This window comes from Cupressus sempervirens, chromosome 1, assembly GCF_028749045.1.
Source record: "Cupressus sempervirens isolate cs-2001-9-10 chromosome 1, ASM2874904v1, whole genome shotgun sequence".
In the NCBI taxonomy this organism is placed as follows: Eukaryota; Viridiplantae; Streptophyta; class Pinopsida; order Cupressales; family Cupressaceae; genus Cupressus; species Cupressus sempervirens.
The window spans coordinates 763,685,632-763,829,810 of NC_143118.1; the positions used below are offsets into that span (position 1 = coordinate 763,685,632).

The following is a 144,179-nucleotide window of genomic DNA, read 5'->3' on the forward strand; positions in this document are numbered from 1 at the left end:
AAAAAAGCTCTTGGAGAAAAGAACCAGAAAAGAAAAACTTTGATCGTTACCTGATACAAAAAAGGGAAGTAGAAGAAGAAATATTGCATCAAGAGAGAGTATCTATCAACACTAATGAATCTTGTCTTAGAGATTCCTAGAACGAGAATATAGTAATTACAAAGAGCCCAAAACTCATATGCATACAATTCATTAATTGGTGCCAAAGAAAAGACCCAGAGCCCAGCCGAAAATTGTCATAGAGATTACCATCACTAATCTACATCCAAAACTTCAATTAAGACCATGATACTAGAAAGCCATCTGATGCAAGTGTAATCCAAGACCCTGACCTGCATATAATATCTCAAAAGAACAAGTGAGATCCATAAAAGAAAAGACATGGAAATCATAGAGAAGTCATGATTTACTATCAAATAAAATATGACAAGGACTCAACCTTATTCTAAACATATTCTTTTGTCATAATATTTACTAAGTTGGGGAGATGTTTATAGGCTTCTAGGAGCAAGCCTAAGTCTAGGGGGGTGGATGTAGTGCCCACCCCTAGTTTACATTCAGTTATTATTGCTAAACTCTTTTAGGCCAGTTTATGTTATGCTTGATGATTAGTGACATTGTTTTCTAAACTATTGGACATTGTTTTCATAAACAGTTGGACTAGTTACTTCATGTATGCATGATTATACTTTGATGATGATTATTTACAATGATTTCAATTATTTAATGATGTTAGTTATATGGATTATTTATACATATTTTCTATGGGTACTTATCCCATACTGCATGTGTATGGTGTGTATGTATGTTTTCTTTATGCATGACATTTTTGATGTGGTTAAGGAAGGGAGTTGTAGTCACTTGCTAGTCGGGATCTACACGATGCACCACTTACTGCCATTGCTTATTTAGTTTAGAATATATGTGTTTGTACATGTGTGAATTTTATGTAGATTGTAGGTACCTAGTATCGACTTCTCTGAATTGCTAGGATGAGTATACCCCATCACAAAATCTCAATGGTAAGAGAGGGGAGATAAATTCTTGAGTCCAAATCCTAACCTTAAAACTAATTGTCCTAGGAAATTAGGACAAGTTTCTGAGACGATTACCCTTTTGAATTCGTCATAGGACATAAATTTGTAATTATAATTTTGTATGTTATATTTTATGACGGGCTTTTATATTTCATCTTGTAGGTCTTTGATGATTTTTTTGTTAATTAAGTCAAATTAAAAGATTAATTAATGATTTAATTTAATGGAAAACTATTAAGATAATTTCAATATTTAATTAATTGGAAAATTAATTAAATAAAAAGGCTTAAATTTAAAGAGAAAATTCTAATTCTAATTTGAGAGCGTAATAATATTTATTTAATTTAATAATAATATATTTAGGAGATCATTTTTAAATAAATGCTAAATATTATTATTACTTAAGTTAATAAATATTTTATAAAAAAAAAAGCTTCAAAAATTAATTAAAGAAAGAAAGTGAAATTAATTTATTAAAGATATTTTAAATTGTAAAAACTATGCATGAATATTCAAAAAGTAAATAAAGAGTTAAAGGAAATCAACAAGTTCCCTTGCGGGATCGCACAATCAGTGCCCCAAATTTAGGAGAGAACTCCATATCAGAGATTGAGAGTTCATTTCGTAGGGACTGCGATTTTCGGAGAAGGGATTTTTAGAGAGAAGGTTTTAAGAGAAAAAGAGAATTCTCTCACAACCTTCGGGTGGTTGTGTATTAGCATCAGATTTAGGTAGAATCTTGTGCTTTATTCGCATAATGAATTATGTTATTCGATATTCCTATCTACATTGTGTTTATTGAATCTATTTTCCAAAAGTCATCTATGAATTGAATCTTTCATTGTGATTTACTGATATTAATATCGAATTTCTATCTGTATATGGGGATTGAAAAGAAATTAGAAAACCCTCGTTCTATAAATTAAATAGTTGATAATTTAATCAGAAAGAGTTTTGGGAAGAAATTGAATTGTTAGAATTTAAAATTCGATTAGTTATTGTATTTTCCCTATGAGAGGATTGTTTGAATATATATATATATATTAAAAAAAAAAATTACTGGGAGGGTTGTTTTGTTTATTATTTAAGTAAATGTATATTATATATATATATATATATATATATATATATATATATATATATATATATATATATATATATAAAATGGAATGGGGGCGGGGCCACCACACCCCCACATCCCATTTCACCCTCTACCAGGACAGTGAAAGTGTTGTCAACAACTTTTAAGGGGCCACACGACAGACCTGCTATTATGACCACAGAGGTATTGCTACGACAATACTTTGCTATTAGGACAATAGAGTTGTTGTGATAGCTAATAGCCCATAGGCTTTAAAAAAAAGAAAGTAAAGTTATTTTTGTTTAAATTTAATTTTATTAAGTTAAAATTAAATTAATAAAATTTGTATTAAATAATAAATTTTATTAAATGTTAGTTTATAAATGTTAATTATTAAAGAACTTTATTAATAGTTTTATTATTATTGAATAATTATTAATTATTAATTTACCAATATAGATTATTCAATGATAACTATTATTGAAGATAATTAATGGAATTTAATTAAATTTGAATTAATGATAAATATTAGTTAATAATGCTTAAATATATTTATTGTTATTATTATTTAATAATTTGATTATTAATAGAATTGTGATTATTTTATTTTATTATCAATAACTATTATTTTAATAATTTAATAAATAATTATTTTTGAGTCTTCTTGTGATATTTAATGGTGATACTTGTAATTTCATGAGTTAAGGGTAATTGTGCAATTTGTTCTAAAATGAGAAATGAGTTAAAGTTGTAAGGATAAAAATGAAGATCTTATCTACTTGAAAACTTACATTGAAATGAAAACTTAAACCTTATTGTAAACAAAACTATGAAACTACACTGTTAATTGTATGTTGTCTTACATTTTGGGGTTTGGGTTGACTAGAGTGATGACCAGTCCTAGGATATTTACCAAAGGCTTGCGAGTTTTGTTTTTGTGATATCATGATGATGCTTTGATATTGATCTTTCAAACTCAACCATGGTAATGTGTCTAGTATGCTTTAAGATGAGTTTGGATCTATTGTCCATTATTGTTTTCCAATGTTCTTGTGTGAAACTAAGATGAATGGTTTGACTTAACCTTTGAGTCTTCAATTAGTGATTTTAGGGTGCTTTCTAGTTGCTTATTAAGGACTAAGGTGTTATTTTGAATCATCTTTTTATGCTTTCCAGCCACTTATATAGGGCTGAGGTGAAAATTATAATTCTTTGATTTGTACTTTTATGAGCTTAGGGTAGGTTATTTGTATGTAATGTCGAGAAGTGGCTTGCAATGGAGGTTGGAGGCCAAAGTGGATACTTGGGTAACCCATTGTAGGTTATTTTATTAAGTGAAAACACTACACTAAATGAGAGTAAAATGAACCTAATAAGTGTCCTTGTCTTTCCTCACCCATGCCTTGAGTGTTAGTATAGACTAGGATGGGAGTAGAGAGGACACTTGGTTGTGACCATGCATCGTTAGTATGCCTTGTCTATATGAAAGTATACCAATGTTGTATAGAGTCACTAAGGGGCCGGGGTCAAGTTAAACTACTAGGGTAACTCTAAATTTGACTCATGCAATGACACTTGCCCGCTTGCATAATAGATTCTTCACGTGTCTTTATTTGCCTCTCGATTTAGATGTTGTTTTATCTTTGAACCTTTGATTTAGGGTTTTCCTTGACATAGATATTACTTTTAATTTTTGAGATTGTTATCTTGTGTGGGACTTGAGACTATCTCCTCAGTGCGGTGGGAGTGGACCTTTTTGGGTTACCATGAGGTCAGGTGGTAGTACTTTTTACTTTTACCATTGAGATCTATCCATTGATGTCGTGGCTGGAGTTCCTTGTTCTGCATTTTTTTTCATTCTATATTTGTGTATTATGATGGATGGTTATAGCTATATGATGGATGATTTTACTTATTGTATTGTACTTTGTTTCATGGATCCGAAAGGGATGATGTAATCTATTTTATAAATGTATATTCTTTCATTCTTTCATACCCTGTGACATGTACAGTGGATGATTGTGCATTCCAAATTAATGCCAGTGACATTCAAAACAAATGTATATTATTTAAATGGATTGAATTTGTAGTTATTCTCTGATGTGGATGTGTTATTTATTGGACTTAGTATTAATTAAATTTAAATGCGATTCAATGTCTTGGGATCCTTAAGGAATGTAATCTATTATGTTCGTTTATGTATGATTGTGTGTTATTGCCTCTGCTACTTGATAATTGTTGTTATATGTTATCTTTAAAAAAAATGTTTGGCAAATGTAGTATAATTCTAGGTTAGTTCTTTTGGATCCCTTGGCGAGGTGTTACATCTAATTCCTTGATGAAATTTTAACAAGTTGCTTTGATCATGGAACTATGAACATGTAGAGCTTGGACAACAAATGTAATGTCCCCTTTTTAGCATTCATAGCATGATGTTGTCGTTAGCCTATTTCCCCACGATCTCGTAGGCTAACTAGGACATTAAAGGGACTTAGAGGCCATTTGGCCTAGATAGTTTCAGTTGCAGGTCTTTTTGAGGGGTTTTGAGGCAACTTTGGGCATACTTACTATTAATAGTAAGTCATCTTGGGCATGGGCAGACATCCAGTGATAACGGTATGTCGATGGTAATTGTTTAAAATTGACAAGAAGACTTGTTTATCACTGATAAGATTTGTTATGCATTGATAAAGCTATTTTATAAAGTTAAATTTAAATATTTGACTTTATTAATGCATAGACTATAGTTTGTGGGAAATATTTAAATTAAAAGAGTCCCCTTTATTTTATAACACATTGGAGACATAAGTTACATAAAGGGAGTTATGTTTTATCCCACATTGAGAAAATGAAGGATGGAGCCCTTGTGAGAACACTATAAAAGAAATGGAAGAGCTTCTTTTAACCATGCTTGGAAATATCAAAGAAATTGAAATTTTTTCTAGAGATTATGTCTCAATAGTTTGAAGGATGAAATCCCTTCAAGTTGGAAATCTTGATGCCATTGAAAGATATGGTCTTGAGATTCAACATGATAGCAGTTTGAAAAACAGATACGAAAAAGCAGCCTGAAAAAGTGGAACCGAAAAAGCAGACTAAAAAAGCAATTTGTAAAAGCAGTTCAAAAAGCAGATCCGAAAAAAGCAGTCGAAAAAGAAAATTGAAAAAGCAAGTAGAAGGGGCAACATTGAAAGAAATTATTACAACCATCTACAACCAGGTTCCTTTGTTAGTATTGCTTTTTAGGGTGTTATAAGTTTCAGTTGTAAGTGTGCATTATACCAGCATTATCATTTTGTAATCCATGTAAATGCCAAAAGTCTTGGCCATGTTTCATGAGCATTGTATTATAAATTTTATTGCAATTTAAGAAGATAATAGTTGCTGGTGTCATTTAAGCAATTCAATATCATTATTTATCAGCTAGTTAGTTTGCATACCAATTGTTTGTAAAAATGCCAGTTGGCTGTAGGTGTTCATTTCTCATGCTTAGATCATATATATGCATTGAATATTGTCAAAAATAGTAGCACACTTATGTTAGGCCATTGTGTAGTCCATTTGGAGTCTTCTAGCACAAGATTCTCATTGATGCAAATTGAAAAAAGAGTCATTTAAAGCTAGTTGAAATACTATATCAGTCATACGTCCCTTGCATGTGAATTGTTTGATGAAATTCCTTGAGCTTTCATCAGCATTTTTTGAGAGTAGATTTGAGGAGGGTCATTACAACAAATAACAATACAAAACTCTTCCAACAAAGAAAAACCATAAAAAGATCCAATGACTTAGAGGGAATTGTCGAAGTACACCAAATGAAGAGTTACAATTTCGAACATGGGTGTTTAAGCCACCTTAGCTTGGATTGGAGGGGGATGTTGAAAAAATATATGGAGTAATTACCTTCATTAATTTCTTGGCATGAGAAAACAAGATACTTATCTAAAGTCAAATAACTCTTTTACTCCAGGCTCACTCAGAAGTGTTGTATCGTCCATAAATTATAAGTGGGAATGAGAGGGGAGGCTATTATTCTAACTCCATCTAGAAATTCATCCTTGTTACACGTGGTAATTGAAAAGACACTCTAATCCTCTAACTAATAAGATTAGTAAATAGGACAAGAGGGGTTCTTTCTTCCAAAGGCCTTTGAAAGAAACAAACAAAGACACAAAATCATTATTAATTATAACTAAATAAGAAATAAAGTAGCTCATAGCCCAAGTAACCCTATTATGACCAAATGCAACACTAGTAAGAATTTTCTTAAGGAAATACATATCCTAAACCATTACATTTGACCATATCAATTTTGATAAACATTAACTTTTCCTTGGAAGTTTTCATGGAGTGTACAACCTTAGTAGGAATGGTTTACCCATCCAAAATTTTCTCTTCTGACACAAAGCCACCATGTTTCTAAAAAATATGTTCATCATCTCATCTCTAAAGCCTCTCAACAATTAGCCTAGAGGTCTTACAAACTAAAATAAAAATAGAAATTGGTTGAAATAAATTTTAAAAAATAACTCCCTCTTTTTTGGCAATAGTTGAAAGAAATGTAGAATATGGTGGTCTTTAGCATTTGATTTCTACTTTGTGATTTTTGCACTACATCCAGTAACTTCTCATGTATGAAAATCTCCTAAAATTCTTAAAATAATAAAGTCAAGAAACAATCTAGTTAGGAGCTTTTCCTTTCTTTATCTAGACAAAAATCCCTTGTAATTCATATCAAGATAAATCAAATAATTTAGTAATTTCTCATCTATGACAATCTCCTAAACTCTTAAAATAATAAATTCAAGAAACAATCTAGTTAGGAGCTTTTCCTTTCTTTATCTAGACAAAAATCCCTTGTAATCGAGATCAAGATAAATCAAACTATTAATTATATTGTTTGTTTCTCTAGTGAGCAAAAATGAAATGTATTTCAAAATCAACATTTCTTCACCAACTAACATGTGAGGGTATAAGAAGGAAAATATTAAATATCTTTCTTTGAGATAGATTGCAAGGAAGATGGTTGAGCTCCATTAGAGTAAGTAAATGAAGAAATCAAATTCTCATGTCTTAAGTATTGACAAAGTTGAACAAGAAAGCCATATTTTTGTCTCTCTCCTAAAGCTAATCAATCAAACATTTCTATTCCCCAAAAATCTCATTGTAGAACTCCCATTTAGCTATATATTCCATAGCCTTTCTTTCTTTCTTAATAACTCCTCTATAGGTCCACACTCCCCATTTTCTCAATGATGAAATCCAATTGGTTATGTGGCATTTACTTATGATGAAAATATTCCCAAATACTCCCTATTCAACCTCTTGAATTGATGACTAACACACTATTTTCCTTACAGAGATATACATAATATTACCATGCATTGACATGCCATTCCTCCACCAACCTCTAATAAGGTCCTTTAGAGAAGTCTCGCTCAACCAACTTTATAGTCATAACAATTGAAGGTATGAGCTTTATGGTTCAATGAATAGAGGCCCTCCTCTATAAAATCTCAAACCTAATACTCCTCCTATTTCCACACACAAAAGTAGTGACTACATCTAATCAATTTCTTAGATATATAATATTTACTACATCTCCTATTACTCCACGTGTAGTAACCATTCATTATCTTAATGTCAAACCATTGTAAGAAGGGAGTGTCATCCTTCAAAATCAAAGAAGAGGGTTGATTTATTTTAGTTCCCCCCTTTTCTCCTATATAGTATTTATAGAATTAAAATACTAATCCAAAATCCAAAGAAAAATGATGACTAAAGATCTTATGTGCCTAATGTGACTCCATAGTCTAAGATTTCTAGGAAATCTAATTGAAGCATAAATATGGTGAACAAAAGGATTTTACTTGGATATATCAATAAAGATAATAATTAAAATAGACTACCTACTAAAAATCCACTAGAGAGAGCTTGTATGGATCTCATAAAAGAGTGATTTCTCCAATATTTACTTGAGCATCAATACATTAAAATTAACCCCTTTAGCACAAATTGGAAGCAATGTTGACTATGCTACCCCAAAATCCATCTTGTCTTCTCCAAGTTATCAACACTTATGTGTAGACCCTCTAGATTCATCACATGTTGATCAAAGTCCTCCAAATAATTAGAGTAATTAAAGAGCCCTTAACATGCCTATCCTTGAGTGTCCTCTTTAACTATCTACCATTATGATGAAATTTTACCACAATAAAAGCTTCCTTATCAACATCCCTTTGGACATTAGAGCTTCCTCTAGTCCTTCATAAGCATTAAGCAAGAATCCATATTGGATGGAACTGCATTGGATGGGATCCCTACAAGGATAAATTCTCTACACATGCCCATATTCATGACATATTTTGCATTGTAATGGTAATTTTTCATAATCAATCTATTGCATCCATGAAGTGGAACCAACATGAGTTTTCAATGAATCTAGCAAAGTATTATCCAAATAAATTTTAATACAAACACTAAGACATGATTCAGCTTTTTATTTTTCATCTATTGTGAGGTTCCTATTGACTTACCCAACAACCATTTTATTTGTCATCTATTCCCAACAATAAGCCTATCACGTGTAAGACATGATATCTCTAGAACCTAGAGGTGAGATAAGAGAGTCTTATCCAAACAAATACCATATACAAAAGCTTCTTAGTAGGGGTAAATCCAACATGCAAGGACTTGAAGAGCAAACCCACATGTTTATGCAAGTAGTGGTCACCTTCAGAAGCCTTGTTTTGATATGCCAAAAATGTAAAAATTATTTTGAAATAGCTATTAGTGGTGAACATCACCTCTATGCTCCATATTGGATTTTAGGTTCAATGAAACCACGACTCCAAGATTGGGAGGGAGAATTGAATCCCCATGAACTTGAAAATGAATGTATAATTTTACATGTACTTTACATCTTCTACAATTGAATCCGATTGAATCACCAAAAGTAGTCCAACCTGGCTCTTCCCAAGGCAACCATTATCTCTTTGAAACTTTCCCTGATCTTCAAAGACCCCTCTATGATTTTTTTTTAAAACAAAATTAATATTGTTACCTTGCACAAATGAGCCTTATCAAATCTCAACAACATTTCATAAAACACAATAATCTCCCTAGAGCTTAACCCCTTTGCTAGAGACACTAGATGGAGAACTATAAGAACAATAACCCACACACTTCGCCACCACACAACAAAATACCCTCCCACAATGCACTTTGATACCAAATGCCCTTCAAAATCATCTCAGAATTTCTTAACCCAAGGGAATAATGATTGTAGTCCCTAGCTCACACATCTCCATCTACACATGCCACTACCATCAAATAATATTTTATTTATTTAGATTTTATTTAATCATTTATTTCCTATTTTTCATCTTGAAAAATACTATTAGTCTTTTGCACTTTAGATTTTTAATACCTATTTGACATTTATTTCTCTTATAAAAGTTGTATGAAAATTTTGAAAAGAAAAAATTATATAATGTTTACATTTTTTTAAAAACGATTATCAACAAATTTCTTTTCATACACTTCATTCATGAATGGTAATGGTCAATCTACCTACCATAGTAAAAAAGAAAAAGGAAATCAATACATTATTTACATTTTCTTTTTAGTATTATTGATTGAGGCAATTGCTATGGTTCACCTCATTAGCTACCTAAAATGAACTAAAAAAATGTGTGAAAATAGATGGCCTAAAATGGTCTTTAATGATACATTGCACAAACATTTAAAAATAATGGATGCAACAAAACATCAAGTGGATGTGCAAATAGAATATCTATTTCAATATGTTTCCCACTAATAATAGAGAAATAAAGCTCTTTCTTATGGAGAAATTCTATAAGAAAATTTGGGGTAATGGACTTGGAAGGAAAAAAGCTTATTGTATTAGGGAATTCAACCCCACATGTGATCAACATATATAGGGGCCAACATTTCTTGGAGAGCTAAAAGTCTCACTGCACAACTCAAAACCAACTCTCATCAACTTTGATGTGAGACCAGTTGATGGAAGAGGCCAAAAGAGTCTTGGGAAGAGAGAATTCGCATGTTTTGCGACTCTGGGAATGTGGAAACGAACCAACACTTTATGTTAGAATGTGATGCATACAAGGACATTAGGTTCAAATTTGTGGATATTATATTTGGAAGCTCTTGGCACAACTTATTCAATGAGGATTACAGTGACAAGTTAGGGGGGTTCATCATCAACTTGCACAAAAAAAGAATTGAATTACTAAAGCTGGTTTAGTCGGAAGGCTGTCCCATGGGCTATTCTTAGCCTCGTGGATGCTAAAAATCATCTATCTATCTATCTATCAATAAGTTGTTATACAATACTCATCTTTGCATAATATATTATATTAAATTTGTCATACATTCTATTAAAATATTTGACAAAAAGATATTTTATTTTAAATATACGTATAGTATTTAACCATTGGAGAGTAGTTAAGCGCGCTAGCTCTATAACTTTGCGTCTTAAGTTTACAATTATCAAAGAATACGTTGATATTCACCAGGTGGTAACAATTTATATGAGTACCCTCTGGTTGGGGTACCTTTTGGTTTTTCCTCATTAAGACAAATCTATCCGTTCTATTCCACTTCACAGATTTATGAAAGGTTGCCGGAGTTTGTTCGTATTTTACCTCAGAAATCCCCAACCGTAACTCTAAAAATTTCATGACATTTTCAATGCAACCTTGGCGATTAGTATGTCCTGGTTTTCTGCAGAAAAGAGGCCTGTGCACAACTAAAAAATGGGGAGTGAAGCAGGTTACTAGGTCTAATCTAGGGCCTGCAGTTGAACAGCTGAAAGACCAAGTTCATGATGCAGATCTTGTTTCCGTTTCTGTGCAATGCACGGGTTCACATGCCGCCCCTTGGCGCAGAATATTAGAGTTTGACAACTACGAGTGCGCTTATTACAAGGCAAAGGACAGTGCTGAGAGGTTTCAGCTGCTGCATTTTACTGTATGCCCGTTCAAGTGGTCGGGTGATTCCAAGATTATTGCGTTTCCGTAAGTTTTGTTGTTTTTCTTCTCTCTGTTTCTTGCTTTAGGTGGTAAATTAGTTAGAAGAACAACCTGCATTCTGCGAACAAGAAAGGGTCTGTAACTCGGTCATAGAGAGAGCTAACATACCCTAGGAGGCCTAGAAACATAGTTGCGACGATATAGGAGAAAGGGTAGTGTTACTACTTTCTTTATTTTTAATTGTCGTTGATGTTAAACACAATAATCTGGATATGTGGTTAAGCTGCATTACAATGTTAACAAATTGTCAGTTTGATTAGATGGTTATCAGTTTGACTACATGGTTTGCAGTTTAATTATAAGGTTTAGTTCACATCAGTTTGATTATTTACCACAATTTCACAAATGTTGCAACTTGATCTTGATGGTAATGAGAATAGGGTTTATGATTGTTTTGCTATGGAAAGCCGTTTTGGTCGGCCCCCCTAGCCATCCTTCACTCTGCAAAGTTTTAAATTTGGCTTAAAAGATGTGAAAATAATGTGTAAGAATGCCACACCTAGTGGCATTTACCAACCTTAACGTGACAAGCAAAAAGTTGTTTGTGTTAGCACCACGTTGGTGCCTTTCAGTTTTATGTTCTTGTTCTATCATACACAATGTAATCGTTGATACCCTAGTTCTGTCAAGCTAGGGCATCCCTGCCCGTGTAGGGCATGGTGTTGAACAGTTACATTATGATCCTTAGTCAAGCTATTCTAGTATGGTGGAAGTTGGAGCAGTTTTGTGGTAGAGAGATTGTTGATTTTTGGCAAAAGGAGACTAGCATGGCATCCTCTGTATAGGTGTTTTGGTTCCCTCTTTAGTTTTTGCTAATCTATGTTTAAAGTTTTTTATCATCTCTATGATGCATGTGTTTGAGTTACTTACCCATGAATTCGAAAGTTGGTTTTTAATGCTCTGCATCTTATTCGTGAGATGTCGATTTTTTCTCTTAACAAACATAAGGTAGTCTTCTTTCTGTTAAGTTTGTATCATGTATCATCTTGTTAATGTTTCTGTCATGACTTGCTAAAATCCTTGTTGAGTTGGTTCCAAGATTATAGTGTGTATTGTATCGTGGTGTCGTTGCAACAACATGACTATCATGTGTTCATAAGTCATGCATTCAATATTGTTAATTACAGCTTCACATTCGAAGCACAACCATTCTTTCGTGCACTTGTTTAATGTCGATAATTCACTTGTACAATTTGAGTATTTCAAGCACATTCAATGTTGGGCTGTTAAACCCTAGTCAAGGGTTATCGATTCAGTTTAAATGTGTTTGTATGTATGTTATAGTATCACTGTTCAAAGTGCATCTCATTTCATGTATGTATCATCGTTCTTGACTGAGGACGCATCATGATGTCATGTATATGTGTTTAAAATAGAGCATTACAATATACAGTTCGAACACCTTCATGATGCATAAGTTGGTTATGATGATAGAGATAAATATGTATGTGATATGGAAACTTGACTTTGGTTCATTTCAAAAGGGATATTCAGTTAAAGTTGATTTTTGATTTATTCTGTGATATGATATTTGTTTAAGAAGAAAGTTTTATTGATCAGAATATATAAAATGATTAACTCGTATAAAGTGGCTAAAATATATTGTCAAAGGACACATTATTCGATGTCTATATCAAGACATGATATGATGCATATTGACAATCAGTTTTGGAATTAGTTTGTATTCAGTTGGATTCAGTTTGTAAGTAATATGTCTATCAAAGATGCTTATATATACAACAAAAGCAGATTGTTTTTAAAAAAGAGACAGAGAAGAGATATTGTAGAGTTGATTGATTATATTTTTCAGTATTTGTGTGGTCAGAAGGAAAAATTCCCTGATTGACATAGGGTCTATGGTTGTATGCTATGCATTGTTAAATACAAAGATATGTATTGTGTTTAATGATGTGTAGTATATATTTGTAGAGTCTAAATGACAATCAGATTTTCGGATCTCTTTATGTAAGAAAAATGATCAGAATTGTATAGCCAGTGAGGGACTAAAAACCGGTGGGACATTTTGTTTGTCAATGGGACATTGCAGGCAGTAAGACATTGTAAAATATATTAGATATAAGCCAGTGAGGCATTTTGAGTAGTTTTTTACCTGTAGGATTTTCCACTTAGGACAATCTTGTAATATGAGTTTATGTGCTTAACTTTCATATGCATTTGTCTGTCATGCATTGTTCAGATTTGATTTATCCTGCATAAACTTATATCAACCATTGTCAGTGATGCAGTGCAAGGAAGGAGAATCCCCAAAGGAGATGTCCTAACCCCCAACAAATAACCACACAATGGAATATAAACAATAACACAAGGTTTGATACCAATTAACAATACTTTATTCATAAAAACAATTGATTATAGTCAATGTGTCGGGCTGTAAGGCCTTCTCGGTTATGGCCAAATACAAACTAATTACAATAGTTCAGCAAGATCCCTCAAGATCCAACTCAAATCCTAGCTAGCCCAAATCTGTAACACAACAACAATCTGGTATAAGCCTCCAAGATCTCAACTTGTGCTCGCAAGCCACCAAGCAGCCTTATTGTTTCTAAACTGCGACCACTAGCTCTCTCCAAATTCGCTATCTCAGCTAATCCTCTACTATCATATAGAATCCTCCAAAGCATGTTCCACAATCATCCTCCAATGATCCACACTTATCCCATCAGCCCATCATCATCCACACTAATGATTCCTACACCAACACAAGCTTCTTATATAGCCAGCTAAGCCACAAGTCGGTTAGTCAAGCATTTAATTACAATATAGGTCCACTTTGGAAGAGTAAACCAAAACTATAACAAACATGATCAAAACTAAATGCCAAGTTACATTGAGGTCCACACATGACCCAATAACATGTGCCTCTCTTAACAAGATCCCATTTCATCATATGAAATTGCCCAAGACGAAAACTCCACACGTTTCTTGCGGAAATTAGCCGAAAATTGATACCCTAGCAAAATCGTGATATCTCTTAGCTCCGATTGAATTAGAACTTGTGCTTTGAGTCGAAGGTAGTAATTTAGGTCCTCTACAACCGCTTAAATGCGCAAAGGCTGATTCACTAAGGATAAGTGCGCATCCATCCTAAATGTCACACACAGAAACTTGTCGCGAAAACTGACAGAAATCGATACTCTAGGAGGATTGCCATATTTCCCAACTCATAATGAATTAAGACTTGTCCTCTTAACCATAGATAGTACTCTAGGCCCTCTTTAATACCTGAAATTTGCAGCCTCTGAATCATTGCGCATAATTAGATACACGGCCCACAACAAGCACCAAAAACTAGAAAATACAACTCCAGCAGCAAGGTAAAATGACTCTAATTTCAACATGATAACTCCAATCTCTATGCAATCATGAGGAAAGGTTCCCCAATATGTCTCCAACACATCCCTAACCATGAAAAGCATAACTCCATCAAAATCGAAGCTCGATGCTCTTGCATCGGTTAGTCATCACATGATAGTTAAGAAAATATCTTTTAAATGTTCATGATGGTTTGTCGCATTGTATTGTGTGGATGTCTCTTCAATATTGTGATATCAATATTTATTATTATGACACATATGTCAACCAAGCAAAACTAATGAAAATGCATATAGTATATACATATTTGTAAATGTAGTATCCCTTGACAATTCGGACCTTAACTTGCTGATTTATAGCTAAAGAATATTGTCAAACACTTCCAATAAAATCTGTATGCTTGCCGTTTCTGAGTTTCAGTCTGATTATGCTTGCTTGAAATGATATCAAAGGGAATCTAAAAGCCTGTAATTGATTACTACTATATCTAAGCAAAGAACTAAATGCATATGCAATTCTCTTTTGACTTTTCAAATGCATGTATATGAATTCTAAATGAAAAATGTGCGCTTACAGCCAATTGGTATTTTGTCAAACACTTGGCATGCGTACTATTATGTCAATCATGAAAGATATAAATATGCACATTACATCAAATATGTGAACCTCCAACTTATCACTCCTTTAGTGAGATATTTTCTAGTTCAATGCTTAACATAATATTCCAAAGCTCTTGGCTTTGCAACTTCTAAAATCTGAGTACAAATGACATTATAAATCTGATATAAAATGTGCCTCTACAACTACCTTATGACAGCCACCTTTACAATGCCAAATGACCAATTTAAATGATGCAAATTGAATGTAGAACCTGATGTACAAATCACCCAATGAAGGAGATGAAATTGCAATCATATTCAAGCCAAGTATTGTAGCGCGGGTATTGTTCACGTTACTGTTCATGGCACTGTAGCAGCCAGCAATAAATGTATTCTCCAATTTAAGCACAAATGAAAGGATTGAAGAATCCCTTCCAATTTGCAACCCTTCGGAGGATATCTCAACACCTCAGTTATGCTAATTCTATGGGAGTTTTCGTTCTCAAAGATAAAGTAGATAATATGCAGAAACCTTTGGCTTCACAAAACTCCTCAAATTCAAATGACAATAATCGGATGATAGAAAAGAACCTCTCATGTTAATTTATTCTTTCCTTGTGGGAGCTCACTTACTTTTCTCCCCAAGTTGGGATAAAAGATATTCTTATATTTGCACTTTATTATAATATTATAATATGAAATTATGCCCCATCATAAAGTGCCAATCCCCAATAAAACCCTCTAATCACTATATTAGCCTATGAGGGTCACATAATAGGTTAATCTTAATTACTGAGAGATGTCAACTGGAAGGGGACATCACAGTAAACCTGCATTATACTGAAGTGTAAAGTTCAAAACCTTGTTCTAAAACAATTCAAATTGCTTAGACATTGATACACCCCTCCTTTTAGTGTCCACTTCCCTCCAATATGTAGTACTATTGGCATAATTGCCACGAGGTAGAGAACACTAATAGCTCAGCAGTAGATAATTCCAACATTTGAGGTACTTGGTTTTAGTGGCCTTCTAAACAATTGCCACGAGGTAGAGAACACCAGTAGCACATTTGCATAGTCACCATGAGGGAGAGTTGTGAGTGCTCACTAGTAGAGACTCCTAGCATACCTTATGGGATGTTGTAGTTTTGAGTGACTTTTAGTGTAGTTGCCATGACTGAGGGGTATCTTTCAGTTAAATTCTCTGGGTACTTATATGCTACATTTTCTAAGATGAGGCATTTTGTGGGATTTTAGCACTTTGCTCTCTTCTTTGTCGTCCACTTCTAAGAGTGCTAATACTCATACTTGTATAACTGTCTGTCTTGAATATCACTATTTATTAACAAAAAAAACATCTGATACTATTGTAAGGACCTCTCTTTGATGGTTATTTATTTGATCTGTATTCTTTTGCTTGGTTGAATTTTTGAAATGATATTTATTGCAGATTAGAAAGATCCCTATACTAAATAAATGTATTACATATGCATGTAGATAAGTGTATGCTTAGTATCAAAATTAGTGCATGTCAACAAGTTCTCATTTTGTCCTTGTTTTATAATCTTGGTAAACTTGCGTGAGGTTATGGGTGGTAGGATAAGAAAGCACGACATACAATGTTAACAGTTGTAAAGTTGAATTGCAAGGCATTTGGTATGTAATAGAAATTGGATTTCATGCTCCATAAAAACGCATACAAAGCTATGATTATCACACTACTCTAAACATTGTAACAAAAGCTTGCCATATTGCAACTCAAAACAATTAAGTAGCCAGAGGCCAGAGACTACATAGCATAGGGTCTTTTTTCCTCTAGTGGTTGCTAGAGTTTGGTCCATGGCCCAGAGAGGAAGGGAGGGAGGGAGGGAGGTAGGGAGGCAGAGCATGATGGATGGGAGAGAAATTCCTAATTTACGAATTGCATGGTGGATAGGAGAGTTGGTTTAGGGCCATGGTGTTGTATGTACTATGAATTGTAATGTTCCTTCTTGGGATCTTCTGGATTGTTGCCCTAACATAACAATTCCAACCCAAGTTGAAGGTGCAATTCATTTATAAATATAACTTTAATATAAGATTATTATTACGATAATAGATAATCGTCTATTATAAGTTAATGTAAAGTTTCTGCTAAATCCTTATCTCTTAATCAGACTTTCAATCCAGTCTTATATGTCGAGTTAGATCTTTTAAGTATTCTGATTATGGATGAAGTTATTGCTTATTATAATGCAGATCCAAAACTGAATCTTGCACCTTTTATCGTGAGGGAGAATCTTAGGTATAAATCACTAGATATAAAATACTTAGAAGAACAAACTGCTGTAACTGTGTCTTCTAAACTACATTTACAACCTAATTATATATCCTTTTTAAAGGGTATGTCCCTCAAGGGACATCACCCTTCTTAACTTGGCACTAACCATATTATTCATAAGTCGACGATCTAGGAGACACAGATTAGTAATGACTAACTAACTAAGTGTTAGTTTTGTCAAGCACCAAACAAATGCATCATCTAGAAATCGCCGGCACCTCTAGGAGAAATATATATATATATATATATATATATATATATATATATAATGCCAATCATTAGAGATATATTATTATTAAGAGAAAGTACGGTCTATACTGTCAGACCTGTAGGTTTATCATGGTTATATTCTTAACACTCCCTCTTAACCTAATAATCCTACAGAGAGATATTATATCTAGCAACACCAATATAGATGGTTAAGCAAGAATTAATACTCTATATATGTCTGTCTCTTCTTATTATGTGGTATCATAGAACACATGATACAAAGTCATATTACTAAACCTGTGATATGACAAATCATTGCTACTAGTGAGAAGACACAGGTTGTGACTCATAGAAATTGGTATTTCTATATCACAATGAGATCCTGAGTTTAAGATCTACTAGAATAAAGGATAAACCTGGAGAATACTAAGATTCTTCATTTATCCAATTTGTGACCCATGAACATAGCAATGTCAACATCACAATATGATCTAAAACTCATCTAGATCTTATAGTAAAATCTACTGTTTAGTACATTATCTAAGAGATCGTCATCTCTCATAATGCCTTTTATACAAGTGTGCATTATTTCAGAGATCGTCACCTCTTGAATAATGATTACACATGGTGAAGTCCATAACAGTCAATAGCCTGACAAAAATAAATAAATTATTTTATTAATAATCAAAAGAGTACAAATGGATTACAACTCAACCATACCAAGTCTCCTCCTGAAATGTTCTATCTTCACTCTAGATAGAGGTTTGGTGAGTATGTCTGTTGTCTGATCTGCAGTGCAAATGTATTCCAATTTTACAGAATTCCTGTCTACCATATCTCTTACATAATGGTAAGGAATTTCAATATGCTTGGATCTGTTATGGAAAACTAGATTCACTGAGAGCTTGATGGAACTCTGATTATCACAATGAATAATCATAGGATTCATGACTTGCCCAAATAATCCAACAAGTAACTTTCTCAGCCAGATTGCTTCACGAGAGGCCATTGCTGCTGCAATGTATTCATCTTCTGTGGAGCTTTGAGTTACCGAAGACTGCTTTCTGCATATCCAAGATATCATAGCTGATTCTAAACTGAAACAACATCTTGAAGTGCTTTCTTGTCTTTAACATTTCCAATCCAATCTAAATTGGTGAATCCATGCAAATCTAAAGCAAATTTCTCATATTTGAGTCCAAAATTAAGAGTGCCTTGTAAGTATCTCATAATGTGTTTAATTGCGACTAGGTGAATCTCCTCCGGTTCACACATAAATTGACTTAAGGCATTAATTGCATAGCAAATATCTGGTCTTGTATTTACTAAGTACATAAGAGACCCAATCATTTGTCTATAGAGAGTAGAATCTATGGATGATGATTCTACAGCTACTTCCTTAAGTTTATGTAGATTAGTTTCCATAGGAGAAGACATAGGTTTGCAATTCCACATTTCAAATCTCTTTAAAATATCCGATGTATACTTCCCTTGATTTAGTATGATACTATTAGAATTTTGTTGTACTTCTAGTCCTAGGAAGTAATGAAGGAGTCCTAAATCTTTCATCTCAAATTCTCTAGTTAGATCTTTCTTGCACTGATCTATGAGATGATCATCACCTATAATTAGTAGATAATCAACATACAGTATCAGAATTACAATATCATCTTTATCTCTTTAATAATATAAATTTGGATCAACTTCATTTTTGGAGAATCCTAAGTTGGTGAGATACTTATCAACTCTTTCATACCAGGCCTTGAGAGCCTGTTTAAGCCCATAGAGAGCTTTCTTGAGCCTGCAAACAAAAGCGTTACGATTATGAGTTTCAAATCCTTCAGGTTGCTTCAGATATACTTCTTCTGAAATCTTTCCATTTAGGAATGTTTTTTTTACATCCATCTGATGTACCTTCCATCCCTTTGATGTGACAATTGCTAAGACTGCTCTTACGGAGGCATATCTGGCTATAGGAGCAAAGGTTTCTTCATAATCAATTCCTTCTTTCTAAGAAAATCTTCTGGCTACAAATCTGGCTTTATACTTTTCAATACTACCATCAACAGCATGCTTTATTTTAAATATCCACTTGGAAGAAACAACAGATTTTCCTTTAAGTCTTGGAACAATTTCCCAAACATCATTTTTCATAATAGATTAGTATTCTTTTGTCATAGCTTCTTTCCAGGCTAAATGTTTAATAGCATCAGAAGGATTGGTTGGCTTTGTTTTGGATAAATCACTCATGTTTGCTGTATAACCAGATAATCTTTTAGGTCTTTTACTTTCTCTGATTATTCCTGAAGGTGCAACAAAGTCTTGAGCTACTTCAACTGTTTTTATGGCCCAAAGTGGCCTTTTCTTTGAATTTTCTTCAAGGTTCATATTTTGAATTTCATCTTCGATCTCTTCTAAGTTTTCCCTTTGGGATCTAGATTCACTATTTCTTTCAGAACTAGATAAAGGAGAAGGTTTATCAAAACTTATCACTCTTTTGAATGCAAGATCTTCTTCAAAGATTACATCTCTGCTAAGTTCAATAGTTTTCTGTCCAGGTATGAAAATCCTATATGCTTTAGAAGTTCCATTATACCCTACAAAAATACCTTTCCTCCCAGAGGGTTCTAACTTGGTTTTCTTTTCTTTTGGAACATGGATATATATAGGACATCCAAAAATTCTAAGATGACTTATATTGGGTTTTACTTTAGTAAATACTTCTTCAGGGGTTTTATCTTTAAGATAGGAGTGAGAGCTTTTGTTTTGAATATATACTGTAGTACAAGAGGCTTCTGCCCAAAGATAGTATTCTAGATTTTGGTCAAAAATCATAGTCCTAGTAGCTTCTATAATTGTCCTATTCTTTCTTTCTACTACCCTTTTTTTTTTGGGTTATAAGGAGCAGTGTACTCCCTTTTAATCCCAGATTCTTTACAAAACTTTTTAAACAAGTCTGAGGTATATTCTCCTCCGTTATCTATTCTAAGGGTTTTAATTTTATGTCCTAAAAGAATTTTAGTTAATGCTTTGAATTCTTTAAATCTTTGTAGGATTTCTTCTGATTCATAGCATTTTAAAAAGTAAATCCATGTTTTCTTAGATAAGTCATCTATGAACAAGATATAATACCAGAATCCTCCAAGAGAAGGAACAAACATAGGTCCACATAACTCTGAATGAATTAATTCTAGTACATTATTTGTTTTCCTAGTACTATCATGAAAAGGACTTCTGGTGCTTTTACCCAGAGCACATCCTTTGCAAATACTAGGGTGGTCTTTATTTACTTTGGGTAATCTAGCAACCATCTTTTCCATAGTTGATAAAGTTTTAAAATCTAGATGCCCTAATCTTTTGTGCCATATTTCATTTGAATCTTCAACTTCGTGAACTAAGGCTTGAATGGATCGATTAGATTCTGTATTCAATTCATAATTTCATACAAATATCCCTTTCTTTGACCAATTAACTTTGCTTTCTTGATGGAAGACTTCTTAGCCCAAGTTAATACTTTTCCATCCACGAATGCAGCATTGTGTCCATCATCTTCAAGTGCTGTAATTGAGATTAGGTTTCTTTTAGTCCCTGGTACATAGAGTACACCTTTAAGAAGAGTATTTCCTGATTTTAGTTTCAAAGTACAATTTTCAATTCTTTCAACAGAGTGTGCTGAGTTATCACCAACGGTAACTTCACTGTTAACCTTCTCTGATAAAGAATCTAGAGTTTCTTTGTATCCCGTTATATGTCTAAAAGATCCACTATCAATTACCCATGCTTTATTTGAAATTTCATTTGATAGGGAAGAATACAAAACACGGTTTTTAGGATCATAAGTATCTTCTTCTCTAATAACATTTGTACAATTTGCCTATTGTTTGGAATTTTCAAGACAATTAGATCTAAGTGTTTAAATTTCCCACATTTGAAACACTTTATTTTAGTTAGATCTTTTTTGTGCTTTCCATTTTTTTGATTTCCCTTTTTCTTCTTGAAATGCTTCTTCTTGCCCTTATAGGAGTTTGCATTAAGAACGTGAAGTTCTTTATTTTTTACTTTTGGTTTCCCTCCTTTCTTTAACTTTCTGGATTCCTTTTGAAGACAATCATTCTTGAGTCTGTTAAAGTCCGGAAGCTGATCTCTGGCACTTATTCCTTGTGCAAATGTCTCCCATGAATCTGGCAATCCATCTATAGCCATAAGTGTTAATTCTGTGTCATTAATGATGGTTCCTATGCTTGATAGTTCATCTCTAATGCCGGCAACTCTTAGGAAATAAGAATTTATTGATTCTCCTTTCTTTACCTGAATGTGATTCAGTTGCCTTTTTAGTGCAAGAACCCTAGTTGCGTTGTTTACTTCATATGCATTCATCATATCAAAGGTAGTTTGATGTTTTGTAAGCATAGGTACGATATCATTTTTAACTCCATCCAAGATGATTTGAATAGCTTTTCTATTTCCTTTGCTCCATATGGATTTGTGAGGTTCAACTGGGGGTTGTTTGGATGCTCCATCAACGAATTATTTTACATTGTTCTCTTCAAGAATCATCAAGATTCTGAATTTCCAGGCTTCAAAGTGTTTTTTCCCATCAAACCTGTCCTCGGGGCTGATTGTGTATGCCATTGAAGATAGGAGAAATTACTAAATATATAAAGTTTGATAACTAAATTTTGCAGAGCCATAGGTTTGATAACTTGGCTCTGATACCATGTAAAGTTTCTGCTAAATCCTTATCTCTTAATCGGACTTTCAATCCAGTCTTATATGCTAAGTTAGATCTTTTAAGTATTCTGAATATGGATGAAGTTATTGCTTATTATAATGCAGATCCAAAACTGAATATTGTAGCTTTTATCGTGTGGGAGAATCTCAGGTATAAATCACTAGATATAAAATACTTAGAAGAGCAAACTGCTGTAACTATGTGTCTTCTAAACTGCATTTACAACCTAATTATATATCCTTTCTAAAGGCACCCTTCCTAACTTGGCACTAACCATATTATTCCTAAGTCGGCAATCTAGGAGACACAGATTAGTAATGACTAACTAAGTGTTAGTTTAAGCACCAAACAAATGCATCATCTAGAAATCGCCGACACCTCTAGGAGAAATATATATATAATGCCAATCATTAGAGATATATTATTATTAAGAGAAAGTACGGTCTGTACTATTAGACCTGTAGGTTTATCATGGTTATATTTTTAACAGTTAATGGTAATCTATTGTAAATATCTAGTTAGTTGTAGCTTTTTTAACATTCTTAGTTAGAATAGAATGTTTCTATTTTTTACGATCGTTTCCTAAGGAAACATCATTTTATTCTTTTGTATATAATGACCTTTTGGTCTCTGTTAATAACAAGCAAGTATTTTACCAATTACTTTGTAATATGGTATCAGAGCCAATACTTCAATTTTTTTTGAAAAAAATTATGGTTTCTTTTGAAACTATTTGTTCAAATTTTTCGAATTTATTTATGAGATTTTCTCAAATAACTCGTCTAGGGTTTCCATTTTTATGAGAAATTCATAGCTAATCGCAGTGAAAAAATCGTCTTTCTATACAACCAACAAGGGTTTTTTCGAACAGCATTCTGGACTAAAAAACACAACTTCTACAAAACGCATCTGCTACTGCTCACATTTTTAGCTGGTTGGGGAGCTTAGTTTCGCTACAAAGTGCGATTTTTTGCTGATCATGGCTTCTCTACTCATGACCAGACATCACCATTAATCGTGTCTTTGTTTGAATAACATTTTTTGAGCCAAAATGTGCTTTTTTTTTTTTGCAGATGGTTTTCTCCATTCGTCTCTCCATATGCACGCCTGCTACACCATTCTTTGGTGTCTGTTCAGCTCTCTTTAGCCACATTTGTCCATGCACATCCATTCGTGAAGAAAACTTGACCTTTTTTTATTAGGAAACAACTTTATCTCTACAATTTTAACCATAATGGCCATCGACTAGGGTTTTGCTTGAAACCCTAAAATTTGAGCTCAAAAAATAATTTTGATTTTAGATTTTTGGTGGGTTTTATGAAAGCTCACTTGGGTTGTCAGATTTTTCTGGGTGGCTCAATTTTTGTGCCTCAATTTTTGAACTAGCAGATCCAAAAAATGACAACATATTTCTTTTGGGTTTTTTGAGCTCTCTTATGGGTCACTCTCCAATTTTTTGGGTCTTATGTTTTTTGCCTCGAAGAACGTACCTTCACATATTTTCACATTTTTTCATTTAAAAACGTGCCATGGCATCTCTGACAAACATTTTTCTTGAGCATAACTCGAAATTATGGCACTTGGAAGCACCGAATCATCACAATTTTTGAATATCGGAACACCGATCAACTTGTTCTGGGTGTTCTGAAGTGTTTGACTACTCCTGGTCCTGATCAAGATACATGGGATCTGAATATTCGAGAGGCGGTGATGTTTCTCAAATTATCCATGGCTGATGATCAACTTTCTCATATTCCATCCGGCAAGACAATTGCCAAGATCGGGACACATCTCAAAGGTCTTCATGAGAATTCTGACAAAAGCAGAGCTTTCTTTTTGAAGAACACACTATTTTCTATTGTCATGGATGAACGAACCTCGCTCTAGGCACACTTGAATAGGATTCAGGAAATCCGTGATCAGTTGCTTGCCATCGGTCGCAAGATGGAGGAATAGGATATTGTGGTTATCACTCTTCGTAGTTTACCAAAGTCCTATGAGCATTTTATCGAGACTCTCAACATCACGTCTTCTCATGTTGCTTTGAAGTTCATTGATCTTTGCACACTTCTTCTTCAGCAAGATCGATGGAAACAACAGTTTGGTAGCAACTCGAGCTCCATCTCCACAGAGCAAGCCTTTGCTGCTAAATCTTTTCAGAAATATAAAGGCAAGTTTCAACAGCCATCTCAGTAGAAGTCTTCTACTCCAGCATCAGATGGTTCCCGAAAGAAGAACATTCAATGCAACTACTGCCACAAGTTTGGACACATGAAGGTTGAATGTCAGAAATGCTTAGTTGCACAATCTAAGCAATTAGGTTCGCAACCCAAAGCAAACAACGCAGAGCACACTAAGCAGACGAAGTCTGCCTTTTATGCCTTCATGGCTAAAAGGCCTGCAGATCATGTGAAGTCGTCTGCTTGGTACATTGATTCAGGTGCCTCTCGTCATTTCACTCACCATAGAGACTGGTTTACTGATTACTAGCCTTATTTAGACTGTTATTTTTGGTGGCAGAGAAGAGTACACAGTTGTCGACAAAGGCAACATTCAGATTCAGTTTGCTAGGAGGAATCTCATTTTCCTCGATGTGTACTACGTTCCAAGGATGGAACTAAATCTGCTCTCAGTTAGTCAGCTGTTGTGACATTCTCCACACTTGGATGTCACTTTCAGTTCACATCAGTGCACCATTACTGATTGGGCAACTCAGTCTACTATTGCAGTGGGTCTTGAGGATCATGGTCTTTTCAGATTTACTGATTTTGGTGATTCTCGGGACTTAGCTATGACTGCTCGGCGGTATTCAGTTAACAGGGCATCAGCGATATGGGCACTTAAATGTGTATTATCTCTCACAGCTTGCTCGGGATGAGCTTGTTCTTGGATTGCCAGAGATACATACTCAACAGCTTGGAGTTTGTGATGCATGCCAGGCTGGGAAGCAACATTGCACACCTTTCACCAGTAGCGATTCATGGTGAGCTTCTCAGGTACTTCAGCTTGTTCATGCCGATATCTACGGCCCTATGGCCACTCCTTCTGTTCTTGGGTCCAGGTATTTTCTGTTGTTTGTTGATGATTTCAATAGAAAAATGTGGGTGTATTTCCTTAAAAAGAAATCAGATGCATTTCTTGTATTTTAGAAGTTTAAACCTTTAATTGAAAAAGAGTTTGGGAAATCTATTATTACTCTTAGATCAGACAATTGGGGGGAATTTTGTTCTAATGTTTTCTCTAGCTTCTTGGATACACATGGAATCAAATGCCAGTTAACCACACCCCACACGCCACAACAAAACAATGTAGTTGAATGCCAGAATTGGACAATCAACGAGATGGCTCGATCCATGCTCGAACACATACATGGTCTGAAGAAGTTTTGGGCAGAAGCAGTTAAAACTACAGTTTATTTGTTGAACCGGTCACACACAATGGCAGTCAAAGGTAAAACTCCGGAAGAGACCTGGTCAGATCGCAAGCCCAGAATCAGTCACCTGAAGGTTTTTGGCTCCCTTGCTTTTGTTTGGATCCCTGATGTGTCACACACCAAGTTTGATGCCAAGAGTTAGAAACTCATGCTTGTTGGATACAAGTCTTCACAAAACCTACCGCTTGATTAATGTTGAGACATCTTGTCTCATCTACAGTCGTGATGTAGTCTTTGATGAGCAACGAGGACCTTTAATGCTTGTTTCTCCTGTTCCTGATTCAGCAAACCAGCCTATGAAGGCTCATGATTTGGGAGTTCGACATCCATTAGGTCCACCTGATGGGAGGGCTTGTTACATCCCAATTTTTGGACCCAATTTAAATTTATTATAGCCATTGAATTGAATGAATTTTCTTTCATAATTATGTGAAAAGGGTAGTTAAATATAACCGTTGTATTCTATGAAAATGTTTGTTGTCAATTATTTGTCTAACTGTTTAATGATGATTGTCGTTATCCATTATTTATCATATGATGATGATAGCAGTTAAGAGTTGCTTGGTTTCAGAATTATGGTTAATAATTAAATTCCTTGCTAATATCTACGTTAAATGTTATTATGGATTTATCATGGAACTTGTTATTATTGTGGAAAATGTTGCATGGGTGATTGTAGGAGAAGACGAAGGGGAGAAGCATTGCTAAACGGGATCAACGGAATGGGGTACTATCTTAGTCTATTTATCTAGTCGACAAGTATGACCTCTAACTATCTTGGTAAGTACCTAGCGACTTATATAATAGGGTACAATCATTTGGACATGCACGAGCTAGTAGATAAATATTAAAAACATTAATAATTTTAACTTAATTAAAATACACACCTTTAACGGTCTATGGTTGACATTTCCATCATTTCATTATAATACATATTTATGTACGTGCACATAGATATAGAAATAAAGGTGACACCATAGTATTATTTTTATACAAGATTCTATCTAATTAATGTGTACATTTAAATACATGTACAAGAAGATAAAATAATCTTCCAAATGAAGCATATATTTAGATATACATAATAAAAGATACGACCTTAGATAAAACATATAATATGATGCCATCTTATAAAATACATCTATATGCAAGTAGATAAATATGTTATAAATTATTCTTGATTTATAATTTTCAAGTTCTTTTCCATACTTATTCAATTTTTTACTAGAAACCGAAATGTACACTTGGCATATTATATCAGTGTTCAAGAAGGCAAGTCTTTTTCTTTAAGAGTTACGGCTTCTTGGAAGCCTTTGATATATCAAATGCTTATATATATTTGAAAGTCGAGAGAAGGCAGACAGATGAATATTGTCTCCACACAATTTACTTCTGCATATTTTTCCACGTTATTACTTCATGTTCTACCTCCTTGTTGAAGGTTGGGAATCAGAAATATTTTAGAAATTGCATACAGATTGCTTCCGTGAGGGAACTGACTGTTTAACATCAAGCCAAGGCTCACGTTTCCATTAAATCAAACCAGGGTAAGTGGTCATTTCCTTTTCGAGTGATACATCTTCATTCATTTTTTTTTGCATTCAAAATTATAGCAGAAGGAACTATGTCCATGAGAAATCTGTACTGTATTATCAATGAGACTAATCTTTTCGTATTGAGTCGAGACCAATTGTTCATGATAAGTCTAAACATCTTTATTTTACTACTGTAAGTTAGAATTGAATTGTACTTTTGCAAGTCTTATGATTATTTTCTCAAGTCATAAAAGCTGTGATATACTGAAACATGTAATATTCATACACTAGTTGAGGGTCAGCAGAATGAGTTCGTTTACTTCGAGATTTAAACATTTGGGACTCACCCGATTGTATGGCCAAGGAAGAGGTGATAAAGAAATCTGTAATAACATGGCAACAAAATAAAAAATGACATAACAATTTTATATTATTTTAAAAGGAAAATCATTAAATAGCTTATGCATGTTCATATTTATTGTTCTCCTGTTGTCAAGTCGAGTGGTGGTGATCGGGTAATAAAACCCATACAAAAACCTTGGCCAAGGTCGTTAAAGGCATGTTTACCTTCATAAAATCACTTGATGTCAGTAGTGCCAATTATTTAGACATGTTCGTCCATAATTGTGTAGACATTCTAAACACCAGAAATGCTTAGGTGGTTGGACTAGTAGTACCCCAAGCCCCGAGATTGTGTGGGGATGGATATGGTCTGATCTTGGGAGGTTAATCCTAAGTTAATGCTTCTCCTCTTACGGAAAGCCAAGGCTTGCACAACTAGTTAAAGACTAACTAGTTACTTCTTGTATGTTTCTTCTTTCCATTCCTGAAATGCCTTTATATTCCTCTTGTAACTGATCATGTATTTACTTTACTATATGCAAGGAAAGATAGGAAATCGTTATTTCACTTACTTCAGTTAATCGTTGTTTCAGTTAGTTCAGTTAATCGTTATTTCAGTTATTTTAGTTGAATGGTTATCTTAGTTAATCATTAGTAGTTTAATCAGTTAATGTCTCATTAAAAGGATTTAAGACGTTTTGTTTCGAGAGTTAGTTGAAGAAAACCCTTTCATTTCTATGTGAAACCAAATATTAATTCTTTATTTTGTTATGAAAATCCGTTTGTTACAGGGCTCCATTAGCTCCTGTAACTCTAGTTATACCAGTGATCCTTGTACAAACACCTCCAACTTCTCTTGCAGTATCACCTCAATTTGTAGATGGTTCGCTTGAGTTTGATCTAAATTCTTCTAATGAGGAACTTCATCACCAAGCATCTCCGGATACTAATGTTGGTCATTCTCCTCTCTGGCCTAAGTGGTGGGCTAAGACTCTAATCTTCGTGATGATGAGCTCGTTGATGGGAGAACTTCTCGGAAAAAGAGCAAGCCTACATAGTCTGCTAACCTTGCTCTCATGGCCAACATTCACAGTGTGTTTGAACCTCAAACATATTTCGAGGCTAAAGGAATTCTAGAGTGGGAACAGGCTATGACATTTGAACACCAGAGCCTGTTGAAGAATAACACATGGGTCCATACTAATCTTCCACCAGGGAAGAAACCCATTGGCTGCAAATGGGTTTACAAAATCAAATACAAATTGGATGGTACTTTGGCTAAATACAAAGCTCGTTTAGTTGCGAAGGGCTTTTCTTAGCGTTAGGGCATTGATTATGAGAAGACCTTTGCTCCTACTAAAAAAATGAGCACCACTAGATTAGTCCTAGCCATGGCAGCACAATTTGGCTGGAAGGTCCGTCAGATGGACGTCAAGAGTGCTTTCCTGAATGGTGATCTCCGTGAAGAGGTCTACGTGACATAGCCTCCTAGTTTCAAGGTTGCTGGTAAAGACCATTAGGTTCTCAGATTGGTAAAAGCTCTCTATGGCTTGAAGCAGCCCCCTTGAGCATGGTACATAAAAAATGATAAGTACCTCATTGATCAAGGCTTCAAGAGGAGTTCTTCAGACTCAAATTTGTACATCAAGACTATTGATCGTGACATCATCCTTTTGGTTATTTATGTGGATGATTTGATCATTACTAGCAGTTTGGCATCCTTGATTCAGGGAATCAAACATAATTTATGCCAATCTTTTGATATGACTAACCTTGGGCTTATGCATTATTGCCTAGGTGTTGAGGTTTGACAACAATTTTTTGGTATATTCATCTCTTAGTCCAAATATGCCAGGGCTCTGTTGGAAAAATTCCATATGCAAGATTGCAAGCTTGCATCTACACCTATGGAGAAAGGTCTCAAGTTATCCACAAAGTCTGATTCTCCTTCCGTTGATGATACTTACATACAGGCAACTAGTAGGCAGCCTCATCTACCTCTCTACTACTAGGCCTGATGTTAGTTTCTCAGTTAGCTATATCTCACGTTTTATGACAACTCTTAAGGTTAATCATTGGATGGCAACAAAGTGTGTGTTTCGTTATGTGAAGGGCACTTCAGATTATGGACTTATGTACTCTTGAAGTTATAATCCTAAACTCAGTGGGTTCATAGATTCAAATTGGGTAGGCTTTGTTGATGATAAAAAGTCAACTTCTGGATGTGTTTAGTTTGGGATCCGGTGCAGTCACATGGACCAGTAAGAAGCAACACGCAGTTTCTCTCTCATCTACAGAGCCTGAATACAGAGGGACTGACAAGGTAGGATGTGAAGTTGTTTGGCTTCATCGAATGCTTGGGGATATGCAGATGTCACCAGTAGGACCGACTACTCGATTTGTTGATAAGGGAGGCATTACCAAGTTAGCTTGAAATCTAGTCTTCCATGAATGAACCAAGCATGTGGATGTTCACTGTCACTACATATGTTAGCTGGTTGAAGACGGGACGATAGACTTGCAGTATGTTCCTACCACAGATTAGACTGCAGACATTATCACCAAGCGTCTTGGTCCTAACAAGTTTGTCAAATTCAGAGGACAACTTGGTGTTCTAGATATATCAACCATTAAGGGAGGGTATTACAATAATAGATAATTGCCTATTATTAGTTAATGGTAATCTATTGTAAATATCTAGTTAGCTTTATTAAGCTGTAGCTTTTTTAGCTTTCTCAGTTAGAATAGAATGTTTCTATTCTTTATGATCATTTCCTAAGGTAAAATCGTTTTATTATTTTGTATATAATGACCTTTTGGTCTCTGTTAATAACAAGCAAGCATTTTACCAATTACTTCGTAATAATTATCAATTCTAATGTACAATATAAGATAATCTTGATTTAGACCCTACAAGCAATATTAATTAATAGTGATTGTTATCGGAAATCATCAAGAATACATTATAACATCTAAATTTACAAAGTATTAACATTAAATATCAAAAATCCAAGATAACATATAAATTCATATAAGCATCATTCTTATGTAAATCAAAATATCTTAGTATCATTAATATTTATTCCAAGGTATATTCAGATTCCTATGGTCAACAATATTAGTAATTTGTTGAAAATGTTTGTGAACTGCAATTTCAAGGATGGTCATCACTATATAGTGCTCGTTGGACTCTTTGTCCATCTATCTTGGGGTGGCGTAGTTGAGAAGACCCTAAAGCCGAGGGAGATGAGTGGATCCCTGATTATCATCATTCCTCGGCCCTTACAGGATTCCAAGTTCACTTCATCCCTCAATCCACCTTGGAGGTTGAGCGTCCTCCTTGATCAAGTGCAAGAGTATTCATTTGTCTCTCAACCCACTACTATGGTAGTGGGTTGAATCCATCCTTTTTGGGGTGGCATGCATGATAAGACATGTGAAGATTGTCTTCCCCAACAAGCCCAACAACACTCATTTGCCTTCTAACCCATGAGTATAGTAGGACCTCCAATTCTTTTATCTTGGGGTGGCGTATTTGATGACGAATGGCTTGTACTTAACTCTCGTAAACTTAGAAGGCTGGCCATCCCTCCTATTTGCAAGATGTCTCTAATAAATTCAAAGTAGATTTGCTAAGAGAACCTGCTATTTAAATTGCTGATAAATATCTCTAATGGGGATGTTATAGAATTACTTACAAACAATAACCTCTCTCTCTCTCTCTATATATATATATATATTTATTTATTTAATGTAAGATTATTCTTAAAATTGGATATCTAAATATTACTCTTATTAGCAATCAATATTCAAACATGTAATTTTAATTTTATATCTTAATTTCCATTTGATTTCTATTCTAAGCTGCTGTCATTTCTTTTTAAATCTGCCTTTCTTATATACCCTTTCTTGTACAAGGTACCTGGTAAACAACCCATCACAGGGCTGTTGACTTTTCATAATTTGAATTTTGTTGGTATTTTCTAACTGTACTGCCTTTCTGCCTGTGATCTTCTTCTAAATGCTTCTCTAAATTACCAGATCTCTTATCATTCTTTTGTTGTCTAGTGTCTTTTCTCTTTATTATAGCTGACATGGTTTGTTTTATTTGGCACCACATCTAATTCCTCTTTTTTCTGTCTTTAAGATTCAACCATAGATGTATGAGGGATGTTGGTTATTTTTTTCAAAATTTTGTGACGTAACATGAATTCTCTCAGATCCACCAGTTCATGTTTAGACGACTCCGTGTATGTATTAATAGGCTGCTCCCTATCTTTAAGAAGAACCAGAGTATGATATTGCTTGGTTCCACCTCCTTTCTACCTAGCTTGTCCGTTGTAAAGAAAACGTGAATCAGCAGGCAATAGGTATCATAGTTTCTTGAATGTTGATTCCGACAATGCTTGAACAGAGATTGCAATCTTCAATTGGGTTGTTGATCATGAGCTGCTTCTCCCCTGATACAAAATAAAAAAATACGATTGCTGTTACATCAAAGATGTTTAATGCCTCATGAAGCCCACACATGGAAACCTTTTTGCAAACAAAGAAATTTCAGTGCAGACAACAAAAACTTAAAAATAAATTATGAATTTAAGTGGTGGGAGTGGAGGTAGCATGGTAGACAGAAGTGATTATAAAACCCCAATTTCTACGCAGAGAACATTAACTTAAACAAATAATGAATTTAAATGGCAGGAATAGAGGTAGAGGGAAGTGATTATAAAAAAAATAATTCCAAAGCTTGGGAGGGAAAAGGTCATATCATGCATCATTATATATGCAGTTAGTGAGCCACTTAAACACATGTACTGATGTGAGGCTGAACTTGTAGGATAATATACAAGATTTCTAATTATAGGATGATGTGACATGAGAGTTAAGTGTTAAGTGATAAAGAGGCTAGAGCGTTTTTGAGGAGGATAACTCTTCTGAATTTTCCCAAAATACAGGTTGAAGTACCGCTTGAAAGTGTTGGGTAGCCTAACTCATGACTGGCAATTGGCTGCCTTGTTACTGTGTTGGTTGTAGTTACACCATTTAAGATGCCTATTTTGTAACTTTTTGCTACACAACTCTGTGAATTAACATCTTAAGTATTTACAATTGCTGTTGATTTTTATATTATAGTTGGCACTTCATATTTCTTTGTTGTTTATTTTTTAGTTTTTTCCAAGCCAATGTTATTGTGGGTCCTGATTTTTTTCTTCGGTTTATGACATAATTTATAATGGACTGAAATTAAAGATTGCCGTTTATTGTAAGTGTTGATGTGTTTAATCAAACACAGTCTATAGTGGATGGGGAAATATAATGGAGCTTTCGTAAGTTTTATCACTAGATGAGGTGCTTGGATTAATATTTGCCTAAGAATTAATTTTTTTTCTGTGGGTTTGGAGTTAGCTGCTGTGGCTTTGAATGAACATCATTTGGTGGAGGTTCGATGTGTTTGATTATTGTTGCCGGAGAATACAAGAAGCCAGACACAGGCTTATTTGATGTATAGAAAACATTGTGCCATGAATGTCAAAAGTGCGTAGGAAGCTAATGCTTGCAGTGAGTCTTGCTGATGCAGATTGATTAATTTTGGTCTAAGGTATACCTCTTCCTCCCTCTATATGGCTATAATGGAAGTTTAATACATTCCAAATGTTGGGGTCTCTTGGCTTCATTAAGCAGATATTACAGAGATTAGCAACAAGCTAGGTGAGGAACATAATTTCTGTTCTTGGATTCTTCAATATATTCGGCGATTGTCTAGCACAATTTTAGTCAGTTTTGAGCATGATCAGTTTGTGTTATTGTATTAAGTGTTGAGCGATTAGTCATTTTTAGGTGCACCAATATCGTATTCACTATCTCTTTGCACTTATATTGAAATGGATATGGTTTTGTATCTATGAACAATATTGAGCAGATGATTGAGATGAAAAGTGTTTACAATAACATTCTTTATGCTCTGTTATGATATCATGGCTGCCTGGTAGCAAATATTCCCTGTGAAGTTTCAAGAGTTTCCAATTATTCCCTTCTGTTCAAATCAAATGAATAAATAGCTATAAGGACATGATATCCAGAAGTGATTCACATGCTTATTAATGAGGACTGAAAGTGTGGTGAAGACCCAAAAAGATTATTTATAGTCAAGAGAAAATACACCATGGGTATCTTGTAGAGATTTGGGATGATGGATTGCAAGTCTACATATACACTTACGGAAACAAACTTGAAGAAGTTGAGTGATTTTGCAACTAGCTCAGATTTGGTAGAGTCTACCATGTACAGAGAATTGATTGGATTGATGATGTATCTAGTCAATACTAGACCAAAATTTGCTATCCGGTGAACATCATCTAGTTGCTGCAAAGCATATCTTGAGATACTTGTGTGGCTTAGTGGAATATTGCTTGAGATATACACCTTCTGAAGTTCTAAAGTTACAAGGTTTTCCTGATTCCAGTTGGGCCCAGAGTCTAACTAATAGAAAGAGAACATCTGGATGTTGCTTCAGCTTGGAGTCTGAAATGATTTCTTGGTGTAGTAGGAAGCAAACCTCTATGACACAAAGCATTGCAGAAGCTAAATACATCGTAACATGTGTAGTAGCTCAAGAAGCAGTATGGCTTTGAAAGCTTCTTGCAGGATTGTTTGGTTAAACATTGATTCATTGTTGTAATAAAAGCTTTGTGAAGCTCTCTGTTAGTCTAGTGTTCCATGATAGAACAAAACATACAGAGGTCAAAGATCATTTCATCAGAGATATGGTGCTAAGGGAACCAATCCAACTCAAGTATATTTGCATTGATGAACAGACAACAACTATTCTCAACAAGAAACTCTCCAGAGTAAAATTTGCACATTTTCGAGACAAGCTTGGTGTTGTGGAGAATGCTGCCCTTGTTGAGAAGTCTCAACATCAGTGATCCTTGCTGCTTGCTAAAATGCATATTTCCCTGACATGGAGAAATTTGAGTTGAAAGCCCTTTGAGAGATGTTTCTCTTTGTACTCATGTGAGTACACATGGTGGACATAATGTTGAGAGACTCCATGATGACATCACATTGGGTGACTCCATGATGAGTACTTATGCATATGTTTCTTTCCACACATGGGAGTAGCCATAGTGGATGACATATTGAGTGACTTCACGATGTTATTATGTTGAGAGATTTCATGATAAACTCTTTTCCACAAATGGGTGTAGCCATTGTGGGTGTCATGTTGAGTGACTTCATGACACTAGTTGAGAGATTCCATGTTAAACATTTTGTTTCCCAAATGGGTTTAGCTATTGTGAGTGTCATGTTGGCTTCTAACATTTCAATCTATCTAGGCAATCTCTTGCCATCTCATCCACTATCTCACCACCACAACAACACAGAAACAAAGGATGGTCCAGCCAAATACTTGCTTAACTGGGTACTAAATAAAGCTAAAATGGATGAGGGAGCAGCAGATAGATTGAGGAGAGTCTTCTTTCTCCCGCTTTCATACATCCCCAGTGGTGGCTGTGAATCCAGAACATTATCATGTTGAGAGATTTTGTGACAAACTTTTTGTTTCACAAATGGGTGTAGCTATTGTGACTGTTATGTTGACGGACTCCATGACATTATCATGTTGAGAGATTCTGTGATAAACTTTTTGTTTTACAAATGAGTGTAGCCATTGTGGGTGTCATGTTGAGTGACTCCATGACATTATCATGTTGAGAGACTCTGTGATAATCTTTTTGTTTCACAAATGGGTGTAGCCATTGTGAGTGTCATGTTAAGTGACTCCATGGGTTATCACGTTGAGAGATTCCGTGCTAAACTTATGTTTCACAAATGAGTGTAGCAATTGTGGGTGTCATGTCATATTGAGAGATTCCGTGATCATCTTTTTGTTTCGCAAATGCGTGTAGCCATTGTGGGTGTCATGTTGCAAGACTCCATGACATTGAATATTTGGAAAGATACCTCCCTAGCTAAGAGGGAGTGTTGATGTTACAGTGGCAGGAGTTATTTTTCCCTCCTCTAGTCAAGACAATGAAGGGTCAAGCCAAGTTCATATATTAATGAGAATTCATTATTGTTATAAATGTTCATATCTGGAGAGTTACTATCATTAAATGCTTCAGTTCGGCCTAGTGTTTGGCAAATTGTAAACCAGTCTTCTGCTCTTTAATATAAGTGAAATTTCTGTGGCTAGTTTTTTCTCCCTGAAGTTGGAAGGTTTTCTGAGGGTATTTGCTGTGTGTCCTATTGTTCATTCTTTTTATTTGTTTTTCAGCCCATCTTCATTACTGGTATAAAATTAACACAATCAGCATAGAGAAACAATAATTTATTATAATGTGATAGGAATGAGTTTAGCAAATTCACTGGCATAACTTCTTCCAATGGAAGACTATATCTTCAACAGGTCTTGTTGTTTGTGCCTTGCCATCAACGCTGGTAGTATAAGGTGTTATCTTTGGGCAGAAACTCAAATATGTGTTGGACCCTGATTTGTCTGTTTTTCTTCACTTTATAGTATGTCTAACTGTCAAAGGGTGTCTCACAAGTATGCCTTTGATTCGATATTAGAGGGAAAAAACACTTGTCATAAATTACTGTCTTTTATTTTTAACTCACCAGTGGTCTTGACTATCGTATATTTTATAACCATGCTTATTGTTTATTCATTGTGAAAATATTAAATCACAAATTTGAATTTATTCTTGTTCTGCTTAAGAAAATCTACTATAGTCAATTCTTCCAAAAAACAATTTTTTGCATGTGTTAGTTCAATTCACGATTTAAATGTTTGTGTTATGGCAGGTATAATTTTCATTTGTTTCCACGTGATGAGTTGAGGGTTGGGATGCCTTCTTACAATTTTTTGTGCCAAATATCATTAATAAGTTCTATGGCCCAAAAAGGTTTTGATTTCAATTCCTGTGTATATGAAGGTGAGCTCAATGCAAAAACATATTTATTTGCTTTTGTGCCTTTTAAAGTTTAAATTTGTGCCAATGAGTAATCTACACATGGAATATCATATAAGAAACCCCAAGTCCATTAAATCTTATATTTGTTGTTTATATAGGCATTTCATATATATCAAGGGCACAAGAGGCTTCTTTAAAGCAGCAGTATGGGAGTACAAGGATGATTGTAGCTTATCCAGCTTCATCATCTCAAAATAAGTCTACCAATGATACCATTTTTATGGAAAGGATTAGATTTCAGATGCAGCACTGGAGACATGCTTGCTTAGCCTCTGAAGGTGCAGAGTTCAGAATTCTTATTTTTGCTGATTGTATATGGTTATAATTTATAAAGCAAGCTGATATTTGATGTTAGTGTATTTCTTATGGCAGGTGGAGTAGCATCTTCTATTGAGACAATAGCCCTGAACAATAAAATTTTCGGCACAAGACCTTGTTTGAGAATTAATGCTGCCAACAATCACCAAGTACAGTTGATTCTAGAGGTTAGGCTACATTCATTATAATATATTTTCCTTCCTGAAACAAAGTTCTATCCATATAAAAGTGGTTTTTGTTTTTGGTGGATAAATAACTTTCCTCATTTTTCTCTTTTACTCAAATTCAGCAGAGATTTAAAATTGATTGGATATTTTATCTGTCTTATTTATCAAATTTCAAAGAATATTCACGCATCTATTAATCACTAGGTACAAAATATATATTGTTATGAAATAGATTGATAAGTTCTATAAGAAACCGAAATTTCGGGACACATCAAAGGTTATAATTACATAGTCTCTATTGGATAAACACAAAATACATTGAAGTGATTTGGCAATATTTTCTTGTAAAAATCTTGTCAAAAAAAAAAAAAAAGAATCACAAACACAAAATGATGCATTGACCATCTACAAAATGAATACTTATTTACATTAAAAGGGTGTGTACAGAGATATCGTTCGCTGCAATCTGTTAGACTATTAAGTGCAATATACATAGAATGTAACAAGATACATCAAGTAATGGTAGATGAAGTTCATTGATTACTTTAGTCCAGTGCTTCACAGCGACATGTCCCTGAAAAGCACACGATTATACAGGGGTGTGTGTGGGGGTGAATTAGTATAATAAAAACTTCTGCAATACTAATCCAAACAATTAACTTCAAATGCTGAAATGAACAATCATGCACATGAACACAGCAACACAAGATTTACGTGAAAACCCAATGTGGGAGAAAACCACAGGAAAATAATTGCTTTAATATAAACTTGTTCTTTTACAATGATTTGTAGGCTCCAACCTATTAGAGGCTCCAACCCCTTTGTTTATGAGCACCGTCTCACTGGAAGCTCCAACTCCCATATTTCGTAGACTCCGACCTACTGGAATTACCAAGCCACTGCTGTCTTTGTGAACACCAACCCATTGCACACAAACTTCTTTTCCACTTTGTCAATGTTGGTTTCTCAATTTACAACGGATACTTTTATGTTACAAATTCTTCTCTTCAAACTGATATTTATATTTTCATTAAATTCACATTCACATCTGCAAATATCCTTCTATATATTGTCTTCAATAGAAATATGACCTTTTTATTTTTCTTTTCTTTTATTACACTTACATCCACTTATATATATAAATCAGACTATCAATCTGAATATATATTTCTTTTTTAATCCTCTCATTATATATTCCACATTCCTCTTCTTCATATATGCTTTACACTCATCAAATTGTAGACTTCTCTTTTCTATTTTACTATTCCTTAGTTGCTGGATTCGTGCCATATAGGTTGGATCCGGGTAGGGTCCTCATGGATCCAAGCTGCAGTTCGAGGATCCACCGTGAATCTACACGAATCCGTGGCAAACCAAGAGGCAAAAATGAAAAATGATGGGCTCAATAGCAATTTTATATGTTTTTTAGCTCTAAACCCTCCCCTTTTGTTAATGATGCAAGTTCATGCGCTCTCACATTTGTTCTCTATTTTGCTCTCTCATAGTTGCTAGTTTGAAGTAAAATGCTTAGATTCGAAGGAGATCGGTTGTGGAGCTGCAAATACCTTGCAAGAAGTCTTTAAGTTATGCATTTCAACCATTTTCTTTAGTTCTTTCATAGACTATTGATTTATTTCTAGTTTTTCAAATTGTCAAGTTTTTGTCTTAGTTGCCAATTCATGAAACAAATCTGATTTGGACAGGTGTATTGGATTTGTGGATTTGGGTTTTTTTTTTCCCAATTATGATTCGTATATATATATATATATATATATATATATATATATATATATACAAAAAAATAAGTGAAATATACATATTTATAAAACTAAATCATTTCATAGTATGAATCTATGATTCTAGTATGCATCTATGAATCTAGTGCACTTGATAATTGATCTATTTTCAGGATTATAAAGAAACTCAACACATTCACATTGAATTCCTGAATTACAAAATGAAATTATGAAAATTCAAAATATAGATAATTAAACTTAAAGTTTGTAACATGATTCACTCATAAAAAATTCGAGTCAAAATTAAAGCTTTCGATTTCAATCATCAAATGGATTTTCAAGAAAATCTGCATCAGAGGGGTACTAATGAATTGTAAGTGTCGTATCTACATCACCAAAGGAACCCAAACTAGCTCCACTAGAACTAGAAAGGATTGTGAACTCATCATCCACATCAACCAAAGTGGATCTAGCAATATCCCAAATGGTCATATCTAAAGCAAGAGTTTCAGGTGCTACATCCCAAAGCATTTTGGACCCCTTCTTGTACTTAGGTTCCTTTCGTGACAACAAGTGCAAATTGTTGTGAATGAACACAAGGTCTTCTACTTTTTTGCCGCTAACTGGTTGCATTTGACTGAGTGGATAAAGGACCAAGTACTCCAATTCCACTCAAGTGTAGAAGATCTGGCAACCTAGAGATAAATTAAAAGAATATCAATACAACAATCAAGATAAATTTTAGGAATTGTGAATGTTAACTTGAAGTTTAAGAAATTAACTTTAAGTGTTAATTTTACAAACTTACTTGGGATAGGATCTTTATGGCAAGAGGTTAGAGGTATGTGAAGTCTTGCCCATGAAGGTACCGCCATTTAATGGCATCCATCCTGCTTTGGTCCACTATAGCAAGAGGGTGGAAATTATAATCACCCAAAATTGGCACTACAAAATCAAATTGCTAAATTCATCAATTCTTATGAACAAATCAATTAAATTGAACCCATTCACAAATGACACATGAATATTAATTTCTGCATAAAAGGAAATGAGTCATTATCCTTGAAATCAAATTTATATTGATAAGGGGCCCTCTATCCATAAATGAATATTCTATTCATAGTGGGATCCATGATATCATTGTTTATTCATAGTGGGATCACCACTTTGAATTATAAAATCCCTAATGGGATCTCCACTATGACTATTTTATTCAAAGTGGGATCCCCACTTTGAATTATAAAATCCCTAATGGGATCTCCACTATGACTATTTTATTCAAAGTGGAATTCGCACTTTAAATTATAAAGCTCTAATGGGCTCTGCACTATGAATTTGATATTCTGGATAATCATAATGGGATCTCCACTATGACTTTTTCATTCAAAGTGGGATCCACACTTTGAATTATAAAATATAATATGAATTTGATATTCTGAATAGTCATAATGGGATCTCCGCTATGACTATTTTATTCAAAGTGGGATCCCCACTTAGAATTATAAAATCTAATGGATTCCCCACTATGAATATTCTATTCAAAGTGTTTCATACAAATGATTTTGAATTCATCTAAATCTCACCATGGTAAGTCCTAAACTCTACCCCAAACTCTTTGAAAAAAATCTATAAATAGGAGGCATTCCAAGAGGGAAACAAGATCTCATTTTGGCTAATATTATGTCTTCAGGATTTGAAGACCTTCTTGCTTGTAGAGAGCTTCTTGCTTCTTGTCTCATTCTTACATCCACTCTTTTGCTACTTTAATGTTGTAGGATTGAAGACTTATGCTTTTGGAGAACTTCTATTTCTTGTCTACATTTTCTCATCAATGGCATTTTAGCATATATAGCATTTTAACATAGTTACATGTTAATGTAGTTCTTTTACAATAGCTTAGCTCACATAGTCTAATTATTATGGATGTAACACCTTCATTTGCTTAGCTTAGTTGCATTGTCCATTTCATCTTAGTTACTCTCATTCTTGCATTGTATACACAAGAGTTATTTGACACTAACATTCTTGCTCTTGCTCAAAGAATCTCCCATCTCATGGTTTACTAGCAAGGGCTGTGTTTCTAAAGCTCAGCTGAGAGCTTCTTTTGTGCTCATTTATATGCCTCTTGCACTCTATGATTAGGGAGCTCTAAGCTGCCATCTCAAGCTTTCCAATCTGTGGAAAATTTTGGATAAAAGGGTTTAGAGAAGTGCACTTTTCTTAGTGTACATTTTTGGCACCCACCGTGGGGCAGAACGCCTTAGTTTTGCTCTTCTTTTTGCTGCATTTCTGCATTTTCTACGTTCTGTCCGCAAATTTTTTTTTTTTGGTACAGTCGTAGATTTGGAGCGACATTTTTCTAGTTTCATACGACAGTTCTCATAACTGTTGGACGATACATTTTGGAAAAAGTATCGCACTACAATACTGTACTTTATCGCCTTAGTATTATTGTAAGTTCTGTCGCCTGACTTAATAAGAAATATCACGTAAGAGAAAACTGTAGCACACGTATACTGGGAAGTATATCGCATTACAGTACTGTACTTCATCGCCTTAGTATTATTGTAAGTTCTGTCGCCCGACTTAATTAGAAATATCGCGTAAGAGAAAACTGTAGCACACGTATACTGAGAAGTATCGTACGACAATCTTCCAGCATAAACTATCGCCTAGCTGGAATTTGCTTGCTGATTGAGTGATTAGATCAGTTTCTCGGTTGTACTTGCTGTTTGCTGGATTTTTATAGGTCTGTTACTGTCTGATAGAGGTTTCTTTATAGTTTTTTGCTGCTATTTTAGGACTAACTCCTGGTATACTTGAAAAAAAAAGTATAAAACAAAAATTTGACTTTTGATGGTTTCGTAGGATATGGCCTTTTCTAAGCTGTTTTACATGTATAAAAAATTGACAAAAAAAGTCAAATTTTTTTAATTCCATAGTCAAGCTCTCATGTTTGTTATCTACCTTCATGCGCTCTAACTTGTGGTTTTTGTAGGGAATGCATTTCAAAGGCAAAAAAAATAAAAAGCTAGCAAAAAAAAAAAAGAATGCGTGTCAAAGCTTCAAATGCATAAGGTTACTAATGTTTTGTTGTAGGGCTACCCAACGCATAAAAATTAAAATTGCTTGCTTTTTTCTTTTATTTCATGTACGACATCTACTAGTTGTTTCATTTCCTAGGCACATTAAACTTGTGATTGAGGTTCTTTGGTGATAGAAGAGTATGCTCTTCACCTTTGCGGTGAATCATAAATCTTGACCCACCTTTGGATTTCAAAAACAAGAGAGTAATTGAATCTTCTTGGCGTGTTTGGGGGAAGCAATCGAGGTAGGAGAGTATGCTCTTCACCCTTGAGGTGAATCAGAAATCTTGACCCTTGAGAGTGAATCCATTTTGTGGTAGTTAGGATCCTTTGGAGGGCTTGCTCTCGGACAACCTAAGAGGAACGACCGAAGTGGGGACAAGCAAATTACCCAACTCTTTGAACCCACTATAAACTCAAGGCTATCAAAGATACAAAACTTTGGTAGACATAGTGTTTGTCTTTGCTTAGTGTGATCGCTTATGGGATTTCGACCATAAGGAGATCACTAGGCAAGAACGCTTAAGGTGCTATTGTGACCGCGAGGTATGTTACCCATTGCAAGGTGGGGTGTCCCTTAATTGGGTACAAGAGGAATACTATGAACAGAAGCCCTATCTAGACACCCTAGGTTAGTATCCACCCTATTTTGTCTCTCAACTTCTTGGTGCAAAGATCGATCCTAGTGGACTACCCGGATCACTCCAAGATTTACACTCACTATATGTGTTCCCTTGGTTGTGCTTATGGCACTTCCATGACAAAGCGAATATCTTTTGTGGGTAACCACTTGGTGTGAGGCGAAGGAGCATCAAGCATGGGCCAAGTTGTTGTGTAATGAACCGTGACCTTAAAGTAGATTGTTTGGCTACTGTTTTTGAATGTGTTGACTAGTGTTAACGTTCTTTCACATCAAACATCTCGGTAGCATGGTATAAAGTGGTCTGGATATCACAAATGCGTGTTGGCAAAGTTGCTTTGTCCCTTGTTCAACTGATTGAGACATGTAATTACCCCTACTGTTTTCAAGCCAAATACTTGTTGACTATTGTTTGTCTCTCAAAATTGCTGATGAACTTGATCTCAAAACACTTGAAGTCCTAACATTTTTCTTGTGTTGCTTGCTAAGGGGAGTCTCATCATTTGATTTTTCTTTTCTATGTCTCTAGTGCTTGAACATGCTTAAAGTGGCTCTTTGGTCTTAGTGCTCTTGGTCTTTCTATCTTCATGGTCTATGTACTCTTGCTAGTTATCTTTTTGTTGAAATGGTTACCTTGATTTCTTGACTACACTCTTATGTTGGGAAAGTTGTTCACTTGTCACCCCACTTACTATATTTACTTGGCTATTTGGGCTTCTTGCCTAGCTATTGACTTGAGTCATTCATGTCGTAAGTTTCTTGGACACGTTGTTTGACAAGTCATTTTCTCATTGCTACTCTCTATTTGACAAGTGAAGACTCTACCTCTCTAGTTTGGACATCAAGTTATCCTCTAGTCTCCTTCATGCTTGATTATCTATCTACCACTATGGCATTAAAACCTTGTGCTACCAAACCTCAACCAAAGCTAGATGATCATGAAATCCTTCATGCCACTAAAGAGTTTCAAGATCTATATGCTCAATACAAAGAACTAGAAGAGACAAATGATCTTTCTTACCTTCATTTCTCTAAGCCTATAATAGAAGTGAAGTCTAAACTTGAGAAGAGATTAGAGGAGAAGATTTCATTCTTAAATGAATCTCCCTTAAGACCTTTAATTACACATGGTTCATCTTCTTCAAGGTCTACATATTCTACTCTAAGACATCAAATGCCTTCATCTTCTAGATCTAAAGACCTCCTTAGAGAGAAAGAAAGTGATATCTCCTTTGAGTCTATTCCAAGCTATCATGATGGACCTATCTTTGACCAGACAATGATGAAGACATGGATGTATACCATTCGCTTGAGAAACAACAAAAGGACTCTAGACATACTTTTGATAGAACTTTTACTGCCTTGGAAGATTCTTATTATAACATCTTGCAAATACTCCTGGCTAATGAGCTCCTCATGTTGCCTAAGTCTAGCTCATATGGAAACCCATTTTTGTATATCTATTGTGCTTATCATTGAAATAATAAGCATAGTACTTTAGATTGTATTGAGTTGAAACATAGAGTCCAAGATCTTATTGATGATGGGATTGTTGATAATTCTAATGACTCGTGTGATGATGATACTTCTCTTGAGCAAGATCATATTGATGAACCTACATCTAGTAGTGGTTTCGTTGATACCTCCACTTCTTCCAACATTCATGTGTCTCCTAAAGCTTCAAAGCTTCCCAACATGCTTCCATCAAACAAATAACCTAATGCTTTCCACACTAGCTATTCATATCCTCAAGGGTTACCTCTAAAAGAGAACCAAGATAATCTACACTTAGCTGCAAACCTTTTCCATGCTACTAAAGCTAAAAAGGCTTAACCTTCATGCGACTTTATGCTTTCTTCTCCTGCTTCCGCTAATTCTCTGCTCTCTCCGCATTCCCCCTTGTCCTTAGAAGTGGCTCCATGTCAAGAGGACTCTCCAAAGGATAAAGATCAAGATCAACCACTCGCTTATATCCTTCAAAATGTCATCCTTCCACCTCCTAAGTATGACGATGACACTATATTTGAGCTTACTGAAAATTATGAGAAACCTTCCATGCCTATACTATCTAAAGGAACATGTCAAGATCAAAGTATTCCCTCTTGCTCCACTTCTCAAAATCCACTTCAAACATATGCCCCAGCTTTAAATTTTCCTACTAAAGATGCTGCTCCTATCAAAGCTACTTGTAAGTCTATTGATGGCCTTGGCTATGTTGCTCGCTCTAAAGATGTTGATACCCCTTCTCACTATTCATTTGTATCTTCTAAATCTATCCTTGGTCCTTATACATCTAAGCTAAAGCCTTCAAAACCCCCTTCCATATTGGGGCCTTATGTTCCTCCATCTCCTATCTCTCCCATCACACCTCAAGATCAACAAAGACACTCATCATTGATGACTTTTCACCCATCTATCCATCTAAACCAGTCATATCCCCCTTCTTCTTCCACAAGTCCCAAGTCTTTTGGAAGTAACTTGAATGTTCAATACAAGAAAAAGAAGAAATACAAGAATCCATCTAAAAAAGATCACCATGTCTCCTCTAATCGACATAGAGGCATAAAGTCAAAAGATATATCTAAGAAGAAAACTACAAAACAAGTATGGGTTCCAAAATTCATCATTGAAGATAATCTCTCTAAATCATCAAAAAGAAATGAAAAGCCTACGGCTATATGGATTCCAAAGTCTCTTTTGAAAGAGTCTAATGTTGAGAAACAAGTGAAGTTGACATTCAAGCTTCCAAAGACTTCCACTTCATCTTCTTCCAAACGCATTCTTCCATTCCATGTGCCTAAACCACCTCTTCTATCCATTCACCATATTCCTTCATTTATGTTTCCTCCATCCTCTCACCACCCTTCAAGGTGTGTGTTGACGTTGATCTTGCCTTCCTTTTTGTCTACCCTTTCACAATCCTTCCATTCACTATCCTTCTACCTTCTATCCTTTTCCCTCATTTTCCTATTCCTCTTATCTTCCAACCTCACTTGCTTTGCATAAAACCTTATCCTCTATTTTTCTCTTCCATCTTCCTTTCCCTATCAACATCTTTGAGCATATCATTTTGAATCCTTGCATATCATGGTTTATCCTTTCAAGGAGTATTATCTAAAAAACTTGCCTTCTTTCTAAAAAAATAAAAAAAAGAAAAAAGATAAAAATTCAAAAAAAAAGAAAAATATGAAAATGTGCCTTGGTGAAAACCACTTCTTGTGGCACCTTGGTAGCAAAAGTAAAAAAAAATAAATTCATCCTATGGTGAAAACTACTTCTTGTGGCACCTTGAATAAGTACCATGATGAAAACTTGGCAAATAGGCATTATGTGTAATTCTTCCATAATCCATCCATTCCCTCTTCTCTCTTTGATCTTGACATTGTTGAGCTATCCAAGCGCATTGGCTATCTTATCTATCACTCACCCTATATTGCTCGTGCGCTCATATCCTTCATAGCTAGCATTATTCCTATTGCTATCTTATCGCTATCCTATCCACTTGAATCCTTGATCTTGATCACTACACTCTCTTGGCATGTTCACTCTTTGGATTGCTTGCTTTCATGACGTCTCGTGATTATGCTCTTGCTATTGGCCTCTACGCTATCTTGCTCATCAACTTATGCTCATGCTATCTCTTGCTCCTTGCTTCCACTGCCTATCCAAAATATGCTTCATATGGCTATCTTTACCTAGCTTGGGTACTCTTGAGGAGTTAGTCCTTGAAGATCGCTTTCACTCACTTCATACTTCTTGCCTCTCCATCTTTGCTTATCCATAATATCCTACACCTTGGTAGACATCGGGAAAAGTTGATGTGATCTTGCTTGAGAGCAAATAATCTTAAGTCATTCAAAAATCCCCCCAAAAAAAAATCATATATGATGCTGAAAAAAATCCAAAAAAATAGAAATTCCTGGTTTCTATACAGTGTCTTGCTTCCCGCATTTTTCAACTTTTGTTTGCTACTTGTGCTTATGCATACGTTCTCACACTATTCAAAAAACAACTTACCAAGTCTAAAGGGTCATATCTTGATGCTTTTCAGGAGTCTCTTGTGTGTCAGTCACCAATTGTTCCAACAGTGTCTGTCTATTGTCGCCATCTTACTAAAGAGATGCTCTTACTTAAGAATCTCTTGTGCATCAGTCACCAGTTGTTCTAACTATGTCTGCCTGCTGTCACACTACTACTGATGAGATTTCTACTGCTTTAGGTGTTGTAAATTCTTGAACACGTTGCATCAATCCAATCAATGCTATTTGAGCTATGCTAAGTTTTAAATTCAAAAAGGCCAAAAAAAAAAAATACAAAAAAAAAAAAAAAAGTCCTAAAAAAAAATCCGGCAAGTGGTGAAAACCTGGAAAGAGGCACTGCTTAAGACCCTTGCACCTATGTCTATTAGTCTTAATCACACAATCTGCAACACACTTCCTGGCAACTACTTAGCTTACTTGAGGTTTCCTTGTGCATTAGGGTTTCTTTGGCAACTCACAAAATAGTGTTTTTCAACACTACTCCCCCAACTTGAAATCAAGTGTTTTTCAACACTTTTCAGATAGTTTACCTACAGTCTCCGGTGTCGCGATATTTCTCATTATCAGAATCAAGTCTTGAAGAAGTAGCCAAGTGAGTGACACACACGCACTTAAACACTTAAACAATTGAGCTATACTGATTTTTTATCTACTTTGTGTGCTGTCTATGACGATTTCTTTGCTATATGTTCCCTCCCCAATAGTCTTTCGAGGATGTCATGGACTAGAGGACTGGGGGCATGGGGCATGTTTTCTTGATTTCTGCTTGTGGGTATACTTTATTTGTCTATAGTGTTTAAAGCATTCATGCTTTTCCTATTTGACACTTTGACTTATAAACGTATCATCCTTGACTATTTTGCAAGACCGCACTCAGGGGTTATCTCGACACTTATGCCTTGATACAGGTGTAATCTTGCTATACTAAACTTAGGGAATCCAACTGCATAGTCATCTTGACCTATTTGTCTTTGATGCATAGGTTAAATTCCCACATTTCTATTTGACATAGATCATATTCATATCCTCATAGTTATATTAGTGATGATTGTATGATCTCATGATGTCCTTAATAAATGCTCAATGATGAAATAAGAGTCTAAACGTTATGTGTCCCTTGTTGGTAAACCATTTTGCATGTTAGCTTGCATGTTAGGTTCATTTTTAGCTTAATCTTGCATATGGAGAAAGCTCTCTCTTCATCTTTTGCGGACATGTCAGCTAGCTGCATTCGTCTTTTCTTCCTTCTTGAGCATATTTTCATATCTTTCGTAATCTTGTCATTTCGCTATCTCACTTCAAATTTCTTATTTTGACTTACTTGCACCTATAGCTAAAATCAACACCCTGGATTCATTTCGGGATCAAAATCGAAATTTGAGTTCATGATTAAGGTCAAAATTGCATCTTAAAATCCATTTCTTTCTATGTAGTTAGCTGACTTGCTTGAGCCTATCTTTGATTCTCAGTGGGGCCTTTCTTCACTTCTTCATTTTCACATTGCTTCCATTTTCTTTTCACTTACCGTTTCACTTCATATCATGTTTCTTCTATTTCATCCTTGCTTGGGGCATACTTTCATTGCATTGATGATTGTTTTTGTTCTTTATTGTTCATATTTTGCTAGTTTCTACACTTCCTCTATCATTTCGATTTTGATCCCGAGGGGGCAGACATAATCTATCATTGCTATTTTTTGGCAACATTTTCTCTTTCAGGGGCATATGCTTGACCATTTCCATTTGCTCTTGATTTATCTAGTGTTCTAGACTATCGCTAACAGTCTGATCACTCAACGCTTGCTATTGCTATTATAGTCTCTTTATTTTTTTGACTACATGTGTTCCCATATCGATCACACGTTAGTTAGAGAACGATTTCATACTTTGAAGTTAGAGCTATATATCTATTTGTTATCATGGCTTCTTCATTTGATGTGTTCCCATATCGATCATATATTAGATGAGGAATTCTTAACTTCTTAACTATTCTTTGACCACATGTGTTCCCATATCGATCACACATTAGTCAAAGAGGGGCAAATGTAATCGCCCAAAATTGGCCTTGCAAAATCAAATTGCTAAATTCATCAATTCTTATGAACAAATCAATTAAATTGAACCCATTCACAAATGACACATGAATATTAATTTCTGAATAAAAGGAAATGAGTCATCCTTGAAATCAAATTTATATTGATAAGGGGCCCTCTGTCCATAAATGAATATTCTATTCATAGTGGGATCCATGATATCATTGTTTATTCATAGTGGGATCAGCACTTTGAATTATAAAATCCTTAATGGGATGTCCACTATGACTATTTTATTCAAAGTGGGATCCCAACTTTGAATTATAAAATCCCTAATGGGATCTCCATTATGACTATTTTATTCAAAGTGGGATTCTCACTTTAAATTATAAAACTCTAATGGGCTCTCCACTATGAATTTGATATTTTGGATAATCATAATGAGATCTCCAATATGACTTTTTTATTCAAAGTGGAATCCCCACTTTGAATTATAAAATCTAATATGAATTTGATATTCTGAATAGTCATAATGGGATCTCCACTTATTACTATTTTATTCAAAGTGGGATTCCCACTTTGAATTATAAAATCTAATGGATTCCCCACTATGAATATTCTATTCAAAGTGTGTCTCATACAAATGATTTTGAATTCATCTAAATCTCACTATGGTAAATCCTAAACTCGACCCCAAACTCTCTGAAAAAAATCTATAAATAGGAGGCATTCCAAGAGGGGAACAAGATCTCATTTTGGCTAATATTATGCTGTAGGATTTGAAGACCTTCTTGTTTGTGGAGAGCTTCTTGCTTCTTGTCTCATTCTTACATCCACTCTTTTGCTACCGTTATGCTGCAGGATTGAAGACTTATGCTTGTGGAGAACTTCTATTTCTTGTCTACATTCTCTCATCCATGGCATTTTAGCATAGTTGCATGTTAATGTAGTTCTTTTACAATAGCTTAGCTCACATAGTCTAGTTAGTATGGATGTAACACCTTCATTTGCTTAGCTTAGTTGCATTGTGCATTTCATCTTAGTTACTCTCATTCTTGCATTGCATACACAAGAGTTCTTTGACACTAGCATTCTTGCTCTTGCTCAAAAAATCTCCTATCTCATGGTTTACTAGCAAGGGCTATGTTTCTAAAGCTCAACTGAGAGCTTCTTTTGTGCTCATTTGTATGCCGCTTGCACTCCATGACTAGGGAGCTCTAAGCCGCCATCTCAAGCTTTTCAATCTATGGAAAATCTTGGATAAAAGGGTTTAGAGAAGTGCACTTTTCTTAGTGTACAGAAATCATTTCTTGAGATGAAGGCATCAAATTCATTCCTCACAATCGCCCCAATTTTTGGAGCTTGGAATATTTTAGCTAGTGCCCTCTTATACCCTTTTGCATTGTATGCATCTTTAAATGGTGCCACTCTACCAAAGTGCATCTGCATTATAGTATTTGGAGATAACGTACAATTGAACATTATCAAATATCAATAGCATAAACACTGGATAACATAAGCACAAATATTTGATAAGCACTATAGTACCTCAAGGATAGAGCATATGCGAGGAGGTGCAAATGGGTGGTCATCTTGTTCCATAAGTGATGAACAATTGCTTCCAACTTTTTGTAAAAGTTGTCTTGAGGATCATTCTCCCTCCTCTGTATGACCTATAATATGAGATATGAATAATAATTATAATTAGTGATTATGTCAGTTAAAACTTTAGAATCTAGATATCTCTCAATTAAACAATTGTAAAAGAATGTAGAACTTACCATTTTTATTCTTTTCCAACATAGTGTCCATGGAATCATAAATATCCCGAAGGAATGGCTGATCACTGTTTGCAAAGCGAAGCTTTACCACGATTGGATTAGTGAATTTCAACACATAAGTCACAACACCGCACCAATCCTCGTTTAGTATCATTCTTCTTACATTTTGGCCCTTGTTGTATTGGAATTCTTCCAAATGCCCCATTGGGGGCTAATGACCATCTGTTTTAATGCTTATAAGGAACAAGGCTAGACTTGTTTGTAAAGGATATGCACAGGGAGAAGGAATTGACTATGGGGAAACCTTTGCACCAATGGCTAGATTGGAAGGAAACATAATACTCATAGCCTTTGCAGCCTACAAAAGATACAAGGTATATCATATGGATATAAAGACTGCATTCTTTAATGGAGTCCTAGAAGAGGAAGTGTATAGACCAACCTGAGGGGTTTGTATCGGAAGATCGAAGGACAAAGTGTTTGTTGGCGATAGAAACTGTGTAGCTGACGGGTTCATGTCATCGGTAAAGATTTTGTAGCGGACGGGTAGATTAGTATTATTATGTAGCTGACGGACCCCTTCGGGAAGGTTCCGCAGGAAGTATTTATACCCTATCTGGGATCATTGTAAATCATCATCAGCATTATGTAATCTCTTGGCATATGCAAATAATACAAAGAGTTCTGCTGTTCTTATCTATTATCTGTGTGCATTAATCTATTTACCCCATGCGCTAAATATTTGGCACTGTTGCCTGATGGACCTAGAACAAAGGTAGAGGAATGCAGACTAATGCCAAATCAGCTTAACAATGATAGAAATAAGCTAAAAGGAAAAGATGGAATATGCACCGCACAAGAAAATTTAATTTTGGTGCAACAGGCCGAACGTAGATGGAGATTTTAGCAGGTTGCTGATGGATGCCGAACCGCCGAGGAATTGTTGGAGGAGACTCGACAGCAGGTGGAATTGGTGGAAGAAGCAAGGGAGGAATTTTTGAACCTGTATTCACCGAGGGAAGAGAATCCAGACGGAAGGGAATTAACTCGCACGGCTCGGAGTGCCGAGGGAGCACGAGCGTGGAGTGAACTCTTCATCCGCGATACACTTCCGGAAGGGACAACTTCAGAAGATCCTTCTTCACCAAAGTTCGCCGCTGTTGCAAATAAGACACCTGTACCAAACATTGACGGTGTGGGAGCGCAGAGCGCCGGCGTGGGAGTGCAAAGCCATGGTGTGGGAGTGCAAAGCGTCGGTGTGTGAGTACAAAGCGCCAGTGTGGGAGTACAATGCGCCGGTGTTGCAAGATCGAACAACACCTGCGCACAAAATCCAGTAGTAATGGCAGGACCAAAGGAAAAGCTGCCGAAGTTTGATGGTGATGGTACGGCTGATCCAATCCGACACAGTGAAACATGCAAAACAATTTGGAGGTAAAATGGCATAACAGATACAAACAAATGGGTTTGACAATCTCTGGCAACCCTACGGGGTGTCGCAATTGATTGGTTTGCCGATACGGATCCCCAAAAGTTAACCAATTGGGACAACATTAAAAAGTAGTTTATCATGGAATTTCAACTGTTGCATGATGATAATGAGATCGTAGCAGAGATATACAACACAAAGTAGGGGAAGAATGAAACTGTCCGAGTATGCGCTAGGAAATTAAAAGACTTAATAAATAAAATGGAAAATAAGCCGACAGATGGATTGCAAAAAAGATGGTTCGTTGAAGGCCTACGCTTGAAGTTGTGGAAGAAGATGAAGATTGTGCCACCGTCATCATACATTGAAGCATACAATCGAGCAATGAACTTAGAAAGTGAGCAGAAGACAAAAAAGAAAAAGAAGAGTAGTTCATTCGATTCAGATGATGACGCATCCTCAGGAGAAGATAGCAGCGATGATGAAAACAACAGGAAGAAGGTCCGAGCTCTCCAGAAGGATATGATCCGTATGATGAAGGAATTTAAGAACATGCAGAAAGAAATGAAGGGAAGCGACCTATGGTGCACAGAATGTAAGACAGAAGGTCACACCAAAGGGTCCTGTCCAAAGAACCAGTTCTGCGAGATCTGTCAGATCATGGGACATTCCACAAAAGAATGTCCCTTTAATATGAAAACCAGAGGACCTCAACAAGTGTTCCTGACACAGGAGGCTTCCATGTCTGGAGGGAGCAGAAACACAAGTACGGAGGGTGCCACGTCCGAAGGATATAGAAATAATAGACGAGGGCAAAACAACAACAACAATACGAACAATAATAATGGGAGCCGCAACTGAATTTAGTACGATGCGAACGACCTTCTAATGGTACAATGCCGAGCATGCAATTTGTGGGGCCACTTTGCCCGAGACTGTACAATAGCAAACACACCAAAATTATTATGTAGATGGTGCGGACTTGGTGATCATGAAGATGCCAAGTGCCTGAAATCAGGAGCCAATTTGATCACCATCGGGACGGACGAAGAGGAGGTTTTGGCAATTACACGGAGGCAAGCAAAACTGTACCCCAACCTGACGGAAGAAAAGAGCAAATTGGAGGAAGCAAGGGCGAAAATTGAAAAAGCAGCATATGCGGAAACTTCTTAGTTGAAGGGCACCACCGGTACCTCAACAAGGAACTGTGCGAAACAAAACATCGTACGCCATATATTACAAATTGAGGTACCTGTCAAAATAAATGATCTGCTTCTCACAATGCCTCAGCTCCGATCGACACTCACAAACATCGCACCAATTGCTAAGTTACCAGGAGAATTAGGAAGAGGGAAGGAAATTGCCGCAGGCAGAGAAGACCCAATGTTGCTAGCCCTCACATTTGGACAACATCCGACGGTCATTGAGATGGGGATTCTTGAAAATTTTCTCATAGACACAATCGTCGACGGAGGGTCCGACATGAATGTCTTACCCGAGGATACCTGGAAGAGGTTGGGACTGCTGATGTTGTAGCCACCTACATTTCAGTTGCTGACAGCGGACCGACATGGCATTAAACCTCTCGGCGTCCTGATGGCACAATCGGTGATGATTGGCACACAACCATTCCTGCTTGACTTTGTCGTGATCTCGCTGAAGAGGAAATGATACGATGCCATTCTGGGTCGAGGGTGGCTCATACAAGCCAAAGTTAAACATGATTGGAAGAAAAACGCTCTATCACTTGAAAGCAAAGATTTGAAATTCGTCATTGATTTACACACCCAAATGGTGGGGGAAGAAGCTCTGTAATCAGATTCTGAAGAGGAGGATGAAGGGAGGCAGCGTATGGAACCAGATCAGGAGGGAGTCTTGCGGTTGGAAGGAGGATCAATAGACGACGATTTGGATTCGGTGAACAGTCTTCTCCACTGGTAGATGGAGGACTATGAGCTGTTCCAGAGCTGCAACGTATTGACGATAAAGGAAGGGTACAACGAAGATGGCTTTCCAAGGAAATTCACGGAAACAAAAGAAGGGGATGCGCCGCTGGATGAAACACCTGCCCATGCATTCAGTGAGGGGGAGCCGATCAAATACAACGAAGCCACACTGCAAACCATGAATTTGGGAGATAAGGCCGATCCAAGGAACATACTGGTGGGAGATAATTGGGATCCAGTACTTAAAGCAATGACATTCAAGATATTTTTGGAATACAAAGATGTATTCGTGTGGACATGCAAGGATCTGAAAGGAGTATTGCCGAAGTTGTGTGTGCACCACATCCTGCTGGTCAAAGGAGCAATACTTGTAAGGAAGTGACCTTACAAGATGAATAAGAACTATGCAGCAAGGGTTGCAGAAGAGATCAACAGGATGTTGGAAGTCGGTATTATTTTTAAGGTTCAGACAAGTGAATGGGTGTCACCCATAGTAATCTCACTGAAGGACACCAACCCAAATCCGGATATGCGTTGACTTCAGATGCTTTAATGTAGTCACAATCAAGGATCCCTTCCTGATTCCATTTATAGATGATATATTGGAGGAGGTCACATGACATGAAATTTATTCCTTTATGGATGGGTTTTTCGGATACAATCAGATTTCCATAGTAGAGGAGGACAAATTGAAAACGACATTTGTCGTAGAAGATGGGGTGTATGCATACAATCGGATGCCATTCGGCCTGTGCAACATGTCGGCTACATTCCAACAGATCATATTGCACATCTTTGACAAAATGTCCGTCGGAAACTTCAAGGCGTTCTTGGATGATTGGTCTGTATTCAGCGCCGAGGACAAACATCTGGCAGCGTTGGGTGAATGTATGGAGAGATGTCGACGGGCACGACTAGCCCTGAATCCGAAGAAATGCAGATTCATGGTTCTGCAGGGAAGACTGCTCGGACACATAGTCTGTAAGGAGGGATTGAAGACAGATCCGGACAAAGTCAGAGTCATATTGGAAATGCAACCATCCACCAATGTAATGGAGGTAAAGTCTTTCCTGGGACACATAGGCTATTACAGAAGGTTCATCAAAATTTTGGCCAAAGTATCATACCCGTTCGATAGGTTAACATGCAAAGGAGAATCGTTTAGATGGGAGAAAGAATAGGATGAGGCATTTGAAGGGCTGAAGGTACGATTGGCTACGGAACCCATCTTGGCATACTCGGATTGGAACAAAGAATTCCATGTTCACGTCGATGCATCCAACTATGTGATCAGAGCAACCTTAGCGTAGATAGGTAGCCACGAGTTGAATCACGCGATATACTTTGCCAACCGACCGCTATCAAAAGCAGAACAAAACTACAACACAACAGAACGGGAAGCCTTGGGGATGGTCAGATGGGTAGGGCCATACCAGATCTGGGAGGTAGGTGACAATAGAGCAATAAAATTGTGGACCTTAGACAGACAAGAAGTACCTCAGGTAGTCAACGGGTCAAAGCTAAAGATGTACCATGCCAGGAAGACTCCCTCGTCGTCACAGAATGATGAAGTCCGAACGACTCCCTCATCGTTAGAGAATGACAAAGTTTGGAGGCAGAATTGAGTTTGTTGTATTGTAAATTTTTTTTAAAAAAAAAAAGAAGAAAAAAGGAAAAAAAAAGAAAAAAAAGAAAAAAAAGGAAAAAAAATTGAAAAAGAAAAAAAAGTGAGAAGGCCGCGGACAGGGTGTCCCGCGGACACCTATCCTGCGGGCAGTGTGTTCTGCGAGTAGGTCCGCGAACAGCCCTCACGGATTACCTTACAGCCTGTGGCTTCTCTTCCCACGGCCTATCTTGTCATCCGCTAGCTTTGTCTCCACGGCTTAAACACTCTCTCGCGGGACGACGCATTTCCTTCTTTCTCGTAGGCAGCTTCCAACCGCGGACTCACTCTTCTCTGCGAAGCTCTCTGCCACGGGCAAATTTTTGCGGTAGTTAAGACTTCTTCCTGTAGGTGCACAAAACTTCATTTTGTGGGCAACCTCTTCATTCTCCGCGGGCAACAACATTGAAATCTGAACACAATACAGATATAATCATTAGCGGCTCGCATTCTACATTAATTGTGGATGAGCAGTGGAGTGTAGGAAGATGTGGCCCTGCTATTATCTGAGCAGATTCCATGATTTGTACTGGAAACAAGAAGATGTTGGCTTTTATAAATAGGCGAATTAGGATATCTTAGAGGCAAAGTATTGTTAGATAGAGAACTTTTAAAATCCCGTGGCTTTCATTCTGCATTCTCGTGGCCTCTGTTTCTATCTGCGGGATGTGCAATTGCGGCTTGTCTTTGGATAGAGACCAGGCTTTGTACGGACTCTCTTTCCTGCATCGTGGGAGAAAAAGAAGTATTAAGGAAAGGATATTTTTGGAAAAGTTCTGGGCAGCTAAGAGGACATTGTCAAGAAGAGGAGGAACCCTACATTATATAGGTAGGAAAGAAGCCGTTATTATGGAATCAGTAGGGAAACGAAAGCAGTGGAAGAACAAGCTAAAGACAAATAGGGAGAAGAATGCTAGAGTCTTTTGGAATCCGAGTTGTAGGGCCATCAACATCTGCCAACAAGAAGCAAAAAGTAAGGGCTGAACTCACACACCGAACGGTTCAATTTGAAGGGCTCAATGGCAGCGAGTGCCGAAAATGGTGGCAAGAAACTTCAGACACAAAGGTAATTAAACAGATTCCGGTGCGAGCACAAGTACATTGGGCCATACAGCTTCCATTGTTTTCCATTCGATTATTTGAATCAGTTTTGAGTACCATGATCGAATCATACAATAGGCATAGCAGAACCAACACATTTCTGTACAAAAAGCACTGCATGACGATTTCTTTTAAACCTAAGGGTTTCGCTAGGGTTTTCGACATCCTTGGCGTAGGAGGTCGGAAGGTGGAAATCAAAAACCACAAGCTGTCTCAGGAACGGAAAGAATATTGGATAAGATTGGTAGGCTGCGATCTTTTGCCTGAGGAGTTGGAGTCAGTAGTAAAGGGGTCTAAGTGCAGAGGACTTCGACAAGATTTAATTCGAGAGGGCCACTGGTGATGCATCATGGATGTCATCAAAAGCAAGTTGACAGGGGCAACTCGGGCTTTGGATATAGCGTTGCCACAGATTGTATTCATGAATGGCACAGTGTACGATTGGGCCACAGTCCTCGCCGACCGGATGGAGGAGTTCATGACACTGCAACACCGAACGTTCTTTATGCTGCACCATGCCATTGGCCTGTTTCTGGAGGCAGCCGTTAATTAGATACCAATGGATGATTTTGAGGCTCCACTGTGGGGAAAGTTGGCGCAAGGAGAGTCTCCAATATTCTATTGGAGACATTTGGACACGGGTGGAACAACAGCGGGGCAGAAGAAGGTATTCTGAGGATTGGAGGCTTACGGGGACACAGACAGCAGACAGGAGGACACTTTAGAAAACAGTGGGGCTGAGTATGAGGAAGAGAGTACTTCTGCGGAAGTTGGCAGTGAACTAGCAGTTAGCCAGTCCACATTTGTTACCTCGCCTCAATTGCCAACTTTGGCGCACTTGTCCACCTCCATTTCACACATTCCTTCGTTTGGTCAGTGTCATGCACCGGTCGTTATGACCCCACTAGCAGTGGCAGATGTGGTCTCACGGATAGTAGCAGATGTCCCACCGACAGTGGCAGAGAGTGTCCCACGGTTGACAGATGTTGCACCGGCGGCCACTACAGAGATTGCTTTTTCGACGGCCGCGGCAGATGTTTCACCTAAGGGCATACCTTCCCAGGATTGTACGCTAGACCCTATTGCACTGACAGAGCCAGAGTTGCCAATGCTAGAGTCTGAACCCCAGGTTTTTTTGGATGTGATTGGTTTAGATGTTGTGGTCACTATTTCATCTTCCTTGTTGATGGAGGCACAGTTAGCACAGTCAGCACAACAAAAGGAGAGCATCCAGCTAGCACAGTTAGAGCAGTCTGAGAGAATGGAGGTGATGGATAGAGCGAGCGCATTTCTGCGGCAGTAGTTCCGATTCATTCCTGCAGAGGTTAGACCGTCCATTCAGTCCTCGAGTCATGGAGGAGTCTTCCCTGGATCAGCAGCCGTATCAAAGCCACAAGAGGTGGTAGTTCCACAATCCGAGGATGCGCCTAGGAAGGAGGAGGCGACACCAGATGTGGACATGGTTACCGTAGGAGTGGCAGAGACGAGTAGTGATGGGGAATGGACCATGGATGATGTGCCGAAGGAGGATTATGGGTTAGATGAGGACAGATGCAGAGACTACCTTAGGGCCATGTGGGCTGCGCTGCAGAAGGGACACAATGTGGCATTGTAGGCTATGACTCGAAGGAGAGAGTGACATTTGGTCCGAGCTTACATTCAGGGGGTTTGTCCTCAGCGGTTTCGTTCCTGCTTTGAAGACAGAGGATGGCCAGCAGTTAAGACATTGGAGATATTGGCGGATTGGGCCACCGAGCAGGAGTTGGGACCGTGCAACACTCCAATGGAGAAGGTGGTGCACGAGATAGTAGGATTGTACAAAGAAGTCTATTATGATCGCAGGCATGTGGAGGTGGACAGGGCAACAGACGAGGTCGCACCTGAGAGGTCTCTGGCAGTAGATGGGGCAGCTAAGCGTGCAACACTTTTACGGGATAAGGAAGCGACTGAGAAGGAATTGCAGTTAGTGAAGACCCAAGCTATGGATGTAGCGCTTTTTCTGAAGGAAGCCAGAGAGGTTAATGCATGGATTCTGAAGGATTCGAGCATCCAAACGGATCAAGTCTATGAATTGCGCCGGTGGCAGCATTCTTCAGGATCACAGCCTCCTCTCTAGTGTATACTCTTTCTATATTGTATTTTGTGGTGTCCTATTTTTGTTAGTTTTGAAGTCGCCAGGAGACGACCTTTCTTTTGGGGGGGATGATGTCATCGGTAGATATTGTGTAGCCGACAGGTTGACGTCGTTGGTAGATATTGTGTAGTCGATGGACCCCTTTGGGAAGGTTCTTCGGAACGGTATATGTACACCTTGGAAAATCATTGTAATCATTATTGGAAGCATTATGTACTGTCTTTGGCATATGCGAATAAAAGGAGTTCTGCTGTTCTTGTTCATTGTCTGTGTGCATTAATCTATCTACCCATACGGTAAACAATGTCCAAGTTGAAGAAAGTCTTGTATGGACTGAACCGTACATGGTGTTATGGTGCAGGAGCACATAGGCTAACCTCTACTAGTTAGTCAATTTTGGCTTGTACTTGACTCTAGCCAAGTCAAGAAGTTAGTGTAATTTGGTTGAGGACCTTAGAAGGTCTTGTTTTATGTTGGCTAGGTGAATTAGTCACTAAGACTAAGGTCACACAAATAGCCTTTGTTAGTTGTTATTTAAATTCTTAATGTTAGGAGTTAGGGAGATTGAGTCATTAATATGTCTTAGGCCTAAGAATGGTTAATGGTTATTAAATAAATATGATGATCATGAATGATCTTGGATCCTCAAAATATGTGAGGATAAGAAGCCTATAATATAGGATTAAGGCATCTATCAAAGTTGCCAAGTGTTGTAAGAATGTTGTCATAACAACATTTTGCACTTATTGCAAATATTCCATGCAACATGGATAGCCTTGGATTCCTTTGATTGTGGGAGGTTATTTTCGACAAAATAGGCCCTAGAATGGTGGAGAAGACACCTAATGGAGTGATGTCTTGAATCTCCAAGCATTGGTTGCATATTGTAAAAAAAAGTTTGAGTTAATGAAGTGGCTGGAAAACTCTATTTTTGAAGTGATATTTCGGTTTTTGAAGGAACAGTCATACTTGAAGCCAAAAACGTGTTGATACAGTGGTTGAGACGTGTTCTATAGTCATTTTGAAGACTTTTTCATTTTATGTGTTAAGGGTTTAGAGTAGTTTTATCATAGTTTTCAAGTTGTTTTAGTTCAGGACTTTCTTTTGGTCACACTGTGACAGATTTTGTAAAAATGGCTCCCACATGAGTTTCAACCATGGAAACACTAAATAAGTGGTTGAATCTTCAAGTGGGGCCTCTGTACATATTGTATCTAAATTTAGGAAGCATCATGAGAAAGGAAGCTAGCTTTATGATCAGGCCCTAGGCGAGTTTGACATACCCGGTTAGAGGCTTGACAGTGAGAAATCAAATCATTTCATGTGGGGAATGGGAAGTACAGCACGTCCCCAGAAATTTTTATGGTAGTTTTTCATGTTAGTTATCCATCCTAAGCATTGGGAAGTTGTACCAGTCCATTAGGATAGGTTTTGAGCATTTTTCATCAATCCTAGAGAAGCTGTCCTGGAAACTAGGCCTCTTAGCCTTGTTTCTCCTTGATATTAGGAAGGAGGTGTACGGTCACTTTGAGACCCAAAAACCTTAATGAAAGTTTTAAAACTTCCAAAAGGGTATCCAAATCAGATTTTAGTTTTCTGAGTTGTTTGGGAAAATATTTCTAAAAAGGGGAAAAACTGACTGGTGAAGGCTACTAGAAATAAGCCTATTTTTAAGATCTCTTTTGGATGAAATCTTGAATATGATAAACCTAAGAGCCAAGAACCTTCCCAAATCAGTAAAATGGGATGGAATATGAATGAATTCAATGTGAAGAAGGTCCCCACAATGAAGTTTGAAATTTGTGATGTTTTAGTGGATTTGGCACTTAGATCCATCTAAGTGAAAGTGAGAAAGATAACCAAAATTAAGGTGTGGATCATCCAAGGTGGAGTTTTCAAGGTGTGACTCTTGTAGTAAAGAGTGAATAGGATTTAGTTAATGATCTAATGCTATTAGGAGATCCTATAGAAGCATAGGATACTAGGAGATAAGAGAAATCTCTTGGTGGAAGTGGAAAACTAAGCCTAGGAGTTTTATCTTACACCATGTTAGTGCTTATAACTTTCCTCGAGCTCTATTATGTTTTTAGTCTAGAGTTTTTCCTGTCTCGAAGTTGAACTTGAAGTTTTAGTTTACCTCAACTTCAAGTTTAGGTCTGCCTTAGTCTTCGTGCGTCTAGTCCGATCTCTTTCCTCGAGTTGGTCTTAGTTTAAGTTGAAGTCGAAGTTGAAACCCGGTCACCCAATTCTTCAACTTCAACTTCAGTGTCAATGTTGCACGCTAACGAAAGTTGTCTGCAGGTTTTAAATCTTCGAACTAAATCAAGGTGGGTCCCAGTGCAGCATTTCCCAGACATGTGAAGTTATGAATGAAAAGATTTAAGGCAGTATGTGTTTGGTTACGGCAAGATTTGGTTGAAGGATAAAATTGTCATGTCATGATCACCTAACGCAACAGCATACGTGTGGATTTGATATAGTATTTAAAACAAAGCACATGCGGCATCTTTTCAAATCCATGCCGCATGAGTGAGTAATTAGTGCACTTACCTGCAAAATCTATTCCTGCGATCTTTCGCACAAATCTTTCCTTAAATGCATTCATTTTAGCCTTTTTCTGCTCATTCCATTTTCTTCGAAGAAATTCCCAGTATTGTTGGGTAAGAAGGGCGAGTAGCAGGCTTTGTCTCTATTAAACGGTAAGTACATCTTCATCCCCCTTTGCATTTCAAATTGTGGTTGCTTTGTTTTGGGGCATTTCAAGTCATATATTGAAAAGCCTGTCTTTATTAGCAGTCATGATGCTTTTCCGCCCAAAATTGCCTAAGCTAGAGAAGCCTTCTTTGCTCAGTTCTCTGCCTGAAATTCGTGACACATTCATGGTAAATAAAAGTTTATCTGAGTTAATTGAACGAGCCAAGAATACCCAGTCAAGCCCCATTTATCAGAGGTTAGTCGATAGTGGATTATTAGAAGCCGTCGCTTTTCCCGCTGCTATTACATATCCAAAACTTATCCTTGAATGTGCAAACCATTATGACCCTGTTTCTGGATGTATCAAAAAAGCCTCAGAGGAAGTGATTGTTAGAATCAATAGAACCAATGTCCATTCGGCCTTTAGGATTCCCCATAAGGAACCTTATGAGCCATGGACGTTTGAAGAAGTTGAGCGCTTGTATGCTGAAAACAAAAACAGCTATGACAACAAGATAGCTCAGTCTTGGCTCTTGAAACCAGCATAGGGAGGTTCTAGACTACCTAAGCCATTGACTATCGAACATTTTATAAAAGAAATTGCAAACATGGTTCTTCTGTTGAATAGGATCAAAGGAAATGAGCATGCATTCCATTGGGAATCTTGGATGTACTTTTTCATATAGAAGATTGTTGAAGGGGTTAAATTCATTGATTGGTTTGATCTTATAGCAGAAAATCTGCATAGGGGTTTAATGGCTGTTAACAACTGTGGCTCATTTTTCTTATCTTCTTATCTAATTTACATACTACCTGCATCGAAAGAATGGTATTATTTTCCACATGCACCTTGGGTTAATGACATACCCATTTACCAATATTACGGCGATCTTCAAGAAGCCACAGTATGCAAAGAGTTCAAGAGGGTCAATGATGTCTTTCTAGGGAAATTGGTATTTGAACTCCGAGGCTGAGAGAATGATAGGATGACAGAAGAAGCTATGCAAGTTGTGCAAATCTATGGTTTCTATTACATTCAATTTCCCAGATTTACATATATCAGAGTGGGTGGTTTTTTTGATGAACCTTTAAAGCTGCCACGTTATTGTTCAGATTCTATAGTGTTATCTGAGATGTGTAGGCAATTTGTTTCAGTGACTGAGTCCTTTCAGATTTCAAAAAGATCATCTTCGGCATTCTTCCCAATTGAGATTGGACATTATAGATGTCCTAGTCTGAAAGAAGTCATATTGTCAGCAAAATCATTAACCTGCTTATGCTTGGAACCTTTCATTTCCCGGTTAGATTTTGACTACACCGGCTTTATCAGAAACCATGTTAAGAATGCGGTATCCCTGGTCCATTCTCCACAATTAGAGGATTTTTGGGCAAACTGCCTTAATGAACTTGAGGTAAGGAAAAGACTGTGGTCTCGCTTAACCATTACACAGATTACTATGTTTAATGTGGGGTTGGATACTTATGGGATAAAAGATGATGATTCTGAAGAAGTGCTGGATCAGTTTTACATCGACCAGATTGAATGCATGCCCATTCCCGAAATTGATTGGGAAAAGAAGGAAGAAAATGATGTCTATTCCTGTACCAAGGATGTAATAGCAAGAACTGCCAAGTGGATAAAGTTAAAGGCCATGGCTACTCCGGATCTTTTTGGGAAATTTTCAAAAAGCAAAGATAAAAGGACTGCTAGGAAGCAAACTAATCGAGGTGTTCCTGATTCTGTTGCAGGTCAAGCTGAAGTTGAAGTTGAAGCAATTCCTGAAACACTTCAATGTCAAGTTCAAGAAGAAACTCCAAAAGGAAGGAGAGTAACCCACTCAAGCACGAAGAAGGCATTGGCCGTCAAAAGCAAGAACACCATAACCGTAGACTTGGAGACAGCAAAAGACTTACCTATGGCAAATAATGTACCTGAATCCCAGAATTTGCAAATGGCTACCGAGAACCAAGAAAGTAATCTCTCCTTAGTTAAATATTCCCCTGCTACTGTGAAAGATCAAGCCACGCCTAAATGGCTGGAGACATCAATGGAGAAGAAAAGGAGCATAGTCCCAATATCTATGCCTATTGATGATCTGGTCAGTAAGTGCCTTGGTAAAGCACCTAAAGTAAAAAAAGCAAGGACCGAAGCAAGAATCAATTTTGACAAAAGTTCAGGTCGATGGGCAGCAGAAATAGCGATACCACCAGATGGAAGCTCTTGTGATTTCGTAGTGCCTCAAGACTTCCAAATAACAAAGGTTGATTTGGGCAAAGGGAACCGCGAAGTAGATATGAAATTCTTTGAAGTTTCTAATAAAAAGATTGCGCACAGGGTATGGAAAGATGGGCAAGATAAGCAGGAAATGAAGGAAACAATAAAAAATATGGCACAGTACATTAATGCTATCTTGCACCCTAAAGCAAAGCCAATACGTGAGATGTCAGCCCTTATCGATGTATCCTTTGCGAGCAATCAGCAATCATTGGAGAATCTGCATAAGTGCAAAGCAGTAGCTAAAGTAGTAGGTGAATGGGTTCAGGATGTACTACATGATACCGTGAAGCATATAAGTCACTTAGATCATGCTTCAAAGGAAATATCAAACATTACCAAAAAGGTGGAATCAAGTAATGAAGGATATGAAAAAGAAAAGAACAACTGGGCAAAAGTGGTGCTGTGGTTGGAAGACGTGCAAGAACTTGGCCTACAGAAATTCTAGGCCGAATGTCCTGTAGCTGGTCTAGATGAAAAGGCCCTGTACGTCATCAAAGATTGCATTGAATGGAGAAATGAGGCACTCACACAAGGAGTAATTGAAATTAAAGAAACGTTGCAAGAGCTTAGGGTCATACACCAGATCATTCAAAATGATCTTAAGTGGTTTGCCAAACAGTTCATGGGAAAAGAAGATGACTCTGTTGCCCAATCAAATGAAATAATCAAAGAGGTTCAGAAGAAGTTTTAGGAGTGGCAAGACAAGAAGGCACCAGCTAAGCAGGACTTTTCCAACATGGCACATACAGAGGCTATGTTAATCATTAATCTGAAACATTTGGAAATGCATGAAGAAAAGGTGGCCGAATTGAAGAAGATGAAAGAAATATGGAAGCAAAGGTTCGCCTACATCGGATTCCCACATCAATTTGTTATCTCAGCTTTTTCCACTGCTTACGAAACGTGGAAGACAGCAAAAGGAGTGGCAACAAGGGATAGCGCTATCTGATCAAGACAGGCGGTTACACTTAATCGCTTAGTTTCTTTTTCTTTTCAGTTTCATGTTTCTTGCATTTCAGTTATCAGTTACTTGAGCAAAAGACAATCAACTCTTGGTGGGGTAATTTTGGCAATGGTCCAGCCCCATGCCTATATATATGTAATAATTAGTATGTAGAAAGGGTTAGAATTCTCCAGTAGATCGATAGACAAAACTATTTTTGTTTATGATTTTCAAGTTAGAAGTAACATTTCAGAATTTCTGCAGATACGATGAAACTCTACAGTTTGATTTATGGTTAAAAGCTTTGTAAGTGGATACTATTATCTGCCTATTTAAATCAGTGTTTCTGAAGATACTGTTTAAGCTTTTAGCTGTATCTGTTACTTATTTTGAAATTGCCAATTCGTACTTGGATGCTGTGAGAAATTAGTTTTATCAATCTGCCTACTCGATAGTTTTAATTTTCAATATGTGGATCATCTTGATAATTAAAATCGAGTGGTTCTTTTCAATTAAAGTTTATTTTGTATTGATGAGATAAAATAAGTTGATTCAACATTTTTAGTGGATTGTTTTCTTGAAAGGTCTTTCTGTTGAGTTATAGATCAAAAATCTCATTGCAATAAAGGTAGCTGCGCCTGTTTTCAGTGAAGAAATATCAAGTAGAGAGTTCCTCAATCACTTCTATAGGAATTCATTTGTTAGTTTACATACTTTTTCTCTGTTTTTACATATGAATACATGTGAGAAAAACTGTTTACTAACACATGGTATGAGAGACTTTGCTCATAGCTGATAAAGATTGGATTTGTAAGAACCAGTGACAACAATAACATTAATTCTAAGAAAGAAGCTGAAGTTGGCTCGCTGATTGCAAAAATATCTGTGGATGATATCATCTTTGGAGGTGATGATAAGATGAGCAAGGAATTTGCAGAAGAGATGAAGAAAGAGTTCGAGACGTCCATGATTGGAGAGATAAAGTTCTTCATTGGACTACAAGTATCTCAACTGAAAGGTGGAATCTTTATAAGTAGTGGGGATAGTGGCTAGATTTTTTGCCAATCCTAAAGAGTCACACATGGTTGCTGTAAAGAGAATCTTCAAATATTTAGAAGGTATTGAAGAATATGGTTTATGGTATCCTCACAAAAGAACCTGTGAACTCAGTATCTTTATAGATGCTATCTGGGTAGGAAACTTAGATGATATGAAAAGCACAATTGGACGTGCATTCTTTGTTGGAGGTAGATTGGTACCTTGGGCCAATAAGAATCAAAATTGTATCACTCAATCAACAACAAAGGCTGAATATGTAGTTGCAACAGTAAATTGTACTCAGATTGCTTGGATAAAACAACTACTATAATGAATTTAGGAGAAGATAGAAGAACCGAGCTGTGACAATACAAGCGCCATCAACATATCAAAGAATCTGGTGATGCACTCAAAGACAAAGCACATCTCTCTATTATCACTTTCTGAAAAAGCAAGTGCAAGAAAAAGAGGTCAGGTTGGAATATGTCCTGTCTCCCAACTAAGGAGCAACTTGTAGATATGATATATCTTTTCAAAACTTCTTCAAAAGGATATTTTTGAGTATGGTAGAGGAAGGTTAGGGGTTATACCCCTATCTTGCTTAAGTAGAGCATAGAGGGTAGACATCAATCCATGATCCTCAAAGATTATATTTACACTGGATTAATGACCAAGTGGGACTACTCCATAAGGGGAGCAGTCACAGAGATAAAGGTTACAAATATACACCTTTGGAATAGCTGTCAAAGGGGGAGAAGTAATCAAAGGGGAGAAGTAGTGAAGGGAGAAAAGTAATGAAGGGAGAGAAGTGAGTAGAGCACAATGAGCAGTATGGGGAAAAGTCAGACGCATCATGTGCAAAGTAAGGGGAGCAACAAGCAGAAGTAAACAAAAAACAAAGCAAAGCAAGGGAGAGCACAAGTAAGCAAGACATTTGTACACAACAAAGAGAAAATATAACAGAGAGAGAGAAAAACAGACTAGTGATGGAGCCCTAAGGAATCAACTATCTTAGGGGGAGATGTTAAAGAAAAAGGTGAGCAAGTTAATGAAACATGTTATTATTTTCTAAATATGCAGTAGTCAGTAAATTGCTTTTAGACATTTGAAGATTGTGCTAAGGCATGAAATAACGCTAAGGTTGCCATCAATGCCAAAGGGGGAGATTGTTGGCATAACTATAACCAGGAAGAGGATAGGTTAACAGATCAGACAAGATGAATTGAAGTCCTCAGTGATGACTGGTGAGATTAAGGCAGTGAAACTATCAAAAGAAAAAGCCAAGAAACCCATGATTGAACACTTTACAAAGGTAGGTGAAAATCATCTGACACCTTGGAGAATGCAGAGGGACCTCTCACATCGAGCTCTAATGGTAAGATAAGCAGGAGAATTCAAATTTGAATTCCTCCCACTGTGCAAACAAAGGTCACAAGCAACCCATGACATTTCATAGTGGAAAGTACACTTGACACATGCTACCTATGAAAACAACGCAGGACAAAGGAAGGAGAACAAGCATATCAAGACAACAAAATATAAATTTTGAATTCCCGGGTTAAGGTTAGAAGGAGATTGAGTAAGGATAGCATATAGTCGTTGGGATTGCATATTCTGAGAAGCTGCAATGCCATAGAGCTAGGCTGATTGCAATAACAGGAGAAAAGGTCAGAAGAAAGGGTGAAGGTATTGGTAGTTGAATAGAATTCAGTGAAGGCATGGAGCCAAACACACAGTGGATAGGAGTGCTGAAGCCGAGGAGAGCCTAGTACATAAGTGGTTAAGTCTGAGTTGTAAAGCCGAAGGGAGCCAATCAATTTGCAAACTGGTTTGGGAGCATAAAGGTGATCTGATTCAAGCTAAGCTAAGTAGCTATTTCTTGTTGGTCAAACAATCCTGTTCTCTTATCATTACAATAGTAAATCCCATTGTGGGTGGACTCTAGCAAGTCCTTTGTATTAAATCCCCTAAATGGGTAACACATTAACTTGTGTTTTAAGTCCTTTAACCAGGTAAAGACTATAACAGGTCTTTCTCAAATCCCTTAATTGGGTGACACTTGACAGTGTCTTTGTAATCTTTTAACATGGATAAGGTCTGGACCAGGTGCACTCTAGAAGGGTTCAAGCTTCATGAGCATCGCCTCACAACCGTGTTTTTCACCCTAATTGGGTTTCCACAAGATAAATTGGTGTTGTGTGTGTGTACCTGTTTGTTTTGCATGCCATGTTGCTTATCCACTGAATGGTTAGAATATAGGTAAGTTATATCAGCAGAAAGGTAAATGATAAAAGTTCAAATTCACCAGTAATATATTGATTCACCACCCTGTCAGTATACTCAGTATTGTTTGAACCAACACTTCAACAAGGATTTCAAGGAGCTATTGCATGTTTGAACACCATTACCACTCAGGTTTGAGGTGCTGAAAGATTGCATTGAGTTTGCCGGTTGTGCTTGTCATTGTTCTACGTCAGCTTTTCACAAGTTTGTGCATTTACAAGAGTCTTATCTGATCATTCAGGGATCAATTTGAAAGATTGAAAGACTATATCAGATGTTCATTGCTACGTCCCAGCTATCAATGAAACTGCGTGCTCATTGTGGGAAGAATCGGTCTCTTTAGGAGGCTGTTTGGTGCTTGTGTCAGAGGTATTTGACATCTTTTATCACTGTTCATTAATTCTGTGCAGAAGTTATACATTTTCTGATCCAAATACACAATCAATAATGTGGAAAAAGCTGCTGTAGTCACCATTCGTGCCCAGATTTACGAGTAAATGGTGTATTCTTCATCTCAGGTATGAATCCTTGCAAAGTATTGTTGTACTTGTCATCTGGATGTATATTTTGAACTGCTGGGTAAAAAATTAAATAAATCACTGTCCATTAAATTTGTAACAGCAGTGACATAATTGCCATTAGTTAGTTTATTTTATTGTCCATTAAGGCTCATTACATTGAACCATTCTTGAGATATAATACCTCTGAAATAAGCTTTCCTTCCACTAAAAATGTGAGTATGACACAGCAAAATCCTAATTTGCATAATCTTTCCTCACAGACAAACGAAAGGAATTTTGGATAGTTTCTTTGTCAAGAGTGATGAGGACTCCTTCGTTTGTTTTCTTAATCTGCCTGGTTTACGGATCATATTGATTGATACAATTTATAATTAATTCAGCAAATTGCACTATCACGGGAAAACCATCTGCTTCTATTAGACCACTTCTAGCCAATTTCTGAGTAATTGGATGACAATTCTCACTGTTTATTCTTCTGCGAAGATCCTCTAAATCAAACCTGCTTAGTTTTGTGTCTCCAATTTTACGTAATTCACTTCCTAGCCCAGTCAAATGATCATAGCCTGAGTATTTGAATCCCATCTTTATTCTTCTAAAATGAATTGATATAGCTTTCTTTTTACAGAGGACATGAGCATTTATTGTTCTGCAACTTTTGCAAATAGGCCACATGATCACATATGAAATTACAACCATCACCTTTAAAATCAATGGTTTCCATAACGTCGAATTCTGATGGTTTTTCTACAATCCTCAATTGTCCATTTTTCTTTATTTTTGGCCTTCCTCTGAAGTATCTGGATCCGATTGTGATGCCGGAAGTGTTTATTTTCTCTGCCTTAAGATTTTACTAAGCAAAGGGAAATCTCATTGTTTCCTCTCTTACTTTCGGAATCCAATTATAGTGCAGGCACTATCACGATTTCCCAAACCTTCCTTCTTGAAACATATTTGGCCAATAATCATAGCTTCTTTTAGTGTTCGGATCCTGATCAACCTTCCCTGCACTCTTGATTTTCCCGGATAGATATTTTTGATGACTTTATCACCTTCTTTCAACCTTTTTTAGAAGTTCCTGTCTTCCCTTTGGAACCCAGCGATATGGCCAGCAGTCTCCAAATTCCTGACAATGGCTAAAGGTAGGATATTTCATACCTCTTCGTTCTTCGAAACAACTTCTTCGAACTTGCCGGATTTCGATGATGTGTTAGAACACTCGTAAAACCTGCCATTAATTCTTGAAAGTGACGAGAACTTTTGGCTGGACAATCACGATAACCCAAAGATCAACTTGATAAAGACCGACTCAGTGAAGATATTTTGACCTCCTTCCTGCATTCCCGAAGGCTTATTCCTGATAGACACCCAGATCCCGAAATTCGGAGAATGACAAAACGACTATGGCAAAAACTTTGATTATGGCCCAAAATTCTCATATGCACAATTTTAGACCAAGGTTATCAAAATTAGGCAACAGGATTCAGTATGCATAGTTAGAGATTATTTTTTTGTTTTTTGTGGATGCAGTATGCAGTCAGGGATTATTGTTTTGTTAAGTTATTTGTTTTTTAAGCTACATAGTTTCTGGGCTAATTATAATTTATTTTTGATGAATAGTTAAATGAAGGGTACTCTTTGATTTCAGAAGTATAATAAATTCATAATCCTATATTTAGCTGTGATACATATTGATATGATAAGTACATTACTAAAGTCAGAAGTTAATTTGTTCTAAAATCTAATAAAATTTCAATTTTTTATAGCTTAGAAGAAGCTGTTTCTTCTGGTTGCAGGTTCCAAATTATATCTTGTAATGCTTATCTTCTCTCACTTATTAGTGTTTCTTAAAACAAATTTTGTTAACCGTTCCTCTTCATCTGGATGAGACTTTTGGTCTTTAATGTTTTAAAGTGGATGTCCATATTCCTGCTTTTTGTTTACTTGATACTTAATTTTTGCGTGAATTAATGCTAGCTATAGTCACCCCAAATTCCCGCAAATTATGTATTTTGCCTCATTCTACCCATTTTCCAATTTTTGGTGATTTTGGCTGAACCTGTCTACAATACATAATGATGGGAGTTCATGATGGAACATCTGTAATGTTATGCAGATGCGTTATTCTCTCGAAGCAGCTTTAGATATGAAGTTTATTTGTTGCAGGTGTTGATAGAGTTTACTGAAAATCTTGTTCCTCTTACTAGCTCCGATGGAATTGGTACAGAAAATGAGTTGGAAGTGGTTTTTACACGTTCTGAAGAGGACAAACATCATCTTCTGGTACAAGCAAGCTTGGCATTCAACTTTTCCTAGCCAGTAAGTTTAGATTATTATTTATGGGGATGGATTTCAAGCTTTAGTTTGTGACACATTTTGACATTCAATTTCTTACTTGAAGGGTGAACTACAACATCAAGCAGAACAGCAGGGGATTCGGGATGTTATAAACACTATTATCAACTCAAGAAAAACCATTGTTGGCCACAACTGCCTAACCGGTAGTTTGATAAAAGCATTTATATGTTTGATAGCAATTCAATTCTTGGATGCTTTTTAATTTGATTTTTTTTAGTTTAGAATTTTTCAATTTAAGAATAGTAAGGATGAATTTTATAATTTATGCATGTTTTTTACTGGTGCCGTTTTTGCAGATTTGGCTATTATTTATTCAAACTTCATTGCACCCTTACCAGCTACTGTGAAGGTGTTTTTATATTCTCTCCACAGTGTCTTTCCCCACTTGATAGATGTCAGTCACCTTTTGAAAGCAGCTTATTCCAAGGAGATGTCTCACATGACGACAGAAAAATCCTTACAAGCAGCTATTTTGCACTTGAACAGGCAGTTCATTCTGCCTATGAATCTGGAAGTTCCCCTTGAATTTAAGTGGTAATGTCACCCCCTCTTTGTGACATGTCAAATAGTTATTACTGTAGTAACAAACCTAATCTACTTAGAATTTGTATTAGACATAGGTCAAAGCAATATCATTTCCTAGCTTTTGTGATCTTTGTTTGTTCGGACGATGTTTAATAAAATCATGGCACTTTATTAATAGCTCTTTTTTTCATATGCAGTTATGGGTACAGGGGACATAAAAGTCATGGATATACTGTCCTGAGGTTGACTTATTTGTTTGCTAAAATTTGCCGACTTCTGAAAATCAAATCATCAAATGGGACAGCTGATGGATGGTTAGAGGCTTTGGCAGACTATGCTGATATTCTTTACCCTGGTGGCACTCTGCCCAATAAAGCAAAAAATGAAGGTGAAGTTGTCAAACTAGTGGGGGATTCTTCTAATTTAAAAACTTCAAATATAATTTTTATTTGGGGATTTAAGCTTGGATCTTCATCTAGGAATCTCTTGGAAATGTTATGCAACATACACAATATGTGTGAAAAAGGTGTTGAAGTGCAGTTGGTTGATGACAGCTGTGCATATATTAGGTTCAAGAAATCACGTAATGCGAAGATATTTCTTCAAGATGTACAATCTGGAACTGACATTTCAGGGTTTGCAAAATCTAAGCCTCTAGAAGAAATAACTAAAATGGGACTCAAAGCTGTAAGGTATGATATATATGAGAAACTTTGTAAATCGTCTGTATGGAAAACTAACTTAGCAGATTCATTTGAGTGTTTTATGGCTGAATCTGGTGATTATATGGCTCATAATTTTACCACCGATATAGTGTCAAGCAAAAATAGTTCCTTCATCATTGAGTTAGAGGATCTTTAGGTTTGAGTTATGGTCAGTTCACTTCGATGAGAGAATGTAGCTGTGTTGCACATTATCATAGAAGAATCTAGCACATTTTCTCGCAGAATTGTAAAAAAGAGGCATTGGCAGCAGTGGACGATAGATGATGCTATTTAGATGCCATAGGTCAGAAGCTGGATTGTGTGGTAGTACTAGTGGATCATATTTATGTCATTGAGATGCCATGAGTGAGAAGCTGGATTTTGTGGTAATGGATTATGTGGTCAGGAGATGCCTTCTTTGAGCGCTCAGCAACAGGACTCCAGTGAAATTCCATTGAATTAAACATGCTTAAGGCTCCCCTTTTGAAATCATACGAACGGGATGAAAATTTACTTTATACTCAAGAAGTACATATTTTGAACTACAATGAATATAAAGGCAACCATCTTCGTGAAGAGAAGAACCTATAAAATTTCTATAGGGAAGGCACTTGCACATTATTAGCACTTGCAGTGGGAGGAGGTGCAATGGTTGTGTCAGTGGAAGCTTATATGTAAGCTAACATGCTGACAATATAATTGATGTGCTTAGAAAGCACATTAGTTTAATTTACTATCTTTTCTGTACAATTTTGAAATACAACTCTGACTATAACATTTGAATTTGTTGCTTGTATCTTTTCTGTACAACTGATTATGACATTTGAATTTGTTGCATGTATCACATATTTGCTTAGAATCAATTGTCTGAAGGAATAAATTTTAACCTTTTTTTGTTTGTTATGAATGCATGCAATCTAGAAGTTACTTTTCTTTTATCAAATGAACTTTGAATGAGCTTTTTGCTTGTTTATTTATGCATTTTCTAATCTATTGGAACAAAAAGTTGAGAATTACATCGGAAAAATTATGTTTGGTTATGTATCAAATGAACTTTGAACTAGTGTTTTACTTGTTTATTTATGCATGTTCCAATACATTGGAACAAAAAATTGAGAATTATATCATAAAGTTATATTTGGATTATGTAAATGTATATATTGTACACATTAACTTGGTTTGTGTGAAACAATAAAAATAAAGACAAGAAAATAAAAATATGGTATTTTGATGGTTTGGAAGAATAGTGGTTACTATTTGGTCATTTTCAGATAAATGGCTTACCCCATTTGTGTTTGTTTGCATCGATGATAGAAAATATTTATTTCCTCTTTATAGTGAGCATTCTAGATTTCACTTTTTTTATGACATCATAAATTTAAATTTAAATTTCAAAGGTTTAGTTTAAGAATTTTTAAGGGGTTGGTATAACAAATAATAGGTTTCATCATCAATACTAATCAAAACAATGTACACAATAGTGACAAGATAAATATAAATTCTAAATAGCATGTTTTAGTTGTGTAAAATGAGATTTACAATCACCTTAACTCAAGAAATTTGACACATGGTTATCATGTAATATAGAGGAATGATCTTAGTTGTGTAAAATGATATTTACAATCACCTTAACTCGAGAAATTTGACACATGGTTATCATGTAATATAGAGGAATGATATGATGAAAGATTATCTAATAAAAAATACATCAACATAATGCATTTTGAAAATGCGTACACAAATGAGAGTGAATCACAATGATTTAAATTTACAAATATATAAAACTTGATAATATATATTGTTGCAAATATATGTGTGCATATGATAACAAAACTAAATTTAATTTAGTGTTGTCATTGCCCATATCATTGAGTCTACCATCACAAAGGTGATTTTTTAGCAACAAAATATATTTTCTCAACTCTGGTGATGACAAACTCTAATTGTCTTTTAATACCATTTTAATAAATTGTAATTATTTCATTTATTTCTTTATATTGTATAGCTCAAGTGGATAAGATAGAAAAACAAATTTAATTTTAGTAAATTTATTGTTGTTTCTATAATACATTAGATAGGTTGTTTAATATGCACATGCTCTTTCTGAATGTTGAAAAATCTACTTCTTATAATTAGTAGAGGCACATTTATACATTAAATTGACGAGGAGATAATATCATTCTCTTTTTGTTCAAACCAAGATTTAAGTTGTGTTTCCTTTATACTAGGTTTATGGACAAGTGGATGGTGACCAAAGTGCCTATCACATGTCTATTATACTAAGTAACTTAAGCATCTATAATTACATATATAATAACATGAGACAGAGTTGTGGATTGTTTTTGAGTGGTGGGCTCTCATAAAGTCACATAATGATAAAGAAATAAGTATTTAATAGATCATTGACTTTCTTAATAATATTCATCACATCTCTCCTTGTGGAATTGGGATCTATACAGATGAAAATTATAGTAACATTAGTAAGATAATTATTGGCGATGTATACAATAACATTGTGAGGTGCAAAATAGAATTGATGTTTTAGAATTTTGTGATTTAACCCTTAGAAAAGTGAATCATTGAATCATCTAACTAGCACTTGCACCCAAAGGAGCAAGGGGTACGCCGATAGTGGCAAAAGGTGGAAGTCTATATAAGATAGTTGTCCATGTATATTTTTGCCAATATTTAATACAACATGAAAGGAGTGTAAACAACAAAAAATAAATTTAATTTTTTTAATTTGACATGAATAATAATCAAATCCACCATAGTCACATTCATATTCTTAAATTCATATAAGAAATGTAGAAGACAAAACATTTATTTCATTTTCACCATATTTTTAAAAATAACTTAAAAATTAAACTAAATTAGAATACAATTTTTAAAAATGTTTTTTATTAATTAAAAATCCTAATGAATGGTGGTCCCTGCATAGACATCGCCTCAAATTTACACCTTTCGTATTGACATTCCTTTTAGTTTCCTCAATTGGGATTTTTAGGAAGTTTTGGCTCAGTTCATCAAGTTTCACAAGGTTGTACAATATGTCTGGGGTTCATCTCTAAATCCATATGTCTTGGATGGGAGGATCGACCACTTGACTAGTTTAAAAAATATAATTTTCACTGGGGAGGTCCTCACAATATTATTAGGTATCTTGGTATCCCTTTCTCTATTGAACCTTCTCTTAAATATATGTGGCTTTGGGTTAAGGAAAAAATCACCAAAAAGTTAAATAAATGGCACAATAGACCTTTATCCCTCGCTGGTAGAGTTTAGGTTTGCCAAAAAATTTTCTCCTCTTACAACATATATTATGCCTCTACCTAGATGTTTAATAACTGCCAAATCCTTGAAATTCAAAAGGCCATCAGGAATTATCTTTGGTCAGATGACAAAGGTAACAAGAAACTCCATGATGTTAAATGGGAGTGGTGTCACATTGACAAGCTCCTTGGGGGTTTAGGGCTGAAGGACCTTAAAATTGGGGGCTTAGCTCTTGTCTCCAAATGGATCTTCCACTCTTTGGATGGGGATGATCCTTGTAAAGTTCTTATTAGAAGTAACATTGAAAGGGGTTTCGCCATGAATGCTAAATTTTGGATCACACAATTTGCTGATATTTTTGAAAATGATAGGTTTATTATGTTGGATGATTTGTCATGTTGACTCCAACAGCTTTTTGAGCATTAAATGGCTGGATGGAACCATTATGACCAGGCTAAAAGCCAAGAATATCTATAGTGTTATTGATTATAATGATTCCATCATCAGCCATGTCAATAAAGTTTGGTACACTAATCTTGATGTATCCTCTTGGAAGAAATACTTTGATAAGCTGTAAAAAAGCACAATTGACCCTAAAATCAAATGTTTTAAATGGCTGTTAATTTTGGATAGACTCCCCATTAGAAAGGATCTTTGTGAGATGCATTATTGTACTATCTGTAGAACTCTAGAAACTGGGAGGTATATTTTCTTTGATTGTAGCTTTTCTAAAGAGATCTGGCTCATGTTTGGTATCTCTTTTCCTACCAAGTTTAATATTTTTGAAATTATTACTGGTCATATTGATGGGATTAAGAAGGATACTAATCTTTTCTGGATCATTCTTTGGTAGATCTAGGAAAGTTGATAAAGACAAATTTAAAAGACTTCTCAATACTAGTTACGCCACCTTCTTGGCCACTAAACTCAAGGATGGGCACTTATGGAGGAGGCATATGAACAAATTCCAACATTTTGAGCAAGCTATCAAGCGGTTGAATAAGGAAGTGAGGAGGCACTGACAACATGATCCTCTTGCTCAATCAAATTCAGAACCAAAAGAACATTGTTTGGATGGAGGGTAGTCTGGGTTGGACAACATGGGTGGATGCTGATGAGGATCCGCTTCATTAGTCCTCCTTTTTTGTTTCTAATGTTTATGGTTTATTACTTTACTCTTTGATAATCTCGTGGTGAGGCTTCACCTCGTGTATATTTGAAACTCTTCGGTGAACATTTGTATTTTGATCTCCCTATATATTATACAGAAAAAGTTGTCTATGATTACCCAAGGATATAAGTGCTATAGGTAAACTTTTTGGGTCGTCTTGGTCCCAAGGTGGGTCATTGCAATTATCAAATCAGACAACCACATATAGAGGTGGTTTTGGGGGTTTACAACCCGATACATACACAATATCTACCACTTTCCCCAAGTGATCCATTTTCAAGGCCCATTTGAATTCAAAGGTTTGTTGTTAACATTGTTTGTTAGCCTTTACATAGCAAGAGTTCTTTGGAAGCCAATCACATCACTATCAAGGTTTGGTTGTAGGTGTTCTCTTACTACAATACTAAGTGTAGCAAGATGATTGAGTAACTTTTGCATTTTTTTGATGTGTAGCCCAACTAAATTTTTTGTAACATGAGTTTAAATCTGAGAGCTCAATTTAGTAAACTTTCATGTAAAATGAGGAATATAGTTACATTATCTTTGAGCAATGATAGGTGCAAAAATGAAGCTCAATGGGGGGTTTTGAGATTCAACTATCTTGTCATATCAAGACCAAAACAAAGAATTGAAGACATTGAAGAGGCATTCTTTTAAATAGTTCAATTACCTTATATGTGCTTCCATTCACCATTCAACACAATACCAATATAGGTCTCAACCTATGGGCCTTAGGTAAGTTGCTACAATAAAATGGCAGGCTCTTAAATTTAGTACTTGTAAGTTTGGTTGGGTGTGTCATATGAAATGACTTTATCTTTTTCATGGGAAGGATCATGGATCTCACTCCAAAGTCATTTCACATGCTTTTTTCTATTTTTTCAAATTCATAAAGAGTCAAGGATGGCTTTATTATCGAAGAATAAAGATTTGTTATTGTCTTAATGAATAATACAATATTTGTTAATGGTTTATTTATATTGTTGTCTAGTTAAATTTGTAATGATCACATAAAACATACTTAAAAAATAAAGTAGAACACTTAAACAATAGCATTATTCTTAATATTTTATTATTTGTGTAGATTTTTTTCTAAAAGGGAAGTAAATTAATTCATAAGAAAGATTTACATTACGAGTAAAACTTAGCCTTAATTTAGGCATGTAAAAATAATTTCATAAGTCATTTATGTTTGGAACTAATTTGTTGGTAGTTTATTAGTCCACAATAATGTATTGGATTATTGAGTAGTTTTTGGAGATGGAAACAAAATACATTTATAACAATATGGGCATTTATGGTAGGGGATCATACCAAAAGATAATTTAAAATTGGAATGAGCTTGTGAACTAACACCCAATTAAAGAAATGTTTTTTCTCACTTAAAATCTAAAAAGATATGCTTATTTTCAAATTTTAATATATATTTTAAAAATTAATTTCTTAAATTCCTTGCATATATATGAATTGCTTTTATTAATTTTTTTTAAAAAATAAAGATATTTTATAATTTTTCTAGTTTTTAATCTTTAATTATCAAATAAATACATAACATTTTAAACTTCTAAAAAATAGAAAATAATTCTACGAAGTGAAAACTATATCTTTGAATTTAGTTCATATTTTTTATTTATATAAATTAGTCTAAAAATTCATATCCTAAAGTCTTCACCTAAATAAGGAGAATATTATTAACTTGTGGATTGACACCCAATTAAAAAAAAAGTTTTTTTCTCATTTAAAATCCAAAAAGATATTCTTATTTTCACATTTTAATATGTCTTTTTACTATTAATTTCTTGAATTCCTTGCATATATATATGAATTATTTTTATTAATTTTTAAAAAATAAAGATATTTTATACTTTTTCTATTTTTTAATCTTTAATAATCAAATAAATACATAGCTTTTTAAACTTCTAAAAATCCAAAAAAATTCTACAAAATGAAAAATATATCTTTGAATTTACTTCTTATTGTTTATTTATATAAATTAGTCAAAAAAATTATATCCTAAATTCTTCACCTAAATAAGGAGAATATTATTAACTTGTGGAGTGACACCCAATTATAAACAATCCCCAAAATGGTAGCACATTTATTAATAGCCCTCATCACACATGTACTAATAGTTGATTTTTTAAAGCTTTCTTTGTTTTTTGATTGTTCCATTTGTACAAAATGTAATTTTTTTTGGTGAGCGGCAATTGAAGAGTAAACATAAGGGACCACACACCCTACAAATTCTATAGAGAGCTCCATGAATGTGGGAAAGCCGAAAGGTTACCTTTAAGCTCTTCACTCAGCTACAAAGGTTTATTGGAAAAATCAACAAATCTTGACATATGATTAGAAACTGTAGGAGCACAAAATTAGTCGCTTCCCTGGTTTCATTTATTTGAATGTTTAGTAGTGGTTTTCAAATATGAACGAATGGGTGATCTAAGAGATTAAAATCCATAACATTAATTTGTTCAATTTTTCTGATATGAATCATTGAAGACATCAAATTTACTTGTATTCAATTCCTTTGTTCCTAATCCACCATTTTATAAAACCTTACCTCCTCAGGCTCAAAATACTTATTCAAATTCTCTGTCTTACTCTCTACTCACCTTTAATCTCTTTTGTGAGATTAATCCAGTAGGTACGACATATAAATATAGATTTCGTATAGCCGTTTCAAACAGAGGAGATAAGGATGCAAGTCTGAATTGAAAAAGAGCGTTGGGGGGAATAGAGATAATAACTCTTTATCATGTTTTCTGAAAAAGTGTCCTTTTTCATAGACAATGGCATGTGGTTGAAGCAACTCTCTACATTACATACATAGTGCCAGGTGGTGTAGCAGAACTATCCATTTTTGTAATACAGTAGTTGTATATATATATATATATATATATATATGACTGCGTTACTCATATCGGTAGATTAAGGAAACGGGTGATTGTAATAGTTGGGGAAGTGTAATAAGGCCATTAAAGAGATGGGCGAACAATAGTTGAGAGTAACACAGGAAGTAGCTTAAATCAAGTTGATAAGTAGGAAATAATTTCCATAGCAAGTCAAATTGGGATATTGCTATTAGGATTTAACTGTGTGATTTTGAGTCAAACTCATTGACCCATATTTCACGAGTGGTGATTCAACATGAATCCATCTCTCATGAGAATAAATGGAACACCTAGCACTCATTGGATCTAGGTGATGCTCAGAGGGGTGAAGCACCGAGACTTCTCGAGAGGTCACCCATCCTAGTACTTAGCACCGGGATTTGTAGTTAAGCGCGCTCAGGCTGGAGTAGTACTAGGATGGGTGACCTCCCGAGAAGTCCCGATGCTTCACCCCTCTGAGCATCACCTAGATCCAATGAGTGTTAAGTGTTCCATTTATTCTCATGAGAGATGGATTCATGTTGAATCACTACTCGTGAAATATGGGTCAATGAGTTTGACTCAAAATCACACAGTTAAATCCTGATAGCAATATCCCAATTTGACTTGCTGTGGAAATTATCTCCTACTTATCAATTGATGAGCTTAAGGGGCTTTCTAATGAATGGTTCATAAGGCACAACACTTGGTGAAGGTTTTGCAAATGGGGTTTGCAAGCTTTGGGTTTAACCATTGAGGAAACTCTGTAGTTAAGCACGCTCAGGTTGGAGTAGTACTGGGATGGGTGACCTCCCGGGAAGTCTCGATGCTTCACTCCTCTGAGCATCACCTAGATCCAATGAGTGCTAAGTGTTCCATTTATTCTTATGAGAGATGGATTCATGTTGAATCACTGCTCGTGAATTATGGTCAATGAGTTTGACTCAAAATCACAGAGTTAAATCTTGATAGCAATATCTCAATTAAACCAAGTTTGCAAATGCCTGTCGAGTTTTAAGTTTTCTCCATTATGACAATGTTATTTAGAGCTTCTAACATGCGAATCTGTGCAATGATATAAATTCATTGAGTTAGATCACTCATTAAATGCAAGATCTACGATACAAGATCTTTGTTGGATAAGATCGCAATAGTAAAAGACATTAATGAAAAGTGCAAACCACTCAAAAACAAAACAACTAGTTGTTTTATGTGCATACAGGTTTATATGAAATGCTCACTTATAATAGCCTATCGGCTAATAAATAATTTGTACATCTGTATAGATAGTTGTATATATTATACAACTTCACATTTGAATAAAAGACATATTACCTCATTACAAAAGTTAAAAGGTTCTTATTTTGTGTTCTAATTTACTATTATTGATTAAATGATTTTGTTGCCTAAAATTGTAAACCAAAATTGTAGAAAACTTAAATGTATCTATTGAGTCAAACTAAAATGTGCATATAATATTAATTGTTGATTGTGATTTGATTATGAGAAAACTCTTTGGTAACCAAAATCCATACATTTTCCCACTCAATTGAAAATACAATCCTATGCACATTTGATCTACATCTCATTTTGACAATAATAGGTTGAAGCACTCTGGAATGCAAAATTAAAAATATTTACATTTAATGAAAGTAACCCACAAGTCATCCACCTTGTCAATTACTTTTTTATTTTGACATTACTAAAATGCCTATCAATTTAGGAAAAAATGGTGAGTGTGGGAAAGTCATCCTTGAACATGTATGAACTTACAAAATCATGTATAGCTAGTTTAGAATATTTTGGTACAAATCCATAATGATTTAGAAACTCAAGCTTTCATAATATTAACAATTATATTGTACCCAAAGTCTACATTAAATGTTTCATTACTACTAGCCCATAAGAACTAGTCATGTCTATGTCATGCCTACAAACCCAAGGTACATAATATAGGTAGTAACAAATAGAGAAATATTAAAAAATGTTTGTAAAAAAAACATTATAAATTTTCATTTATAGTAGTGTATATGATACACTTATGTTAAGAAACAAAATCCTATAGTTTTATTTTTAATTTATAGATGCAAACATATATTTATATGCACATATATAATAATAAATATGTATAAATAGCTACATAAACACATATAAACAATTGTATTGCACATTTAGTTTATTAGAAAACTATATATGCATTTACAAATGTGTATATACATATACACAATTTAACATTTGCGTAGATAATTATATATTTAAATAAATTTATATAAATAGATATCATGTCAAAAATTTAATTCAAGGACCTAAATTTTTATAAACATAACTATTTAAACTAATATTTATGTCTCTATATATTTGTGTAAGATATGTCTAGTTTTTTTTTATAAATACACCATAAATTATTAAAAGCATAAATCTTAGAACTTATTTTTTACATCATAGAAATAAAAATATTTGAGAAACTAATTTTTCAAATCATATTGCATTTAAATATACAAATGTATATGTGAATATATGGTAAGACATGTATATAGAAATGAGTATGTGCATATATTATTGTATGCATATCAACACACAGACATGCATGCACATGTATACATAATTGTATATATACTTTTATTCATACACAAAATTATATACACATATAAAGCATTGTAAGAAGGTAATAAAGAGAAACCTTCAACACAAACAAATCTCACACAAAATATTATCAATAAATGCAAACCCTTGAATTATATATAATTGCGCAATCCTCAATAATATTGATTGCAATACGTTCTAAGCAAGGCACATTTATAGATGATAACACCAACAATAATTACAGAAATACTAATACCTACAAAATACACTGTTGGGACTAAAAATTGCATGGTCCATTTTCAGTCACATTTTGAAAATATTGAGAAAATTGAGCCCTACAAACGCTTTTAATACCTATGTACCCGACTGTCCATTTGAGACCCCTAAGGTTTTTAATGCTTCTAGCACCTTTCATTCAGCATGCCTAAGCATTTTGCGAAGTTAAATTGAGTTTTTGAGTCATCTGGCGAAGTCCCATTTCAAGCATTTGTCAAATTTGCAATTCTGCCCTAGTGTCAAATAGCGACAGGAGGCTATGTTTGCCAATGAATATCTCGCACCCAAAAATGTGTCATGACTTGCCACTTTGAGATTATCTAGTGTCCATACCCAAGAACCTTTTTTTTAGATTTTGAGTCGTTTCGAGTTCGTCTGACTAGGTTTTGAATCCCTCGAAGTTGGTCAGTTATTGTTTTCATGCTTTTGCACTTTGCACATAATTCTGGGAAGCCCTGTTTGACGAGTTATAACTTTTGACCAATTGATCCAAATGGTGAAATTCCTATTGCATTGCATTGTAGGCGTCAGATACTTGTTATGTTTCAAGTTTCATATCATGACGAATCCGTTTGATCAATTTTCAAACGTGATTCCAAATGGAATTTTTGACTTTTTGCTGGTGTCAATATTTGCAAATTGATTGGAAGCCCTGTTTGTGATGTCATAACTCCTAACCCGTGATTGGTCAAGTCAAATGGTTTGTTCCCTTGTATTGTCCACTGAAAATACTCCAAGTGTGTCAGTTTGTAAGTCATGACGAATCCATATGCACATTTTTCCAGGGTCATTCCATTTGCAAAAATCCCTTTTCAGACATTGTTCCAGTCAGTAATTTTGAGTAGCTTACTTTGAATGCTTTCCATTTGCTCCCTGTTTTTCATCATGAGCCCAAATTGCAGATTCATATTGTCCTCATGACAGAGAATCAATGTCCCAGTTTTCGTCTTCCCAAGTGTTAATTTGTCTAGTTTTCCAAGCCAATTCCAGAGCCAATTTGTTGTTTTCTGACGTGTTTGTTTACAAATAAATCTGAGAAGGTGACTTTGATGGTCAAAATATTTTGACCCCTAATTCGTCATAAGATGAGATCAGACAGGGTGAAATTATGTAGAGCAGAGATTCATTGTGCCAGTTTTCAGAGCCTGGTCAGAGGTTCGGGTCAGTTTTCAAAGGCAGTCAACAGGAGCTCCTGCCGCAAAAATGACAGTCTGCGGATCAGTGGTGAAATGAGTTTTAAATGATGACTCAGTAATCGAATTTGATTCCAGATAGTTCGAGAGGGTTAATGGATCAGTTTTCATGTCAGTTGTTTGGAAATGAAATTTTTTTTAGTCGGATCCACTTTTGGGCCCGACTAAATCCAGCAGGACTGATGGAGCTCGAGGAAATTTAAAGATGTTTCTAAAGAAGAATGATAAGTCTTAATAATGAATGCATATTATATATTTATCAACCTTGTTCAAAAGAAGAATAAAAGAAACCCGCAGGTATTATAAGAGGAAGTCCCCATAATGATAAGAAAAGTTCATGGATTGTAGATGCTTAATAGCAAGTAAAGATAGAGATTGAGTTTCTTTTGATGATGGCAGTAACAAACCTATATTCTCTATATAGCCCGTGCTTCCAACTCATAGAGATGAGAGTAAAGAAGAGAAGTTGACAAATGGGCAAGGCAATCTAATTAGCCAAGCTTCTACAGAATAAAAGTGAGTGCCAGAATGGACCAACCAGTTGTAATGCTCACCTGGGGATGTTGATACCCTCAGAGCCGACAGTGCCTCCGCATCTACATGCCTACAAAATAAAGGGAGTTAGCAGCAGGGATATAGATGTACAACATCTCTAGCTATTGCAAATGCTAATTAGAATATTTGTTTCATGATGAAGGCTACACATAGTCGAAGGAAGACACCAGCATTTAAAAGGAGATCCAACGCATAGCAATGAGGAGAACTCCACACATTTTAAAAGCTTCCACGCATTCACGCATGGTTAAGAGACCAAGCTGCCGGTTAAAGACAGGGCATCCACATATCTAAAGCAAGAACACTTCGCATGCATGCCAATGAAAGAAAGAACAAAGCTCACGACTCTAAGAATAGGGGCAATTTACATTTTAGTAGGTAGAGGCATTGGCCAAATGAATAAGGTGTATCCATGTGTTAAAGAGAAGCCAAAATAGCACTTAAAGTGATTCGAACGTAGCCACCCTTGCCTGAGCCGAGTCGTACCTTATCCGATGATTATCTTGTTCTGCCTCCGAGAAACGATCAAGCAAGGGGTAGTGATTCTGTAACATAAATGGGCTCTTTTAATGTAAGCTACAAAAGATTCAATGGTAGAACAGAGCAACAATACAGAAGGCAGAAGATCACTAAGCAGCCTGTTTTATCGTTTTGACTTGTGCATTCATAGTTGCTACAGTCATCTTTCTTACAGTGGGAATTAGTAATAAAAGAGAGGAAAATGTGGTAAGAAATCACATGAGACGGTGGAAGCGACTCCAAATATATTGGAAGACACATACAACAACACGATGGTCTATTCCCCAAACATGGGCGCACCCTCATACTGATGGAGTTCGTTGTAACAGAAATGCCTTATTTCCCACATTCTTTGTGGAAATCATCTCTGAGTTGTTTAAATATGATATAACGTTGCGAGTAATATTAATTGGAATCAAGGGCTTTTGGAGGCAACGAAGTGCAAGGTGGGACCTAGATGAGAAAAGGTAAACGCTGTCAAAGAAAAAGTAATTTTAAACAAACACATAGTTAAAGACCAATGACGTCAGCAAATTGAAGCGGCCGAAAAAGTAAAAAATCTGGCAGGCCGCTATGGCGCTTGCTGAAAAATCCCAAATAATCTGGCTAGCGACTTAGCGAGTTTCCGAAAAAAATTCAAAAATTCGGTGAGGAGATAATGAGTGGCATGGGTCCCATTGTAGTGCCATCAGTGAATTGGGTGGTGACAAGTGGCGGCGACAGAATGACTAGATAATGATGTGGCGAGCAAATGTTAGGAGCGCACCAGATTGCGCCACATGGCAGATTTGATAGTCATCGTGATGTCGCCAAGCAGAAGATGCACGAGGTTTAATATAGCGAGGTAGCGATGATGACGCGGTGTGAGTGACTGGGAAATGATTGTGCGTTGAAGGAGCGAGTCGAAAAGTGACACATGTCATCCGGTCAACAGAGGTTTGACCTTAGATTCAAAGGGTGGAGAAGCTGTGAAGGAAATTAAAAAATGACACTTAAAATGTTTTATGCAAAATGAATGCCCGTGCAAATTCATTTTAAATTTAAAAGGGGTTTTAATATGAAGTTTGGACCTTAGGGAATTTTAAATTTTTTGAAATTTAAAATCAGAGTTGCAGTCAGGCTTGAGTCTCTTACTAGAGTGTTTTTCAAATTGAGATTTTGGGCGTTTCTGGAAGGCAAAGTATGCCTTATCATATATCGTCGGAATCGTGGAAGTATGAATTTTTTGATTTCAAGGTTAGTTTCTACACAGGAATCTGTCTGTTTGAGCAGTATGAGGTTTTCTATCAGGTTCCTTTCCTGCAACCGTTTTCAGGTATGGAAGTTCAAAATTGATTCCTAGCATAATGATGACACGGGTATGGTTAAAAGACAATAAAAATGCAGTTGGGGTCAAATTGAAGTAATTTCAAATTAGTTAAAGTTTGATTCCTTCAGCATTTCATGAAGATTTCAGATATTTTGGCAAGTAAAGGGATTTCATCATTAGGCAAGGATATTTTGCAAGTTTGTTACAGATTAATGATGAAATCAAATCAGATTAGATGGGAGTTGGAAGAAAGAAGTTTTTCAGTTATAGAGGATTGCATTTCAAATGGACACTTGTCACGTGAAGATCAGATCCAAGATTCTTTCCTTTGCTATATCTTCCCGTCTTTCATTGTTTGAGGGGTTCCAATTTTTTGTTACTGAGAGACCACTGTTGGTAGAGAATTTGTAGTCATTCTGTGAGACCATTCCTTTGGATCCAGAACTATGATTCCACCTTCATTCTTCAGCAATTTATCTCATGTGAACAGTAGTAGTGCAGATAATACAGATAGTTCTGATACATTAGGTTGTTTCATGTTTTAATTTCATGCATCTGAATGTATATTTTCAAAGAAAATGAATACATATGAGCAACATTTCTTTAGTTTCATTCTGGTTCTCGTCTCCTGTCTCAGTAATATGTAGTCTTATGTGGTCTTGGAACGAAGAGCTGAGATCAATTTTCTTCCCCTTCAGGTTGTATGTCTAATATATTTTTTTGTTGGAACAAAGTGCCAAGTAAATGCTTAATGTGTTTGACAGGATTACTGGTTATGTTGAGAAGGATATTTTGTGACAATGAGATCTGAGTGAACATTGATGTCTGAATCACAAGGTGATTAGATAGATCTAATGTTTGGGTACACAGAATATGTCCTGATGTCATAGATGTATGTTTTGGATTCATGAAATTGCCCAATGGATTAAGCACCGATCAGAGATAGGATCATTAGGTTTTGCTGCATGTTTGAGGATTTGTTGAACATCAACATCAATAATCAAACGCTTTTCCCTTTTCATGTTGAAGAGCTATCATAGAATGCTCTCACTCAGTTTATGAGGTTCATAGATCTGCATCTAGCTATCGTAGGTCTGTGTTATTTCATGAGTCCTTAGGAGAAATAAGGGTTTTATCTGCTTTGAATAGATTCAGTGTATGCTTTGATAACTGGTACCATATAAAGAATCTATAGGTCCACCCGCCTAGGTTTTGCAGAGCTTGAAGAAGAAGAAGGGTCATGCCTTATAGTTGGCCCTGTGTCTGAATGGATGTGTTGATAATGGGAGTTAGCTGCCCCTAGATATGTTTTGTTCTCACCAAGGTAATTGGAAACGGGTAACGTTTTCGAACACCAACAAAATGGCGACTCTACTAGGAAGTTGCATATAGAAAGAACCAAAATCTCTGCCATGAAACAGATTGGATATAGCATATCAATAGAAAGATGTGTTCCTTTTCCTTGCTGAAGTTTCATGTTCCCCACTTAAGCTTTATTCATTATCAGCAGTATGTTGAAACTGGACGAAAATTGTGTGCTATGACTGTTATAGGTCTATCTTCAATCAGTTCAGTTTGCAAGTGCTATTGAGAAAGTCCAGAGTCAAGAATTCATTTATAAAGTATATTTTCCTTCCAAGATAATAATGATCTGCAAGTTTTTTCTACATTGAAGGTCTGGTTCAGATTTGTCAAGCGACAAATTATGTTTTATTTCTCACAAAGTGTGAGTGGCGACTCTCAAATCTCTGTACCAATTTATTCCTAATTGATTTCATTGTAAAAATTTTGAAGGATTTTCAGTTGTATGGGCAGATCTGAAACTGTTGGTAGTTTCTTGAAAGGAAGTTTTAAATTCTTGATAAGTTTTAAAGTGCTATTTGAAATCTGCTGTTATAAAGAAATTGAAATGTAAAAAATTAATCACAGCAGTGGTTATTTTATTCCTCTTGTAAAGAGGTGGCGACTCTACAAAGTTTGATCAGTGGTGTAAAGGATTTTCAGTCTTACACCTGTGCCAAATCAGCAGATCGAAGTTCAACATCAGCACTGGAGGTATTTTAATTTTGATGCTTCTTTTCATGGAAGTCAAGTGTTTAAAAAAGTTTCCTCTATTTAGTGATTTTTAGCACTAGAAAGAAGAGGTAGAAATTTTGTTCTACAATGGAGTCAGATCTCAGATCTCAAATTAGTTTTCCAAATTTTGAGAGTTTGAAAATCATGAATAATAACATTGCTATGTTGAATACAATGGTTTACAAAAGGATTGTAGATCTTATAAGGATTGAGGTAGGCAGTACTCAAGGTCTAAGTGTCAAACAATGTTATTTAAGGCTTAAATCAGTAATCAGTAAGATGCCTTTTCATTGTAGACCCAAAGAATCTTCCCTGCCTAGTATTTTCCTTGATGTTCTAGTACCCGATTCAGTCAATTGGCTAGCACCTATAAGGTTACAAATAATTTTGCAAATTGAAAAATTCATTGAAGAGATGGAAAGTGGTGATTATAGATTTCATGAGCCGTCTTCTAATGATAACGAGTGTGCTGAAAGCCAAGGTAGCAATGAATATAATGAATTCGTAGAGCATGATAATCTGTCTTCCGAATGTGAAGAGGTGGATTCAAATGTTAATGAATCAGGTAATAGCAATCAACATGAAAAAGATGGATATAAAAGAGAAGATAAATTTTGTTATAGTACATATGAAGTTGAAGAAAGTTGTAACAACAGTAGATCTAGTGATTGCCATGATACGAAGGAATGTTGTAATAATTCTGATTTTTCAGATTGTTACACTAAGGATCCTGCTATTGAAAATTCTTCATATTGTCCAGATGACAATCATAGCAAGGAGAAGATTTGTGAGGCAATCTTCTTGAGTTCCAGTGAAATCTCAAAATTGTTGGCTCGTGAGTTTGAAAAGCATGTAAGTATCTCTAAGGATCTTCATATGTTCTCTCATAATACTTTCTCATTCAGTCAAACCAATTCCCCAAAGTTTGATGTGGAAAAAGAGGTAGAATTCGAACAATCTTTGTTAGACTTTGGAGGTGTATATAACAGAACCTCAAATGTTTTTGCACATGACGATTTGCTGGATGTAGGGAATGTTAATGAAGGAAATTTTAATGTTGTTTCAGATTCTTTTCATGTTGATCTTGCTGAACATTGTTTTAATGTTTCATATCGTGAAGTGGAAAACAGTGAGTGTTGTCAATTCGGTTATAGATTTTCTTCATGTGCTGATAAGTCTTGTAAAGATAATTTTAAGGTGTATTCTGACTTTTAGTTTGATGAAGAAGATGATAGTGATCAACATAGTTTGGATTAGTACTTTCAGAATGAGTTTTCAATTTTGGTGACTAATCAGTTATTTGAATGTGAAGAAGTTTCAGAAAAGGATAAATTTGATTCGATGAGTAACATGGTTGCGAATAGGCAATGATCAAATTTCACATACTCTTCATTTACGGAGGCACAAGGTGAGTTACAATCTGCTCCATGTAACTCGTTGAATGAAGTTGAATATGAGAACTTTTTGTTTCCAGTCAGTAGTGATCAATTTCAGTTTGATATTAGTTGTTATGGTCATGCTGATCCATTTTTTCATAGTGGGCAAGATGAAGAAAGTATATTTGATTTTTATTCGCACTATGAAGATGATGATAGTTTTGTTTTTCCTATTGAGCTGATTGTGAATAATGATGTATTGGGTAAGACAAGGAAGAATGAGAGTTTCAGTTTGCCTCAGGAGAATGTGAATGAAAATAAGGTATATGATAGAGGTAAAAAGTTCTAAAACTTTTCAGTGGCTTGGGGCCATCTCTTGTACATAGTTAAGAGTAGTTTTCCTGTTTTCAATAAAGCTGTTTGAGAAAGTTTTGCTGTTCAGGAGAGTTTTGAAGTTTTGGAATGGTCTGCTTCTCCCAGAGATCTGAAATCTTGCCATGCCCGCAAGGGGCATGCATCCTCAGAAAAAGCCACTGTTGGGACTGAAAATTGCATGGTCCATTTTCTGTCACATTTTGAAAATATTGAGAAAATTGAGCCCTACAAATGCTTTTAAAACCTATGTACCCGGCTGTCCATTTGAGACCCCTAAGGTTTTTAATGCTTCTAGCACCTTTCATTCAGCATGCCTAAGCGTTTTGCGAAGTTAAATTGAGTTTCTGTGTCATTTGGCAAAGTCCTGTTTCAAGCATTTGTCAAATTTGCAATTCTGCCCTAGTGTCAAACAGTGGCAGGAGGCTGTGTTTGCCAATGAATATCTCACACCCAAAAATGTGTCATGACTTGCCACTTTGAGATTATCTAGTGTCCATACCCAAGAACCTATGTTTCAGATTTTGAGTCATATCGAGTTCGTCTAACTAGGTTTTGAATCCCCCAAAGTTGGTCAGTTATTGTTTTCATGCTTTTGCACTTTGCACATAATTCTGGGAAGCCCTGTTTGACGAGTTATAACTTTTGACCAGTTGATCCAAATGTTGAAATTCCTGTTGCATTGCATTGTAGGTGTCAGAGACTTGTTATGTTTCAAGTTTCATATCATGACGAATCCATTTGATCAATTTTCAAGCATGATTCCAAATGGAATTTTTGACTTTTTTCTAGTGTCAATATTTGCAGATTGATTGGAAGCCCTGTTTATGATGTCATAACTCCTAACCCGTGATTGGTCAAGTCAAATGGTTTGTTCCCCTGTATTGTCCACTAAAAATACTCCAAGTGTGTCAGTTTGTAAGTCATGACGAATCTGTATGCACATTTTTCCAAGGTCATTCCATTTGCAAAAATCGCTTTTCAGACATTGTTCCAGTCAGTAATTTTGAGTAGCTTACTTTGAACGCTTTCCATTTGCGCCCTATTTTTCGTCATGAGCCCAAATTGCAGATTCATATTGTCTCATGACAGAGAATCAATGCCCCAATTTTCGTCTTCCCAAGTGTTCATTTGTCCAGTTTTCCAAGCCAATTCCAGAGCCAATTTGTTGTTTTCTGACATGTTTGTTTACAGATAAACCTGAGAAGGTGACTTTGATGGTCAAAATCTTTTGTCCCCGAATTCGTCATAAGATGATATCGGACAAGGTGAAATTATGTAGAGCAGAGATTCATTGTGCTAATTTTCAGAGTCTGGTCAGAGGTTCAGGTTAGTTTTCAAAGGTAGTCAACAGGAGCTCCTATCGCAGAAATGACAGTCTAGGGATCAGTGGTGAAATGAGTTTTAAATGATGACTTAGCAATCAAATTTGATTCCAGACAGTTTGAGAGGGTTAATGGATCAGTTTTCATGTCAGTTGTTTGGAAACAAAATTTTTTTTAGTCGAACCCACTTTTGGGCCTGACTAAATCCAGCAGGACTGATGGAGCTCGAGAAAATTTAAAGATGTTTCTAAAGAAGAATGATAAGTCTTAATAATGAATGCATATTATATATTTATCAACCTTGTTCAAAAGAAGAATAAAAGAAACCCACAGGTATTATAAGAGGAACTCCCCATATTGATGAGAAAAGTTCATGGATTGTAGATGCTTAATAGCAAGTAAAGATGGAGATTGATTTTCTTTTGATGATGGCAGTAACAAACCTATATTCTCTATATAGCCCGTGCTTCCAACTCATAGAGATGAGAGTAAAGAAGAGAAGTTGACAAATGGGAAAGGTAATCTAATTAGCCAAGCTTCTACAGAATGAAAGTGAGTGGCACAATGGACTAGCCAGTTGTAATGCTCACCTAGGGATGTTGATACCCTCTGAGCCGGCAGTGCCTCCGCATCTACATGCCTATAAAATAAAGGGAGTCAGCAGCAGGGATACAGATGTACAACATCTCTAGCTATTGCAAATGCTAATTAGAATATTTGTTTCATGATGAAGGCTACACACAGTCGAAGGAAGACACCAGCATTTAAAAGGAGATCCAACGCATAGCAATGAGGAGAACTCCACACATTTTAAAAGCTTCCACGCATTCACGCATGTTTAAGAGACCAAGTTGCCGGTTAAAGACAGGGCATCCACATATCTAAAGCAAGAACACTTCGCATGCATGCCAATGAAAGAAAGAACAAAGCTCATGACTCTAAGAATAGGGGCAATTTACATTTTAGCAGGTAGAGGCATTGGCCAAATGAACAAGGTGTATCCATGTGTTAAAGAGAAGCCAAAATGGCACTTAAAGTGATTCGAACGTAGCCACCCTTGCTTGAGCCGAGCCGTACCTTACCCGATGATTATCTTGTTTTGCCTCTGAGAAATGATCAAGCAAGGGGTAGCGATTTTGTAACATAAATGGGCTCTCTTAATGTAAGCTACACAAGATTCAATGGTAGAACAGAGCAACAATACAGAAGGCAGAAGATCACTAAGCAGCCTGTTTTACCGTTTTGACTTATGCATTCATAGTTGCTACAGTCATCTTTCTTACAGTGGGAATTAGTAATAAAAGAGACGACAATGTGGTAAGAAATCACATGAGATAGTGGAAGCGACTCCAAATATATTGGAAGACGCATGCAACAACACGATGGTCTATTCCCCAAACATGGGCGCATCCTCATACTGATGGAGTTCATTGTAGCAGAAATGCCTTATATCCCACATTCTTTGTGGAAATCATCTCTGAGTTGTTTAAATATGATATAACACTGCAAGTAATATGAATTGGAATCAGGGGCTTTTGGAAGCAACGAAGTGCAAGGTGGGACCCAGATGAGAAAAGGTAAACGTTGTTAAAGACAAAGTAATTTTAAACAAACATGCAGTTAAAGACCAATGACGTCAGCAAATTGAAGCGGCCAAAAAAGTAAAAAATTTGGCAGGTCGCTATGGCGCTTGCCGAAAAATCCCAAATAATCCGGCTAGCGACTTAGTGAGTTGCCGAAATTTTTTTAGAAATCTGGTGAGGAGATAATGAATGGCATGGGTCCCATTGTAGTGCCATCAGTGAATCAGGTGGTGACAAGTGGCAGAGACAGAATGATTATATAATGATGTGGTGAGCAAATGTTAGGAGCGCACCAGATTGCGCCACGTGGCAGATCTGACAGTCATCATGATGTCGCCAAGCAGAAGATGCACGAGGTTTAATATAGCGAGGTAGCGACGATGATGTGGCATGAGTGACTGGGCAATGACTATGCATTGAAGGAGCGAGTTGAAAAGTGACATGTGTCATCCGGTCAACAAAGGTTTGACCTCAGATTCAAAGGGTAGGGAAGCTGTGAAGGAAATTAAAAAATGACTCTTAAAATGTTTTATGCAAAATGGATGCCCGTGCAAATTCATTTTAAATTTAAAAGGGATTTTAATATGAAGTTTGAACCTTAGGGAATTTTAAATTTTCTAAAATTTAAAATCAGAGTTGCAGTCAGCCCTGAGTCCCTTACTAGAGGAGTGTTTTTCAAATCGAGATTCTGGGCGTTTTTGGAAGGAAAAGTATGCCTTATCATATACCGTCAGAATCGTGGAAGTCTGAATTTTTTGATTTTGAGGTTAGTTTCTGTATAGGAATCTGTCTGTTCGAGCAGTATGAGGTTTTCTATTAGGTTCCTTTCCTGCAACCGTTTTCAAGTATGGAAGTTCAAAATTGATTCCTAGCATAATGATGAGATGGGTATGGTTAAAAGACAATAAAAATGCAGTTGGGGTCAAATTGAAGTAATTTCAAATCAGTTAAAGTTTGATTCCTTCGACATTTCATGAAGATTTCAGATATTTTGGCAAGTAAAGGGATTTCATCATTAGGCAAGGATATTTTGCTAGTTTGTTATAGATTAATGATGAAATCAAATCAGATTAGATGGGAGATGGAAGAAAGAAGTTTTTTAGTTACAGAGGATTGCATTTCAAATGGACACTTGTCACGTGAAGATCAGATTCGAGATTCTTTCCTTTGCTATATCTTCCTGTCTTTCATTGTTTGAGGGGTTCCAATTTTTTGTTACTGAGAGACCACTGTTGGTAGAGAATTTGCAGTCATTCTGTGAGACCATTCCTTTGGATCCAGAACTGTGATTCCACCTCCATTCTTCAGCAATTTCTCTCATGTGAACAATAGTAGTGCAGATAATACATATAGTTCTGATACATTAGGTTGTTTCATGTTTTAATTTCATGCATCTGAATGTATATTTTCAAAGAAAATGAATACATATTAGCAACATTTCTTTAGTTTCTTTCTGGTTCTCGTTTCCTATCTCAGTAATCTGTAGTCTTATGTGGTCTTTGAAGGAAGAGCTGAGATCAATTTGCTTCCCCTTCAGGTTGTATGTCTGATATATTTTACTGTTGGAACAAAGTGCCAAGTAAATGCTTAATGTGTTTGACAGGGTTACTGGTTATGCTGAGAAGGATATTTTGTGACAATGAGATCTGAGTGAACATTGATGTCTGAATCACAAGGTGATTAGATAGATCCGATGTCTGGGTACACAGAATATGTCTTGATGTCACAGATGTATGTTTTGGATTCATGAAATTGCCCAATCGATTAGGCAATGATCAGAGATAGGATCATTAGGTTTTGCTGCATGTTTGAGGATTTGTTGAACATCAACATCAATAATCAAACGCTTTTCCCTTTTCATGTTGAAGAGCTATCATAGAATGCCCTCACTCAGCTTATGAGGTTCATAGATCTACATCTAGCTATCGTAGGTTTGTGTTATTTCATGAGTTCTAAGGAGAAATAAGGGTTTTATCTGCTTTGAATAGATTCAGTGTATGCTTTGATAACTGGTACCATATAAAGAATCTATAGGTCCACCCGCCTAGGTTTTGCAGAGCCTGAAGAAGAAGAAGAAGGGTCATGCCTTATAGTTAGCCCTGTGTCTGAATGGATGTGTTGATAATGGGAGTTAGCTGCCCCTAGATATGTTTTGTTCTCATCAAGGTAATTGGAAATGGGTAATGTTTGCAAACACCAACATACACTACGAAAAATTCATCCCAAAAAATTAAACGGAGAAAAAATAGTATGTAAAACTAGTAAAGGAGAATTACAACACCATAGTATAATACCAGTCAAATGCTTGGTCAAATTCCTACACCCAAATCGTAGGAGGGATAATATTAGAACCTATTACATGTCAATTTTTGATGCTCTAATTTTTCTTATTCCAACCCTCCAAAGGTGCCTTGTAATTAAATTATAATTTTATTATATAGGTTGTTGAATACTCTTAGTTAACATGTGCAATTTCTTTTAATTGCTCTATTGTGCCCTTGATGCTCTTGCATTATTGATGTGGGAACCCTAACTCTCAAAGGTCGTTCCAAAAAAACAAAATTTTCAAATGCCATAAATTTTGATTTGAGAACTTGATTGATCCCTTGCTTTAAATTCAAAATCTTTGATAGATCAATGCTACATATCAAATTTAGCCACTTATGCCCATTATAATAATTTTTGTGCTAAGGATGCCCCCTTCAGCCTTTAAACTATATTTGAATATTGGGATGCAAGGAAGAGAAACCTTTCTTAACACCATCACCCAAGATGGGGAAATTTATATAGAACAAGACAATAAATGAGATATTTAGGACAGGATTAGGTATTCAATCAAGGAATTCTCCCTTGTATGGTTAGATTATTTTAGTGACAAATATGGAAAAATTATCGAGGGATATTTATATAATATTTTAAATATCTTTCATATTAGTGAATTGTTATCTATAGATGTACCTAGATCTTATTTTTTCTCTAATGTTTGTCTCTTTGTGTTGGTCTACTTGGTTTCTTATTAGCACCACTAACTAGTTTTTTCTAGTATCTTGTTTGATGTCATTGTCAACTTTGTTATTGAGAAATTACTTTGAAAATAATATAGTTACATTATTATTTGATTTACATATTTTTTTCTAAATAACAGCTTAAAAAATTTCATAGCACCACTATTGTAGAATATTTTATTTGGTGAATCAAATAGTTTCTCACTAGTCCAATATTTCTCACATACAATATAAAAGGTGTTGCATATACTTTATTGGCCTAAATTTTAGCAACTATCAATTGATTGGTGTGTGTTCTTTAACATCACGTATTACCTACTTTTGAGATCAATCCTTTGGATAATCATCTATTTTTATGCTTTGTGTTAGGATTAAAATACAGACAGAAATAAAAATTACATGGAAATATAACCAATAACAAAAAAAAATAGATCGCATAGAAAAAAACACAAGACACCAAGATTTAACGTGGTTCACCCAATCCCTGGGCTACGTCCACAAAACAAGAAGTCCAATATTATTACAATCTAGTGATTACAACCTGATTACAATCTGTAATCCCTTACAACTCAATATTGCCGCAAGAACCAATTTTTGCATCACAACAATGAAACCATTCCTAACTCTAAGCTCTTTTGTACTAGTAATTTTATGCCGCTTTAGGGTTACAACATTTCAGCCATATGTTGGCCATACATCGTTGACTGTGACCCAAATTTTTTTTTAGGGTGCTACCGTAAACCCAAAATAATTTATAAATTATGTAAAGTACTTCCCTGATCAGTCACCACAAACTATCTCCCACTTGGGGACTGATCAGACTTCACACTAGACAACAATCTCCCACATGGAGACTAATCCTGTAGCAATACCACTACCACATGGGGCTCCCACTAGATCAAACCACCTTGGACTCTGCTATTCTTTTATTCATGTTTAGTCTAGAAGACCAACCGAAGCTAAAGAGGAATTCAACTTCTCCCTTGTCATGACCTTTGTAAACATATTTGCTGGATTGTCATCTGTATGTATCTTATCTAGTTTTAACTGTCCATCATCCAAAACTGACTGAATGAAATGGTACCACAGTTGTATGTGTTTGGTCTTTGAATGCAAAGATGAATTCTTGGCAAGATGAATGACACTCTGGCTAGCTGTAAACCAATAATTATTCCTCTAAGGGTGTCCCAATTCTTCCAAGAAGAACTGAAGGCATATCATCTCCTTGGCTACCTTTCTAACAACAACATACTCTACCTCTATAGTGGATAAAGCATTAACCTTTTGTACCTAAGAAACCTAGCTCACATCAACCCCACCAACAATAAAGACATAACCTGCAGTATTCTGCCTAGTATCAATATCCCCTACCAAATTCGAGTCAACATAGCCCTGTAAATCAGTAGTAGAGCCCCCAAAGTCTAAACAATTATTGGATGTTCCTCTCAAATATTTGAGAATCCATTTGACTGCATTCCAATGCTCAATTCCTAGATGACTCATATACCTGCTAACAACTCCCACTGCATGTGCAATATCTGACCTTGTACATACCATAACATATAGCAAACTTCCTACAGTTGAAACATAGGGTACCTTTGACATCTTATCCTCCTCTTCTTGTGTCTTGGGACACATGTCCTTAGTCAACTTCAAATGACTAGGTAAAGGTGTGTTGACAACTTTAGCATCTCCATAGAGAAACATTGCAACACCTTCTCAACATAATTAGCCTGAGATAGCATCAATTTCTTGTTCTTCCTATCTCTGCAAATCTTCATATCAAGGATTTGTTTTGTTTCCCCCAAATCCTTCATATTAAATGCATGTGCTAATTGGCTTTTCAGCCCCTTAATTTGATCCATGTTAGACCCAGCTACAAGCATATCATCAACATATGAACATAAAATAATGTAGCTATCATCATCCAACCTCTTAAAGTTAACAATGATCTGAATGACACCTACTATATCCATGCTCATGCATAAAACTGTCAAATTTTAGATACCATTGCTAAGGTGCTTGCTTCAAGCCATATAAAATTTTCTTCAATTTGCACATGAAGTTTTCCTTACCTTTGACCTCAAATCCTTATGGCTGAGCCACATATATCTCTTCATCCAAATCACCATGAGGAAGGCCATTTTAACATCAAGCTTCTCTAAATGCAAATCTTCTGTAGCTAGAATACTTAAAATAGTACAGATAGAAGTCATTTTAACAATAGGAGAAAATATCTCATCAAAATCAATGCCCTTTTTCTGTGCAAATCCTTTTACAACTAACTTGGCTTTAAATTTTTTCTTACCTTCATCCTCTTCTTCTAATCTATATACCCACTTATTTTGTAAAGCCCTTTTACCTGTAGGCAACTTGCATAAATCCCATGTCTTATTCTTCAACAAAGAGTTCATTTCGTCTTTCATTGCAGATTCCCACTGAATCTTAGTAGCCACTTGCACAACTTCATCATAATATTTAGGTCCACCAACATTAGTAAGTAAAACATAATACAAAGAAGGAGAAAATCTTTGTGGAGGTCTAGTTTTCCTTGTTGACTGTCTAACATTCACTAGTGTGTGTGGTATTTTTTGTTGCGGTTGTTGCACAACATGAGTAGTGGTTGGAATATCATCTTTCGAAGTATCATCTAGCACTACATAATCATCTTATTTCTTCTCATGTTGCTGCAATAGATCTTTGTACAACACTTTCTCATTGAATATGACTTCCTTGCTTCTTACAATTTTAGATTTTTCAAAATCTAAAAGCTTATAACCAAATTCATTAATGTCATATCCAACAAATACACATTTCTTTGACTTAGCTTCCAGCTTGGTTCTATTTTTAGAATCTATATGAGCAAATGCTTCACAACCAAAGGTTTTGAGAAAAGAATAACTCACCTTCTTACTAGTCCATTCTTCCTCTAGAATACCACAACCCCAAGGAGTAGAGGGACCTCTATTAATTAAATATACAATAGTATTGATAGCCTCTGCTAATGTGTGTAAGGGAAACCTTGCATGCAATCTCATTCTCCTTGCATGTTCCATTATAGTTCTGTTCATGCATTTAACCACTCCATTTTCCTGTGGAGTCCTTGGAACAATTTTTTGTCTATGAATACCATTAGTGGAGCAATAATCTTCAAATTCATGACTGCAATACTCATCACCATTATCAGATTTGAGACATTTTAATTTCTTACTGGTCTCATTTTCAACCAAATATTTCTATTTCTTAAAAGTTTGAAATACATTAGATTTTTGTCTAAGGAAATAAACCCATACTTTTCTAGTTGCATCATCAATAAATGTAACATAATAATGAGATCCACCAAGGGAAGATACCTGAGTCAGTTCCCATACATCGGTATGCACAAGCTCTAATTTCTCCATTTTATTTTCCTTCCCAGTCTTCACAAAACTCACTCTCTTTTGTTTTCCATACACACAACTGTCACAGAAATCCATATTAACACATTTTAGACCTGGTAAAACATTCTTTGAATGAAGTGCTTTCATACTTTTCTCACTCATGTGCCCAAGTCTGTTGTCCCACAACGCTGTATCAAAATTTACAACAACTATTTGTTCTCCCTACTCAACTGTAGCAACAGTTGCTGAACATCAATTTTTCTCTAAAACAATTAAGGTAGAAGGATCAATATGACCTGTACAAAGATATAAGGTGCCTACTTTCACACCTTTTGCTACTACAAGGGAGCCTTTCGAAACCTTCCAATTTTTATCATTAAAAGTACCTATATAACCCTCATCACCGAGTTGCCCTGCTGAAATTAAATTCTTGCTCAGCCTTGAAACATGTCTTACCTCATGTAGTAGCCAATGATTCCCATTCTGAAACTTAATCTTAACTTTTCCCTTTCCAACAATTTGACAGGGTTCATTATCTCCCAAATAAACAAGCCCAAAGTCCCCTTGGACATAATCAATGAAATAACCTCTATGAGCTATAGCATGAAATGAAGTACCAGAATCTAAAACCCATGAATCATCAACACTTTCCAAAAATAGAAGCAAAACATCCTCTTTGGATTTATTACTTACCACATTTGCCTCCTTGTCTCCATCTGGTTTATCTCCTTCATTTTTCTTTTGAGTCCAACGATCTTTCTTTTTATGCCCTAGTTTCCCACAATACCAACAACCATTTGGTCTTCTCGATTGAGACCTCCTCCCTTTTGACTTTCCTCTTGATTTCCCATGATTTTCAAAATTATTCCCTCTTTTAGTCGTTCTACCTTTGCTTTGTGCATTCAAATCACTTCCTAATGTAGATCCACCTAAGGATTTCCTAAAAGTTTCTTCGCTCAAAATAACACTGATCACATCATCATATTTTAGGGTACTAGATCTAGGAACAAAATTACTCACAACCATTACGAAGCCATTCCAACTTTCAGGAAAAGAACACAAAATCAAGAGGGCCCTAATTTCTTCATCAAAATTGATACCCATAGAAGATAACTAACTAGTAATAGTATTAAAATCATTTAAATGATCCGCAATAGATCCATCTTCTGCCATTTTCATATTAAATAAACACGTCATGAGAAATACCTTATTTGAAGTAGAGGGCTTTTCATATAGTTTTGCTAGGGTTTGCATCAACTCTTCTGTCATCTTCACTTTTGTAATATTAAATGCCACTGATGGTGCTAGGCATAATCAAATGCTTCCAAGTTCCTTTCTGTCTAAAAGATCCTAGTCGTTATTTGAAATAGATCCCTGATTCTTAGTTTTGCCTTCCAACGACTTCCATAAATCCTTTTGATAAAGATAGTCTTCCATTTGCATCTTCCATAACTGAAAGTTTTGCCCATTAAACCTGTCAACCATCAGCTTACCCTCGTCTGCCATAGCTCCCACTCAACCATGAGACTCCCACTTAACTGTGAGACTTTCCTGCAGGGGATAACTAAAAGACAATCTTGCTCTAATACCACTTGTTAGGATTAAACCATAGATAGAAATAATAATTAAATGCAAATATAACCAATAACAAAAAATAATAGATCACACAAAAAAGAACACAAGACACCAAGATTTAACATGGTTCACCCAATCCTTGGCTACGTCCACCAAACAACAAGTTTGGTATTATTACAATCCAATGATTACAACTTGATTACAATCTGTAATCCCTTACAACTCAATACTGCCGTAAGATACCAATTTTTGCATCACAAAAATGAAACCATCCCTAACCCTAAGCCCCTTTATACAACTAATTTTATGCCACTTTAGGGTTACAACATGTTAGCCATATGTCGGCCATATGTCAGCCACAACGTGAACCATGACCCAAATAATTTATTAAGTATGTATAGTACTTCCCTGATCAATCACCACACACTAATAATCTCCCACTTGGGGAATGATCAGACTCCATAGTAGACAACAGTTTGTTTTCTTGGTAAATGATTTGGTTGTTTGCATGGGATCATCATCTAATAAATTAAGGTTTATATTCTTGGTAAAGGATTTGGTTGTGTACATAGGATAGTCATCTACTATTATGGTTTACATTCTCAACAAGGATCTCGTTTACAAATGTTACATAGGTACCATATATTTCATTTATGTTTTGAAGGCCTATCTTTTCTTTGTTTCTTATTTTTGTTTGACATGTAGTAGTTCTTGCTTTAAATATGTCCAGTGTATAGGTCATCTTCCTTTAATATGAATTTCTTCAATTGATGTAGTACATGTCCTTGATGTTTTTTCTACAAGCTCCTTTGACTTTTATGTTATGTTTTAGTGTTCTTGATGTTTTCCTATACTTGTTTGTGCCCATTCAAATCTTTGGATCTTGTAAATATTCTTCCATGGAATACATGTTATATCCTAGTTTTTCCATGCCTTTTATTACACAAAATGATATCCCACTAAACAAAAAAGTCCATATTCTATGCCCATAATTTGATATATGTAATTATATAGACACCTAGATATTGTCCTCCTCAAATGAAGCAAATATTGTTAGAGTAAAAGGCTTACTTTAATTGTTTATTTAAGTTGTCTTTTATCCTCTCTTAAGATTTCACCTTTATGCATAGTTGACATTTAATAAATGTTTTTATTTATTAAATGGATTTATCTCTTTATAGAATCCATGATAGGATTCCATGGTCCCCTTATCTCTTTAGGAGTGGATGAAAAGGATTCCCTAATCACTTTATCCTCCTTAGAGATTGCATGATATCCTTTATATAGAGATCATCTCTCTAGTATTTTACATCCTGAGAACTCATTTCTCATTCATGAGAATACTTCTCATTTTTACTCACATAATTATATTATTTATGTTTTGAGAGCAATCTTTTCTTCTTTGCTTCATCTTCCTTGTAATAGGTATTTTCTTGTATGTTATTTCCAGGATTTGGTGCAAAGTTGTCTTAATATCAACTTTTACAATTTTTTTTACTTATTTAACTCATTGACCTTTTTTTTCCATAGACAAGTAAATATTATTTATTTATGTATCCTTGACTCAAATAATTTCCACACATTAATCAAATAATTTTCCTATTTTGTTTAATTAATTTAATATCCTTTTCTCTTTAGTTTAATTTAACCCTTCAACTTGTTCACATGAATCATAACCCAAATCCATAGTCATCAAACTCAAAGATGCGCTACCAAAAGTCAATGCACCTCTTAATTGAGCATCTATTCATCTATTTTAATTCATAGTCTTATTCATTCTCCTCTCAATTCATAATCTTAGCTTTTCATCTTTTAACATGTAACACACCACCAAGGAGCCTCATAACATAGGGTCAAACATGTGTACTACAAGGTTAACTTTTGTGGTGAATATTTGCCAATTGGAAATTTTTTCTCATTGACCAATGTCAGTTTGGAAATTATTTTCCAAATATATGATATGTCACGTCACCCCAAGTTTACGAAAAATGGGTCACAACCATGGGTCCATCGCCATAGGATTTATGCCATCAGATCTCCTTTTGAAACGAAATAGCCAATCAAAAATATTTTATTGCACATGGAAAATTAAACACATTCACCTATGATTTCCAAAGAAAAACTTTTTGGATGGCCTCGATTCACCCTCGGTTTTAATTTTTTTTTTTAGGAAAGCGACAACATTCGCCACACAAATATGTGAATGTGTGTCACACACTAACTATATTATGCATGACCACATAATGGATGAGCCATATTCACCTTGGAAATTCCATAAGACACATTTTCATTATGTGGACTTCACCAAATATTTTGTATATGCTATAATATTCCTACATATTTTGTTAAAAAAGAGTGGTATAAATACATTCATAGATCACTAGGTTGTCTCAATTCCAATCAATAGTAAAGTCTCAATTTCTCAAATTGTTGAGATCATTGCTAGGTGAATCACGAGTGTGATGATTGCAATTTAGGAAAATGTGAGTAAGTCAAACCCCTATATATTTGATCTCTGTAATTTTAGTTCATTCTTATTTAGTGAATAAAAGTTAGACTATTAGTGGTCAATTATCACCTAGGACTAGTGACCAGTACCACTGAGTCATGCAGTTACCAGGGAGACCTAGGACATCTATATTTTATAGTGTAGGTTGTACAACCAATGAATACTATTTTAATAAATATATGTAACAGGCTATAGTCAGTAGTCACTTTTTGAACAACTTGAAGTTTATGACAGCCTATATTTCTTGAGAGATGTCGAACGCGAACAAGGGTAAGGGTTCTACATGTGGTGGAAGCCAAGAAAGGCCACCCAAATGCACTTTTAGAACCTTGTCATCATATTTTAGTGGCAAAAATTAGGAAGCTACAACATACACAAGTACATTTATAAGATTCCATTAAACTACTACCACTACCAATTCCACTGGTACATATTGAAGAAGTTGGAAAACCTGATATATCTGATCATGATGAACTTGAAAAAGATATTTAGGTAAATACTCAGAGTAGCCAAGATCTTTAGGTCAATACCTAGAGTATCCATAATAATATAATAGACTTGGATGAGAAATCCAAAGATGGTGATGGTGCAAAACCAAGAAAGGGAGAGAGGAAATATAATTCAAAAATTGACGTGAAATTCAAAAATGATTGGAAATGGGATTTATCAGTCATAAATTTTTATATTGAATGAGCCTCAAAGTATCCATTCATTGAATCTATACACAATCCAAAAGAATGTGAGCTTCTGGTAGAATGAAAATGTATGATATGCACAAGTATAAATAAAAAAGAAAAGAGGTTGCAAATAAAAATTGATACCATAGAAAAACATATGGATAAAGTTTATGAGGAGAAACTCATAGATGGAGTGGAAAAATCAGAGACAAGATGGAGAACCAAGGAGGAATGTCAACATGTTAAGAATGCATAAATCTTATAATTTCAAGAGAAAATACATACGAAGCTTATTGAAGTAAAAGACTCCATTGAATATTTTCTTGGAAAAGCAATGGAAGTTGAAGAAATGGGTAAATTTCTTTAGTGAAGTGTTGTCTTCTATATTTTGAGAAAAGGGCATGCCATGATAGACTACCCATAATTGAGTGCTTTATTATAGTTTCAAAAAGTTTATTATTATTCGAGAAGTCATTGGTTAGTAAAAAATAGATGAGAATGAGCAAGTTGTCTTGCTAAGGTTGAAAAGAAAAATATCAAAGCAAAAATTAAAGAGTTAAATTTCATTGCATTATCTTTAGATGAGGTGACAACAATAGAAAATACTTCTCGGGTATGTATGCATGTCTATACTATAAACAAATTTTTCTGCCAACCAATCTAATAATTGTTGTTAAAATGAAGGATAATTCAATAGTGGAAAACATATTTGAACTAGTAAAGAGTTCTCTAATTGAATATGGAGGTATAGATGAAATAATGATGTGCCCAAAAGTTGGTGTGCATCAGAGCAGATGGAGTTCCAGTAATGCAAGGCCACAAGAATGGGCTTGTCACAAACTTAAAAGATTTTTTGACACCTTACATTGTGGTGTTTACTGCATGGCCCACAAAATGAATCTAGCTTTTGGAATTATCAAAAAATCTTCACAAATATATAGGCACTTTTGTTGAAGTCCTAAATGATTTAAGAAATTTCAACAGTTTTTCAAGGGACTAAATAATGGGAGAAAGTTTCTTAAGGATAATGATGCCAGATGGATCTCTTTGGATAGACCAACTCATCGAGTTTTTTCTAAATATCCATCATTTCTTGGTACAATAGAGTCAACTCATGAAGATCAGGGTGGTCCACATAAATATGGTGAGATATTTGAAAGGTTAAGTAATGTAGAGACACTCTTAATGTTAGCAACCATACTCCCCATCCTAGAGGAGATGAGAAATATAATGAATACAATCCATCAAATATTTATGCATATTTCAAAATATAATACACTGCATAAAATGACATGTATGACCCTCAATAATCTCTATAGAATTGATTCATTTTTTGTGGATAAAAAACTTTTAGGGTGGATGAGAATCATAATTTGGATAATCCCAATAAATTTTTAGAGCTTGATGCAAAGGGGGAGTAATGTGCCAATAGATGGGGTGCTAAGATACCAATGCACTATTATGGAAGACCTGTGTCCATGAGAAAAGAAAAGAAATCCACACAACCAAAATTAACTATTACAAAGGAAGTATTTGAACAAATTTTTGAGTCTTTGTGAAGGAAATTCCTTATAATATTTCCTCAAAAATTAGAGAAAGATTTCCTCAACAAAAATTACTCAAATCAATGTGTATTTTGTTTCCCCATTATTGGAGTTAAAGAAGTCCTAAATATTTTAGAGACAAGTTACTGGTTTTGATAGATCAATTTTGCAAAAGAAAACAAATCAATGGGGTAACTGTAAATTGAGTTTTCGATGAATCTTGTTTGAGAGAGTAGTCCCATCATTTTTCCATTACAATGAAGAACAATATGATCTTATGTGGAACCCCAGAGAAGAAGGATCGATAGCTAAAATTTGGAGAAATCTAGCTCAGAGTGAAGTGTTGCAGGATTCAATATTAGGAATTTTCAAGCTTGTTGAATTACGTTTGACCATGATATTTGGGTCTGTAAAGGATGAGAGAGTTTTCGGTGCTTTGGGGATCCTAAAGTCAAAGTTAAGAAATAGACTAGAAAAAAATTTAAAAAATTGTCTGAGGCTATATACATCCAAATATGAAGTCAATTATTTTCCTTATGAAAGGGCATTGAAATTGTGGAGGAAGAAATGTCAAAGAAGAGGTTTGGGAAACATTCAAAGAATGAGATCACTAACTCAATAGTGCTACTAGTAATGGTAGCATGATGTTGATGCTGAGGATCAAGCAAGTGAAGGTATGCGGATTGGAGAAAACATGGAGCATGATTAAGGATTGTTTGAACTTGATGACAAGGAATCCAAAGATTCGGATGATGAGATGTTGTGAAAAGTTTAACAATAATAGTATGATGTGTAAACTCTAAATTTATTACTTATTAGTAATTACTACAATATACATTCTTGATTCTAGACAATATTCTTTGAATCTCATCATGATTCATCTATCATGCATAATAAGTTATATCATTTTCTAAATGTCTAATGTCAAAAAAAACATGTATATTTATGTTAGATGATGCCATTAATCAAGATTTGTTCAAATTTTACCATTCGTATTATTTTTTATTTGCATTATTATGCTCATACGATATATTGTTATGGTATAATCCTTTTGTGATTTTTCTGAAAATATAGCGATTCAAATGATTAAATTCATATTCATTCTCATTACTTTTTTTACACACAATAATTGCTACAATTTAGTGAATTCTGTTGCAAAAGTTAAATTTGAATACCTAATTTTATAATCATGAGTTATAAGTACTAAATATATAAACATTACATTTAGCAAATGACCTTGAATTCCCTTCTATAAAAATACACGAATAAGGAAGTAGCAAAAACTTCAGGTTGCTTTGTCTCATGGGAAGAGTCTTAGAGTAGCATCAAATTTACAATCAAAAACATTTTTTGCCTTCACATTTGATAGGCCTATTAAGAAAACTAACATTTGAATTCTGCTATGTTTATCTTATTCAAGAAAAAAATTTCAAACTTTAAACTCATATCAAAAAATTACAAATAGAAATAAAGTAAATACTACAAAGATGATTAATCATTAAAATCACTTTCCAAGTTTCACATACTCCGATTGATGTCTTATGAGTTGATTGAAGTTTTGGTCAACATTTTTAGGATGTTGAATTCTACTTCATTTGTAGTTTGAATTTTTTTTATATGTTATAGTAGATGACTTAAAACTTCATCAGACATACATATTTGGAAGATTTACTTGAAAGAAATGCTACATCCAATAGTGCGTTTAGATTTTCCAATGGTTTAATGCAATTCAAAATGACCTCAGGAGTTGTATCCTAAGGAAACTTGAATACTTTAGACATCATTTATCCAACTCTTTTTGTAAGCTTCCCTTCCAATCAATTTCATTGATGATGAGGATTAGGAAAATCAAGACTTATCATTAATTTTTCTCTATTATCCATCTTGGTGAAATTTCTCCAAAATGAGTTTAAATATTCCTCTCCTTCTATTATACTTTGGCATTTTTGAATGATAGACGATGACTTTATTGATGCACTAACACAATCATTAATTCTATTGCTAGCCAAATACTTGTCACTATTTGTGTTGATTATGTGCACAATATGTCTTGCAATCTTCTCAAGCTTAAAAATGTCTTTATTCTTGTCAATTAGCTCTTTGATACTCCCATAAATAGCTCGATAGTGTGATGCAATTCAAACCAATCACACAACCTATCAACATTTGTCATAATTCCCCCACACATTTTTTCTTTAATTTGCTTGATTGAATTTTTAATTTTTTCATTTGACTCAGTTAAGTTGTTTTCATAGGTTTTGATTGTTTTCTTTGCCTTATGTATTATTTTCACCATTCGTGACAATCGATTTTCACTTTGTTTCTTTGTTTCCTCTACTTTCTCTTCCCAATGTTTGGATTTTTCCCTCTCATTGTCCAATACCTTATTTAAGTTACTAATTGTATGTCCACTAGACTTCAACTTTTTAAAAATATCTACTGTAGATGCTCTTTCTTCCTCAAGTAGTTTATTGGTTTTTTGCAATTTTTCATTGAGTTCTTTGAATTTTACATCTACATCTATATTAACATGATTCAAACTATCCCTAAGTTTTTTATTGCTTTCTTCCAATTTCAACTACATGATTTTTGCTTCTCTCTCCACATTTACATCACTTAGCTTTTTGTTTCTTTCTTCCAACTGTTCCTTAAAGTTTTTGATTTCTACCTCCATATTTCTTGGCTTTTCAATTTCTTCTTGAGAGGAGGTACTTGGTATCCTTCTCTATATTTTGCACCTGTTATTTGTTGCTTTCTCCTTTTCCTTTGCATTTTCCAGGTTTTCTTTTAATTTTTCAATTGTCTTCTCCAACGCCCCCCACCCCCCTCTCTCTCCATCTTGAATAGTGAACTGGAGACCACAATGTTGTTCTTTTTTGCCATATCAAATTTGTCCATACTTTTTACTTCGAAGAAATCCATTGATAGGGTGCTAACATGAAAATCTAGTGGATTTATCTCACTCTTTGGTGGATTATTATGTAGTTGTGGGGGCAAAAAAATCATGAAATACATCATTTCTTTATTTTGGATATATGTTGAAAATATCCTATTCAATGTAGGTTCTTTAGAACGAGCCATAGCAAGTACATCCTTCTTAAATGCCTTGTTATTTTTTCTATTCATTTTTTTGGTTTCTTCAAAATTTGTTACAAAATTATTGAATTCAAAATCTAGGTTTGCTAACACCATATGATGTTAGGAGAAAGAGCACTTGAAATATTGTACTTATCTACATCGATGCCTAAGGTTGTAATAATTGCATTTTGAGGATTACCAATGAAATGATCCATTCCTAATCTTGCCCCACTACCACTAATAAGTGAAGTCTCTAGACCATTCTGAGGGTTTTTTCCTAAAGGAATTATGACTAACATTGTATCAGTATGAGTATGCATAACCTTTTGCTTCTTTGCACATTCATCTTCAGTATTCTGGTCAAGGTGCACCCGTAATGTCCTTTTTAAAGATGTATCAATAGTGGGAGTTGGAATTTCAGCTAGGAAAAACAATTTCATGGGTTCATCTTTTCTTGATGAACCTGATGGGTCATGTGACTTATCTCCAATGAATGGTTTATGACCATGTTTTGATGGCTCTACTCAGGGGAGTGGATACCAAGGTTCTTGACCTATTTGATCTAGGACACCATCACCTAGATAACCCACATTTCTATCATCTTTGCCCCTATGCCATACTTTTCCTTTGTCTGCTGATTGAGTACAATATAATGTCCAATTGAATCAAATTTACTATTAGTAGTAGTATTTTTGGGAATGGATTTAGTGGAACCAAAGGTAGTGATGTAGTGCAAGGCAAGAGAATCCCAAAGGAGATGTCCTAGCCCCCAACAAATAACCACACAATGGAAAAAATACAACAAGATAAGATCTAAAACCAAACACAAATATTTATTCATAAAATAACTATTTATGTGTAATGTGCTTAGTTGTAAGGCCTTTCAGGTTTTGGCCAAATACAATAGAAATTACAAAAATAGTTCTAAAAGATCCCTCAAGATTCAACCCAAACACTATCTAGTCTAGATGCACACTCTAGTAGAAACCTCCAAGGAAGATCTAAACTTGTGCTCACAAGACCACCAAGCAATCTCCTTGTTTCCCAAGCCTCAACTACTAGCCCTTCTCAAACTTTACCCAAGATGCAAGTGTAAACTGCCTCACATTCGATGCTCTGTCTACACTTAGGAAAACTTACCTCATTCAACTACTCTGTCTTCTCCATGCTAGATCCCATACTCCATAACAATGATTCACTCCTCCAAATGAATGGCTAAAGACTCCACAAGTCCCCCTACTTATACCCAACTAAGCCATAGGTCAACCTAGAATGTTACAAATTAAATAAACCCTTGCATTAAATGAACATTTAATCCACAAGTAAGCACAATAGAAATTAAATACAACCAAATTAATTGCCAAGGTTGGCTCACACTAGAAATTAAACACAGACAACTTGAGCAACACAAAAATTGAGTGTTAGAAAAAACCTTTGAGCATCAGCAAAACTACAAGCATCACCAAGCTCCACCAACTGCCAAGTAGCCAAACCCCATTATTGATTGAGCTACTTGGGTAATACTACAATATGAACTTAATATACAAGAAAAGCTCCCCAGTATTACCAAGCTTGTTTTGATGACTAAGATCCACTAGGGTCACCGAGTCCATTCATCCACTGAGTTTGTCAGTGATGCTACATTCCTTCCAACCATGAACTGTCCAAAGATGACCGAGCTCCTTTAGTCACCGAGAATGAATGAAAGATTAAATGAGCACACTCCATAAACACATAAATTACCTCCAAAGTAACAACTAATTATTCCTCCAAAGTATTCACCAAGTAAACCCGAGATGCTCCTGCATTAGGTAGTGCCTCTGGCGATAGATGTAGAATTTTGAGAAACTTCATACTCATTGTCTTAATCCTCAACATCATGTTGTTTTGTTGCTGCATCTGGATGCTTACCATCCCATAATTCATTAATTGTTTCATCCTCATGCAAGCCTTCAAAATTTGTAGAGGTCTTAGGGTCCCCAATATTCTTCCTCATTTCCCAAAAAGAATTAATTTTATTATCAACACCAAGGTGCAACTACACAATATTTATTTATGGCATTTGGAAAGAGATTTTTTACTTGGATGATCCACTTTCTGGTGGAAATTGTAGGATGTCATAGGCTACACTTTTTCTCTTTGACTGTCCAATTCTTTAATTTGTGCTAGCAATTCCTCCATTGAAATATTGTTTTCACTGGCGCATTTCTCCATCTCTATTTTGACCGCTTCTAAGCAGTCCATGTTTTAAAAAAATTCAATCAATGAAATACTCTCATGATGACATTTGCTTATAGAGTTCCCATTCTGTACAAGATTTTTACTAATTATGTTTAGTGGATCATAATGCTAATGCTTGGCAATATCAAATTTAAAATTTGTAAAAATTTCCTATGCCACTTTGAATGTTCTCTCAAATGTGAACCCTTTGCATGCAACATGCAGGGAAGAAAACATGGTTTTCTTTTTCTTACCATTAAAGAGTACATATATACTTTCCATTTGTCATACATATTCCAATGCAAATACCCTCTCTGTCACATGTATTATAATTTTGTAGGTTTCTACCATTGAACCATAAAACCTTAATATAATGTAGTCTTCCATAAAGTACTAGTTGACCAATTGAATTTGACTTTCCTATTGAAGTAATTGTTTACAAGACACATGCAATATAGGGACTGAAGTGCATGTAGTTTTATGATAAAAGGGTTCCAAAAAGAAGTCTACAAAGGGTTTGTAGTCCCCTTGGGGATCATTCATCCTAATCAATGGTGTTGATTCAAATATTTTCTTATCAAAATTAAGCTAAAGCTTGTTTGTTTTAAAGATTTGACAATGCTTTGATAACAAAAGATAGCACAAGTAGGCCGTGTATCTAAATGTCTTTCGTGAGTGTGAGTGTGAAATTGTTTTAATCATTAACAATTGTTCTTGTATGCCATGAACAATATGCTCAATATAATCATATCTTATTGGATCTCGTAGGAAATGAATATTGAAAATCATTTCCAAAATGTTGGCAACCACTTTCTAGTTACTTTCCAAACCCAAACATATTGATACTAGGAATATAGTGTCCTAAACACACTATGAAAAAATATCCAATTCATGAGGTGGTTTATGATTACGAGGTGGATTGGAATTGAATTCGTCTGCTAATCCTTTGATATATGAATGATTTCTATTTGGTCTTAATTTCTCATATGTTTTTGCCAATTTTTCTAGGTCAATGTGGGTAGGGTTTTGTGCTTCATACCGTATCCAATGAACTAGAAAATTTACTTTGTGTTATCAATAAAATTACCTCCTACATATTTTGATTGACAATTGCCTTTCTTTTTTCATCATAGTTTTCAGTACAAACCATTACAAATTCTGGACAAGGGAATACTAGAGGAAATCCCAAGTAGGTTATTCCTGTAGTCCATGTTGCAAATTTATTTACAATGGACCCTATCATTTTGTTATTTTTAATATACTTTGACTCCTTGGGTCATTCCATTTATATAGAATTACATGTCTGATTTCCTTAATACTCCTTCCATAGATAACAAGATCACAAATATAGTGGAATTCATTAGTAAAACCTAGCATTTTAACCAATTTGTGCAAGTCAAAAAATGGTTTCCTTATCTCCTGTATTTTATTTTGGGTTGCACTTCCACTGCGAGTGCCAGTGCTACTCCTCTTGTATGTTTTTCATAATCATTGAAAACTTTATAGTATTATACATAGTCACAAATCACAATTTACAAATGATTGGCGTGATCAAAATTTAAACCCTAAATTGTAAATCTAATATTTTACTTTGCAAGTTACCTAGCTGTTAGAATGGAAACAATTTAGGTTTACAATGCATGATAAATTCAAAATTAAACCCTAAATTCTATGATTGATACTACACTTACAATAAAATTTAAAAAAAAAATGTGGTAAGAAAAATGTGTTCAAGATCTTACCCAGAAAGTTGAAAGTCAAATTTATAGATGTAGTCTATGAGTTGTCTTAGAAGACTGGGACTACGTTGCAACTTGAAAATTGTAAGTTCTTAACACCTTTCTAATTATTGATGCTCCAATGATTTTGTAGAGATCTTGGTAGTTTGTACAGAGATTGAGGATTGAACAATGAAACAAAACCTTACGGTCTAGACTCAACAAAAAAGAAAGTTCTACAAATTGTAGAAGAAGGAGAGTTGAGACTGTGTTTGATATTAACTGTTATGTACATTGTACAATGCAAAGCTCATATAATAATTTATTATATTTTTCTTATGAAATGTGCCATGTTACAATATAAATCGAGATTAACTTTACCGATTATTGCTAATTTCTATCTTTGAAGAGTTAGAGACTTCTTTTCCATGGAAATTTTGAAGAAACAACTGCTATAGCCAAAATTGGCCTGAAGTACATCTCCAAATGTTGATCTTTAATGATCCAATGGTGGTTGGTTCATTGACCATCACCTCTTTAGAGGTTGCATGAGCACACGACATCATACTCATTTATCACTTGATACATGTATGCCACATGTCTACTTTCTAGCAAATTTTTAAAAAAGTAACTACTGTAGCCAAAATTGGCCTGAAGTCCATCTCCAACCATTGATCTTTGATGATCCAATGGTGGTCAACATATCGACCATCACCTCTTTAGAGGTTGTATTAATAGACAACATCATACTCATTTCTCATTTGATACGTGTATGCCACATGTCTGCTTTCTAGAGGCATTTGAAGAAAGGAAGCGATTGCTGCTGAAATCAACCCAAAATACGTCTAGGGTCATTGATCTTTGTTGATCAAATGGTGGTTGACACGTCCCCTTTGGGCCCTTTCTAGTACAATATAAATGATGTCAACACTGTGTCGCCACTTGTTACTATACTATTTACCATGTCTAAATGAATGTAGATTAGTCACATGTGATACATGTATGCCACATATTTTCTCTCCAGGGTGATTTGGGAAAAAAAAGTTGAGTGCTGCCCAAATCAACCCAAAATACATCTCAAGCCATTGATCTTTTTTCATCAAACTGTAGCCGGGGCATCCCCTTTATTGTATTAACTCTTGTAACATTATATTCAATTATAATTAGAATATTAATTATTATTATATTATAATAATAACAACATTGTATTAGCACTTGTCCAAGACTCCAAAGTAATCTAAAGTATATCCAAGATTAAAATAAGATCTCTTATGATAAAAGAAGTACCATGTAGTGGCTCTTATTTGTCATAACTTGTAATAATTTAATTAAGGAGAGTAAACAATATTTTTTTTAATCAAAGATTCAAAATTACTAAATAAAAATAAATTGAATAAAGATGTTTTATGTTTTATTTTAAGAAATTTTTGGCTTATTTGTGTTATGTTTTTTTAAAAACTATTTTGCGATTGAATAAGAAGATATTCATAACAAATTAAATAGAAGTAGGAATATATGTATTTGTGCATTGTATTTCAAACCGAATCATTTACATTAACAAAATACTTATCTTATTTTATGCTTTTGATGATGATTAAAAAATAAAAAGTTGGTATGTTATAAATATTTAATATATTGACTATTATGTTAGAACTTAGAAAATTACTTTAATAATTATATTCTAGGCTATAAATAAGGACTTAATACAATATAGTTAAATCATTCTAATTTTTATATGTTAGAGTAAAAAGTTAATTTAACTTATTAAATTACGTTTAAATTCCCTTCTTAAGATTTCCCTTTATGCACTTGCATTTCCATTTAATAATTAAATAGTAATTATCAAATGTCATTTACCTCTCAGGGTTTCCCTTTTAGGTTTTATGATCTCCTTCTATAAGGATTGATCAATTGTAAATTTCATTCATTTCTTTAGTCTGATAATATATTCTTTCATATTTTCAGAGCCAAACTCTTGCCTTCTCTTTGTCTTTTCTTCTCTATGATAGGTTCTTGCATGTAGGTCTTCTTCAGGTTTTGTGAATTTGTATTGCTCAAGTTCTTCATGGTATCAGAGCTGAATATACTGTAGCTTGTTTAGCTTTTGAAGAAAGCAAGAACGAGGGTTTGGTGGAACATATTTGGCTATTTTTTGTGAAAATAGTAGATATTTGAATTTAGGAGCACTTTGAAGCCAAATAGACATCATAGTTAGATTTAGAAGATGTCAAAACCCCCATTTTCATATAAAATATGTCTACTTTGGCCAATTTTTCATTTTGAGGCAATTTTTTTGCCTACCAAGGTCGTATGACCCTCGACACACACTTTAAGTTGAAAAATCCAAAAAATACCATTTAAAAAAAAGGTGGTTAATTTCACCACTAAAGTTATTAAAACTACATGGCAGTTAGCACACCACCCCAATGGTTTACCTAACCGCAACGGTGGCCGTTGGTGGTTTATCAAACACTGCCTGTGGTAAGAGAAACTGCACTGCTCCTCTGCCACCATGACCCATTCTTTGCTCACATCATGCCACTCACCACCAGGCCACTATTAGAAACAATTGCCAACATACCTCCTCTGCCTAACATGCCACCTCCCCAACCTCTACTACCCAACCTATGATCACCTGGGGGGCTAGGGGCTACTTTCTTAGCCGCATTCAAATTTTTTTTGGGGGGTTTTGCAATCTTTTTTTGCTATACATAGGCCCTGTCAATTTTTTTTGGCTCTAACTTGAGCATATAGAGGCATTTTTTGGATCCAAGAAAAGATGATTCTAAGATTGACATGATGGTGAAGGTATGTTTTGGATTTTTTTCCACTTTGGTACTTGTTTATTCACTCAAAGTTAGATGATGCTTTCTATCTTCTAGGGGACATAGCTTGCTTGTTTTAGCTCTATTTTTTGATCTGAAAGAAGTGACAAAAAGCTCTTCTTGAGCACTATCCAAATTCTCTATTATTTTTGTCAGTATTTCTCAAAGGTACATATGATTCTCAAACTGAAGATTTTTTCTCTTTTCTTATATACACATTTTTTTTAGTAGTTGGGATTCAATTTTTGCATTATGGGGGCTATTTTGTATTATTATTTCTATTATTTACATCAATAAAATAGAAAATTTTCAAAAAATAATCCAACACCTTCTAAAACAATGGCTAAGACCTCTTCTTGTTTAGAACTTCTAACCCCTCATAAGTATCACACATGGAAGTCCCTGATGACACAACTTCTCTGGTCAAAAGGGTTGTGGTCTTGTTTAGATGTAGTGCAACCAATTTTACAGAGGCCTCTTGAGGTCATGTGACATAGGAACAAGATGGATGCTAAAATGGGGTTGATTTCTTTATAGTTATCTAATAGTCTATAATTTCATCTTGATGAGTGTAATAGCCCTCTAGCTATGTGGACCAAGCTTGATGACTTATTTGGTATAGTGAATGAGTTCAGGGAACTTCAGATTGAGGCAAAGATTACCTCTCTTGTACCAAATTCATTTTCTTCCATTGAGGACTTCTTAATGAAGTTCAAGCAACATAGATCTTTATTTCAAGGTTGTGGGAAAACCAAGACTAACATTGAGTGCATTTAACTGATTCTTTCTAAGCTTCATGAAAATCTTTAGATTTTTGCTTCTACCTTCCATTCCACCATGGATGCTTTGGGTAATATATTTAACATGCCATCCTTTGAGGTTTTTTATGATTGTTTTACTCAAGATCAAGATAAGTTGTCTCAATTGATTCTTTCATAGGCTCACAGACTCATGCATTAGTAGCTGAAACATGTTCTAGAAAGAAGGAGAAGAAACAAAAGTCACATCCTATAGAGTCTCAGATTGAATCTAGCCCTCACATCACATCAAACCCATCTCCTCCTAAAAGAGATAAATCAAAGCTAGATAGAATAAAGTTTTCTTATTGTTAAAAGACCAATCATGATGAGTAACATTTCTATGAGAAGAAGTTAGATGGTTATGCCAAATAGGTTTTAGATTTGACAAATCTCCTTCAAAAGAGAAAAATTGATATTCCTTCTACTTCTCACAGATCTTCTTCTTCATCATCATTTTAGTGAGATGGTAAACACATAGGAAAGGTTCATGCACTATGTACAACTACTACTTCACATTGTTCTAGATGATTACTAGATTCAGGTACTTCACACCATATGACATCTTCTCAAGATTTGTTCTCTTTTTTTGAGACTTTTACTCCTCGCACATTTTGATGGGGAACAACATTGTTATGATTTTATGTGGGAAAGACTCTACTAACATTGATGATGGTACATTTCATGGTGTACTATGTGTTCCATCTTTGTCCTCTAACCTTCTCTCTATTTATCAAATTACACACAGTGGGATAGGGAAGAAAATTGTGTTTGCACAAGATTCAGTGCACATCAGAGATAGTGAGACACACAATATTATTTCTATATGGACTGCTGATCATTCTTACTACTTATACTCTTTCTCTCATTTTGGTCCACCATCTCCACTATCAAAGACTCACTTTACTTCTTCACAAGAGACTACTAAGGTGAAGTCATCTCACTTGAACTTATGTGTTATTTCTGAGACTAGTGTTGTGACTTCTACACCTCCACCTCCTGTTTGGATTCCATCTATTGTATAAGATTATCTTCAGCATTGCCTACCATTGTAGCTCCAGTCATCGAGCCACCTACTATAGTTGTTGAGGATATTTTAGAGGAAACACATCTCCTCCCAGATGAAAAATTCAATACACATGATATCCCACCTCCATTAGAGATTCCATTTCAAGATTTTCATGCATTCTCCTTTGAGTTTTAGCTAGGACTTCCAGCTTCACCTTACATTCAGGGGATTCACCCTCCTTGTCCATTGCCTTTGTTTCTTTTAGATTGAAGTCACATTGGTATGTTCATTGACACAAGAGTTCTTCCATTCTAGGCGGGCTATGGAGTCTCAAGCCTCTATCATGAGAGGTTTTATTTGTACTTACGATTTTAAGAGAGTCTCTTGAGACATATCATTTTTACTTTTTCTTTCTTTCTCTTTTTAGAGTAGGGTTTTTCCCACATGGTTTTCCCTATTTCTTCAATTCATAGAGATTTGGTTGTGACTGGGTACCTCATCAGGCCTTGTTGCCAGGACCCAATTTTGCTTTCAACATTATAGTTTTCTTGCTTTTTCATGCATTATTTGTAGCTGCATTGTTGCTAATATTAAGGGGGGGTGTTAGAGTAAAGGGATAATTTAATTTAATTTATTAAATTACTTTTACTCCCTTCTTAAGATTTCCATTTATGCACTTGCATTTTTATTTAATAATTAAATAGTAATAATTAAATGTCATTTACCTCTTAGGGTTTCCCTTTTAGGTTTTACAATATGCTTCTATAAGGATTGATCAATTGTAAATTTCATTCATTCCTTTAGTATGATAATATATTCTTTCATATTCTCAGAGCCAAACCCTTGCCTTCTCTTTTTACTTTCTTCTCTATGATAGGATCTTGCATGCAAGTGTTTTTTATGTATGGATTTGTGATGTTCAAATCCTTCAATATAGTATATTTAAAGTTTTAATAAAAATTTAAAATTTATTACAACACGAATAATTCAATAATGATACATCATTATTAATTTATTAGTTATTAGAGTTGACATGTGTCTTCTTTCTAGGTACATTTGTAGAAATGGTTGAGCATTCCTCAAATTTGCCCAAAAATCATATCTTGTCATTGATCTAAGTTGATCAAATGGTGCTACTATGTACATAGTGATTTCACACTTGATACATGTTTGCCACATGTCTTCTTTCTAGGGCATTTGGAAACACTAGTTGATTGTTGTCGAATTTGGCTCAAAAAATATTTGGAGCCGTTGATCTTTGTTCATCCAAGAGTAATCGCTGTTGGTCTCAGAACAGTTTTGACAATTGAGTGTCAACACACTTAATCACTTTTCATATAGAAGTCGAGTACACTATATATGCTGAGCTATAATATGTGCCGAGCCATAATTCCAACAGGTGCTGAGTGACTTCAGGTGACAAGCATTATACAGGTGCCAAGTGATATATAGGTGCTGAGTCATAGTTGATGCCGAGCAAGTTAGAATGCATCATGTTCCGAGTGAGCAAGAACTATGCATATGTTGAGCAAAAAAGAATGTAATAGGTGCCAAGCACCAGTAATCTAGTATGTGCCGAGTAACACAGAATCAACATATGAGTTTGTGGCTTCACAAAATTAGATGTAAACCATTTTTTTAGCCAACATAGAAGGATTTTGAAGGATAATAAGGATAAGAATGAATCTTTTATATTTCTTATGCAATCAACATGCAACTAATAAGAAAAATGGAGAAGACATGCAACCAATGAGAAAAGTGCAAGGAATAAGTGGGAATTAAAGATTCAATATGGATTGTAGATCCATACCTAAACCTAAGTCTATGAAGCCTTTATAAGAAGGCTTAGACCCCACAATTTCATGTTGTTGAATAGAAGTTAAGGAAGTTGCCAAGCAGATAGGAAAATTGTAGAACAGGGAAAAAATAGGGGCATCACAGACTTAGTGAATTGAGCAACAATTACTTATTTAGTTGATCAGAACATAACAAGGGCTATGAAAAAATATCATATCAAGCAAGGGTCACATCATAATGAGTAGATCAAGTGCCTGAAATCAGCAATTGAAGATTGTAAACAATAAGGTCAAAGATTTCTAATACTCTCTAGCAATTGCATTAGATAGTGAAAATCCTATGATGATAGGTTGGCTTAAGAACTATTTTGTAGATCCTTTGAAGAGGTGACTAAATCCTTTGACAGGGTGAAACTTCATGTAAAGTGTTTTAAATCCTTTAACCGAGTCACTATTGACAAAGTTTAAAGCTTTAACAAGGTAGGCCTTTCACAGGGCAAACCATTAGAAGTGTTCAAACAATTATTACTGCAGTGATTTTGTGGGTATCATCTCCACCCCAATTTTACCTTCTTATTCCTAAAGGGTTTCTAGGTTACCAAATTTTGGTGTTATGTGTTGTTGATGCATGTGTTTACTTTATGGTTATTTGATATGTTACATGCATGATGCTTATTATCAGTTAAAAGTTTTAATGGATAAAATGCATTACTTCTGATTCACCCCCCCTCTTAGAAGTACTCTTCCCATTTGAATATTCCAACAATTGGTATCAAGCTAAGGTAATCACAAGGAAAAACCTAAAAACTTAGAGAAAAGATCTGAAGATGGAAGTCTTCAAACTTGGGAAGATCATAAACAATCAAGTGATTGATGTGGACCTTGCTCTACACAAATTGGAGGAAGCTAGAGAAGAATTGAGAAAGTCCTTGAAAAGAAGGAAGGATATAGCCATAGCTGAAAATGACATACAATACAAGGAGATTGACACCACACAAGTGTTTTCAAATGGAGATTCCAAAGAATTTGATGCAATAATAGTTGAACTGATGGAGAAGAACAGAGCTCAAGCAGAAGAAATCAGAATACTCAAGCTTGAACAAGAATCACAAGCCATAATGCTTTGTGAAGTGACTAAAAAAAAGAAGAGAGCCATTGAAGACAAGGCTATGATAGAAGATGACAAGAGAAATCTTACCAATAGACTGGAGAAGAAGACAATTGAGTTTGAAAGAATCTCAAACATGTAGCTTGACACCTTAAGCTAGATGATGAATGCTCATCATGAGCTAAACATGAAGGACATTGAGATCTCCACCTTGAGAATGCAAAATGAACAATTGTAGAATGAATTGAGGAGAGCAAAGGAGATAAAAAAAAGTTTCAACAAACCCAATGAGGCTATCAAGTACTTTGAGAAGTTACTAAAATCACCAAGGGCCAGTAATGATACTTCAAGATTTAGTTACACTAGCATTGAACGAGGAGAATCATCCAAGATTGTAGAAGAAAGGAGTAACAAAGGTAAGAACACTAAACCTAATTGTCATTTCAGTGGTAAAAAAGGACACACCTCTAATGTATGGAGGAGCAAGGATGACCATCAACATGATAAGCCTAAGAATGCAAGCTACTATCACAAGTGCAAGAAGCAAGGACATCAAGCAGATGAATGCAAGAATAGGACTATCAGAACACCATGATTTGAGGGTCACTACTACAATTACAAGAAGTATGGAAATAGAGATTTTGAGTGTAGATCAAAGCCTATGTGGACACCTAATCAGCTTGCAAAGGGAAATAACCATGGTCATCACTACATTTGGGACTACAACACCAAGTATAGCTGTTACTAGTGTCAAGAATATGGACACATTCTTGAAAATTGCATAAGGACACATTTTAGAGGGAACTATAGTAGGTGGTTGAGTCAAACCACATATTTTAGTTGCTTGAAGACTGGCCATATCAGCAGGTATTTCCCAACAAGGTCCAAGGCACCCAAGTTAGAAGTCAACAAAGGAAAAGAGAAGGTAGATGTTGAACAAATCAGAAGGCAAATGAACAAGACTTGGAAGAAGAAATATGAGTGCAACACATTAAATGGAGGGATCACTTCACCCAAGAGGTCAAGTGGTCACATCTCATCCAAATAAGCAAGGATAGGTGTATGAGACTGATATACAAAGTTATATCATACATCATTCCCAAGACAAAGAAGTACTACAAAGAAGAAATCAGTATGAGCAAATATGCCAAGTCAAAATTTGAAATTTTTGTAAATACTACCGAGTTTTCCTTAGATGCCAAGTAAAGCTCTAGTGGATGTTGAGTTGCTAGTAGTGACTGAGTTGATGGCTGATGTTGAGTTAAGAAATGCCAATGGAAGTTGAGTGAAGTGGAAATCTAGTGGAAGCTGAGTCATGTTGAAACTTTCAAGTGTCAAGTTTATAGTTGTATGCACTAAGCATTTAATGCTAGGTTTTGAAAGGTATAAGGTCAAATTTTGATCATTTTTATGCCATTAAAACATAGAGAAAAGAAAATAAGAGTGCAGAAGTGATCAAACAAAAACCTTGAAGCCTTTTGCACCAATTTCAATAGTGATTCAACATGAATTTCGTCGATCTAAGGTATTTATCAAGTGTTGAGCTACACAATTTTTAAAGTTTTAATATATTGAAACCCTAGATCGATATAATGGCTTCTAGTTCTAAGAACCCTAAGGGAAAGGAAAGTCATGAGGTCCAACTTGTTAGCAATGAAGTAAAACAAACTGAGTTTAGGCCAATCCCCAAAGTCACCTACAAGAATGACCCTACCAACACGTTGTCCATAATTCCACCAAGGTTGTCATGATGTAGGATGTAAGGAAGTGTTACAACTGCAAAATGGGAGCAGTAAGATACCTTGAAATTTTTCAAGCGTATGATAAACTGTGTGACAACAAAATATTGAAGGATGAGTTTCAAATAGTTGAGAAGAAGGGCTTAACCCATGCTCTAGTTTATCCTATAGGTTTTAAAATAGAGTGGATAAGAATTGTTTTAAGCAAGATACACAATGGTTGTCTATGGCTAGAAGCAGGACTAGTTAAGATTACCAAGAAGATAGTACATAGGGTTACAGGTTTCCCAACCCTAGATCGGCCTAAGACCTTGAGAAGTGATTCAAAAGAGGTCATTGAAAGTAACACAGGGGCTAAGTGGAATAAGAGGGGAATGGAAATTGATATTGTAACATATCCTCTTCTAGATTTTGCAGTGAGAGTGATATCTCACAAATTTTACCAATCCAGTAGATTAAATAGTGTACCATGTATTGCTGTTGATGTAGCCTATAAGCTTGTAAATAAAGATCATACATATGATCTAACATAACTGATGTTGTAGTAGATAAATGAGAACCTAGGATAAATACGAAGGTCAAAAGGTGCTCAATGCAAGTTTGGTTCAGTTCTTGTCTGCATATTCATTTATGTCTTGGAAGAGTTTCCATCAATAGGAAAGGTGAACTGGAATCCAAAAAAAATTGCAATCACTCAAATCAATGAGTACATTGATAAGATGGGTGACAACTTTGAAGCACAAATGACAAGCTATTTTGAGGATTTTAAGAAATCCATGAAACAAAGAGTGAGAATACTAGTTTTCCTAGTGGAAAAATATATCAATGACATATGCTTCCTCATAGACATTGACTACACCTATATTCAAGCAGCATTTCCAAGGGTGAGATGGCTAAGGCCATTGGGATATGAACTTGATGTTGATGAAGATTCAATAGAAATCACTACATTTCTTGTAGAAGACATTGATAAGGAGGCTCCTCACTTTAGAACATATGATGTTGTGCGTTCCAAGGTAGATATGGAACTAAAAATAATCTCCACCTTAAAAAAGAAGGATAAGCTAGTGAAGAGAATAAAGAAGAAATTTGGTGTAGATATTGAAGGGGCAGTAGATGCTAAAGAGGAGGAAGAAGAAGAAGGTGAGAGTGAAGAAGAAGAACAAGGGCAAGGCCCAATGTAATTAACCCAAGGCTTAAGAGAAGATAAGGAGGAAGGTGCCAAGGAAGAAGAAGCTACGCAAGCAGTTACACAAGCTGAGTCAAAGAAGAGAAAGGCTAAAACTCAGCCTCCAACCCAACCTAAAGGAAAGAAGGCTACATGAACAAAACAAGCCAAACCAAAGGCCCCATTAACAAGAGCTACCACAAGGGAATCTACACAAAAGGCCAAGGAGAAAACAAAAGAGAAGAAGAAGGCCACTGAACAAATTGATGAAGTTCCAAAGAAAAGAAGAAAGTATGTAGCACAAACAGACACTGATGATGAGGAGAGAATAGAGTTGGAGGATATCAACCAATTCAAAGTGGTAAGTCATCCTCCTAAATAAACCATAGATAAAATTTGTGAAAATATTAAGAATGCAGATTTGACTAACTTGAAAAGTCTTGAATTTAACAAGTTAAGTAGAGAAGAACAAAAAAAAATAGAGGAATCTATATATGCCATGATGGCTGAATTTAAGAACACACCTCTAAAGCTAGACAATATCATGCCTAGGGAGTTATATGAGATAGTTGAAAACAAATGGCATTATTGTCTCAATATGGAGAAAGAGATAAGAGAATAACACTGGCACAAGTGATGATTAATCTGACAAGAGGTCAAATTACTAAGGCTACTAAGAAACATGGTGGAAAATTTGCACCAAAATATAGAGCCTTTAGTATTCTACAAAATAAAATTGAGGATGTAGTGAATAAGTCCACACAATTGTGGAAGTCAATATACAAATTGACTGATGACAAGGATGAAGAAGCAAATAAGGCTAAAGCCAGTGAAAAGGAAAAGGAAGCCAAAGCAATGAAGGTGAAAAAGAAAATAGAAGAGAAGGTAGAAGAGGAGAAATCAACAAAAGAAGAAGAGAAGAAAGGAGATGAAGAGAAGAAAGGAGAAGAAAAGAAGAAAGAGGAAGAAGATAAGGAAAAAGGGGAGGAGGAAACACAAAAGGGAGAAGACATGGTAGCAACAACAAGAGGAAAAGAGTGTGCAAGACACACAAATGCCACCCCCTAGCCCTCCTCATGTAACCATCACACCTGTAGACACTATAACAATCAAGGATGTTCCTAAAAATTATACTTAGAACATCAATCCACTAACTACAAAGGATCTCTCCAAGATCCTTCACCAATCAACTTTACAGATATAATTATGCACAAATCTTGTACTGGTGAGTCTAGATGAGTTATAGGAGGTAGTAGTAGAACCAAAAAGAGACAAGGTGAAACCAAAAGAACCACCTTTCATCTATACAACCACTAGTACTCAAATTTTAATGCTTCCACCACCATCTCTGATAATTGCAATAGCAGCATGTGACACCATTTAGAAACTTAGTGCAGAAGAAGGGAAGTCTGATGAGAAGAAGGAGGATACATCAAAAGAAGAGGAGCAAGTCTCTATTCAGACATTGGTAGAGCTACCAAAAATAGGCACTCCTACAAAAACTCTTCAGAAGCCGAGTACTGAAGCCATACCTTTACAAATATCAACACCAGGCTTGAGCTCAACTAAGGTGACCAGAGTACTTCACTATGGAGACCCTGAGCTAGATGAGGAGATAATAATACATTCTTATGACTCAAAGACTATCACCATTGAACAAATTACATAAATGTAGGATGCATTAAATAGAAGGAGAAGACAAGAAATACTTAGAAAGGAGTATAAGAACAAGCAAGCACTACTTGAGATTAAGGACATCTTTATGGATGCCTTCAACTTGCAGTCACCAGATGAGTCAAAGTCTATATTAGAACAATTATAAGATATAGTTGACCAAGTGACAAGCGAAGACTAGGACACCAACGTCGAACTTATGGAGTGGTTTGAGAGGAAGTTTCAAGGGAATGTGAATGAGAGAATATCCAATGGCATAACACTTGCATAGGTAGAATTCCAAGAAAATTGAAAAGGTTAAAACTGTACTTGAGAACATTTTCTCATTGTACAAAAAGCTATGTGATTTTTTCAATTTCACACAAGAGATAAGCCAGAGGATATTGAGCTTGGAGAGAAATATTAAGATTTCTAACATATTACCAAGAGATCCAACTCAAAGTGAGAAGAATTTTGCTCAATTGCTTCACACTCAAAGAGAATTAGCTGCACTTACAAGTGAAGAGGCCAATATTTAGTCCAAATTAATGCAGATTCAATCCTCCATAACCCCACATTTGGAGGTCCTCCACAAAGAGAAAGTCTATGCTAAAACTGTCTTAAAGAAAGATCCCAATATTTCTACACTTGATGGGCTTGTACATCTTGCTATAGAGACTACCATCTAGCATAAGTCATTTGAAATTGCTTTAGAAAACTGGGATGCAACTTTGAAAATGATAATGGAGGTAAACAATGCATTTTTGGCTAAATATGGTATTACTCCTTAGAACCCTTTGACATAAGTGTCGAAAAGGGGGAGAAATAACAATAAGGGAGAGAATATATATATATAACCTTTGACATAAGTGTCAAAAAGGGGGAGAAATAACAATAAGGGAGATTATATATATAAAATGTTTTGGGGGAGAAATAATAAGGAAGGTATAACTAAGGGGGAGAATACTAAGCATTTTTATTACATTCTTTCATTCATTCTTTTGAAGAATAAAAGGGGGAAATATTGTAGTTAGTCAAAAGATAGAACAACTTAGCACACAGGTACATGTTATAGAAATAGGGCAAAGGAAAAGAATATCAGGTACATTCAACATAGAATTTTGGTTACAAAAATAGACAAGGCACAATCAGCTTAGGGGAAGTTATAAGGTATTTTGAACAAATTTTGAAATTTTGTACATATGTAGAGCAGAACGATTAATGCACTCATAAGGTCAGACCACTAATGTTTAGTTAAGTGTTTTTGACACTCATGTCAAAGGGGAAGATTGTTGGTCTCAGAATGGTTTTGACAATTTAGTGTCAACGCACTTAATCACTTTTCATATAGAAGCTGAGTACACTATATATGTCGGGCTACAGTATGTGTCGAGCCAGAATTCCAATAGGTGCTGAGTGACTTTAGGTGCTGAGCATTATACAGGTGCCAAGTGATATATAGGTGTCGAGTCATAGTTGATGTCGAGCAAGTGAAAGTGCTTCATGTGCCAAATGAGCCAGAACTATGCATGTGCCTAACAAAACAAAATGTAATAGGTGCCGAGCACCATTAATCTAGTATGTGCCGAGTAACACAAAATCAACATATGCATTTGTGGCTTCACAAACTCAGATGTAAACCATTTTTTTTTTTGAGCTGACATAGAAGGATTTCAAAGGATAATAAGGATAAAAACAAATCTTTTATATTTCCTTGCAACCAGCATGCAACCAATAAGAAAAATGGAGAAGGCATGCAACCAATGAGAAAAGTGCAAGGAATGAGCCAGAATTAAAGATTCAATATGGATCATAGATCCATACCTAACCCTAAGTCTACGAAGCCTTTATAAGAAGGCTTAGACCCCATGATTTCATGTTGCTGAATAGAAGTTGAGGAAGTTGCTAAGTAGATAGCAAAATTGTAGAACAGGGAAAACAACAGGGACATCATAGACTTAGTGAATTGAGCAACAATTACTTATCTAGTTGATCGTAACAGAACAAGGGCTATGAATAGATATCGGATCAAGCAAGGGTCACATCAGAATGAGTAGATCAAGTGCCTGAAATAAAAAATTAAAGTTTGTAAGCAATCAAGTCAAAGGTTTCTAATACTCTCTAGCAATTGCATTAGATAGTGAAAATCCTATGATGATAGGTTAGCTTAACAACTATTTTGTAGATCCTTTGAAGAGGTGACTAAATCCTTTGACAGGGTGACACTTCATGTAAAGTGTTTTAAATCCTTTAACCAGGTCACTATTGATACAATGTAAAGCCTTTAACAGGGCAGGTCTTTCATAGGGTAGACCATCAGAAGTGGTCAAACAATTATTGCTGCAGTGATTTTATGGGTATCATCCCCACCCCAATTTTACCTTCCTATTCCTAGAGGGTTTCTGGGTTACCAAATTCTGGTGTTATGTGTTGTTGATGCATGTGTTTACTTTATGGTTATTTGATATGTTACATGCATGATGTTTAATATCAATTAAAAGTTTTAATGGATAAAATGCATTACTTCTGATTCACCCCCCTCTCAGAAGTACTCTTCCCATTTAAATATTCCAACAATCGTGACATCAACTTTACAATATTACTAACATAATTCTTAAATATAGTAGAATATTTCTTATTTTAAAAATAAAATAGTTTTTCATTGATACTTTAAATTTGGTTATAAAATAAACTCATCCAATGGAGAATTAAATTTGATTGTAAAAGTAACTATTAATCCTATTTCATGTATTCTACTATTCTTTACTACTGAAAGTGAACACTAAATTAAGTGATTTATTAATTAAATTAATTGTTAAATGTTAAACCTCAATAAGTTAATTTAATTCAATGTTAAATGCTCTATTTTATTTCTTAACAATTTAATGATTTTTTTTTAAAATGTCAAAACATTGCATAAGTAAGCATAACAATAAAATACAATTTCATATGGAACTCCAAATATTTCATTGATATTCCTTGAAAATTATAATCCGAGGAAGATTTTTGTACACCAATTGTGATTTGATAAAATAAAATAGAAAGTGAAACATGCTATAGGGGAAAACCCTAGTACTACTATACTAACCTTTCTAGAAAGAGTGAGACATGATTAAGGCTATGAATTCTTGAAGCCATAGGTTTTCCTATGCCACTTCATCTAGATTATTCCATTTTCAAAGAAAGTACAAGCCAATTCGTGCCCATTTCTTATGATGCTTCAACTACATAATAGTCAAGCCCAACATAAATAGTTGCAGGGCCACATTCTAGCCAAGTTCCATAAGCTTGTGGATTTCACTTGCCTAAGGGATCCCCACCCTTAATTTTACATGAGAAATAATGTCAATATCATTGCCTAGGTATTATTCTTTAAAAGTCCTTCTTATGAGCAACAAAATATTGATCCTTTCTTCTTCAAGGTTGAGCAAAGATGCTAAATGTCTATGTTGACATGGTATGCATTCTTATTCTCCAAAAAAATTCTCCCTAGAAGAATTTTCACAGAATGAATAATGATATGCATAATGGGAGTAACCTCATTACAAATTGACAAGAGGTTTTCATCAGGTACATCTCCTAAAAGGCCTTTTGTTCCTCTTCCAAATTGCATGTTAGGTGAATCTAAGTGTCCATCTTGATTCATACTTTATGAAATAATTAATTGTAGAATATGACTAAAAACTAGTGACTATAGAGAAATGACTACCAGTCTACCACACCAAGTAAACCATACTAGAATTTAATGAGCACTACAAGTATACCAGACTATTGACTACCAAAAATGAGATGATAAATGATGAAAAAAAAAGCTCAATTGCCTATAAATAAGTTGAGTGGTTGAGTGATGGTCCCTACACATTTGTTCATATGACTTTTGGTTCCATTATTTTAAATGATTGAATCTTTTCAAATCTTCCACATAAATGCAAGTTTGTACCAAAAAAGATGTAATGTGTGCAAAGCTAATGGAAGAGGGAATGTCACTGACAGTGACAAGACATCTATTTAATGTCCAGTGCAAGTGATATAGGGTGGAAGGAGATGTGTCACCATTCTAGAGACTTGAAAAAGGTTGAGGCTTCGTTCAAGATATTTGGCCTGAAATAAACCTTTAACCATTGATATATTATCATCAGATAGTAGTCTATAGATGGATGTTATTGGTTACGCATGTATGGATATATTATCATCAGATAGTAGTATGTAGATGGATGTTACTAGTTACACATGTATGTTGGAGATATGACATGTTATTTGAAATATTTCCCAAAAATTCATCACTTCAAACATCAATTCCTACTCAGATGCGACATGTGTACTATGTACTAGTACTAACCTAGTAAATACTCACTAGAAAATGAAATTACAATTAATAAAAATTTGGAAAGTAATAATTAAATACATCATTTGATTACTATAAAATAACTAGAGCCCAAAAGAAAACATCATGTCACTGAAATATCAAAAAATAGGGTTTACTTTGCATTATATTCTTTGTATTTGCTTTACATTTCATCTTCATATATATATATATAGACACACACACACAACCAAAAACATTGTGGTTTCCCTAAAAAAGGGAAATGACAAGCTTCAAATTGTTACATTTCAAATTCATACACTTTTTGATAATATGTTTTATAAAGTAAACCCTAACTAAATCGACGATTCTTCATGTAATGCTTCTTTTATCCTTCGAAAAATCTCAAAAGCATTGAAGTTCCAATTTTTTTGTTCCAATGCATTTGCAATTTATTCTTCAAAATTAGCAGGGTTGAGACCCATTTCAATGAACATTTCTTGGAGGTATGCTTTTCATGCTCCTTTTTGAGCTCTTTGATGGAATCCCTAGGATTAGTAGAGAGAACCTGTGAAGCTACAATAAGTCTAGTAGTAAGATCACTTTATTCCTCATCCTCCTCCACACTCAAATTTGGGTTGACAATAGGGCTTGGATTTTTATTTGATGAATCCTCTTCTACAAGCAGTCCCATTTTTAGCAATCAACTACATTTTTGATAATGGCAAACACTAACCGGGATGTCTATAATTTAAAGAATGTTTTTTTGACTAGATTTCACTCTATCATAAATGCAATATGACATTTCACATACATGTCATACTATAGATACCTCACTTTCTTATCAGTCTTTATTTAATATTGAGCATAATCTTTTGACAATCTAACAACTGATTTGAAAAACATATGATTAATTCTTAATCATTGATTCATTGAGTGATCACGTCATTTTCTAGCACATTGCCAATGTGTTATATATGTTTTTTCATTAGATGGGAAAAATTGCCCAATCAAATATATATATTTCTAATAAATGGGAAAACTTGCCTAATACAATATATATATATATATATATATATATATATATATGTATATATATTTCCAATAAATGAGAAAAATTGCCCAATACAATATTTTTTCTTCCAATAAATAGCAAAAATTGCCTTATACAATATATATATATATATATATATATATATATATATATATATATATATATATATATATATATATATATATATATATATATATATTCTATCAAAAGGGACAAAATTTTGTCAATGTTATGAAATTTTGTAATGGTTGAAGAAAAATTACATCTAAAATTAAACTTTTCCTAACATCGAAAAAAATTGACAATAGAAATTAATTCCCCCTTGAAACTAATTTTGGATTTACCATGAATTTATATATTCTCGGGGAGTGTGTTTGTCATAGTTATCACTGGTGCATTAAATAGTTTTTTTTTTTCAATACTCATAACATCAATGACATAAGTACTTAACCCAAAATGGCATTGAATAAGCAATAATGAACAAACAAGGATTGTCAAGAAATTGATTAGGAGTAGAAGTATTAAAGCACTTCTAATGGTTCCATGAAAACCCCATGCACTTAATAAAATGATATTCATGTTCTCATCTACTATGTGAGAGTTTGGGTCATGTCCATGAGCCATGCAGGACAAGACCAAACCATAGTCCATAGTCTCCAATTAACAAGACAAGCCCATCCTAAGAAAGATCCAATACTAGAATTATTTAAAGCCCAAATAGAAAAGTGATCTAAACCATAACAAACCAAATTAGAAAAATGAGATGAAAATCCATGAAAATAATCCAAACAATTCAAGTAATCTAACTATCAAGTTCATTTTCACCCAAACTTAAGTGAAATCCCTCTGTGACATACGTGTGACTATGGAATAATATAAATTCACATGAAAACAAGAAATCCAAGTAGAACTTGCAAAAATATGTAGGTCTACAATAACATATGTACACAAAAAATATAATCATGAAGGAGAAAACCACATATGCAAAGGAACAAGATTCAAAAGCATGTGAAACATGTAAATGGTATAAATAGGAAAATAAAATAATATTGACTGCAATGTACAACTAAAATATGAACTAATCTACACTACGTAGCATCAATATACACCATACAAAAAAATATAGAGTTTGAAACCTTAACATGAGCATATAAAGCAGTATAAGAGAGAGATCAAGGGAAGACAAAGTGGTCTACAAAATAATGAGTATCTTGATCCAATCCATCACTTATATGCCAATTCCCAACAATGGATAGTCATACCACCCAATCATGTGGAATCCTTAGGAATGCACCATAATGCTTGTAGAGATAGTTGTTAGCATGAATGCCGATGATATTCCTATGGGGGAGTATCCTAGCATTGCTAGAGAATTTGGGAGTTGGATGACTATATGTTACATTCATGGAAGTTTTTGTCATTGATGTCAACATACTAGTTATTGTATGAAGATTGAGAGCAGAAAATAGAGATTCAGATAGTAAGGTTCAAGGATTAAAGATGAGGTCAAGCACAATTGAGGATATGTTCTACAGGTTGTATTGATGATGAGGGTACACGCACATGTAGAAAGATGAAGACTAGTGACATTTATTCAAGATTTACTGAAGGTTGTATATAGATAGAGTTCCTCAGAAGTTATTTACAATAATTGGATTATATCTCCTAACATGTATATAATATAGTTAAGCAAAATTAGATAGAGGTAGAATACATCACAATGATGATTTGATTGAGCACGTGAAGTCTGAGGTTGTGTGTGTGAAGATTTTTGAAGATTGTGAGCCAACAATGTTATGTAATAATGAAAAGATGTAATAAAAAGTGTATTATTTTATCTTAATGAGGTCCTATTGAGAAATCCTCAAGGATGATTCAATAAATTAATTAGAAGACTTCGTATAAAGGAAATTTTTTTTTCCTTGTGATTAAGTATATGATAAATGTGAAAGCAAGAAAATTATAAGTGTGAAATACATGCGAGTGAGTGATCTAGGGGATTTGTGTGATGTGAGTTTGCAGATCTGGTATTGAGATCATAGAAGTGTTTGGTGCAATAGAGGCACAATAAAAGAGTGAAGTGATTATATTTGGTAGAGAGTGTCAGTGGATAGTTGATCATTTGGTAATATTTTGAAAGGAATAATACTAAGGCTAATTAGATAGTGAGTTCGATGATCTTTCCCTTGAAGCTATTAGGACAATGGGTCCTTCTACCTTCCACAACTCCTAACAGGGTTGGAATCTCTTCACAGTGATTCAAAGTCTCCTAATAGGGAATAATATTAAATGTATGTATTTCACTGACTCTTGATAGGGTCCATCCTTTTGCAAGGAACTTATATATTAATACATCATTTTGTGGATACCATCCCCACTAGGGTTTTCCCTTTGATCAAGGGTTTCCCTGGTTAACAAATACAATGTTATTATATATGGTTATTGTGGTTATTGCACTTGTTGATTACATGTTTAAGATTTAATAAGGTTAATAAGAGTTGTTTTAATTACATAACTGCTTCAAACCCCCCCCCCCCCCCCCATCCCCTTATCTTGGTGAACTTTACTTCCTAACAATAATCACATGATCCAACCAAGGAATCAAGATTATAATGGAATGTAGATATACACTTATTCTAGTCAATGTAAACAAATATAGATAATCAAGATCAACATGGAGAACACCTACCATGCAATACCAAGTCATTGATATGATAGATAACTACTAAGTATAGACAAAGGTTTAGTGTAGGGACTAGACAATGAAGTGGCATTACATTCCACATGGTTGCCCACATAGCATTAAGCCTTTAATCAAAATTTGTAAAAGAAAAAACCCAGTATCTATCTTTGATCAACATGTGTACATGGCCATATATGGTGCCTTTGATCAATGTACCTAGATGATTAGGTACTAGCTTACCTTTGATCAACATCCCTAGATGACCATGTAATCATATTTATCTTATTAATGTATTCTACCAAATTTATTTTATTATGTTGGAAATTTTTAAGGACTCCTTAATGTTTATATTCCTTATACTTATGGGATGAGCTCTATGTTAAGAGCTACTCCACTTTTCTATGAAAACATCTAGGCTCATCTCATTACAATAATAAGGCATAAAAAAAAATAATGCAAAAAAAGAAAAGGAAGACTCAAATTTATAAAACCATAATGAAACACGATAGCTCTACTAGTCTCAAACCAAGAGCATGAGTCACTTAGACCTTGAAATAGCTTGATCATAACTCAATACATAGCTAGATGTGATATCAACACCCAACATCAACATAACACATGCAAGATCAACTCTAGCATAGAGTGTGCCAATAGAAAAGGGAAAATTAATAGCAATAAACATATGACCACAAAAGGGTCAAAATCAAGCTTCCATTGAAATACGAGAAATACTCATTTGGTTACAAACCAAGAGTACATGTCTTTCAAGATGTTGTGAATAAGGAATAGATCAATTATTCCCAAGGATGTAGTATCAAACACACATTAATAAATTCAAGACAAACCCAAGAAGGCATTTATAAAGCCAAGAACTAAAGTAATAAGATAGTGCACAAGCATGCTCTGTTGGTCTCATTACCAAGAGCATGAATCCCAAGATGATTCAATGTAAAGGCACACACAAGATACTAACATCCCAAAGGGATCCATGAAGGCATCCTTAAATAAATTCTAAAGCAAGAATCTCTTAAGAGAAAATAATAAAAAAGGGCGACCATTTGCAACTATAGGGCTCTAAGCACACCAACCAAAAAATTGATTTAAAACCCAAGGTTTGAATTGTAGTAATGAGTAATCAGATCCATTCCCATTGAATAATCTAACTACAATCACAAGGTACATCAAAGTCTAATTTACAAAATATGCCAACATGGGAATCCCAAATAGGAGATCACACAAAATGAGGTGCACACAAAAATGCCCAAAATTGAAATTCAAAATCATGCTATGAGATTAAAAGCCATTGGTTTTCATAATATCACTAACCAAAAAATATGATAAAATTCCAATTTTAACATTTTTTTGTTGAAAACATACAATATTATGTTATAAAAGTTTACAATAGAAAACCCACATACTCCTATGAGCCAAAATGAGCATCAAATGCAATCACAAAAACATGAAAAACATAGATATACATATGGATATGCATTACAAGAAATAAATAATTGAAAATACAAAGAAATGAATTAAATATGGGAAGCACTACCTCTCAAATATGAGAAAAACTAAAATGGAGAGAAATAAATGGTTGATCAACATACACAGACAAAATTCTTAGTACATGAGAGCAATCCCATCACAGTTCTAATGGGCCATTAACAAAAAAGTTTGGATGCCTAGATAATTTCCAACTAGCAAAAGAGTGAATTTCTCCAAAAAAGATGGAGCAAATTCATATACTCCCCCAAAGTGAGAAGTGAGAAAAAAACTCAACTTCTAAATTATAAATCCTTTTGGATAAGGTAACTTCCCCAAATTAATCAAATATTAAATCATTTAACCCAAAAATAATACTTTGAAAAGTTCAGGGAGTTAATTAATAATATTCTCACAACTAGACTATACCTAAGGCACAATTCGCTAACAATTAAATAATCAACATTTAAATGTATCAATCAACATATTTTTATGTATAATATAGTTGAGACAACAACAAAATGCCTAAATGTACAAATAGATATTGGTCAAAATATGATAAATGAAATCTAGGCTCTTGCCTACATGACAAGCATTGGAAGGTAATAATGCAATTAAGATAAATAGTTCCATTTAGGAATAATAGTGGATAAATATGAAAAATGACCAATGCGACTATCTCTTGTAACCACCGTCTAAGATAAAGACACACTCAAACTTGTAGCTCAAGAGAAAGATGTCTGGTACCTAGTCATTAAAACATGAACATATCAAGTGCAACTACACACATAATATATTGTAAAAGAAGGTGCAAATAATAATCAAATGGTGAAGGGGATCGATACCCCATGTGGACCTTAGAAATGAGTAACTATGACTTCACTCCTCTTTGTAAAATACATCAGGAAGGATAAACAAGAAAAGTAGTTCAAGGCTTTATTTGAGTTAAAACATTAAAAAAATCATTCATAAAATATATAAAAAAGGAAACTCCAATTAAGATATCTATCAATTTCTATAAAGCATAATACCATTCAGACTCAATAAACATATATAATAATAATGATCTAGATAACATCTAAACATAATAAACAATCATAAACATGTAATCACTGAGACATACATCAGTTCAAAACTATCAAGCTAGTTCATAAGCCATATAATTTGCAACACCTAAAAAGTCCTAGAAACCAAATACCATCATAACCTTAGCAGTGATATTAGAAATGAGAACAAGAATGAACTAAACCAAACTTGCATCTCATAATACTAGCATATAATCATAAAATGAGAACAATCAATGAATCCCATAAGATATTATCAAGCTCAAATCCAGATAACCAACAAAAACTAGCATGCACATATCTCATAAGTTCAAGATCCTAAATAAGGTATACGTAAACCGGCCATAACCGAATGGTTCTCACAACCAAGCACAAGGATATAAATTCTTACCAATATAATGACATAAACTAGATCATTCTAAAGGGATCGAGCTCTTACAAGACCAACCAAATCATACCATACAAACATATATCCAAAAAAGCATAGAAGCATAATTACACATAATGTTAAAGCCTCATTCTTGGATGTCACACAAAAAGAAAATGGAAGAGGCATTGCACCTAAACTCTTTCTTCTTTTAGAGGCTTCTATAAAAAAAGTTTTTTTTCTCATTTGGCCTAACAATCACTTGATTATTCTTTCATGGACATTATTATTTCACTACCTTTCTATCATACTTGCATTATTGATCAACCACATTTCACTCCTTGTTGTCTTCTTATGCTAGTTTTTAATGTTGGAAGAACTTACTATTTCCTATAGGATTTCAAAGGATATTAGAATAATGGAGTTAAGCATTTGACTATCTACTAATTGCTACCACAATAGAACATGTAATTTTTTTTTTTGGTTGCCAAGATCAACATCCAAGTTAATTTCATGTATTTTTCGCAACCTATAGCACTTACTCTATATGCTTTATTTAGTTCCTAATCATGTCAGCACTAATATTGTATAGATTTGTGCTTGTCCTTGTGTGCTAGTACCACATTAGTAGCACACATTAACTAAACTTTAAGTATGTAGTTCACTTTACCCACTGGGAACTATCTATTAAATACTCCTCCTTGAGAAAACATTGTCTAATCTTCTATCATATCTTTTATTCTTACCCTCTTCATAGAAACCACTCCATTTAACACTTATATACCATTTTTGTCATGCATAATGCATGCATATTGGTCAATAGGTATATTATTGAAAGCTGTACATTATGGATACATTTCCTGGTGCCACATGGTACCTAATGTAATTATTGATGATTTTGTTTAAGTTTATTCTTAGGATTGTATTTCTTTACATAGTAAGATACACATATTTTAGTGCACACTCGTAATGTAACACACCTTCAATGCATTACCATTGAAAGTAGCATCCTATATCTCATCGCCTTGACATGCACCTTCATCCTAAGTAGTGATCATTAGCTTCCATATGCTAGATATGTGGTAAGGTATTGCATTCCCCATGTCTTATGAAGCTTCTAAGATAACTAATGAAGATTCCTGAATAAATTATGTTTGCATGTTGTTTGACATGTACCTGCATTATTTGAAATGTTAATCATTAGCTCCCATATAGTGCATAAGTGACAATGTGGTGTCCCCTATCCTATGTGTCTTCTAACGTTTTTACCATTCTAGTTACAGTAGACTAAACAAAACCATTTAGGAACAATTTTATAGGGTTTGCTACTTTACTATTCCCTTAGGATACCATTGGTACAATCATATGTATTCTTTACTTTGTGTAACTATAGATTCACAAACTTTTCATATAAATGTATCAATGATGGTGTGAATATATGGTTTAGGTTTATATATAAAAATATATGCTACTAGTCTATATATATAATTTATTTGTTAACTAATAAACATGGTTATGAAACATAACATTGCTCATTTTCAATGCATTACCATTGAAAGTATCATGTTAGATATCATCACCTTGACATGCACCTTCATCCTAACTAGTGATCATTAGCTTCCATATGGTGCATGTTGGCTCCTAAATTAACAACTTTTGAATAACCCAATGATAGGAGCAAATACATATAGGGGTAGTTAATTCCCATGTTTAACATGTACCTATTTAGACATTAGTGCCAACTATAAGGCTATACTTCTTCTTCTTTAGGCTTTGCAAGACCTAGGCAGGTGAACCTCAAATTAATTCGAATGGTACTAGTTGCTAAAACATATATCTAAATTTGGATAAAATAGATTGAAACCAAAATTCTTCTATTTACTTATGCAAACAACAAAGACATGAAATAGCTAATAACATGGCCTATGAACTTGACAAGCTAAGTGAGGGAAAATCCTTTTAGCTCTTCAACATAAAAGGGACAAGACTTTGATTAATGTTTTGAATATTATCAACAAAACCAAAATATGAACAACAAAACATTTACATCTTGTAGCTAATCAATGCCTTATCTATTGGGCAATTCCACAAATTAATAACACCCATCCTTCATTAATACATCTCATATATCAAGACTCCAAATCTATCCATTCACCTTGTGAATCAAACATCTGCATTGAGACTAAATCTCATACTCAACCTATGCCTTCATGAAATCTACAACCTCATTATGGTAAATCAAGCATTTACACGACTCCTTGAATCATAAGAAAAATATACCAAAACATACAACATAAAATAGATTACAACTAGATCTGTGCTCTTTATTCACAAACTACAAAAGATTACAAACATCATAAGCAAGAGACAAGAATTAGATTGAAGATAAACTCATTCACTACATTTTATTCATTTCCTTGAAATAAATACATGAGGATGCATGAAATTAACTCATGAAACAACTGAATAGACTAGAACTATCTCTAAAACTTCATTAATGATGTACATATACAAAGATAAATGTTGTGCATGAATTGTGGGAACATAGCTAGAGCTCTACTCAAGGTCTAGAAAATAACCAACCGAATAACCCTAGAGAAATAGAAGATAAGAGACTAAATAGAATGGAAGAAATCCTAGATCTACTATGATGCTACCATTTGTCCACTTGAAAAACTTCCACTTGCTGATGAAAAACTTCTCTCTACTCTCTTCCTTCAATTAAAAATCAGATCCTATCATTTTGTTTGAGAAAAGCTTGAAACTTTCCAAATGATGGAGACATAACCAATTGAAAAAGATGCTAAATTTGATGCTACAAAAAAGAGCCAAAACATATGCCAAATGTGTGCAAAGGAAAAATAACACTTCTAGAAATATTTTCCCCCAAATTTGGTTCCTAGAAACTTCTCTATTTGCTTCTTAACTAATTCTCAAATTCCATGATGAAAAACATCAATTCTGCTAAGAATGCCCCTATTTTCAAAAATCTTCTTAAAAACTTCTACCATTAATGGCTTGCACATATCCAAACTATAAAATTAGAAAATATAACTTCTCCCCTTTTTGTTGATATATAATACTTCATATTTCGGATAAAAATGAAGCTTGTAGTGTGTGTTTGAAGTTTCAAGCCCTTGGCCATGATCAGAGCATTTTAATGTTGAAATATTTAATATCATATAGTCTCAATTATGTATTATATCTCAAATCTATTTTCAAACTTTTAGCCCTCATAATGAACATACATATTTGAAGGGATTTTTAATATTTTAATATTTAGTAATTTTTCATACATTGCCTTATCCCTACCTCGATCAAACCTCTAATTGACCATTAACTAGACACCATGTGTCATATTTGGAGTGGTCCTTAGATCTATGTCACATCTACTAATCTACAAACTAGAACCACTATGCCACATGGCACAACCATGCAACTTCACACCCTTTTTTGTCAGGAATCACCATAACCTTGTGAAGTGGTGCACAACCAATTTTGGGACCTCGAGGTGGTTTGCACACAACCATTTTCAACTTCTTAAATCAATAGATACATACAACACTTTGAACTTATAAATCAAGAACTTAACTTCTTTTTCCAAGAACTACTATAAAAAGCTTCAGATCTACCCACACAAACTAAAAATCTTTTAAATATTCAATATGATAACAACTAGGAACTGGTGTAGAGATATTAGAATTGCCACTCACACTTTTGAGAAAGATTTAAAACATAATTTGTCACTTGAAAAATTTGAACAAGACCTTCAATTTGTAGGAACTTGTAGACCATCAAACCATTCTTGGAGATTTACAAACTTGGAAAATATAACATACACATTTGAGCATTCTTGACATTGAATTTTACAACAACACTTAAAAAAATTACCCAACTAAACTGATTGATGATGAATTCACTAGCAACAATGCAATTTACATTCAACTTTCAAAGTACTATTATCCTGGATAAGGTAACCATTAGGATGCATGATTTTTTGAGTAAGAAACTAGAAATCACATCAAAAAATCTATTGTTGTAAATTGTTTCATGTACTTCTTTCCATTATATTTAATCTCTTTTTAAATTCTCAAGGTTTTTCTATTATATAGATTCAATACACTCCCTAGCATAGTCACCATCTTGTTGGCTGACTCAGATGGGAAAATCATGCTCAAATACATGACTGAAAATATGCATTTTATACCAGAGATTTTGTCCTTTCAATAAGACTTATTGCAACCTTATCCCCAATAGAGTAGGCATTTTGTTGGCTCCTAAATTAAGAGCTTTTGAACAACCCAATGATGGGAAAAAATAAATCTAGGTGTAGCTAATTCCTATGTTCAACATACCTATTCAAACATCAAGGCCAACTATAAAGCTATACTCCTTCTTTAGGCTTTTCAAGACCTAGGCACATGAACCTTAGATTCATACATATGGTACTAGTTGCCAAAACATATATCTAAATCTAGATTAAACAGATTGAATCCCCAATTCTTCTACTTGCTTATTCAAACAACACAAACATGAAATAGCTAATAACATTACCTATGAACTTGACAAGCTAAGTGAGGGAAAATCCTTTCCGCTCTTCAATATAAAGGTAAAAACTTTGATTAATGTGTTGAATATAACCAAAACCTAGATATGAACAAAAAAATATTTAGATCCTGTAGTTGATAAGTGCCTTATCTATTGGGAAATTCCACAAATTACTAACACACATCCTTGGAAATCATTGATACATGTCAAATATCAAGACTCTAGATCTATCCATTCACCTTGTGAATCAAACATCTGCATTGAGACTGAATCTCATACTTGACCTATCCCTTCATGAAATTTGCAACCTTGTTATGGTAAGTCAATAATTTACATGATCCCTGAATCATAAGAAAAATATACCAAAACATACAACCTAAAATAGATTACAACTGGATCTATGCTCTTTATTCACTAACCATAGAAGATTACAAACATCATAAACACGAGACAAGAATTTGACTGAAGATAAACTCATTTGCTGCATTTTATTCATTTCCTTGAAACAAATACACAAGGATGCATGAAATTAACTCATGAATCTACTAAATAGACTAGAACTATCTCTAAAACTTCATTAATGATGTTCATATATAGAGAGAAATGCTAGACATGAATGGGGGGATCATAGCTAGAGCTTTGCTTAATAGTCTAGAAAATAGCCACCCATAAACAACCCTAGAGAGAGAAGAAAAGAGACTAAATAAAATGGAAGAAATCATAGATCTTCTATGATGCTACCATTTGTCCACTTGAAGAACTTCAACTTGCTGATGTAAAACTTCTCTCTACTCTCTTCCTTCAACTGAAAATCAGATCCCATCATTTTGTTTGAAAAAAGCTTGAAACTACCCAAATGATGGAAACATAACAAACTGTAAAAGATGCTGAATTTGATGCTACAAACAAGAGTCAAAAAATTCACCAAATGTGTGCAAAGGAAAAATAACACTTCTAAAAATATTTTTTACTAAATCTGGAGCCAACAAACTTCTTTGTTTGCTTCTTAACTGATTCTAAAACTCCATGATGAAAAACATCTGTTCTACTGAGGATGCCCCTATTTTCACAAATATGCTTATAACTTTTACCATTTATGACCTACACATATTCTAATTACAAAAACAAAAAATTCACCTTCTCCCCTTTCCATTGATATATAATACTTCATATTTCAGATCAAAATGAGGCCTTAGGCATGCGTTTGAAGTTTTAGGCCCTTGGCCATGATTAGAGCATTTTAATATTGAAATATTTAATATCATATAGTCTCAACTATGTATTATATCTCAAATTTATTTTCAAAATTTTAGCCCTCAGAATGCACGTACATATTTGAAGGGATTTTTAATATTTTAACATTTTGAATCTTTCATACATTACCTTATCCCTACCTCCGTCAAACCTCGAGTTGACCATTGATTAGATTCCACATGTCACATCTAGATTTCTCCTTAGATATATGTCATGTCTATTAATCTGCCACCTAGACCCACTATGCCACATGGCACAACTGTACAACTTTACACCCTTTCTTGTTAGAAATCACCATAAACTTGTGAAGTGGCGCGCAACCATTTTTGGGTCCTCATGGTAGCTTGCACCAATAGTGTAGTTATCCTTGCGATGTTAGGTGCAACATCACAACTATTTAATGCTAACTATTCTTTCTCCATGGAAAGCTATGCTGATCACCATTTCAAATCTTCATGACTTCATCCTCTAACCATCTAGCCTATCTTGTGACATTGTGATTGCCACCATTTTTGTGCCACCTATCCACATTAATTACATCATCACTAATTCTTGTAATCTTGATCAAAATCCTATTGAATTCACTACTAGTTGGTTGGGTGTGCCCCTCATGTGCACTTGGCCACCTCAAAAGATCTCGTGTCTTTTCAGACACTAAACTATAGTGTGCTTTGGCTTATAATAATATTTGGAGACCACTTCCTAGCCAATGTGGGATTAGAAATCTGAGCATTTTCCTCTATTTTTTATTGCTAGATTGAAAATGACATTCCTCCTTCTATTTCTATGAATGATATCCATAGTGGGAACCAATTCATCATTTGGCCTACATTTCTAACATTTTCCCTACTCAAATCATGGAGATGGAGATTGCAGTGAAAAGAGGAGAGCTGTTATTCTACACCTTTTTTTCTCATCAACAATTTTTATAAAAATAGTTATGGCACCATCACTCATCATTGTATAAACCATCTCCTTCCATGACCTCCAATAGGGACCATTACTTTAGGGTATAGTGATCATAAGATCTCGCCTCCTTTATAAAGTTTTCTTTATTGCAATAACAAAATACTACTTCCTCTAATCACCAAAATCCTTATTGTTATTGCAATAGTGGTCCACCATCTCCAAGATGCTTCATTGCCAGAACCTATAGCGACATAAGATTTCTCATTGCCATTCACTATAAAAAAATGTCATTTCTATGATCTCTAATGATTCATTTTGCCATAACATAAATAAAAAATTCATATCTAGCTTCCTTTACCCATTGTCATAACTATTATTGATAGCCTCATTAGTCATTGCCATAGCCAAATCCATGAAATCTTGGTTGCCGATTATCACCATATGTTACATAGATATACCTTCCTTTATCACTTGTCACCATATAGATAATGAGCCTTCTTTGCACAATGATTAACCCAATCGCTATATGCTATACTAATATCATCGCTTGTCACCATATTGATAATGAGCCTTCTTTGCACAATAATCAACCAAATCACTATATGCTATAAGGATATCATACTTGAATTCAAGATGACCTTATTGCACTTGCTATAGGATACCCCAATATCTAATACCTCATTGTTATAATTATAGTGATATGGGAAAAAATCATATACATCATGAAATTTCTATTGAATCAAAGCTAGGATTCATGGATAGGGATCACCATGTGATGATTAAGTCCTAGAAATGTATTTGAGACATGTGCCCTTTATGTATATGGGAAGTCATAACTTCCACATGGAAATGGACCAATAAGATCAACTGCAATCAAAGAAAACATTAAGTGGAAAATACTTTCAAAATATCGAGTTCCACTAAGATGCATGCATATGCTGAATGCAAGTGTTAGAAATTTAAAACACTTCATAGGCCTCTAAGTGATGGCCAGGTACACATGCACATAAAGTTCTTATAGGGGCTCAATTTGGCTCAAAATTTAGAATGGTACTCAAAATCATGATGCATTTTTGAGTCCCATCATTGGCTCTATCTAGGGATGCATGTCCCTTGCGGGTATGGAAAGGATTCAAATATCTAGAAGAAGCAAACCACTCCAAAAATTTCTCTTAAAACAATCTTATTGAAAGAAAAAAAAACTACTTCTAAATTGTACAAACAATGGCCCTGGGCACCAAACTTCAACAAAAATTCTTACCTCTATCATATACTTGATTCTCATTTCCACTTTCATGAGGTAAGCTGAAAACATCAACCTTATTAGTCTCACCAATCAGATTAGTATTTTGAATTAATTCACTTGGAAAAACATAATAACTTTCTTCACTCTCATAGTGAATATACCAATCACAATTTACTTCAACATCATGCCTACTATGAAAAAGTGAATCAACATGCTCATAGAAACTAGAATCAAACTAAAAACCTGTCATAATTCTTTAGAATAACTGGGGGGGAGGGTGAATCACTTATCCAAGGTCCATATGTACAAATACAACTTTTTAGTACTAATCAAATCCATACCCATAAAACCTCAACATGCATGCATCCATTAGATCATAAAATACTTTAGCTTTGTAGGTTACTATCCTAGGTCAAAACAACTTTGCATAGATGTAAACATGAAACACCATAAAAAAAATCGCACAATTTGACACAAGAATTTTATGTGGAAACCCAATTTGAAAAAAACCACTAGTAACATGCTACTAATTCTCACTCTTCTAAAGTGATGCCCTATGAAAGGCCAATCCTATTAAAGGTTATAATATACACTATTAGATGTGACCTGGTTAAAGGATTTCAATCACCCTGTTAGAAGTGAGCATTGTTAGAGGAATTTAGACCATTCTATTATAATGTCACTCGATTAAAGGATTTACAAATTACTGTTAGGTCAACCTTAATCCAAAGGATTTTATCCACATTGGTACAATTATTAGAAAGTAATAGTAGAATTTAATTTGATAAAAAATTACAACTAAATTGTAGATTACATATCTCTATTTTAGTCCTCCATTCTGCTTGGCATTCATACTCTTTAGCTTTGATAGCTTGTTCACCCTTCAAGCATTCATCCCCTTAAGCCTTCTTTCTTTGT

General features: G+C 35.0%; 1 protein-coding gene across 1 annotated transcript; it reads left to right on the forward strand.

Annotated features, from left to right (window-relative positions):
* Positions 1–10,604: 10,604 nt before the first annotated feature.
* On the forward strand, positions 10,605–72,910 carry LOC149580136 (Polynucleotidyl transferase, ribonuclease H-like superfamily protein). Its single transcript, XM_089789697.1, has 8 exons — positions 10,605–11,159; positions 36,486–36,616; positions 36,754–36,933; positions 37,028–37,140; positions 70,649–70,765; positions 70,884–70,983; positions 71,137–71,374; positions 71,563–72,910. Exons 1-8 carry the CDS (start codon positions 10,822–10,824, stop codon positions 72,224–72,226), a joined length of 1,881 nt encoding a protein of 626 aa, XP_089645823.1. The 5' UTR covers positions 10,605–10,821; the 3' UTR covers positions 72,227–72,910.
* The last annotated feature ends 71,269 nt before the right edge of the window (positions 72,911–144,179 follow it).

Excerpts from the sequence above, each read along its gene's own strand:
- LOC149580136 (XM_089789697.1), top strand. The coding sequence starts at position 10,822 with ATGACATTTTCAATGCAACCTTGGCGATTAGTATGTCCTGGTTTTCTG. Across the intron at positions 36,934-37,027 it reads TGCTTGCTTAGCCTCTGAAG|GTGGAGTAGCATCTTCTATT; the intron begins GTGCAGAGTTCA and ends TTCTTATGGCAG. Across the intron at positions 70,766-70,883 it reads AGGACAAACATCATCTTCTG|GGTGAACTACAACATCAAGC; the intron begins GTACAAGCAAGC and ends TCTTACTTGAAG.